A 144,179-nucleotide genomic window follows, 5' to 3' on the forward strand; every position below is an offset into this window, starting at 1 on the left:
CACCATGTAACACCATGTAACACTATATAAGTGGGTCCAGTTCGCCTCAGTCGGTCCCTCATCTGCCTGAAGAGTGGGTCCAGCTCCAGTCTCCTCGTGTCCGTCTGTCCGTCTGTGAGAGTCGGATCTCTCCTTCACTGGAACTCCTCCAGGTTTCTACGCTTTTTTCCCAAAGAGGTTTTTTTTGTAGTTTTTCCTGGCCGAGAAGGAGAGTCTAAGGACAGAGGACCCTGGGACATCGTCCCTCGCCACCACAGACATTGTCTGACTCCATCGCCACCACAGACATTGTTGATTCATTTCTCCCTGTGGCCCTCAGAGGCAACTGTTGTTGTGATTTTGGGCCTTACAAAAATAAATTGATTTGATTTGATTTGATTTGATTTGATTTGATAACACTATGTAACACTATGTAACACTATGTAACACTATATAACACTATATAACACTATATAACACTATATAACACTACATAACACTATATAACACTATATAACACTATATAACACTATGTAACACTATGTAACACTATGTAACACTATGTAACACCATGTAACACCATGTAACACCATGTAACACCATGTAACACTATATAACACTATATAACACTATATAACACTATCTAACACCATGTAACACCATGTAACACCATGTAACACCATGTAACACCATGTAACACCATGTAACACTATGTAACACTATATAACACTATGTAACACTATGTAACACTATGTAACACTATGTAACACTATGTAACACTATGTAACACCATGTAACACCATATAACACTATATAACACTATCTAACACTATGTAACACTACATAACAATATGTAACACTATATAACACTATGTAACACTATATGACACTATGTAACACTATATAACACTATGTAACACCATGTAACACTATGTAACACTATGTAACACTATATAACACTATGTAACACTATATAACACTATATAAAACTATATAACACTATATAACACTATGTAACACTATATAACACTATGTAACACTATGTAACACTATGTAACACCATGTAACACTATATAACACTATCTAACACTATGTAACACTACATAACAATATGTAACACTATATAACACTATGTAACACCATGTAACACTATGTAACACTATGTACCATGTAACACAATGTGACACAATGTGACACTATGTGACACCATGTGACACCATGTAACACCATGTAACACTATGTGCCATGTAACACCGTGTAACACCATGTAACACTATATAACACCATGTAACACTATGTAACACCATGTGACACTATGTAACACCATGTAACACTATATAACAATATGTAACACCATGTAACACTATGTAACACTATGTACATGTAACACTATGTACCATGTGACACCATGTGACACTATGTAACACCATGTAACACTATGTAACACCAGGTAACACTATGTACCATGTAACACTGTGTAACACCATGTGACACCATGTGACACCGTAACACCAGGTAACACTATGTACCATGTAACACTGTGTAACACCATGTGACACCATGTGACACCGTAACACCATGTAACACTATGTACCATGTAACACCGTGTAACACCGTGTAACACCGTGTAACACCATGTAACACCATGTAACACTATATAACACTATATAACACTATATAACACCATGTGACACCATGTAACACTCTCGTTCTCAGATGTCCCACATGGAGCAGACCCTGGGCCAGGTCCTTGACTCCCTGCGCCTCCTGCTGGACCAGAGGGACACTCCAGGGACCAAAGCGGGGCCCAGTCTCCATGGTCAGGACAGTCTGCCCTCATACGAGTAGCTGTCTGGCCCCACGGCGCCCCCTTGTGTCAGTGGAGAGAACTTTTTAAAGTGAATGCTGGGCTGGGCTGGCTTGTTCCTGGGAAATAGAGCGAGACATAGAGTTAAAATGATGCTTAAAAGACACATATTAGGCCAAACAAACTACTCCGTTTCACTTTCCCCCGGCTGTGACATCACAGGAAGAGCCGGGTGGAGCTGCTGCCATGACGACGATGCTAACACACGGCTAAAAGTCTGACTGTTGGAACGTATTGTGTGGTTTTCAAACAGGAAGTTAACGTTTTAGAGCCACTAATGCCTAATATGTGTCCTTTAATGCAGTTTGAACATAAACTAATCCTAAAACACGCCAGGGGGGAATTTACGCACAGTAATTTAACCGTTTTATAGAATTATCACATTTATAATAGAAATAATAGAAAGGTCTAATTTCTGATAAAATGTTGATGTTTTGAAAATAAAAAAAATACATTTTCAGAGTTCTTTCAGCTGATCAAAGGTTACAGTACATATTGCACCTTTAAGTCATGTCTCTCGTGTATTTAGACTTCTAACGAGATACTGCGTTCATCTGGTCCTCAGGAAACTGGGAAAATGTGTTTCAGAGTTGAAAAGTACGTGAAAAGAACTCTGGACCGACAGAATGTTAGCGCGCTTAACTTCACTAGCGAGGACCACGACTCGAGCTATGATACAAAGTGTTTATTTGCACACGAGAAACACGAACAACACAAATGTACAAGTGGACACAGTTTGGGGCGTCTGGCGATGAGGGCTGAAGGCTCCAGGGCCTCGAGACCCCCATGTAGGACATAAAGCAGAATAATAATTAGAAGAGGGTCAGAGGGAGGGGCACGAAGTCACGAACGCTGATGTGTGTGCCCTGGATGCTTAAATAGTGTAGCTGCAGGAAGGGGCGTGAAAGGGGCGTGGTCCTGCTCCTGAACTTAAGAAAACAAACTTATCTTAATTAAAATGGTGAAGGAGAACAACAACAAGCCGTTCTGGTGGAGCTCTATTCACTGCAGAGTTAGTTATTGAATTATTGAGGAAAGCACAAGAACGCAAACGAGTCAGAATCCAAACTTCTCATCTCGTAAACACAAGCGCCCGAGGACGATGTGAAAATGCATCATTCGTCAGGGTTTAAGGAGCTAATCTTAGGAACATGGAATATCATAATCAATGCAGAGTAAATACGTTAGCGTCGACAGGACCTGGATGGACAGAACACACACAGAACACACAGAACACACACAGAACATACAGAACACACACAAAACACACACAGAACACACACAGAACACACACAGAACACACAGAACACACACAGAACACACACAGAACACACAGAACACACACAGAACACACACAGAACACACACAGAACACACACAGAACACACAGAACACACAGAACACACAGAACACACACAGAAAACACACAGAACACACACAGAACACACACAGAACACACAGAACACACACAGAACACACACAGAACACACACAGAACACACACAGAACACACACAGAATACACACAGAACACACACAGAACACAGAACACACACAGAACACACACAGAACACACACAGAACACACACAGAACACACAGAACACACACAGAACACACACAGAACACACACAGAACACACACAGAACACACAGAACACACACAAAACACACACAAAACACACACAAAACACACAGAACACACACAGAACACACACAAAACACACACAAAACACACACAAAACACACACAAAACACACACAAAACACACACAAAACACACACAAAACACACAGAACACACACAGAACACACACAGAACACACACAGAACACACACAAAACACACACAAAACACACACAAAACACACACAAAACACACAGAACACACACAGAACACACACAGAACACACACAGAACACACACAGAACACACACAAAACACACACAAAACACACACAAAACACACACAAAACACACACAAAACACACACAGAACACACACAGAACACACACAGAACACACACAGAACACACACAGAACACACACAGAACACACACAGAACACACACACAGAACACACACACAGAACACACACACAGAACACACACACAGAACACACACAACACACACAACACACATAACACACATAACACACATAACACACATAACACACATAACACACATAACACACACAGCACATTCAGAACACACACAGAACACACACAGAACACAGAACACACACAGAACACACACAGCACACAGAACACACACAGAACACACACAGAATACACAGAACACACACAGAACACACACAGAAGACACAGAACACACACAGAACACACACAGAACACACACAGAACACACACAGAACACACACAGAGCACACACAGAACACACACAGAACACACAGAACACACACAGAACACACACAGAACACACACAGAACACACACAGAACACACAGAACACACACAGAACACACAGAACACACAGAACACACACAGAATACACAGAACACACACAGAACACACAGAACACACAGAACACACACAGAATACACAGAACACACACAGAACACACACAGAACACACACAGAATACACAGAACACACACAGAACACACAGAACACACAGAACACACAGAACACACACAGAATACACAGAACACACACAGAACACACACAGAACACACACAGAATACACAGAACACACACAGAACACACACAGAACACACACAGAATACACAGAACACACACAGAACACACAGAACACACAGAACACACACAGAATACACAGAACACACACAGAACACACACAGAACACACACAGAACACACACAGAATACACAGAACACACACAGAACACACACAGAACACAGAACACACACAGAACACACACAGAACACACACAGAACACACAGAACACACAGAACACACACAGAATACACAGAACACACACAGAACACACACAGAACACACACAGAACACACACAGAACGTACAGAACACACACAGAACACACACAGAACACACACAGAACACACACAGAACACACACAGAACACACACAGAACACACACAGAACACACACAGAACACACACAGAACGTACAGAACATACGTGTCTGGGTCCACACGTGTTTACCGTAGGTATTGAAGGACTCTGAGCTGGTCCTGACTCTTAGGCCGGGCTGAGCGACGCCCGACGTAGCGACCGGCGTTTGGACCGAGTGCAACAGCTCGACTTCAGACCGGTCATATCTGCGAGAGAAGAGCATCGCCCTCGTTACCTAGCAACTCGACTTTCAGCGCTAAAGTTGCTGTCCAAAGTGCAAATGACAGATCAGGTTACTCAATTCACTACGACAAAGTTAACATGATATTCAAGACTGTTGTTGTTGTTGTTGTTGTTTCTTTTGTGACGTTTATAATTGTACTTCCTGGTTTGACACGAGCAGCAAACGTTCCATAACCGTAACCTAAAAACTATTAAACACGCGTTAAAACAAAGAGAAATGGCACAAAAGTTACGATTAGACTTGAATAATGGCAAAACCTTTATTTTGTCAAATGAATGTTACGTGTTCCGTTTGTACGAATTGTCGCAGCGTTTCGGACGGAATGTCGCTTGCTGAATGTCGCTTGCTGAATATCGCTCGCTGAATGGTGCTCACTGACGCCCCCTGTCTGTTAGAGGGCGCTGCTCAAAAACTCAGCTCTACCTGTTGCATTTTAGTCATTTTCTTTTCACCGTTTTTCCCTCAAACTGCAGCTCGACCGATATAAAACTACAATCGACATTTGGCACAGGTTTTGCGGCGTTTGCGGTGGACGCTATTATGCCAGTATTTGTTTCTACGGCAACAGAGCGGTCCTGTAACGTTCTGTAACTCTTCACTAGAGTTACTCACCACATTGTCCCAAACGTCATCGTAATCGTGTCATTATTCTGAGCATTTTATTGAAGTAAATGGCTAAAGCACAAAGAAACTAAGCTCCTAAACTACCACCGGGATATTATCTGCAAACACAGGGAATATTCGTTGTGCGTGTATCGTTGTGTAATGTTTCGTAATGTTTCGAAATGTTTCGTAATGTTTCGTAATGTACCAGAGCTTTTCGTTATCCGTCTTTTTAGTGTTCGCGGTGTAAAAAGGTGCTGAACGGGTTGAAAGAGAGACACAATCGTCTGTACCACGGCAGTTACGACGTTCCTTCATCGATATCTTACCCCGGGTTGTATTTGTATCGTTTTGCGTATCTCTGAATAATTCCTGCGTCGTCGTTTCTGAGCCTTCTGAAAATCCACTTCTCGGCTTTTGTGCGATTCCTAAACGATTGGAACGAGCACAAACGGAGGCGTGAAGTGGAACGCCGCGTGATTTTTCAATTGACAAAACGGAATTGGCTTCACAATATCATCGAGAATGAAAAGTCGAGGGAGATTCGGCGAACGAAAACCACTTAAACGCATCGGAGCCGGCGTCAAACACGACAAAAGGATTTCACATTCTGTATTTATTCGACTGGATTAATACATCACGGACTTATTACACATTTTACACAGTTATTATTACATTACTCGTAGCTGATCTCTGTTTCCCCGCATTTATTCTGATGTCATCACATGTTAGAGGGGCTGAGGAGGCGGGGCCAGGAGGCGGGGCCAGAGGCAGAGAATGAGATTATTAAAGGAGACATATTGTGCTTTTTTCAGGTGCTTAATCTTGAACTATGACATCATCATTCTACATTTAGTTCCTTGTAAACCACGGATCGTTCTAAAACAGCCAATAGTGACGCCGTAAACCGCTCACTCTGAGTATGCGTTTTTTTCAGTACTCGTGACTGAGTACGGGGATGTGGGCGGGGATAGGGGGTAGGTGAAAGCAGGGGTGGAGCCTCAGTCGCAGGACAAAACTAAAGCAGAGGAAACACTGTTGTGACCAGGTCGAAAGCTTGTGAATGTTTTGCATATTATGTGTTCTTTTAGTAACATAAGTGCACATTTACTCCTTTATTTGAGGAGATTTAGTGAAGATAATACGTTTGCACATGTCAAATCTTACACTATATGTATTTAACATCTCAGAAGCAGAAACTAGATCTACGGTCGCTCAGTGTAAAAACAGAACACAGACACTGATGGTTTGACATGACAATTATAAAGAATATGAATGATTTTAGAGCTAAAACTCTGTCATATTTACTTTTGGTTCTGGACTTTTCCCGACTGGAATGAAAATCTCAAAAGTAATCTTAGTGTTTTAATCAGACACTGTTCAACAAATGATCCACCAATTTCCTTAATTTCACAATTTACAAACATTTTAGAAAAACTCTGTGTTTATTGATAAGGGTGGAAAAAAACTGTTAAAAATGTGCAAATAACAGACCACATCACCACGGCAACTGGCCCCGGTAATAGAACAAATTACAGGGAACAAAAGGGGCTGTTAAATCTCATTACTTCCTGCTTGGCAAATAGACAATTTGTTCAGTTTGTCGGCCTAAAACCAAATGCAGAACGAAGAACTCGCCGAGGTTCCAATCTCTCAGTGTGAATTATTTTTTTGTGATGTTTATAATTTATTTTAAATTTTTTTCACATTCATTTTACTGTGAAACAACAACAAAATAGTCCCAAAGTCCATATCCTCTCTCTTCATCCCACTGTGAGTTTGGTCTCACTCATCACAGAAATGAAAGTTGAATTATCACATTTTTGACAAAAACTGGCATCTCAGGGGTTAATGCATTTATAAACTTAATATTTCATTTTAAAGAAAACACCTTCTCGAGAGAAAGAAAACATATTTGAAAAGTATGAACACGTATGAAACTTTCCCTGTGTCTTTTTCTCACAAAACACAACCAAAGTCCAGCTGACCACGCCCCCAGCTGACCACGCCCCCATAAACCCACTTATGAAACAAAAACATAAACTGTGACTTTTACATCTCCTCTTGAATCTAAAGAAATACAACTAAAAGTAAAACTCTCTGCAGATGTTGATCACATTGTCTCGGACCCTAAAGCTCTTTCAACGGGACAAAGGGCCGGCCACACTTAGGGGGCGGGGCCCATTGTGTCGGGGCAGCGCGGGCAGATGGTCAGCGCCAGTCTAAAGGAATGCCCACCAATCCACCACCACCATAGGGAGGGGTCACCAGCTGCTCCTAAAGGTCAACAGCCCCTCTACGGAGTCAAACAAATGACCCACAATGCACCACGCACAGGGACGACACCCTGCGTTCTGGACGTCACACTGCAGGGGGCGCTCTGGACACTGCAGGAGGCGCTCTGGACACTGCAGGGGGCGCTCTGGACACTGCAGGAGGCGCTCTGGACACTGCAGGAGGCGCTCTGGACACTGCAGGAGGCGCTCTGGACACTGCAGGAGGCGCTCTGGACACTGCAGGAGGTGCTCTGGACACTGCAGGAGGTGCTCTGGACGACACCCTGCAGGGGGCGCTCTGGCTGTGCAACATTCTACTCTTTAGGAGCGTCCCGAGTTTTGGAACGGACAACAGGAAGTGAAGGAAGTGAAGTAGGTAAAGTAGGTAAAGTAGGTAAAGTAGGTAAAGTAGGTAAAGTAAGTATCCAGGTAAGTTAAGTAAAGACAAATTAAGACAAGTGTGATGTTTATTACAGGGAAATGTCACAACTTTCTGTTCCAGTTTTGAACAGGAAGTCAGTGGAACTCTTTCTATTACGAAGCCATTTTACCAACAAGTAAAATGATGATTTACTTTTGTTATGGTTCCATACTCATTATGGTTCCATGCTTATTATGGTTCCATACTTAGAACCTGAAACACGCACAGAACGTCTCCTTTAATCCGTGCTGATGACACATGAACAGATGAGGCACAAGCCAGGTCTGATGTGTGCTTTGTGAAAGAGGGGCTACTGCCTGTGGGGGTTCAGGGGTCAGAGGTCAGCATGGGTGGGGGAGAGAGTTGAAATGCTGGCACACTCTTTTTATGTGCGTATTGTCCTCACGTGAGCAGATGGTCAGGAGGATTCCACAACACAAGAGGAGGAAGAAGCAGAGACGTGCGCTCGAGTCGACCACAAGTGTTTCAACAGAGAATGTTCTAAATGTTGTTGTGAAGATGTGCAAACTTTGAATATTGAGCATGTCATTTACAGTCACACAAAAAAGCCACAAAAAGAGCTATTTAAGGATAAGATTGAGACTAAAATGTATGTTGTAAACTTTCATCCAAGGTATAAAGTGATATAACTGCAACTGAAACCTCAACTATTATGATCATATTGTCAGACTAAAAATATATGTATTTTCAGTTTTGTAATATTATCATTACTATTATTATTGATGAGTATATTGTTTTTACCAGCATTTTAATAATAAACTTCCCAAAGTGAGAATTCTACAGGCGACAAAGAATCTATGTTCACAATATTAAATCATTTGATCTTCAGATATGATTCGTTTAATAACCAAAAACACATGATTAAATATGACTGTTGTGTCCGTCCAGTTACATTAACTTATAAATCAGCTGTTATGTACAGACTGTTACAAAAGTAGTTTTTTTATACCCTTTTACTTCTGTAAGTTCTTGAACCATTGCTTTGTACTTCTACTTGAGTAATCGTATTTTGAAGTAACAGTACTCTTACTTCAGCACAACTTTATGCTTCTCTTTCCACTTGTGTTCAGGTCGGATCAGCCGTGTTGGTGACTTATGCTCTTCTGAAGCTAAAGTGCAGCTGTTTGTGAAACCATTGTTGCCACATATTGATCTCCAGGAGCATCATTATCTTCTTACTCACTCGTGGAGGCGCTCCACGCACAAATAATCGAACACACAATCATAAAAGTCGTCAGAAATAGCCTCAATCTCTGTGTGAACGTGGAAACTTTATGGTAATTGAACAGCAGTTGGTTCTTTTGGGGATATTGTTATATTCAACTTTCATTTGTCGTTTGGAATGATTTTGCTCTCAGTCTGTCTCAACATCTAAATGACATTAGTTTTACAGTCAAAAGTGCCTTTGCATAAATGTACCCATAATGCACTTTTGAGAGGAAAGACTTGAATTGTCTCTGTAGGAAACTGCTGTCACCACAGACTGATGGAGGTTGAATCTGCACCATCTTGTCCTATAACCAGTGAGTGCTGTGCATTTGACCCATCGTCAGGAGCAACGGGCGCCACCGGCAGAGAGCCCGGGATCCCCCTCCAAATGAGCTTTAAAGTGGCTGTAAAGTTTGACCGCGATCGTGTAAGTCACATTCAAGATTAGACTAGATCTGACCGGCCGAGACCAAACGGTTTGACCATAATTTACAAAGACATATCGGTCTGGAGCCTTATCCTGTCTCCACAAGTTCTGATGCATGTGACTGACAGGCGGATTAACCGATCAGAGAACAGACGTAGAAATAGACAAGTATAAAAGGGACAAATGAACACAGAAGACAGAGGTACAGAGTGGATTTCAAGAGAGTCAAGAAAAGAACTTGAATGTATCTGAAGTAAATGAAGTTGTGTGTTGTTCTGAATGATAAAATAAAGACCAAGTGTCCGGCCCAAGGGCACGATAAAGCCCTGTTCAGAGCGGCACATTTTATTGCTACTATGAATGGTAAATATGTAATTATATGTATTTTTCTCAAACGCACTCAGTCTGAACATGAATATAACTATTATGCATGGACAGAAATGACAGACTTCTATACAATCTTCCTCAAACAGACTTGTATTTATTCAGAAACAAATGAACATCAGCTTCTGTGTAAAGCTTTCACATCCCAAATGAAAGGACAAACAAATAAGAAGAATAAAAGGATTTGTTAAATGTCTTCAAACAAAAATACTGGACAAAAGATAAATAAAAAGCTTCATAAAAACAAATAAATAGCCAAATTAAAAACATTCATAACACAAGACAAAATGAACATAAATATCTTAAACTGGCAGAGATTTGCTGGTCTGGTATAAAAATAAAAATAAATAGTCCTGTGTCTGGAGCTGGTGCCGGGGCGTTCCTATATCTGAGGGTCCGGAGAGGGGCGTCTGAGCTCAGGGAGAAGCCCGGGTTCAGGACGCTCCTCGTCTCTGGGGGGTTCCTATCTGAGGGTCCGGACAGGGGCGTCTGAGCTCAGGGAGAAGCCCGGGTTCAGGACGCTCCTCGTCTCTGGGGGGTTCCTATCTGAGGGTCCGGAGAGGGGCGTCTGAGCTCAGGGAGAAGCCCGGGTTCAGGGCGCTCTTGGTCTCTGTGGTGCGCCTCCTTTTGGCAAAGAAATCTGAGAACAAAACAGAAAATGGAGGGTGCACCTAAAAATGTTTCATTATTTAATGTAATTAGCGTGCATCCATAGATTATGAGACATTGTAACTTCAAAGGCTGGAAATGCATTTTTCTGCCACAGAGACGTTAAAATCGGGCCAGAAGCTCCTACACCCAACTCATTCTACACAAGGATTTGTTCACATATAATCAAATATAAAGTCTGATTTATTAAGGTAAAAAACTTTTTTATTTCTCTCACCTGTGATGCGCGCGCGCTGCGTCGCTTTGGCCTGCGGTGCCTTGGAGCGCGCTCTCTTCCTGCGCGTCACCTCCACGGGACACGTGTGCGTGTTGGAGACGCGTGGACAGTTCTCCTGGTCACTGATGGGCACATGCTCTTCATCCTCCTCCTGACCCGGGCCCCGCAGCCTCTCTGCGGCCTCCTCCTGACCCGGGCCCCTCAGCCTCTCCGCCTCCTCCTGACCCGGGCCCCTCAGCCTCTCCGCCTCCTCCTGACCCGGGCCCCTCAGCCTCTCCGCCTCCTCCTGACCCGGGCCCCTCAGCCTCTCCGCCTCCTCCTGACCCGGGCCCCTCAGCCTCTCTGCGGCCTCCTGACCCGGGCCCCTCAGCCTCTCTGCGGCCTCCTCCTGACCCGGGCCCCTCAGCCTCTCCACCGCCTCCTCTTGACCCGGGCCCCTCAGCCTCTCCGCCTCCTCCTCCTGACCCGGGCCCCTCAGCCTCTCCGCCTCCTCCTGACCCGGGCCCCTCAGCCTCTCCGCGGCCTCCTCCTCACTGCTCCTCACGGCCTCGTCCTTAAGGGCCTCTCTGCTCCCGGGACGGTAAAACGCGGCGGTACATGGGGCGGACACCTCCTCCCAGTGGAGGCGGCCGGACAGGGGCGTGTGGCTGTGGAAGTCAAAGTTCCACCGGCGGCTGTCCTGCTCCGTGATGTCCCGCAGCCGTTGACTGAGCTCCCGCCGCAGCTGTTGGTGATCCACGGGGCCAAAGAGGCTCCTGCGCGCGGGGCCTGCGGCTGCTGCGTGTGTGCGGCTCCCGGGCTCCATGCTCACGCTGCGGGGACAGAGGTGTGAGGGGTCAGTGTGCGTGACCGTCCTGGCACGAGCCCAGAATTTATAGGTGGAGAGGGCACGCTGCCAGACGGTGATTGGCCGCTGGCTGCGCGTGGGGCTTAAACAGCGGGCGGGAGTTCTTTATGTGTCTTTAGTGAAAGTGTGAAAGAAAGAAAGAGAGAATGAATGAGTGAGTGCAGATCCTGGCTTTGTTCTCACTCCTCTGTGCGGGGCATTAGAACGGCCCGTCCTCATGAGCCTCTGTAACAGGCTCATGAGGACGGGTCAACCGAGGAAGTCACATTTAAGTCAGTTTGAGATACGGAGCAGAAGAACGTGAACACATAAATAAATAAATAATTTAATTGCAAATTGATGTTTAAGTCTGTTCAGTTTACAGTTTGGGACACTACACTTTCTCCCCGAGGGCATCAGTGTGTTTGGGTTGTTTACCATAGAAAGTGCTGCAAAACAATAAAACTAGAGATGAGTGAGAAGCTAAGAAATGTGCAATTACCTTTTTTGGTCTGCTATGTTTGTGTTTGTTGGTTCACTTCTGTTGTTAGTGATGGAGAGTGTGTGGGTCACTGGTCACTGTCCTTCCTAGTTTCTAAAAACAGCACAAAAAAAAAGTAGAAGTAGGAGCCAAAGCGAGTGTTTTACCCGCTCTTTCGGTCAAAGTCCAAATCTGTGATTTAAGTTGAACTGACAGGTTTCCAAACCATAACGTGAAATAGATTCTGCGCATGCTGTAAACTGTAAACTGTAACATTATTTTCCGCTCCATAGAAAATCGCTGGTAAATGCTCGAGCAGACGAAGTACACTTGAAACACTTGATGTGGGTCAAACTCTTTGGTCTTTTCTGCGTCTAACTCAGTATTGTGTTCTTCCCACCACATCGCTCATTTCTGACGTGTAGACCGTGACATCTGTGCTTTTATTAAGAAGGCTGAGAATAGTATATAATGAAATAAAAAAGTATGTGTGTGTCTGAAACAGCAGCAGAACTTCTGATGAGGTATGAAAGCCTAAAATAGGAGTGTTTGCTCCAGCCCCTGGAGCAAAAACAAACACTTATTATGCTTCTTATGATGTATGACTTGGCCTCAGTACTTAGTTATGCAGTTTCTCAAAATTGGTATTCTGTGTGTTTTCAGTAGATGTATTTAGTTTCCCAACACTGTGATTCTGTATTCTGAAGATATACAGCAGCACAATGACTCTTCATATAGAGTGTATAGTGCTGCTGCCATCATAGGCACAGCTCATATTTTAAAGGGCTTATGACATAGCCAAACATTTCACCAAAACATAGTGAACATGACAATATTTAAGATTTAACTCAATTTTACTTAACTACTAGTCGCCTATTTCCCCCAGTTTGACCATTGCAGTGATGTTTATAATGTTACTTCCTGGTTGGACATGAGCAGTAGAGATGGATGGAGGTATTTCTACAACTGTTACCTAGCAACCATACTCTAAACAAGGTAGGAATCCATAAAAAATACATAATAGTTCAGATTTGACCAACAATATTACACGACAACACTCTTATTTTGTTAAGTTTGTGTTTAAACTGTCAGAATGGTGTCCGTTGTTTGTAAATGCCCTCTGCAGTTTGGATGGAACGTCGCTTATTGATGACATCACAGAGGGATTCCGTTTTTGAACTCAGCTCTACTTGTGTTTATTTTAGCTTTAGTGAGCAGAGAACACATATGAGTCTGGGAATCATGTGTTCCACTTGTTCTTATTGTTACGTGGGGCTATTTTTACCTGCGCACGTCACCACCGCTTTAATCAGGTCGCCACAGGGGGGCGCTGCTCCATGCCAAGTCACAGTCTGTGAAGCCTGCACAACCTTATTATGAATGTGGAATCAGCCAATCAGAATGTATCGTGAATTCAAGAAGATTGATTTAATTGTTGTATTTCTTTTTAGGTCGTGCGGCGTGTGTCGGTGTTTGTGGAGCACGTTGAAGACTAATTTCAGTTAAACCAAAGATCGATTTGAGCGTGGTTAATTAAACTCGAGGGGAGTAACACCTTAGATTTATCCGTCAGTCGACCTAAACAGAACTGTCCTTAACTGAATTAATGTGTTAAACTTTCTCATTTCTCCACATTCAGCCGCGCGCTTGAGTCACTCGTCGTCTGGAGCTTTAGACACAACAGAAGTCGGCATCGATGTGGCTGTTTGAAGCTGACAGTCGCCTCCAGAGGAAAGTGATCAGTCTTCGCACACGGCCCGGGCTCTTTCTGACGAAGAGCCAAGAAGAGAAGGAGAACGTGCAACTGAAACACAGACGAAGCTGTCAGAGATGTTACAAGCTTGAAGGGAGGAACCTGGGACCTTCTGCACAGCCCGGTGCCTCAGACATCAAACTGACACCAACAGAGGCAACGTTAAAACGAGAAGAAATTTAAACAACTACAGACACAAAAACGAGCAAAAACTGCCCCACGTCATTCACTCTCCCCAACATCTTTCTACATCATCTTCTCTGTCATTGTCCGTCATCTTCTCTGTCATTGTCCATCATCTTCTCTGTCATCGTCCATCATCTTCTCTGTCATTGTCCTTCATCTTCTCTGTCATTGTCCATCATCTTCTCTGTCATTGTCCGTCATCTTCTCTGTCATTGTCCATCATCTTCTCTGTCATCGTCCATCATCTTCTCTGCCATTGTCCGTCATCTTCTCTGACATTGTCTGTCATCTTCTCTGCCATTGTCCATCATCTTCTCTGTCATCGTCCATCATCTTCTCTGTCATCGTCCATCATCTTCTCTGACATTGTCCATCATCTTCTCTGCCATTGTCCATCATCTTCTCTGCCATTGTCCTTCATCTTCTCTGCCATTGTCCATCATCTTCTCTGTCATCGTCCATCATCTTCTCTGTCATCGTCCATCATCTTCTCTGCCATTGTCCGTCATCTTCTCTGTCATCGTCCATCATCTTCTCTGCCATTGTCCGTCATCTTCTCTGTCATCGTCCATCATCTTCTCTGCCATTGTCCATCATCTTCTCTGCCATTGTCCGTCATCTTCTCCGACATTGTCTGTCATCTTCTCTGCCATTGTCCATCATCTTCTCTGACATTGTCCATCATCTTCTCTGACATTGTCCATCATCTTCTCTGCCATTGTCCATCATCTTCTCTGCCATTGTCCATCATCTTCTCTGACATTGTCCATCATCTTCTCTGCCATTGTCCATCATCTTCTCTGCCATTGTCCATCATCTTCTCTGCCATTAACATTTGAAACTCTCTGTAGTGTGTGTTACCTCTAGTGGCCGCTGCAAGAAGTGCTCTGTGACATCATCCTGACAGCAGGGCGGAGTTTCATGTGTAAACACTTGAACACTGTGTAAACACACAGTGTTCCTCATGGCTCCAGACTCCGCCCCTCACACATCCCTCAGTCTCCTAGCACCGCCCAGTTTACCTGGCATTAGCCGCCTCCTCCTGACAGGTCGACGGCGAGTCACATACAGAGAATGAAAGATGAAGTTTCTAATGGGACGAATAACAGAGAATTCTACTAAATCACGGTTTAGATTTACTGTTAAAAAACAAGATTACAGATGAACTCACAACATGCAAAGCGACATAGATTTGCAGCAGTCCCTCCCAGCCCCGCCCCCTGTCCCCCAGCCCCACCCCTTATCTCCCAGCCCCTCCCTCAGGTGTATTACCTGGGGCAGAGGGAGCTCACCAGAGCAGAGCAGCAGCAGGAGCCATGGAGGATAGAGAGGGCACGCCCCTGGTGAGAGCACACACACACACACACACATACACACACACACACACACACACACACACACACATACACATACACACACACACCTACACACACACACACCTACACACACACACCTATACACACACACACACACCTATACACACACACACACACACACACACATACACACACACACACCTACACACACCTACACACACACACACCTACACACACACACCTATACACACACACACACACACATACACATACACACACACACCTATACACACACACACCTATACACACACACACCTACACACACACACACACACACACACCTATACACACACACACACACGTATACACACACACACAAACACACACATATCCATCTATCTAACTATATCTCCTTTCCGCACTTACTACGCAAATGAGTGTCTTTGCATGGCCCTGGCGTGTTCCCGCGGCGACAGGCAAATGAAGGCGTCCACAGGCTCCTGGTGTTCAGACGGGGCTCCACTTTCGCCACAGCAGTAATTATATGGATTAGAACATTAGGACATTACCACGGCGACCTTAACACCTTTCAGCTTATTCAAGTCTCCTTTGATTTCATAACTTTAAACCTCTTGCTTATGTTTCTAGTTTAGATTTAGCGCTCGACGTTCCAATATCGGCTGTGATGTTCATGGACTGTGCCGGGAAGTAACTCTAATAGAAAATATCTCTTTGCAATGTATTTGTAGGGGCTTGGGGGGCTTGTTTGAAAAATCACACCCCTTTTGTCCCAGTTTGACTAGTGGCCGCTCCGCAGTACTTCAGCTGCCGGGGCCACAGAGACAGGGCCATGCCTGAGCTGGCTCCATAATGCTGACCGGTCAGAATTGACCGTGTGGTGCATGTTTTTGTCCTCACACAATTTACAATTTCATCTTTGATTCATCTTCCATATCTTGTGGTCACAAACAAGCCTCAGGTTTCAGTGTCAGCTCATTGGTGCAAATTGTCCAGAGGTTTCACTCGACATAAATCCAGTCAGAGTCCCAAAAGATCTGTCATGATCCGTCATTATCCTTTTACTGTATCAAATCAAATCAAATCAATTCAATTTATTTTTGTAAGGCCCAAAATCACAACAACAGTTGCCTCTGAGGGCCACAGGGAGAAATGAATCAACAATGTCTGTGGTGGCGATGGAGTCAGACAATGTCTGTGGTGGCGAGGGACGATGTCCCAGGGTCCTCTGTCCTTAGACTCTCCTTCTCGGCCAGGAAAAACTACAAAAAAAACCTCTTTGGGAAAAAAGCGTAGAAACCTGGAGGAGTTCCAGTGAAGGAGAGATCCGACTCTCACAGACGGACAGACGGACACAAGGAGACTGGAGCTGGACCCACTCTTCAGGCAGATGAGGGACCGACTGAGGCGAACTGGAGCCACTCTTCAGGCAGATGAGGGACCGTCCACACAGGGCAGGGACCACTTCATCAGGGGAGGGGCATCTGGGTCCACAGGTCCTCAGGAGTGAGAGAAAGAAAAAGAAGACGGTGAACAGTTTGCAAGTGGAATCAAAAAATAAATATTGTTTGATAGCATAAGTAGTCAGAAGAAGAGGATAGTGCTCAAGCTGCCATACTTCCCCCAGCATAGTTACTCCTAGGGCAGCGTAGCTGAAGCTGTGGGTTTATGTTTCTGTTCCTAACTAGTCTGACCATAAGCGATTTCAAAGAGGAACGTTTTAAGCCTGGACTTAAATGAAGAGACTGTGTCAGCATATTTAACATGGGTCGGGAGCTGATTCCATAACACAGGAGCTTGGTAGCTAAACGCTCTACCTCCTACAGTACTTTTAGAGACTCTTGGCACCACCAGAAGGCCGGCATTCTGAGAGCGAAGAGCTCTGTTTGGATGACATGGTTCTATAGCATCTTTGAGGTAGGATGGGGCCATGTCATTTATGGCTTTGTAGGTCAAGAGTAGAATTTTGAATTTGATTCTAAACTCGACGGGGAGCCAGTGAAGAGACTCCAGCACCAGTGTAATGTGCTCTCTTCTTTTAGTTCCTGTTAATAATCTTGCTGCTGCATTTTGAACCAGTTGAAAGCTTTTTATGGAGCTTTTAGGACACGCTGCGAGCAGGAGGTACAGTCTAATCTAGTCGTTACAAATGCATGGATAAGTTTTTCGGCATCACTTTTAGGCAGGATTCTTCTGATTTTGGCTCTTGTTGCGCAAATGGAAATAGGCTGTTTTACAAGCTTGATTTATATGAGCTTTAAATGAGAGCTCCTGGTCAAATAAGACTCCAAGATTTCTTACAGTAGAACTGGAGGCTACACTGACATTGTCCAGTGTGACTATCTGCTCAGATAAAGCGTCTCGTAGATGCTTAGGGCCAAGCACAATGACCTCGGTTTTTTCAGGGTTAAGAAGCAGGTAGTTTAGTGTCATCTAGGTTTTTATCTCCTTCACACAAGTACTAAGTCTGTCTACTTGATCGCTCTGATCAGGTTTCATTGATAAATACAGCTGAGTGTCGTCTGCATAGCAGTGGAAGTTAATGCCATGCTTTCTGATAATGTTGCCTAATGGCAGCATATGAAGAGTAAACAGAATTGGACCGAGTACCGAACCCTGTGGCACACCGTAAATTACTTTAGAGCTTGGTGAGGAGCTCTTGTTTACATTAACAAATTGGAACCTATCAGATAGATAGGATTTAAACCAGCTGAGGGCTGTTCCTCCAACACCTACATCACATTCTAACCTCTGCAGTAGAATGTTGTGGTCAATGGTGTCAAACGCTGCGCTGAGGTCCAACAGAACCAGGATTGAGACCAGTCCATCGTCAGCGGCTAATAACAAATCATTTGTGACTTTAACTAGTGCAGTTTCAGTGCTGTGGTGGGCTCTGAACCCTGACTGGAAAACTTCAAATAAGTTATTGTCCTGCAGGTGCTTTTTCAAGGATTTTAGAGACGAAGGGAAGATTTGAAATAGGTCTGTAGTTTACCAATAGGTCGGGATCTAGATTAGGCTTTTTCAGAAGAGGTTTAATGACTGCATGTTTGAAGGACTGTGGAACATAGCCACTTTGGAGTGAAGTATTTATTATATTAAGAATAGGGTCTATAATTAGGGGGAGAATGTCTTTGAGGAGTCTGCTTGGAATGGGGTCTAGGACACAAGTTGAGCTTTTAGAGGACATAATGGCTGAAGTTATCTCTGCTTGATCAACAGCTGTGAACCTTTCTAGGTTTACAGGTGGATTTATATGAGACGTTAGATTTACAGCTTGGGCTAGTTCAGGGCTAATAGCGGGGGTAATTTCATCTAATTTATCTCTGATTGTTTTTATTTTATTGTTAAAAAATAGAAGGAAATCATCAGAGCTGAGTGAAGCTGGGAGTGTGGGCTCTACTGCACTGTGACAGTTTGTTAGCCTAGCTACAGTGCTGAAAAGGAATTTAGTGTTACTTTTGTTGACTTCTATTAGATTTGAATAATATCTGGTTTGGGCCTTACGCAGAGCCTGCTTATAGGACAGCAGGCAACTTTTCCATGCTTTTAGGGATTCTTCTGTGTGAGAGCGACGAAATAATCCCTCTAACTTTCTAACTCTTTGTTTATGTGAACGCAGTTCTTGGTTGTACCATGGGGAGGCGCGCTTTGGCCTAATGACCTTCTGTCAGCCGACCTACTGTAGAGGTGCTGCACAGCCTACACCTTGGGTCTTGTCTCAGGGCCCATTTGCACAGCCTACACCTTGGGTCTTGTCTCAGGGCCCCTTTGCACAGCCTACACCTTGGGTCTTGTCTCAGGGCCCCTTTGCACAGCCTACACCTTGGGTCTTGTCTCAGGGCCCATTTGCACAGCCTACACCTTGGGTCTTGTCTCAGGGCCCATTTGCACAGCCTACACCTTGGGTCTTGTCTCAGGGCCCCTTTGCACAGCCTACACCTTGGGTCTTGTCTCAGGGCCCATTTGCACAGCCTACACCTTGGGTCTTGTTTCAGGGCCCATCTGCACAGCCTACACCTTGGGTCTTGTCTCAGGGCCCATTTGCACAGCCTACACCTTGGGTCTTGTCTCAGGGCCCATTTGCACAGCCTACACCTTGGGTCTTGTCTCAGGGCCCCTTTGCACAGCCTACACCTTGGGTCTTGTCTCAGGGCCCCTTTGCACAGCCTACACCTTGGGTCTTGTCTCAGGGCCCCTTTGCACAGCCTACACCTTGGGTTTTGTCTCAGGGCCCCCTTTGCACAGCCTACACCTTGGGTCTTGTCTCAGGGCCCCCTTTGCACAGCCTACACCTTGGGTTTTGTCTCAGGGCCCATTTGCACAGCCTACACCTTGGGTCTTGTCTGGTGTGGTAGATCAGGGCCTCCGGACCGGCTCTTTCTAGCCGTTGGTTGGATTTTGTGATATCAGCCACAGTTATGTTCCAGTGGTACATCCCATGTAGGGGCGTGTCCTCCCGTGATGATCCCACCTCTTCCTCTGTTCCCCAGTGTCTGAGACATTGTCTTGTCCTTAATGTACTTATGGATCTTGGTCCTGGATAGTGGCTCTCACGCTCACTAGTCCTTGGCCTCCTTCCTTACGGCTCATGTCCAGTCTCAGGGTGCTGGATTTGGGATGGAACCCTCCATCAGGAACTTTTGTGTCTTAACATCTGTGGTCTATATCTCCTCCTTTGGCCAACTGATTATTCCTGCAGGGTCTGATCACTGGCAGGGCGTGGCTGTTTATTGTCCAGGACTTGTTCTTGTCATTGAGCTGCTTCTGAGGACTTGTCTTACTCGTTGTAGATATTTGACTCTTCAAAGTTGACATTTCCCTGTGGGATTCCCAGGTACTTGTAACCGTCCTCAATGTCTGCTATTGTTCCTTCTGGGAGTGAGACCTCCTCTGTGTGGACCACCGTCCTCTCTTTGCCTCCATCTAACTACACTTCTTAATCCTGAAGTACATCCCAATGTCAGCGCTGCAGCTCCTGGTCGTGTGGATCAGTGAGTCCATGTCTCGCTCGCTCTTAGTGTTCAGCGGATCCATGTAGAGGAGGTGACTGATCGTGGCCCCTGAGTCACATCGAATGGAAGATGAAACATCTTGATTTTAAAATCACATTGTTCAAGTGACGACCTCTGAAACCTTTTCACTATAACATGTGTTTTCATTAAAAAGCCAAAATCATACCTCATCAGATCATAGACTGTTCAGTCCAACTTTAAACAGCTGAAAAATTCACTTTCATTTTTCCCTTTATAGCAGTGGTTCCCAAAGTGTGGGTCGTGAGATCATTGTGGAGATGATCATTATCTATAAATAATGTATATTATATTGAATGCATTTTAAATTAAAAACAGTACATTAGTACATGGAATAGTGTCACATGACTTAACAAGCCACTCAAATAAACAGTATTAAACTAAGACGACGATGGCGGTGGGCGTCCTGGACCGTTATTGTGACTCAGTTATTTTGAAGGTCTCGAGATGTTTGGGAATCCCTGCTTTTGAGTGCCGCTCCAGTGGATTTGCAAATGAATGCTGCTCATAAAAGTCTGTTCAGTGCTGCAAATGTTCCATCAATAATAAATGAGATTTCTGTTTTCACACAGAGCCGTTTATGAAAAGAATAATTTGGAGATAAACACAACGTTTTTTTTTATTTTATCTCAAAACAATGACACACACAAAGCCCTCTGAAAATGACCATCTCACTGAACAATCACCTCCTTCATCTCAGTTCCACCACAGACTCCAGCCCAAGAAGCAACACGGCAACAGATCCAAATCTGCAGGTTTATAATGTCTTGAATTTCACATTTAAGACTTATTTTTAGTAGTTTATCGAAGACTAGTGCAATATTAATGAGCCGCGAGCCGTACCACAAGTGAGCCGTATGTAGACTGGCTCCTTTTGGCTCCTGGAGCAGCCTGGCTCCTTTTGGCTCCTGGAGCAGCCTGGCTTCTTTTGGCTCCTGGAGCAGCCTGGCTTCTTTTGGCTCCTGGAGAAGCCTGGCTTCTTTTGGCTCCTGGAGCAGCCTGGCTTCTTTTGGCTCCTGGAGCAGCCTGGCTTCTTTTGGCTCCTGGAGCAGCCTGGCTTCTTTTGGCTCCTGGAGCAGCCTGGCTTCTTTTGGCTCCTGGAGCAGCCTGGCTTCTTTTGGCTCCTGGAGAAGCCTGGCTTCTTTTGGCTCCTGGAGCAGCCTGGCTTCTTTTGGCTCCTGGAGCAGCCTGGCTTCTTTTGGCTCCTGGAGCAGTCTGGCTCCTTTTGGCTCCTGGAGCAGCCTGGCTTCTTTTGGCTCCTGGAGAACTGTTGAGTGAGAAGACTGAATAAGAGAGAACGCAGACTGAGGTGAAAATGAAAGTGTAAAAAGCGTATACAAACATTCTCACCAGACACTGACTGGATGTTGCGATAAACCTCTGTATTTCCAGTGATGGTCACTTTATATTTTGAACCGACAGACTTAGCTGAACAAAGCTAGTGCAATAAACAATAAAAAGCAAAAACCTTTTTCCTGTTTATTGATGCACAGCACTTGCGCCAAGATAAATGAAACTAACCAAGGTTCAGGGTTTCTTCATTTGTCTCCCAAAGGGAGAATGTTTTGGTTGGAGCGATGGGCCCTCTGCGCAAAGAGACAAATAGACACAACAACCTGAAAAAGCAACACAAAAGGCATATAAAAGGATATGGACAGAATAAAAAGTACATTCCTCTCTTCCCATACAAAGATTCTCTCACACATTCTCATGTTTTACTGAAACTTGAGTGAATGTTTGTATCGATGACGCTGGCACAGCGGGCCCCTGAACCTCCTCCCTGAACTCAATCATATTTTAGCACATGTGCTACAGAAGCTGACGATAAACAGGACGTTCATCAGCAAGGACCACGCTGCCACAAAGATGTGCAAATTACTAGTATTTATTGTTGTGAGATTGAAGCTGGTGATCCATGGCAGCCGATGTCTGAGACGAGAGACTCAGGGCCCCCCCCTAGCGGGGGCCCCCCCTCAGAAGACCCAATACTGAACGAAAATCATATTACAAGGGAAGGAAGGGCTCAATCAACATTATTATTAACATTATTATAAAGTACGTTTATCTTGTGTTTACTCCAACTTTGGCCACGCCTCACAGCCCTGAGACTTCCTGGTTGATGGTTTAGGTTTTATTTATTCATTTTAAGTGCCCATACAAGTCCCTGCCCACGTTTGAGCTCGTTCACAATATAGATATTCACCATCCCACACCACAGCTTGTGTGTGTGTCCCGGTTTGGTGTGTGTTGTTCGCTCTTTGTCCTGCTGTGGCACACTTCAGGAGGCGTTTGCATACAAGGCGAGGTCAGATGGAAATGCCTGAGCTTTGCATGGGCCACAAGTCGTTCTGAGAATTCACACAAAGATCTGAGAAGTGCACCTGGTGTTGTTTTGTGTCCACAGGGGGCGCTACATCCACAGACGCACTGCCCGAGGTGTGGAGATGTTCTGGAGTGGTCCGAGGAGCTCAGGTGTGTCTCTCCATCAGTTCTTCTGTCTGAATACACCTGAATGTTTTGTTTCACAGGTGCATTGTGTAACTTTATCTGCTTATGTCACTGCCTTGCCTCAAACGTTCCACAATATGCCGTTTCATTCATGTATCGCCATGGAGACAAGCAGAGGGCGCCACCATTTTGAGCAACAACAAAAAAACTGTGACTGAATGAATAGTTAATTGCCTTTCTTTCAACCATTACATAAAAGTTACACAGTGCACCTTTAGAATGACGTTCCATTTTGTTTCATTCATAACGTTTGAGTAATTCTATATTTTTTAGCATTTTTTCCAACACATTTTTTCGTTCATACACTCTACGCAAAGTTCTGATCAAACGTCTTACTTTGAAGCTGATAGTAAACCTGAAAAGTGCACGTTTTGAAGCATCATTGTGAGATATGACAGTGATTGGTGGAGAAGTAGCAGTACCAGGCTGTGATTGGCTGAGGGGAAACTTACATACCTCAGCTGTCCGTCACTGTCAGCCAATAGCACGCTCTGGAGTGAGCACATGACCATTTCTGTCAGAATGAGCAGAAAATCTCTGACGGTGTCATTATGTGGCATTATCCACAGTGGCAGGGGCTGTCTGGTCCCTGTGTGCTCGCTGTCTGGTCCCTGTGTGGTCCCTGTCTGGTCCCTGTCTGGTCCCTGTGTGGTCTATGGGGTGGTCCCTGTCTGGTCCCTGTGTGGTCCCCGTGTGGTCCCTGTGTGCTCGCTGTCTGGTCCCTGTGTGGTCCCTGTCTGGTCCCTGTGTGGTCTATGGGGTGGTCCCTGTCTGGTCCCTGTGTGGTCCCTGTGTGGTCCCTGTGTGGTCCGTGTGGTCCCTGTGTGGTCCCTGTGTGGTCGCTGTGTGTCCCTGTGTGGTCCCTGTGTGCTCGCTGTCTGGTCCCTGTGTGGTCCCTGTGTGTCCCTGTGTGGTCCCTGTGTGGTCCCTGTGTGCTCGCTGTCTGGTCCCTGTGTGGTCCCTGTCTGGTCCCTGTGTGGTCTATGGGGTGGTCCCTGTCTGGTCCCTGTCTGGTCCCTGTGTGGTCCCTGTGTGCTCGCTGTCTGGTCCCTGTGTGGTCCCTGTCTGGTCCCTGTCTGGTCCCTGTGTGGTCTATGGGGTGGTCCCTGTCTGGTCCCTGTGTGGTCCCCGTGTGGTCCCTGTGTGGTCCGTGTGGTCCCTGTGTGGTCCCTGTGTGGTCCGTGTGGTCCCTGTGTGCTCGCTGTCTGGTCCCTGTGTGGTCCGTGTGGTCCCTGTGTGCTCGCTGTCTGGTCCCTGTGTGGTCCCTGTGTGTCCCTGTGTGGTCCCTGTGTGGTCCCTGTGTGCTCGCTGTCTGGTCCCTGTGTGGTCCCTGTCTGGTCCCTGTCTGGTCCCTGTGTGGTCTATGGGGTGGTCCCTGTCTGGTCCCTGTGTGGTCCCCGTGTGGTCCCTGTGTGCTCGCTGTCTGGTCCCTGTGTGGTCCCTGTCTGGTCCCTGTGTGGTCTATGGGGTGGTCCCTGTCTGGTCCCTGTGTGGTCCCCGTGTGGTCCCTGTGTGGTCCGTGTGGTCCCTGTGTGGTCCCTGTGTGGTCCGTGTGGTCCCTGTGTGCTCGCTGTCTGGTCCCTGTGTGGTCCCTGTGTGTCCCTGTGTGGTCCCTGTGTGGTCGCTGTGTGTCCCTGTGTGGTCCCTGTGTGGTCCCTGTGTGGTCCGTGTGGTCCGTGTGGTCCCTGTGTGCTCGCTGTCTGGTCCCTGTGTGGTCCCTGTGTGTCCCTGTGTGGTCCCTGTGTGGTCGCTGTGTGTCCCTGTGTGGTTCCTGTGTGGTCCCCGTGTGGTCCCTGTGTGGTCCATGTGTGGTCGCTGTGTGTCCCTGTGTGGTCCCTGTGTGGTCCCTGTGTGGTCCATGTGTGGTCCCTGTGTGGTCCATGTGTGGTCGCTGTGTGTCCCTGTGTGGTCCCTGTGTGGTCCCTGTGTGGTCCCTGTGTGGTCGCTGTGTGTCCCTGTGTGGTCCCTGTGTGGTCGCTGTGTGGTCCCTGTGTGGTCCCTGTGTGGTCCCTGTGTGGTCCCTGTGTGGTCGCTGTGTGTCCCTGTGTGGTCCCTGTGTGGTCCCTGTGTGGTCGCTGTGTGGTCCCTGTGTGGTCCCTGTGTGGTCCCTGTGTGGTCCCTGTGTGGTCGCTGTGTGTCCCTGTGTGGTCCCTGTGTGGTCCCTGTGTGGTCCCTGTGTGGTCCCTGTGTGGTCGCTGTGTGGTCCCTGTGTGGTCCCTGTGTGGTCCCTGTGTGGTCCCTGTGTGGTCCCTGTGTGGTCGCTGTGTGTCCCTGTGTGGTCCCTGTGTGGTCGCTGTGTGTCCCTGTGTGGTCCCTGTGTGGTCCCTGTGTGGTCGCTGTGTGTCCCTGTGTGGTCCCTGTGTGGTCCCTGTGTGGTCGCTGTGTGGTCCCTGTGTGGTCCCTGTGTGGTCCCTGTGTGGTCCCTGTGTGGTCGCTGTGTGTCCCTGTGTGGTCCCTGTGTGGTCCCTGTGTGGTCCCTGTGTGGTCCCTGTGTGGTCGCTGTGTGTCCCTGTGTGGTCCCTGTGTGGTCCCTGTGTGGTCCCTGTGTGGTCGCTGTGTGTCCCTGTGTGGTCCCTGTGTGGTCGCTGTGTGGTCCCTGTGTGGTCCCTGTGTGGTCCCTGTGTGGTCCCTGTGTGGTCGCTGTGTGTCCCTGTGTGGTCCCTGTGTGGTCCCTGTGTGGTCGCTGTGTGGTCCCTGTGTGGTCCCTGTGTGGTCCCTGTGTGGTCCCTGTGTGGTCGCTGTGTGTCCCTGTGTGGTCCCTGTGTGGTCCCTGTGTGGTCCCTGTGTGGTCCCTGTGTGGTCGCTGTGTGGTCCCTGTGTGGTCCCTGTGTGGTCCCTGTGTGGTCCCTGTGTGGTCCCTGTGTGGTCGCTGTGTGTCCCTGTGTGGTCCCTGTGTGGTCGCTGTGTGTCCCTGTGTGGTCCCTGTGTGGTCCCTGTGTGGTCGCTGTGTGTCCCTGTGTGGTCCCTGTGTGGTCCCTGTGTGGTCGCTGTGTGGTCCCTGTGTGTCCCTGTGTGGTCCCTGTGTGGTCCCTGTGTGGTCGCTGTGTGTCCCTGTGTGGTCCCTGTGTGGTCCCTGTGTGGTCCCTGTGTGGTCGCTGTGTGTCCCTGTGTGGTCCCTGTGTGGTCCCTGTGTGGTCCCTGTGTGGTCCCTGTGTGGTCGCTGTGTGTCCCTGTGTGGTCCCTGTGTGGTCGCTGTGTGTCCCTGTGTGGTCCCTGTGTGGTCCCTGTGTGGTCCCTGTGTGGTCGCTGTGTGTCCCTGTGTGGTCCCTGTGTGGTCCCTGTGTGGTCCCTGTGTGGTCCCTGTGTGGTCCCTGTGTGGTCGCTGTGTGTCCCTGTGTGGTCCCTGTGTGGTCGCTGTGTGTCCCTGTGTGGTCCCTGTGTGGTCCCTGTGTGGTCGCTGTGTGTCCCTGTGTGGTCCCTGTGTGGTCGCTGTGTGTCCCTGTGTGGTCCCTGTGTGGTCCCTGTGTGGTCGCTGTGTGTCCCTGTGTGGTCCCTGTGTGGTCCCTGTGTGGTCCCTGTGTGGTCCAGTTATGGAGTTATGCACTTGTTTGGCTCATGACATTTTACGAGTCTGGACAGAACACATTTCCATCCTAATTAACTGTCATGATGCTACATTTGAACTCACAATATTTTATTATACATATTATACAGAGCAATAAACATAATGAAAGTCTGTAAAAGCACAAAAAACACACAGTATTCAACTCTTAGTTGTTGTTTTTTACTAGATATAATAGAATATTGTAATATTTTTAACCTCTCAAGTCTGGAAGGGAAAGGAATGATTTTTTATCCACTAAAAAGTCGCCTCAGAGAAAGTTTGAGGAGCTTTAGGCCCTTGAGGAGCCACATTTCTCATAGCTCCTCTGCTCCAGTGTGCTGCTGGGATGCTCCTGCTGCTCCTCTGTCAACGAGACTCGGGGCAGTGAACGCCGCAGCCGCAAGAAGAGCCACTGGGCAGCGGGTCGTGTGGGGGACATCGACTTCATGGGCCCCACCAAAACCAGAGGGAAGGTCAGACATGCTACTGTGTGACCGGCACTGACCCATGAGGCTCTGTGTTACTCTGTGTTACTCAGACTCTTGTGCCGTTCACAGTTTGTGCGAGTGCAGAGCAGCACAAACCCTGTGCAGATTTACCGCATGCTGACAGAGGACTGGGGCCTGGCGCCTCCACACCTGGTGGTGGCGCTGGTGGGAGGAGACGAGGTGGCACAGATGAAGCCCTGGCTCAGGGACACTCTGAGAAAAGGCCTGGTGAAGGCGGCACAGAGCACAGGTCAGTCCTGGACCTCAGACACGTCTCACCTTTGACCTCCAGCCTTTATTTTTGAGCAACATCTCATGAGTTTGTCCATAACGAGCCATCGCTTGAGCCTAATATCGAGAAATTGTTTTCAGTCAACTTTAGAATCGACTAAAGGGATGCAAAGTATTTGGTATTCAAATCGAGCTGTGTCAACTCAACATCTAAAGGCTTAACAAAGTCTTTGTTGTGGCACAGATAATAAAACACTCATAAAACATTTGAGGAATAAATGAGGCTAAGCTGAGGCACTAAGATTTGTTTTTCCTAATGATGCCAGATGGCTCAGTCCCACTGGTATGTGTCACGTCAGCTGCAGCTCACACATTTAAATAATCAGATGTATGCGCTCCATTTCAAATGTTTTATCATAACTATTCAACCTTATTCTACCTGGGAACTTTATGATCATTCAATATTGTATTGTTTGGTGATGTCAGTATAAAAACTACAGCCAATCATTATTTCAATAGCATTGTAGGAATCTCCCGTCCCACTTAGAACCTGTCATCCATCTCCTTGACCCTAGTTTATGTTGGGTACTTTTGGTGTTCCTCAGGGGCCTGGATTCTGACCAATGGTTTTCGCTTTGGCATCACTAAACACCTGGGTCAGGCGGTGAGGGACCACTCTCTGGCCAGCACCTCGTCCAAAGTGAGGGTGGTGGCTATTGGCATCGCCCCCTGGAACATGATCCACAACCGAGAGGCCCTGCTCCAGGCTAAGGTGGGATTTTAAAGACCCAAATTCATGACATCCCAATTCTGGAAACTTACCAAGCACATTTCAACTCAGCTCACCAGCACTACTTCCCTTAGCATTTCATAAAACACTTCATGAATAGATGCAGATTGTGCAAAGCGGTGTGATTTTGACACCTTCACAATAGATGATGAACTTATTTCACTCGATTACATGAAACTTATTACGCATAGGGTCTTTTCAGTCATGTCAGTGTGTTTTTTACCTCATCAAATCTTACCAGGAGTTGTGTTTTATGCATGTTTTTTATCCGCCTCGTTCCTCTTGAGGTAATAAATGAAGTTTCTCTGTGTTTCTGCACTTCATGCACTTCCACCAGAACCAATTGCCTCTATTCACATGCAGCTATTCAAATACAGAGCTAAAGCAACCGTTGTTTAGCGTTGTTGTAATCGCAGTGCCTCAGCAGTTCATTTCATGTATAAAACAAGTATAAAAGAGGTGATGAAACTGGCATGGCATACTCACTGTTTTACTGTTACTTCTGTTCTCCAGGGGGATGAACCGGCTGCGTACAAGCCCCAGGACCTGCCTCACGGGTCAGTCTACTCCCTGGACAGTAATCACTCCCACTTCGTCCTGGTGGAGGAGGACCCCAACAAGGTCGGGGCCACCAGTGAGATGAGGATCAAGCTGCTCAAGCACATCTCCCTGCAGCGCACCGGATATGGAGGTACAGCAACATCAGAGAAGCAGATTCAATGCACCAGCAATGTTGTTTTTAGACTTTGTACTTTTGTTTCCTCGTCAAAAACATTTTCAGTAAAGATAAAATGTCAAATCAGGTTTGAAATGAGCAAACTGTGTGCTGACTGCGTCTAATTATAAAGCTATTTTTATGATTTTAAACCTGGAAGTAACACTGATGCTCTGTTAGCATGCAAGTACCTGTTAGCATGCTAGTGTTTGTTAGCATGCTAGTACTTGTTAACATGCTAGTACTTGTTAGCATGCTAGTACTTGTTAACATGCTAGTACTTGTTAGCATGCTAGTACTTGTTAGCAGTGGTGACTTCCCTGTGAGGCATAATTCTGAACACATCACAATGAAGAGTTGGGATATTTGGATGTTTGTTTTGTACATCAAATATTGTTACATCTTCTTAATCTGAAGGACTTAACCACTTTGATTGTGTCTTCTAGGCCTGAAACAAGTTAATCGTTTCATTCAAAGTTAATGTTCACAGGCTTGAGTTACTTTCAGCCCCTGCTTCACTTTGAAGCAGAGCCTCCTCTGGAGCCTCCTCTGGAGCCTCCTCTGGAGCCTCCTCTGCAGGCTGCAGCCTCCCTCCTCTGCAGCCTCCTCTGCAGCCTCCTCTGCAGCCTCCTCTGCAGCCTCCTCTGCAGCCTCCTCTGCAGCCTCCTCTGCAGCCTCCACTGCAGCCTCCTCTGCAGCCTCCTCTGGAGCCTCCTCTGCAGCCTCCTCTGCAGCCTCCTCTGCAGACTGCAGCCTCCCTCCTCTGCAGCCTCCACTGCAGCCTCCTCTGGAGCCTCCTCTGCAGCCTCCACTGCAGCCTCCTCTGCAGCCTCCTCTGGAGCCTCCTCTGCAGCCTCCTCTGCAGCCTCCTCTGCAGACTGCAGCCTCCCTCCTCTGCAGCCTCCACTGCAGCCTCCTCTGGAGCCTCCTCTGCAGCCTCCTCTGCAGCCTCCTCTGGAGCCTCCTCTCCAGCCTCCTCTGCAGGCCGCAGCCTCCCTCCTCTGCAGCCTCCTCTGCAGCCTCCTCTGCAGCCTCCTCTGCAGGCTGCAGCCTCCCTCCTCTGCAGCCTCCTCTGCAGCCTCCTCTGCAGCCTCCTCTGGAGCCTCCTCTGCAGCCTCCTCTGCAGCCTCCTCTGCAGACTGCAGCCTCCCTCCTCTGCAGCCTCCACTGCAGCCTCCTCTGGAGCCTCCTCTGCAGCCTCCTCTGCAGCCTCCTCTGGAGCCTCCTCTCCAGCCTCCTCTGCAGGCCGCAGCCTCCCTCCTCTGCAGCCTCCTCTGCAGCCTCCTCTGCAGCCTCCTCTGCAGGCTGCAGCCTCCCTCCTCTGCAGCCTCCTCTGCAGCCTCCTCTGCAGCCTCCTCTGCAGCCTCCTCTGCAGCCTCCTCTGCAGCCTCCTCTGCAGGCTGCAGCCTCCCTCCTCTGCAGCCTCCTCTGCAGCCTGTGTCAGCAGGATGCAGTTGCACGCTTTGTAGATTTTGGGCAGTTCATGTACTGTGAGTCAGAACAGCAGGGGGCCCTGTATGGAGCCCTGTGGAATTCCTGTTCTGCATTCCAGATGTGCTGAAGCTGTGCCACTGATGTACACACTCTCCTCCTGACTCCAGATAGGATGTGAACCAGGTGGATTTTTGAGTTTATGTTTAATAATGTCATATTTCATAAAACACGTGAGTTTCTGCTTTTGCCCAGAAAACAAAGAGTTCCAAGTTTCCTCGAGTGATCACTTTCATTGTGTCAAAGCATTTCACTCGTCTTGTATAATGATGTGTCAGCACATCAGGCTGTGATAGATTCAACTCGTATATAGTGTGATAAAACCCTTTTACATCAAACTTACACAGACCCAGACACGATTCAGAGTTTAAGCTTCACAAAGAGTCCAGCCGGTTGTTGAAGGTCCAGGAACAGCTTCAGTTTGAATCGGGTGAATATATAATCAGGTTTTATAGGGGGAAAATGCCGGAATGATGAGGGGGATGACGAAATCATTTAGCATAATATTGTCTTAAACTGTTTCCAAATCCCTCTTTTGTCATAATTCCCCTCTGTGAACAAAAGGCAGTGTTCTCCAACAATGACTTTTCTTCAATATTTCCATCCTTTCTCCACAGTATGTTTCCTCCTCCTCCTGCAGTAGATTTCACACTATTCAAATCAATAACAATATTAACAATGCTGTTGTTTTCCCACAGACAACACCGAGCCACAAGATGTAGAAATACACAAACAATTCATAAAGCACAACGTGAGCATCCTATTATTTTTGGTTGCAGGCGCCGGCAGCTTCGAGATCCCGGTTCTGTGCCTCCTGGTCCACGGAGAGCCCAGGATCTTAAAGGTCAGCGGATGTTATTTCATCATCATTCACGCATTGAAATGTTACAGCGCCTCCAGAAGTGTGAACTCTCTCCAATGATGAAAGACCTGCGGTGAAGATAGGGATACGATAACATACAGATAGTGGTACAAATATGCAGTTTCCTTTATTCCAAAAGCAATGATTTTATCCTCGCTTTTGTGGTGTATAACGTGTAAACTTTGGTAGAGAACACAAAAGGGCAGAAACGGTAGAAACAGTTGTTGTAGATGAAGTCGTGCTTGTTCATCTGCAGCACATTATTCACGGTTTTGAAGACTTCTCTCAAATCTCTGCATCAATGGGACAAAACATCATGAACTTTGTCGCCTGTTGATTTTCTGACGATGCTTGTTCACTTATTTCTGAACGCCTCCTCCAGCTCTACCAGAGCGTGCATTTCCATGTTAAAAATATAGGTACCTATGTTCCCCGGTACCTATGTTCCCCCTTTCTATGAACGGGGGAACGACGCTAACCCTAGCATAGGCTACTGGTTCCACACCACCAATAATTGTGCATGAATGTGTGGTTTTACAGCATAAAATATAGCAGCATATGATCCAAACCATGACCCAAACCCTGACCCTGACCCAAACCATGACCCAAACCATGACCCTAACCCAAACCCTGACCCAAACCATGACCCTGACCCAAACCATGACCCAAACCATGACCCTAACCCAAACCCTGACCCAAACCCTGACCCAAACCATGACCCAAACCCTGACCCTGACCCAAACCATGACCCAAACCATGACCCTAACCCAAACCCTGACCCAAACCATGACCCTGACCCAAACCATGACCCAAACCATGACCCTAACCCAAACCCTGACCCAAACCCTGACCCAAACCATGACCCAAACCCTGACCCAAACCATGACCCAAACCATGACCCTAACCCAAACCCTGACCCAAACCCTGACCCAAACCATGACCCAAACCCTGACCCAAACCCTGACCCAAACCCTGACCCAAACCATGACCCAAACCCTGACCCAAACCATGACCCAAACCATGACCCTAACCCAAATCCTGACCCAAACCATGACCCTGACCCAAACCATGACCCAAACCCTCACCCAAACCATGACCCTAACTCAAACCCTGACCCAAACCATGACCCTAACCCAAACCATGACCCTAACCCAAACCCTGACCCAAACCATGACCCTGACCCAAACCATGACCCTAACCCAAACCCTGACCCAAACCATGACCCTGACCCAAACCCTGACCCAAACCATGACCTTGACCCAAACCATGACCTTGACCCAAACCCTGACCCAAACCATGACCCTGACCCAGACCCTGACCCAAACTTTGACCCTGACCATGACTCAAACCCTGACACAAACCCTAACCCTGACCCTGACCAGGTCTTGAGGAACACAGGTCTGACCCCCATTGGACCATATGTAGACCACTAAACATTTCACATTTGTCTGTTGAAAATGACTTGAAATGCAGAAGTCGTCTGACTCTAAGCAAAACGATCATGATTTATGTCGTTTTCTCTTCTTATTTGACCAAAGCCGTTGTAACAAGAACAATGCACTTCAGGCCCCGGAGCTCACAGTAAATAGAGCTCACCATTTACTGTCGATACAATGTTGTGTTGTGTTGTGTCGTGTCGTGTTCAGTCGTGTTGTCTCGTGTTGTGTCGTGTTGCATGAATGTTACACCCAAATGTTTTCATTCTGAGGCAAACGTAAAAACACTTTTCTCTGACATTTTCTCCACGCTCGTCTCTGTTTGCGCTCGTCTCTGTTTGCGCTCGTCTCTGTTTGCGCTCGTCTCTGTTTGCGCTCGTCTCTGTTTGCGCTCGTCTCTGTTTGCGCTCGTCTCTGTTTGCGCTCGTCTCGCTCTGATAATGGAGCCTGTGATTGCTGCTTCTGTGCGGCTCCTTCTCAAAAGACTGGACCGGTGCAGATGGACGGCTTTTCCCGCTCTCGGTGAAGTAAACGGTTTGGCTCGACTTCATCCCGTGTGTTTGGTGTGTTTGGTGTGTTTTTGCGCGCTCAGAGCTGCAGACGAAGAGATTATGGAATGAGGAAAAGACTCCATTCAAAGACATATCAAACAGAAAAGGCGTTAAAGCTGATCGTTGTTTGTCAGCGGCTCGTCAGTGTTCTGTGCACTCTTTACATTTAACTCTTTACATCACGTCGGGATGAGAATACAAATGTTTCTGCCCTTTAAAAATATATAGTACAGAATAAATATAAAACTGTTTACATTGTCAGCCAGTGAAGATGGAATGTTGACCATGAAAACATATGATTTATTCAAATCTAGATCTGTTTTTGTATTAAATATTGACATTTTGTGCTCTTCGTGAACACCACAGACTCAAAGGCTCTTCTGGATCGTCATGTTTAACTAGAGTTTACATTCTTGTCGCTCGTGATAATGTTCCATGACCAAGACTCGAGCGTCTGGGATAAAGTCAGGCCTTAATTTAAGTTTGTTTTAAAGATAAGTTTGCTGACTCTAGTGGAAGCGTCTTTATTATAGAACATTAAAGTATTTATTAACCAGCAAAACGCTTTGGTCATAGATACAGTCGGCAACGCATCATATTAGGGGGCGTGGTCTGCCGTGTTGTCTCAAAAGGAAACTCAATCTTTCATTCTTCTAATTATTATATCATTATATTTCCTGACGAGTTATGAGATTCCACAGATTTACAGTGACTTTCATAATCAAATGCATTAAAACTATGAACAATTTGACCCTGGCTAACATTATTTTCTCTCACCTCTGCTTGAACTTGTATGGATGTATATAATATATGTGCAGGAAACATGAAACATAACCAAGGATTTAAAAGATAACTAAATATATTTAAAAATGTGTTTTAAGGCGATACCTCTGTCAGTTCTGATGTATGATATTTGGTATGGATCAGCAGTACTTTACAGACGACTCTGCAATACCTCAGAAAAGTAAACTGTTCTGTAGCTCTTAAAATACTGCAGGCGGAGCTAGCATCGCAATAGCATTTAGCCCGAAGCTACTGTTAGCATTCTCATTGAACCACGTCTTTTTCATGTATTTGCGTGTGTATTTGGTACCGTGTATATTCTGAAGTCAAAGCTGCTCTTCAACATTAAAATGAATGAATGGTTTTCCCCACAGAGTGACAAGGAGAGTGTGTCCGGGGGCCTCGGAGGCTGATTGTATATCACGGTGTCATTTTTGATCTTTTTTAGCTGCTTTCGCCGTCCAGGAGATAAAAAGCATTTATCTTGACCAGAATGAGTGAAAGTACAGTGTGTATCTTTACGTTCCATCACCATGTGGTCTTCTGTGTGCAGAGGATGTACAAAGGCATCGAAAACTCCACCCCCTGGCTGATCCTGGCGGGCTCCGGGGGCGTGGCCGATATCCTGGTCTCACTGATGAACCGGGGCAGCTGGGACGCCGACAGCGTGCACGAGCTGCTGCTGGACACCTTTCCACAGGCTCACCACAGCGCCGATGTCAGCAACTGGATCAAACTGGTGAGTACTGGATCAAACTGGTGAGCAACTGGTGAGCGACTGGATCAAACTGGTGAGCAACTGGATCAAACTGGTGAGCAACTGGTGAGCGACTGAATCAAACTGGTGAGCGACTGGAACTGGATCAAACTGGTGAGCAACTGGTGAGCGACTGGATCAAACTGGTGAGCGACTGGATCAAACTGGTGAGCAACTGGATCAAACTGGTGAGCAACTGGATCAAACTAGTGAGCAACTGGTGAGCAACTGGATCAAACTGGTGAGCAACTGGATCAAACTGGTGAGCAACTGGAACTGGATCAAACTGGTGAGCAACTGGAACTGGATCAAACTGGTGAGCAACTGGAACTGGATCAAACTGGTGAGCAACTGGTGAGCGACTGGATCAAACTGGTGAGCAACTGGATTAAACTGGTGAGCGACTGTCCAATCTGCTCCTAAAGACGTTATTATTTCATTATTTCATTTAATCAAAGGCCGGCTCCAGAGGACGAGATTTCCTGTGACGACCCAAATTATGAATATGAACCATAAACATCATAATTGTGTTCAAACTGCCTTGTTTATCTGTCTCTTTATGTCACATCAACAGTTCTTTCTCGTTCAGAACGTTGCTCACAAACGAGAGGAACGGGATCTATCAGACAATGTTGTTAATAATCATGAACAACCTTTAAAATGTTCTATTTCTTTTCATAATAATATCACACGTTATTCTAACTTAGACGTTCCATCATCAGATTCGTAAGGTCCTGGACAACGGGCACCTCCTCACGGTCCACGACCCCGAGCAGGAGAGCTCCGAGCTGGACACGGTCATCCTCAAGGCTCTGGTCAAAGGTAAAAGCTCAACCATCTCCAGCTCCTCAAACAGTAAAGTACAGAGCTGACTCTGGGGATAGAGCGCCCCCTGCAGCTGGCAAGTACAAAAGAGTCAGGGTTTCTCAGGAGTGTTTTCGGGGTGATGATTTTTCCACCCCAAGACAGCAGGGGGCGATAACGGACACACTGAAACTACATATTTAACTGTAAACAAGGCAAATCTTAAGGTATTTGTACCTTATTTAAGCATATTTTTCAGTGGATACTTTGACTTCACTACATTTGAGAGCAGGTATCTACACAAGAGAAGTATTTCTAATTTGTGGCTTCAAATGTCATTCCCACTACGCAGTATTTGCTCCTACAAGTTTCTACATTTTCTCCTGATCTCTCCGTTTAGCCAAATCGTTCCCACAAATTAAAAAAATGGTAGTTGAACTCTTGTTCACGAGTGAGAGAAGGATGGAGCGTGAGATCGACAGGCGGATCGACTGTTGTGGTGAAGAAGGAGCTGAGTCGAAAGGCAAAGCTCTCTATTTACCGGTCGGTCTACGTTCTGACCTCACCTATGGTCATGAGCTTTGGGTAGTGACCGAAAGAACAAGATCGAGGATACAAGCGGCCGAGGTCGAAATTAGTTTCCTCCGCCGTGTGGCTGGGCGCTCCCTTAGAGATAAGGTGAGGAGCTCGGCCACACGGGGGGAGCTCGGAGTAGAGCCGCTGCTCCTCCAGTTGATGTGGCTCGGGCATCTGTTCCGGAGCCTCCTGGGCCCCTCCCTGGGGAGGTGTTTCAGGCATGTCCCACCGGGAAGAGGCCCCGGGGAAGACCCAGGACACGCTGGAGAGACTATGTCTCTCTGCTGGCCTGGGAACGCCTCGGGATCCCCCCAGAGGAGTTGGAGGAAGTGTCTGGGGAGAGAAGTCTGGGAGTCCCTGGTTAGACTGCTGCCCCCGCGACCCGGCCCCGGATAAAGCGCTAGAAGATGAATGTATGCATGGATGGTTGTTATTAGCAATAAGACGTCTGCATCTACAGAACGTCTTGGCCTGTCATTGTTAGAGCAGCAGAGAAACACTTCACGTCAAACACAGACACGTCCTTCGTCTTAAACTGCTGAGAGTGCGTTTGAAGACAATTATAGCTCTCTGAGGCGCACCACACGCTGACTCTGAAACTACTGTCTTTATTTCCCACGAGTTTAAACGCAGAAAAGTTCTCTAACAAGTGCGGCCCTCGTCCAGCTCTGTCTGAAGAGCTTCAACAAACAGAGTCACAGCACTTCACAAACACGCTTCAACTCATGAAATATGTGGCTGAATTGTGGTCACAAATGAGCAAATTTGTGGAACAATGTTGTCTTGCCCTGCGACGAGTTGGCCACAGGGTGTACCCCGCCTAAGGCCCAAAGTCACCCGCGACCCCTAACGGGAAAAAGCGGTAGAAAATGAATGAAAGAGTTTTGGCTAAATCGATTAAGTATTTGGTTGGAAAAAAATGGTAATTTGGGGCACCAATTAGAAATCCTCTGAAATCCTCTGAAGTACTTGTAGTACTCCACCAATACTACAAGTACTTTTCCCTCCTGTTTGAGACCGCCTCAGACGCTGAGGGATTGTGTTTAGTATATTTATCATTTGAGTTTGCCTCTCAACTTTGAGCAAATACAAACTGCTAAAAAAAATAGAAAATCCAATTAATTTGTTTCTTTTCATTTTCTTGTTTTCCTTCAGTTTTTGAACGTAATAACAGAACGAGCAGAAACAAGACACACACAAAGAGAAACGTCTAAACATGTATGAATAATCCTGAATACAGAATGTAGTCCGGCATAAATCTGACAAGTGAGAATGTATATTTTTACCTCCCGCCAAAAGTATGTGTCAAAAGTATTTATTTATTCATGGCAGGAGTTTCTGAATCAGGTGCGATGCTCATGTCCGTATAGTGCTGTGTTAGTGTTCTGTTCTGTTTCTTTAACAGTTGACGCTTTAATACTTCTCAAATCTGTCTGAAATACTTTTCACTCTAAAAGTGCATATTACTTAGAAAACCTTTACCATGTCATCCTTTGCCTTGAGTGTGATGTTTTTGCTCTTGTATTTGCACGTTTACGCCCCTGCTCGCCCCTGCTCGCCCCTGCTCGCCCCTGCTCGCCCCTGCCCCCCCCTGCCCGCCCCTGCTCGCCCCTGCTCCCCCCTGCTCGCCCCTGCCCCCCCCTGCCCGCCCCTGCCCCCCCCTGCTCCCCCCTGCTCGCCCCTGCCCGCCCCTGCTCGCCCCTGCTCCCCCCTGCTCGCCCCTGCCCCCCCCTGCCCGCCCCTGCCCGCCCCTGCCCCCCCCTGCTCCCCCCTGCTCGCCCGCTCTGGTGTCCAGCCTGTAAGAGCCAGAGTCAGGAGGCGCAGGACTTCCTGGACGAGCTGAAACTGGCTGTGGCCTGGAACAGAGTGGACATCGCCAAGAGCGACATCTTCAACGGGGACGTGGAGTGGAAGGTCAGGGCGTGTTTACGATTACTATAGCAACAGCACAGCAGAGGTCAGGGCACTGTAAAAACTCTACTTGAGTTACGATGATTTCAGTTCAGGAAATATTCACTTCAATTCTGAGTTCAGAGTTTGATCTCTGAAAAATGTCTTTATCCTGAAACTAGAAAAAGAAAATCATAACCAAAATATATTCTTAACCAAACGTGTTGATGTCGTGCGTCCAGAGGTGGAGCGTGATGGAAAATAACATATTTAACATGGACCAACTATAAAAATAATATATAAAAGCAAGTTATAATTGCTCAAGTCTAAATAAATGTTCTGAATTCAAGCTATTTTAATATTTAGTTTGATTAGCGATAAACACGTGTGTGCCCGCTCTGAGCAGATGAACACGTGTGTGCCCGCTCTGAGCAGATGAACACGTGTGTGCCCGCTCTGAGCAGATGAACACGTGTGTGCCCGCTCTGAGCAGATGAACACGTGTGTGCCCGCTCTGAGCAGATGAACACGTGTGTGCCCGCTCTGAGCAGATGAACACGTGTGTGCCCGCTCTGAGCAGATGAACACGTGTGTGCCCGCTCTGAGCAGATGAACACGTGTGTGCCCGCTCTGAGCAGATGAACACGTGTGTGCCCGCTCTGAGCAGATGAACACGTGTGTGCCCGCTCTGAGCAGATGAACACGTGTGTGCCCGCTCTGAGCAGATGAACACGTGTGTGCCCGCTCTGAGCAGATGAACACGTGTGTGCCAGCTCTGAGCAGATGAACACGGGTGTTGCAGGCGTGTGACCTGGAGGAGGTGATGATGGACGCTCTGATCAACGACAAGCCGGACTTTGTGCGTCTCTTTGTGGACAACGGCGTCAACCTGGACGAGTTCCTGACGTACGGACGCCTGCAGGAGCTGTACTGGTCCATCCCCGAGAAGAGCCTGCTGCACAACCTTCTGCTGAAGAAGTACGAGGAGAAGCAGCTCCTCCTGGGGACGGCTCGCACCAAAGGCCCCCCTGGAACGTACCACCCGCCCGACCAGCCCAAGCCCCGCTTCACCCTGCTGGAGGTGGCCAAGGTGCTCAAGGACTTCCTCCACGACTCGTGCAAAGGCTTCTACCAGAAGGTCTCCACTGTGAGTGTCACACTGCGTATATTTTACACGATAGTCTATGACAGGACCATCACGACAGGAGTATTTTAAAGAAAGACATTTATCAGTCGTGCTGTCCATACGTCTGACCCTGGTTCAGTCCAGATCGATGTGTGACACTCTGAGTTCTACACATGAATCCATCTGCAAAGTCTCTCCAGAAAACTGTCGGGAAAAGTTGGGACGTTGAGTGAAGTAATTCAAGGCGAAGCGTCATTTAGTGCCCGCCCACTGTAATCTGTGCTTAACCAATCACAGCAATGACTCATAATGACGTGTCCAAAGCGTTGGATGTAAACAAGTGTCACTTCTGGTTATGACCTGTGTGAAGTTGGCCCCAGAAGTGTCCGATTGCCTCAAAATGGTGTCAAACATGCAGCGTTTGTGAACACAATATCTGTGTGTATCTGTGTATATTTGTGCTGTTTGAGATATTGATCATTGATTGGATTCATTGTGAAGTTGGAAGTTGAACAGAACATCCACAAACGATGACATTATGTGCACGAATGATACACAAACATTTGACACCATTTTGGGGTCCCTCAGGCATTATGGGGGGCCAGCCTCCCACTGTGGCCTATCCATAACCAATGAATGATCAATATCTCATAAATGGAGCTGACCATGTGCACATATGGGATGGGCCGCCTCCTACAGGTCGCTCCATGTTCTGCTCACACGGGACGTACAGAAGTGAACGTGTCGGTAAATGACTTCATAACGCGGGCGTGAAAGGCGTTATTCAGCATTTGTATGTTGTTCTTTCTTGTCGACTCCGCTTCATATTCAGAAACAGAAGCCCACATGGCATTTTCCCGTCAGGACCCGGCTTTACACTAACGGAGACACAAAAATAATGATAGGATTCTGCAGCTGCTGAACTTCTTTAATCTCGAGGGGAGAAAGTTGCTAAATCATATTCTCGCCAAATCCATAAGAAACTGTAATTCAGCTAAAACCGACTCAACCAAAGCTGCAACGCGTACGTCCCCTGGAGCCGCCATCTTAGTTTGGTTGTTTCACTCGCACCTCACGTCATCATTCCCGACAACCTGCTCCCACACGCTCCCACACGCTCAGACCCGCTCCCACACGCTCCCGCGTGCTCAGACCCGCTCCCACACGCTCCCGCGTGCTCAGACCCGCTCCCACACGCTCCCACGTGCTCAGACCCGCTCCCACACGCTCCCACGTGCTCAGACCCGCTCCCACACGCTCCCACGTGCTCAGACCCGCTCCCACACGCTCCCACGTGCTCAGACCCGCTCCCACACGCTCCCACGTGCTCAGACCCGCTCCCACACGCTCCCACGTGCTCAGACCCGCTCCCACACGCTCCCACGTGCTCAGACCCGCTCCCACACGCTCCCACGTGCTCAGACCCGCTCCCACACGCTCCCACGTGCTCAGACCCGCTCCCACACGCTCCCACGTGCTCAGACCCGCTCCCACACGCTCCCACGTGCTCAGACCCGCTCCCACACGCTCCCACGTGCTCAGACCCGCTCCCACACGCTCCCGCGTGCTCAGACCCGCTCCCACACGCTCCCGCGTGCTCAGACCCGCTCCCACACGCTTCCGCGTGCTCAGACCTGCTCCCACAAGCCTACCTGTTCCCACACGCTCCCATAAGCTTCCACACGCTCTCACACGCTTCCACACGCTCCCACACGCTCTCACACGCTTCCACACGCTTCCACATGCTCCCACAAGCTTCCACACGCTTTCACACGCTTCCACACGCTCCCACACGCTCTCACACGCTTCCACACGCTCCCACACGCTCCCACACGCTCTCACACGCTTACACACGCTTCCACATGCTCCCACACGCTCCCACACGCTCTCACACGCTTCCACACGCTCCCACACGCTCCCACACGCTCTCACACGCTTACACACGCTTCCACATGCTCCCACACGCTTCCACACGCTCTCACACGCTTCCACACGCTCCCACACGCTCTCACACGCTTCCACACGCTTCCACATGCTCCCACACGCTTTCACACGCTTCCAAACGCTCCCACACGCTTCCAAACGCTCCCACACGCTTCCAAACGCTCCCACTCGCTCCCACACGCTCTCACACGCTTCCAAACGCTCCCACACGCTTCCAAACGCTCCCACTCGCTCCCACACGCTCCCACACGCTTCCACACGCTCCCACACGCTTCCACACGCTCCCACACGCTTACACACGCTTCCACATGCTCAGACCTGCTCCCACGCGCTCCGACCTGCTCCGAACCGCTCCGACCCACTCCCACACGCTCCAACTCGCTCCGACCCGCTCCGACCTCCTTCCAGAGGCTCCGACACGCTCCCACGCGCTCCGACACGCTTCAACCCGCTGCGACACGCTCCCACGCGCTCAGACCCGCTCCCACACGCTCTGACACGCCCTGCTGCTATGTAATTGGCCCGTTAAACCACTGAAGCCGACTGAAAACCCGATCAGCAGGAAAGAAATCAAATCAATCAATCAAACCTTAACACGCTGCGATTGTCCACCTACATGTTCTTGTTACCATAGCTCCCAGAAAACTCCATGGAGGTGGACTGAAGGAAGTCGTGTTTTCAGGCGTTTGAGTCAACTTTAGACTGCGGCGTGGCCTTGAAACACGAGCTGCACTTTCTAGCTCTGGAACAGGCTCTATCCTTTATAATCAGTGAATACTTAACCCTATGAACAAGCTTTTGTTGACACATCCTGAGTTAAAGAGTTTGCTTCTTAATAGCTATTGTTAGCTTCCTCTTTTTAAACATCGCTGGTTGGGTTCTTTAGGGGGTTTGCTCCTGTGGAACACTTTCACGTCACAAAAGAGGGAATATTTTTCTTTTTCCTCCCACGTTCATAGACTCTGACTGAAATACGATCTGTTGATGTTTTAAATATGTCAATCACGTCATGTTAGTGCTGCCTCGGTGACGACACACAGCATATAACCACCAGTTCTTTTGTCACTCTTTGTGCTTGCTTGTTGCTCTTAAAAATACTTAATGGTCCTACACGATCACAGCTCCTGCATCAGCTCCAGGTCTGTGTCCGTGCTGAGTGACCGCTCTGTGCTGTGTCCAGGAAAAGCCGGCGAAGGGCAGGCTGTTCCACACGCAGAAGAACCTGGCCCTGGAGCTGGAGGTGCGCTCGGAGCACCCCTGGAGGGACCTGTTCCTCTGGGCCGTGCTGCAGAACCGACAGGAGATGGCCAACTTCTTCTGGACCATGGTCAGTCCGCCGGTCGTCCGCACGGAAAGATCAAACACAAAGTGCTTAAAAACACCATGTTCTGTCATTGTTCCCTGATCGAAACACTATTTAGTTCTGTTTCCTCTTTAGTAAATCCTCTGAGCCTCAGAACACACTCCAGATCGGTGCATTTCAACTGTAGTCGACACCAACATTTAGAGGCAAAGCTAGGTTTGTCTCTCTTCTTTTGTAATTCCCTCTGCTGCCAGTAGATGGAGCTCTGACTCAATTCCACATAAGGGAACGCCTCACAGATATAAAGTATGATGTGTTATTTAATACACGCATTATTTTGAGTTCTGAAACATGACATGCCAAACCAGAGGTACAAAAGAGCGCGTTTGAAGTCTAATAAAAACACACATAAAGAGAATAAACAAGCAAAGACAGGTTTTCAAAGTTTTCAGTCGTTTTTTGCGTCAGTTAAAGGACGCCTCTCTACTGCCCTCTGCTGTCCACTTCCACCTGTTCGTGAACACGTCCAGACGAGTCATGATTATAAACTCCAGTTATTTCATTTCCACGCAGTTCAAAATGTCACAGAGATGAACTGAGAGCGACAAAGTGACCCCTAAGCGACCCCTAAGCGACCCCTAAGCGACCCCTAAGCGACCCCTAAGCGACCTCTAAGCTACGCCCAAGCGACCTCTAAGCGACCCCTAAGCGACCTCTAAGCGACCCCTAAGCGACCCCTAAGCGACCCCTAAGCGACCCCTAACAGCCCCTTCAATGCAAACAGACTCACGGACGCCGCGCTCGTGTCGCTCGTGTCGCTCGTCTCCGCTAACCGCCCTTTGTTTTCCTCCTGTCTTCTTGTCGTCTCTCATTCCTCGCTCGCCTTTCTTGAACCTCAGAACCAATTAGTGGCTTCTCCGCCGCCGCCGGCGCCGGCGCCGCCGCCTCCATGTGCATATTTCATACGTCCGACACTTTCTCAAATTATGGAAATTGCACAGTGGCCGGCGCCGCAGATGTTTCCAGCTCTGCATCTGCATGGCTAATGTGACTGTTTGAAGGGGCTGGAGCAGGGGTAGTCGTGACAACGGCGTCGTCACAGTCGATCGGACGGGCGTGTCTATGGGACGGGCGTGGGCGTGTCTATGGGACGGGCGTGTCTATGGGGTGTGACGGGCGAGGAGCCGCTGGACCGCGCTTAGCGTCCTCCGCACAGTCCTACACCAAACCATGTGTATTTTATCATTGACGATGGTACAGTCTTTTATTGTTTATGTCTGTAGTTATAGCAACCGTTGTCGGACTCTGTTTAAGGTCGGATTAAATGTCCCGTGTTTGGTTTCTTTGGCCGGACACATCTTAGCTCCACCATTAGCCGCTGCGTTCCATATATGGAGTTAGCATAGCCGCAAAATAAGCTCCGCCCGGTCTGGTTCCAATTGACTTTATTGTGAAAAATAGGCTCCTCCTTCTTTTTTTACTGCGTCTGGTCAGGCTGGTTCTTCTGTTTATTTAAATGTTCTTTTTAAATGACACATGGGATTTAAAAGAAGAAGTATTATTATTTGTCTTTTTTGTTGTAATGTTGTTGTTGTTATTGTTTGTTTGTTTGTTTGTTTGTTTGTTGACACACATTATGCATTGTTTGTGTTGTGTTTTATAACTTACTATGATGCATCTTTGAAAACATATGTGTATTTTATATCTAAGAGGCAATCCGGCGTCAGGTTTTGTGTTAGCGCTCCCCCGGCTGGCAGCAGAGCAAATACCGTGGGGGGATAAACAAAAGCTAGCTTGCCCCGAACATGCCGCTGCGAGTGTTGAGTCCGGCGATGATTTATTGACTTGAAAACAGCACTGCAGACATTTGAAACTGGGTGTTTTGGTCAGGCGCTCAGGAGGACCTCACGTCACCGAGGACCTTTTCACCACGAGGGGGCGTGGCTCTCAAATATGTTCTGCTGTCGTTTTGAATGTGAGAGTTTGAATTTGCATTTGTGGACTTCTCACCACATGCAACTAGTTAATAACGAGAGTTTAAGTCGATATTAAACATGTTTAATTAACTATTTGTTCATTATGAATTAAGTCTTTGTTATGGCTGAATAAAGCGTAATTATTATGGGCAATTCTAATAAAAATGGCGTTTTGAGAGCCTTTGTGATGGCGCTCTCGTCCCTCATGATGGCGCTCTCGTCCCTCATGATGGCACTCTCGTCCCTCATCATGGCGCTCTCGTCCCTCATGATGGCGCTCTCGTCCCTCATGATGGCGCCCTCGTCTTTCTTGATGGCGCTCTCGTCCCTCATGATGGCGCTCTCGTCCCTCGTGATGGCGCTCTCGTCCCGCGTGATGGCGCTCTCGTCCCTCATGATGGCGCTCTCGTCTTTCGTCATGGCGCTCTCGTTCCTCATGATGGTGCTCTCGTCCCTCACGATGGCGCTCTCGTCCCTCATGATGGCACTCTCGTCCCTCATCATGGCGCTCTCGTCCCTCATGATGGCGCTCTCGTCTTTCGTCATGGCGCTCTCGTCCCTCATGATGGCGCTCTCGTCCCTCCTGATGGCGCTCTCGTCCCTCCTGATGGCGCTCTCGTCCCTCCTGATGGCGCTCTCGTCCCTCATGATGGCGCTCTCGTCCCTCCTGATGGCGCTCTCGTCCCTCCTGATGGCGCTCTCGTCCCTCCTGATGGCGCTCTCGTCCCTCCTGATGGTGCTCTCGTCCCTCATGATGGCGCTCTCGTCCCTCGTGATGGCTCGCTCGTCCCTCATCATGGCGCTCTCGTCCCTCCTGATGGCGCTCTCGTCCCTCATGATGGCGCTCTCGTCCCTCCTGATGGCGCTCTCGTCCCTCCTGATGGCGCTCTCGTCCCTCCTGATGGCGCTCTCGTCCCTCATGATGGCGCTCTCGTCCCTCCTGATGGCGCTCTCGTCCCTCCTGATGGCGCTCTCGTCCCTCCTGATGGCGCTCTCGTCCCTCCTGATGGCGCTCTCGTCCCTCCTGATGGCGCTCTCGTCCCTCCTGATGGCGCTCTCGTCCCTCATGATGGCGCTCTCGTCCCTCGTGATGGCTCGCTCGTCCCTCATCATGGCGCTCTCGTCCCTCCTGATGGCGCTCTCGTCCCTCATGATGGCGCTCTCGTCCCTCCTGATGGCGCTCTCGTCCCTCCTGATGGCGCTCTCGTCCCTCCTGATGGCGCTCTCGTCCCTCATGATGGCGCTCTCGTCCCTCATGATGGCGCCCTCGTCTTTCTTGATGGCGCTCTCGTCCCTCATGATGGCGCTCTCGTCCCTCGTGATGGCGCTCTCGTCCCGCGTGATGGCGCTCTCGTCCCTCATGATGGCGCTCTCGTCTTTCGTCATGGCGCTCTCGTTCCTCATGATGGTGCTCTCGTCCCTCACGATGGCGCTCTCGTCCCTCATGATGGCACTCTCGTCCCTCATCATGGCGCTCTCGTCCCTCATGATGGCGCTCTCGTCTTTCGTCATGGCGCTCTCGTCCCTCCTGATGGCGCTCTCGTCCCTCCTGATGGCGCTCTCGTCCCTCCTGATGGCGCTCTCGTCCCTCATGATGGCGCTCTCGTCCCTCCTGATGGCGCTCTCGTCCCTCCTGATGGCGCTCTCGTCCCTCCTGATGGCGCTCTCGTCCCTCCTGATGGCGCTCTCGTCCCTCATGATGGCGCTCTCGTCCCTCGTGATGGCTCGCTCGTCCCTCATCATGGCGCTCTCGTCCCTCCTGATGGCGCTCTCGTCCCTCATGATGGCGCTCTCGTCCCTCCTGATGGCGCTCTCGTCCCTCCTGATGGCGCTCTCGTCCCTCCTGATGGCGCTCTCGTCCCTCATGATGGCGCTCTCGTCCCTCCTGATGGCGCTCTCGTCCCTCCTGATGGCGCTCTCGTCCCTCCTGATGGCGCTCTCGTCCCTCCTGATGGCGCTCTCGTCCCTCCTGATGGCGCTCTCGTCCCTCCTGATGGCGCTCTCGTCCCTCATGATGGCGCTCTCGTCCCTCGTGATGGCTCGCTCGTCCCTCATCATGGCGCTCTCGTCCCTCCTGATGGCGCTCTCGTCCCTCATGATGGCGCTCTCGTCCCTCCTGATGGCGCTCTCGTCCCTCCTGATGGCGCTCTCGTCCCTCCTGATGGCGCTCTCGTCCCTCATGATGGCGCTCTCGTCCCTCCTGATGGCGCTCTCGTCCCTCCTGATGGCGCTCTCGTCCCTCCTGATGGCGCTCTCGTCCCTCCTGATGGCGCTCTCGTCCCTCATGATGGCGCTCTCGTCCCTCCTGATGGCGCTCTCGTCCCTCCTGATGGCGCTCTCGTCCCTCCTGATGGCGCTCTCGTCCCTCATGATGGCGCTCTCGTCCCTCGTGATGGCTCGCTCGTCCCTCATCATGGCGCTCTCGTCCCTCATGATGGCGCTCTCGTCCCTCCTGATGGCGCTCTCGTCCCTCCTGATGGCGCTCTCGTCCCTCCTGATGGCGCTCTCGTCCCTCATGATGGCGCTCTCGTCCCTCCTGATGGCGCTCTCGTCCCTCCTGATGGCGCTCTCGTCCCTCCTGATGGCGCTCTCGTCCCTCCTGATGGCGCTCTCGTCCCTCGTGATGGCGCTCTCGTCCCTCGTGATGGCTCGCTCGTCCCTCATCATGGCGCTCTCGTCCCTCATGATGGCGCTCTCGTCCCTCCTGATGGCGCTCTCGTCCCTCCTGATGGCGCTCTCGTCCCTCATGATGGCGCTCTCGTCCCTCCTGATGGCGCTCTCGTCCCTCCTGATGGCGCTCTCGTCCCTCCTGATGGCGCTCTCGTCCCTCCTGATGGCGCTCTCGTCCCTCCTGATGGCGCTCTCGTCCCTCCTGATGGCGCTCTCGTCCCTCCTGATGGCGCTCTCGTCCCTCCTGATGGCGCTCTCGTCCCTCATGATGGCGTTCTCGTCCCTCGTGTCCTCCAGGGCCCAGAGGCGGTGGCAGCAGCGTTGGCGGGCTGCAAGATCCTCAAAGAAATGGCGCGCCTGGAGTCTGAGGCGGAGTCTGCGCGGCGGATGAAGGAGAACAAGTACGAGCAGTTTGCCCTCGGTGAGTCTGAAGAGTTCTGCTACTTCAAAATGAAATATTACTAAAGTACGTGATTATTCGTGTTTGTCTTCTAAAGTTACTGTAAATGTCAGACATGTTTGACTCTCGATAAACGAGCGTTTCACTTGAACTGAACTGACTCTGGAAGTTTAACCTGTCGTTTTATTGAGGCTATAATTCCACCAGAAGTTCATCTGTAAAAGCCTCTTAATACTCTTAATACTCTTAAAACTCTTAATACTTTTAATACTCTTAACACTCGTAATACTCTTAATACACATCTAATGACACTTGACCATTCTTTCACGTGCAGTCGCCCTTTTAACTCCATTTTAAACTGGCTTCTTGAGCGCGGCGAGTGGGCATCGTTTTACTCTATTTATGATAAAAGAGATTTAGTGGTAAATTCACATAAAAAAGTCTGTGTTGTCTCTGTGTTATTTTATGATAACAAAGACGACACAGAGTTTAGAGTGAATAAGATAAGATAAACTTAATTTGTCCCACAAAGGGGAAATTCCAGTGCAACACAAAGTAGTTACAGAAGTAAATAATAAAAAACAGATAACTTTTAAAAAACACTAGAAAAGCTCTTATAAAATGTATATACATATATATATATATATATATATATATATATATATATATATTATGTATATTATGTATGTATAAATATATATATATATATATATATATATATATACATATGTGTGCAGATGTGTTCGGAGAGTGCTACTCCAACAGTGAGGACAGAGCGTACGCGCTGCTCATCAGACGGACTCAGTGCTGGAGCAAATCCACCGTTCTGAACCTGGCGACTGAGGCCGACGCCAAGTCCTTCTTCGCCCACGACGGAGTTCAAGTAATAGAGCTTTTAACCACGAGTCGCACGGTTCCCCTCAACAGAACACACAGAACACACAGAACACACAGAACACACACAGAACACACACAGAACACACAGAACACACAGAACACACAGAACACACACAGAACACACACAGAACACACAGAACACACAGAACACACAGAACACACAGAACACACAGAACACACACAGAACACACAGAACACACACAGAACACACACAGAACACACACAGAACACACACAGAACACACAGAACACACACAGAACACACAGAACACACACAGAACACACACAGAACACAGAACACACACAGAACACACACAGAACACAGAACACACACAGAACACACACAGAACACACACAGAACACAGAACACACACAGAACACAGAACACACAGAACACACACAGAGCACACACAGAACACACACAGAACACAGAACACACACAGAACACACACAGAACACACACAGAACACAGAACACACACAGAACACAGAACACACAGAACACACACAGAGCACACACAGAACACACACAGAACACACACAGAACACACACAGAACACACACAGAACACACACAGAACACAGAACACACACAGAACACACACAGAACACACACAGAACACACACAGAACACACACAGAACACACACAGAACACACACAGAACACACACAGAACACACACAGAACACACACAGAACACACACAGAACACACAATCCATGAATGAACAGACGAGTTCTGAGTAAAGTGAGTTCAGTCCTGAACAGAACTGTTATTTGTACTTCAAAAGTTCAAGTATTCAGTTTTAAATATATCAAATGTCCTGCTTAAATATAAAAGCAGTTAAATGCTAAATAATCAGAGCGAGAACGTTTACCAAGGGCCTCGCTCTGTTCCAGTGCATTATATGAATATAAAGAATATAAAGAATATAAAAGTACAGACTAAAGCACTAAACGCTCGTCAGGATGTTGGAGCAGAAAACATGATCTTTCTATAGCAACCATCGTGAATATTGTATTGAGGAAAAAAAAACCATTGGCAGTGTTGGGAAGTAACTAAATACACGGAAAGTACATGTTCAGAATACTGTAGGGCACAGTTTCAGAGTATTCAGAGTACAGTTACTTTACTCAAATCAAAAGAATACATAGAAAGTTAGAGTTCAAAGTGAGAAACATAAAGAACATGTTTCCACAGCTCAAAGCGCTTTACATCAAGGAACGAGTCACACACAGTTTAATTAAGCCTTTTAATCCTGAGCCTTTGTATTTACACCGTGTACTCAATGTACTCTCACTACTGTGAATACAGTACTCGTGTAACTGTCCAATGAAAATACAGATCGATCAGTGAACACTCACACTGTAATGTATATAAAGTATATAAAACCTTTACTCACACTGTAATGTATATAAAGTATATAAAACCTTTACTCACACTGTAATGTATATAAAGTATATAAAACCTTTACTCACACTGTAATGTATATAAAGTATATAAAACCTTTACTCACACTGTAATGTATATAAAGTATATAAAACCTTTACTCACACTGTAATGTATATAAAGTATATAAAACCTTTACTCACACTGTAATGTAATATATATATAAAGTATACAGCATCTGCAGCAACTGAATTAACTTCCACTGCAAAAAAATGAAACAATTACAAGTAAAAGAACTGAATTATATGTCATTATTTTTCATTAAATATGCTTTTTACGTAACATTTTTTAATTCATCATCATTTCTGCACCCTATGTCCCTCATGATGGCGCTCTCGTCCCTCCTGATGGCGCTCTCGTCCCTCATGATGGCGCTCTCGTCCCTCATGATGGCGCTCTCGTCCCTCATGATGGCGCTCTCGTCCCTCATGATGGCGCTCTCGTCCCTCATGATGGCGCTCTCGTCCCTCATGATGGCGCTCTCGTCCCTCCTGATGGCGCTCTCGTCCCTCCTGATGGCGCTCTCGTCCCTCATGATGGCGCTCTCGTCCCTCATGATGGCGCTCTCGTCCCTCCTGATGGCGCTCTCGTCCCTCCTGATGGCGCTCTCGTCCCTCATGATGGCGCTCTCGTCCCTCATGATGGCGCTCTCGTCCCTCCTGATGGCGCTCTCGTCCCTCCTGATGGCGCTCTCGTCCCTCATGATGGCGCTCTCGTCCCTCATGATGGCGCTCTCGTCCCTCCTGATGGCGCTCTCGTCCCTCATGATGGCGCTCTCGTCCCTCCTGATGGCGCTCTCGTCCCTCATCATGGCGCTCTCGTCCCTCATGATGGCGCTCTCGTCCCTCCTGATGGCGCTCTCGTCCCTCATGATGGCGCTCTCGTCCCTCCTGATGGCGCTCTCGTCCCTCATGATGGCGCTCTCGTCCCTCATGATGGCGCTCTCGTCCCTCATGATGGCGCTCTCGTCCCTCCTGATGGCGCTCTCGTCCCTCATGATGGCGCTCTCGTCCCTCATGATGGCGCTCTCGTCCCTCCTGATGGCGCTCTCGTCCCTCCTGATGGCGCTCTCGTCCCTCATGATGGCGCTCTCGTCCCTCATGATGGCGCTCTCGTCCCTCCTGATGGCGCTCTCGTCCCTCATGATGGCGCTCTCGTCCCTCCTGATGGCGCTCTCGTCCCTCATCATGGCGCTCTCGTCCCTCATGATGGCGCTCTCGTCCCTCCTGATGGCGCTCTCGTCCCTCATGATGGCGCTCTCGTCCCTCATCATGGCGCTCTCGTCCCTCATGATGGCGCTCTCGTCCCTCCTGATGGCGCTCTCGTCCCTCATGATGGCGCTCTCGTCCCTCCTGATGGCGCTCTCGTCCCTCATGATGGCGCTCTCGTCCCTCATGATGGCGCTCTCGTCCCTCCTGATGGCGCTCTCGTCCCTCCTGATGGCGCTCTCGTCCCTCATGATGGCGCTCTCGTCCCTCCTGATGGCGCTCTCGTCCCTCATGATGGCGCTCTCGTCCCTCCTGATGGCGCTCTCGTCCCTCATGATGGCGCTCTCGTCCCTCCTGATGGCGCTCTCGTCCCTCATGATGGCGCTCTCGTCCCTCCTGATGGCCTGATGAATATGTTTTATCTTAACGATATTCAGTCGATATGATGTCACTCTAATAGAAATGTGTTAAAACGTGTCTTTAAATGTGTCTTTTTCCTTTTAAACTATGAACATTCTCGATATTATTTAAATGCCAACATATTTCCTCCTCCACGTCATATTGTTCATGGTAAATGATGAATAAACCTGCATAAATACTTTGTCTGTGCAGTACCTTGTTATAAACGGTTATAAAGCCTGCAGCGCCCTCTGGTGGCAAGCGACTTCAGCATCTAATTTGAACAGAAAACAGCTCATTATATTTTGTCTGATTTAATGCATTTGAGTGATTGACAGTTTGTGATTGATAAGACGTTGTGTTATGGACAGAGTTACGCTCCGTTTAGCTTGAATCAAAGCTTAACGTCCTGCTAAACTGCACACGTTTCCTGTCCAGGCTCTGCTGACGAAGATTTGGTGGGGCGCCATGACAACAGACACCTCCATCTCCAAACTGGTGGTGTCCTTCTTCTTCCCGCCGCTCATCTGGACCAACCTCATCAAGTTCAGGTCAGTGCTCATTCTGACAACTTAGTTTTTGTGAAAAACGCATGATACAAATGTGGTCGGCCTTGTCCTTGAAGCGGTCTTGTTTTATTGTAAATCGTTGGAGAGTTTTATCGAGCTTTATCGAGTCTTCCAGGAGTTTTGTCCCATTCTTTTTATGACATATGAGACAAAATAAAGTACAGAACACAGATGTCAGAGCGCTGCACAGATAGTGGATGTCAGATGGCTACAACAATAACCAGTATGTGTTTATTAGGCATCAAAAGGAAACATATTTATAGTGTGATTTACAGTATTGCTACAGAAACCATATTATTTAAACCGCTTTATGCCCTTGAAACAATAACACATAAAACAGCAGCAGACCTTTTTCTAATAAACAGTGTTGTTAAAAACATGGGCCCGGGGCGTGAGCGAGCCAGGCCGTCGCCACCTGGTGGAGAGGATGCCAAATCGCAGTCATCAAAAAACATGCTTTACGACACTATAATAATGTGTGTGTGTGTGTGTGTGTGTGTGTGTGTGTGTGTGTGTGTGTGTGTGTGTGTGTGTGTGTGTGTGGTAGTGATGAGGAGCTGGAGGAGAGCAGCAAGGGTCAGTTTGTGGAGCTGGACAGTCTGGACACAGAGAAGGCGCTGCTCCTGACCGACGACGATGACCCTCTGTGAGTGCATTAACTGACCCCTGAACTAAAGGCGGTTTGCTCTGATTATGATGGTACATGGAAACAGAGGTAGAAGTAAGAAGTAGTAGACTCAAGTAAGAGTAAAAGTATTTGGAGAACTACTGTAGTACTGAATAGTAAGGATTAAACGTGTCGATCTGGTTCCTCGCTCTCACAAACCTTTTGGCACATTGTTAATATTGACATAAAGTCATTTAAAGTTCATACGTGGCGTTAGAAAAGCTTTGTTCAGACGTAAAGTGAATGTGGGGCAGTCCCAGGCACAGCCAATCAGAGAGCTGCTTTGCGCCCTTACTTTGGGCCACAGACATGATACATGATGATACAAAACACAATGTACTCTTTTCTAACTAAACCATTAGGTACCCTCACTTTTACTGTGTGGACATGAAATTCATTTAAAATCTAATTTTTGATGAGTTTCTGTAAAACACATGTTCTTGTATTTCCAAATAATACAGACAAAAAACCCTAATCGTGTCACATCAGAATCAGAAAAGGTTTATTTCCATCGTCGATGAACAGAATTCACAAACACAGCAACTTGTTTTGGTGATTCAACATAAAACAATGATAAAACAACATATATAAAGTCAAAAAGGGAATTAGAGGAAAAACAATGAATGGAAAGAGTAACAAAAACCTTTACTCAAGTAACAGCTGTTATTAACTCTATTACTCAAGGAGTAAAAACAGAAGAAATACTAAACTTAACTAAAGTTATTCAAGTAAAAGTGACTTTCCGCCTCTGCATGAACCTGACACTGAACCCTGAGAAGTATTGAAGTATCACATACTGTGTAACCTCCAGTGATCATAGCTGTGTCCCTGTGTCAGAGACTCGTCCCCCAGGGGCCCGGCAGACCAGTCCTGTGCGTCCGTGTGGTGGCGCTTCTTCCTGCGGCGCTGGAGACGGTTCTGGAGCGCTCCGGTGACCGTCTTCCTGGGGAATGTCATCATGTACTTCGCCTTCCTCATCCTCTTCATGTACGTGCTGCTGCTGGACTTCAGGCCCCCTCCGCCCTATGGCCCCGGGGCCCAAGAGATCATGCTCTACATCTGGGTGTCCACGCTGGTGCTGGAGGAGATACGGCAGGTGAACACGCACCACTTTCTTCAAAATTGACCTGCTATTTCAAGGTCATCATTCGACCAATATATTTTATCAATCAAACAAATAAACAGAAGTCAATATTTGACCTTTGCGTCGTGGTTCTTCCCTCTGTCCATCTCCTGACCTCTCCTGACCTCACACACGAACCCTCTGTCCGTCTCCTGACCTCTCCTGACCTCTCACACGAACCCTCTGTCTGTCTCCTGACCTCTCACACGAACCCTCTGTCTGTCTCCTGACCTCACACGAACCCTCTGTCCGTCTCCTGACCTCACATGAACCCTCTGTCCGGCTCCTGACCTCACATGAACCCTCTGTCCGTCTCCTGACCTCACACGAACCCTCTGTCCGTCTCCTGACCTCACATGAACCCTCTGTCCGTCTCCTGACCTCTCACATGAACCCTCTGTCTGTCTCCTGACCTCACACGAACCCTCTGTCCGTCTCCTGACCTCACACGAACCCTCTGTCCGTCTCCTGACCTCACACGAACCCTCTGTCCGTCTCCTGACCTCACATGAACCCTCTGTCCGTCTCCTGACCTCTCACATGAACCCTCTGTCTGTCTCCTGACCTCACACGAACCCTCTGTCCGTCTCCTGACCTCACATGAACCCTCTGTCCGTCTCCTGACCTCACATAAACCCTCTGTCCGTCTCCTGACCTCACATAAACCCTCTGTCCGGCTCTTGACCTCACATAAACCCTCTGTCCGGCTCCTGACCTCACATGAACCCTCTGTCCGTCTCCTGACCTCACATAAACCCTCTGTCCGGCTCTTGACCTCACATAAACCCTCTGTCCGTCTCCTGACCTCACATAAACCCTCTGTCCGGCTCCTGACCTCACATAAACCCTCTGTCCGGCTCCTGACCTCACATGAACCCTCTGTCCGTCTCCTGACCTCACATAAACCCTCTGTCCGGCTCTTGACCTCACATAAACCCTCTGTCCGTCTCCTGACCTCACATAAACCCTCTGTCCGGCTCCTGACCTCACATAAACCCTCTGTCCGGCTCCTGACCTCACATGAACCCTCTGTCCGGCTCCTGACCTCACATAAACCCTCTGTATCGCCGCTTATTCATTCATACACATTTTTACAGCATCAATTGTGGTTCAAAGTTTGTCTGAGTGAACATCAGGCTCTCACAACCACATGACCACACGGGGGGTGTGGTCGTGTGGTCATATGGTCATTTGGTCATGTGGTCGTGTGGTCATGTGGTCGTGTGGTCATATGGTCGTGTGGTCATGTGGTCGTGTGGTCATGTGGCCGTGTGGTCATGTGGTCGTGTGGTCATATGGTCGTGTGGTCATATGGTCGTGTGGTCGTGTGGCCGTGTGGTCATATGGTTGTGTGGTCATATGGTTGTGTGGTCATGTGGTCGTGTGGCCATATGGTTGTGTGGTCATATGGTCGTGTGGTCATGTGGTCGTGTGGCCATATGGTCATGTGGTCATATGGTCGTGTGGTCATGTGGTCGTGTGGTCATGTGGCCGTGTGGTCGTGTGGTCATATGGTCGTGTGGTCATGTGGTCGTGTGGCCATATGGTCGTGTGGTCATGTGGTCGTGTGGTCATGTGGCCGTGTGGTCATGTGGTCGTGTGGTCATATGGTCATGTGGTCGTGTGGTCATGTGGCCGTGTGGTCATGTGGTCGTGTGGTCATATGGTCGTGTGGTCATATGGTCATGTGGTCGTGTGGTCGTGTGGCCATATGGGCGTGTGGTCATGTGGTCATGTGGTCATATGGTCGTGTGGTCATGTGGCCGTGTGGTCATGTGGCCGTGTGGTCATATGGTCGTGTGGTCGTGTGGTCATGTGGCCGTGTGGCCATATGGTCGTGTGGTCATGTGGCCGTGTGGTCATGTGGCCGTGTGGTCATATGGTCGTGTGGTCATGTGGTCGTGTGGTCATGTGGCCGTGTGGTCATATGGTCGTGTGGCCATGTGGCCGTGTGGTCATATGGTCGTGTGGTCATATGGTCGTGTGGCCATGTGGCCGTGTGGTCATATGGTCTTGTGGTCATATGGTCGTGTGGTCATATGGTCGTGTGGCCATGTAGTCGTGTGGCCATGTGGCCGTGTGGTCATATGGTCGTGTGGTCATATGGTCGTGTGGCCATATGGTCGTGTGGTCATGTGGTCGTGTGGTCATGTGGCCGTGTGGTCATGTGGTCGTGTGGTCATATGGTCGTGTAGTCATGTGGTCGTGTGGCCGTGTGGTCATGTGGTCGTGTGGTCATGTGGTCGTGTGGTCATGTGGTCGTGTGGTCATGTGGTCGTGTGGCCGTGTGGTCATGTGGTCGTGTGGTCATGTGGCCGTGTGGTCATATGGTTGTGTGGTCGTGTGGTCATGTGGTCGTGTGGTCATGTGGCCGTGTGGTCATATGGTTGTGTGGTTGTGTGGTCATGTGGCCGTGTGGTCGTGTGGTCATGTGGCCGTGTGGTCATATGGTCGTGTAGTCATGTGGCCGTGTGGTCATGTGGCCGTGTGGTCATATGGTCGTGTGGTCATGTGGTCATGTGGCCGTGTGGTCATGTGGTCGTGTGGTCATGTGGTCGTGTGGTCATGTGGCCGTGTGGTCATATGGTTGTGTGGTCGTGTGGTCATGTGGCCGTGTGGTCATGTGGCCGTGTGGTCATGTGGCCGTGTGGTCATGTGGTCGTGTGGTCATGTGGTCGTGTGGTCGTGCGGTTATAGCGGTCAGCTAGCGCTACATGCTAGCTGCGGCATTGCGTTGTGTAAAAGCTCATGAACGTTAGAGCCATGCGGACTGAACCGTGCATTTGATAAACATGTGGCTTCACCGCTGTAATTATTTATTGGTCTTAAAATGTTGTTGTGGATCTGTGTTTTTGCCAGAGCTTCTTCACAGACGAAGAGATGAACATCCTGAAGAAGTTCAAGTTGTACTGGGAAGACAACTGGAACAAGTGTGACATGGTGGCCATCTCGCTGTTTGTGGTGGGAGTCTCCTGCAGGTACAAGTACACATGCACATATACTCATATGTACGAGGTGTGTGTGGTCAATAATGGCCTCCTTAAACCCTCATGTGTGTGGTCAATAATGGCCTCCTTAAACCCTCATGTGTGTGGTCAGTAATGGCCTCCTTAAACCCTCATGTGTGTGGTCAGTAATGACCCTCCTTAAACCCTCATGTGTGTGGTCAGTAATGACCCTCCTTAAACCCTCATGTGTGTGGTCAGTAATGGCCTCCTTAAACCCTCATGTGTGTGGTCAGTAATGGCCTCCTTAAACCCTCATGTGTGTGGTCAGTAATGGCCTCCTTAAACCCTCATGTGTGTGGTCAGTAATGGCCTCCTTAAACCCTCATGTGTGTGGTCAGTAATGACCCTCCTTAAACCCTCATGTGTGTGGTCAGTAATGGCCTCCTTAAACCCTCATGTGTGTGGTCAGTAATGACCCTCCTTAAACCCTCATGTGTGTGGTCAGTAATGACCTCCTTAAACCCTCATGTGTGTGGTCAGTAATGACCCTCCTTAAACCCTCATGTGTGTGGTCAGTAATGGCCTCCTTAAACCCTCATGTGTGTGGTCAGTAATGGCCTCCTTAAACCCTCATGTGTGTGGTCAGTAATGGCCTCCTTAAACCCTCATGTGTGTGGTCAGTAATGACCCTCCTTAAACCCTCATGTGTGTGGTCAGTAATGGCCTCCTTAAACCCTCATGTGTGTGGTCAGTAATGGCCTCCTTAAACCCTCATGTGTGTGGTCAGTAATGACCCTCCTTAAACCCTCATGTGTGTGGTCAGTAATGGCCTCCTTAAACCCTCATGTGTGTGGTCAGTAATGACCCTCCTTAAACCCTCATGTGTGTGGTCAGTAATGACCCTCCTTAAACCCTCATGTGTGTGGTCAGTAATGGCCTCCTTAAACCCTCATGTGTGTGGTCAGTAATGGCCTCCTTAAACCCTCATGTGTGTGGTCAATAATGGCCTCCTTAAACCCTCATGTGTGTGGTCAGTAATGACCCTCCTTAAACCCTCATGTGTGTGGTCAGTAATGGCCTCCTTAAACCCTCATGTGTGTGGTCAATAATGGCCTCCTTAAACCCTCATGTGTGTGGTCAGTAATGACCCTCCTTAAACCCTCATGTGTGTGGTCAGTAATGGCCTCCTTAAACCCTCATGTGTGTGGTCAATAATGGCCTCCTTAAACCCTCATGTGTGTGGTCAGTAATGACCCTCCTTAAACCCTCATGTGTGTGGTCAGTAATGACCCTCCTTAAACCCTCATGTGTGTGGTCAGTAATGACCCTCCTTAAACCCTCATGTGTGTGGTCAGTAATGACCCTCCTTAAACCCTCATGTGTGTGGTCAGTAATGGCCTCCTTAAACCCTCATGTGTGTGGTCAGTAATGACCCTCCTTAAACCCTCATGTGTGTGGTCAGTAATGACCCTCCTTAAACCCTCATGTGTGTGGTCAGTAATGACCCTCCTTAAACCCTCATGTGTGTGGTCAGTAATGGCCTCCTTAAACCCTCATGTGTGTGGTCAGTAATGACCCTCCTTAAACCCTCATGTGTGTGGTCAGTAATGACCCTCCTTAAACCCTCATGTGTGTGGTCAGTAATGACCCTCCTTAAACCCTCATGTGTGTGGTCAGTAATGACCCTCCTTAAACCCTCATGTGTGTGGTCAGTAATGGCCTCCTTAAACCCTCATGTGTGTGGTCAGTAATGGCCTCCTTAAACCCTCATGTGTGTGGTCAGTCATGGCCCTCCTTAAACCCTCATGTGTGTGGTCAGTAATGGCCTCCTTAAACCCTCATGTGTGTGGTCAGTAATGGCCTCCTTAAACCCTCATGTGTGTGGTCAGTAATGGCCTCCTTAAACCCTCATGTGTGTGGTCAGTAATGACCCTCCTTAAACCCTCATGTGTGTGGTCAGTAATGACCCTCCTTAAACCCTCATGTGTGTGGTCAGTAATGACCCTCCTTAAACCCTCATGTGTGTGGTCAGTAATGGCCCCCTTAAACCCTCATGTGTGTGGTCAGTCATGGCCCTCCTTAAACCCTCATGTGTGTGGTCAGGATGGTGGACGGGACATATGAGGCCGGCAGGACGGTCCTGGCCATAGACTTCATGGTGTTCACGCTGCGTCTCATCCACATCTTTGCCATCCACAAGCAGCTGGGCCCCAAGATCATCATCGTGGAGAGAATGGTCAGCAAATGAGTCATTTTTTTAATTTCTATATAATTGAGCACATTTTGTTGTAAAAGTCGCTTTGGGGTCAAAGTGACACAGCTGAGTGCATTCTGCATATAATTACAGTGTTTTTCGCTTACAATGCTAGCAATGCTAACAATGCTAGCAAAGCAATGGGTCCTCTTCCAAAACATAACAAACACGTGTTTGGTTACATTCACAGACATAATCCTGTGTTATGAGGCAGAATCCTGTTTAAAATGCTTGATTCCACATTCTCCAGGAAGTGCTCCTCAGTATTTTTAAAGTGCATACCCTTTCACCGAACTTTCATTTCGCTACTAACCAACTTAAAAGCTAGTAGATCTTTTATTTAACCCACATTTAAATGGTAGGGGAAACTGGAATACCTGGAGAAAACCTACGCAGCCACAGAGAGCACCACCTCTTTAGTGTAGACCTGGGCTGATTGCTAGCGTTATCAAGCTTGTCTAAGTACGTCTGTTGGTGGTCTTCTGCTGTTTTTTATGTTTCTGGTTCAGTTCTGGTTCAGTTCTGGTTCAGGCCCCTAACTCTACCTCGTCAGATAGGAGACGTTCTCCTCTCTGCTCCTCCGACTGGCGAGTCTACAGTCCTGGTTTAAACCCGATGTGACCCGGGTTTAGTTTCATCTCTTAAATGTCATCTTAAATGTAACCACACCCAAGCCAACTGCACGTGGGCGTTCCTCTTGCAGATGAAGGACGTCTTCTTCTTCCTGTTCTTCCTGTGCGTGTGGCTGCTGGCGTACGGCGTGGCGACCCAGGCCCTGCTTCACCCCAACGACCCGCGCATCGACTGGGTGTTCCGACGCGCGCTGTACCGGCCCTACCTGCACATCTTCGGACAGATCCCCCTGGAGGAGATAGACGGTAATGCACTATACTCCGTGTGTGCAGCGGCATCGGCGTTGTGGTAGAGCGTCCTCCCACCGGTCCAGGATGGTGTTTGGGTACTTGATTTGAGTGGTTTTGACAAAAATAATATCCCAATGACAATATTCAGACGATATTATGACAATAAAACAAAAACTGTGTTAAAAAGTGCCCTGAATCGTTTTGGTTGAGGTTTAATAATCTGATCAATGTGAAATGTCTGTAAAAACGTATCAGAAAATGCATATATCTCTTTTTTTTATATCAGCTCTTTCTGTTGCATTTTTACTATAAACTATATACTCAATAAATAAACTCATATTCAAATTTTGCAAATCTTCACAGCAACAACATTCACAATATTATCTAAATATATTCTCTTATCAATGCGGTAAAATGCTGCGTCTTTCTTTTGCCCTGATGATGTCCATCCCGAGCGCAAAAATAAACCCTGATAAAGTTTGATATCCCAAAGATATTAAACACAACTTAATTCAAAACTGTGTGAAAACTATAGAAGACATTTTATTCACCGTTGAGTTGAATTTTGGGGAAGAAAAACATTATTATTATTAATTATTCAGACAGTAATCTAAGATGGGCGTAAAAATGGTCATGTCAAGCACCCTCTCCTGATGTTGTGTCTTTGGGCAGGACACTTTGCCCGTCCTGCCTCCAGTGGGTGTGTCAAGACGCAAATGAGTTCAAATGTTCGTTAACTTGCCTCGTCACAGCTGTAAATGTGAATGAACCGTATGTTCGGAGTGTGATTGTGGGATGTGTCGTCAGCGGCGCGAATGCCTGTGATCAACTGCACCACGGACACAGAGGAGATCATCCAGGGCCTGAGACCGCCCTGCCCCAACCTCTACGCCAACTGGCTGGTCATCCTGCTGCTGGTCATCTACCTGCTGGTCACCAACGTGCTGCTGCTCAACCTGCTCATCGCCATGTTCAGGTCAGCTCAGGGGAGGAGTAGCTCGATACAGTCAAGCTAAAACTCAAAACAGCAGTTTGGACACAAAACCAATGTCCAGATGATACGACTGAATCTTTTTCTTCGATGGATAAATGAGGATTAAAAACCTTTGTAGGTCATTCTCAAACGACCTACATTGACTGTCAGAATATACACGTATACTTATGCCTTATGTATACAGCTTTGTGCAAAATTATATGATAGAAGTGCTGCGACCTGTTTTCTATTCATATACATTATGAAATATTCATATCCGAAGTCTGCAGTCTGAATAATGCATAAAACGATGAGTAAAGGACGAGTTTTAGATGCGCCGTGTAAAGCTCCACTGTGTCGTCCGCAGCTACACGTTCCAGGTGGTGCAGGGGAACACGGACATCTTCTGGAAGTTTCAGAGGTACAACCTGATCGTGGAGTACCACAGCCGGCCCGCGCTGGCCCCGCCCTTCATCATCATCAGTCACCTGTCGCAGGCCTTCTTCAGCCTGTTCAAGCAGCCCGAGTCCAAGCAGGAGCACCTGGGTACGTGAGCGTGTCGGGAGTGAGCATGTCGGTCGTGGACGTGTCGGTCTTGGACGTGTCGGGCGCGGACGTGTCGGGCGCGGACGTGTCGGGCGCGAACGTGTCGGACACGAGCATGAACATGTCGGACACAAGCATGAATGTGTCGGGCATGAACATGAACGTGTCGGGCATGAACATGTCGGGCACGAGCATGAACGTGCCGGGCATGAACATGTCGGGCACGAGCATGAACATGTCGGACACGAGCATGAACATGTCGGGCACGAGCATGAACATGTCGGACACGAGCATGAACATGTCGGACACGAGCATGAACATGTCGGGCACGAACATGAACATGTCGGGCACAAGCATGTCGGGCACGAGCAAGTCGGGCACGAACATGTCGGGCACGAGCAAGTCGGGCACGAGCAAGTCGGGCACGAACATGTCGGGCACGAGCAAGTCGGGCACGAGCATGTCGGGCACGGGGAGCACGAGCATGTCGGGCACGAGCATGTCGGGCACGAGGAGCACGAGCATGTCGGGCACGAGCATGTCGGGCACGAGCATGTCGGGCACGAGCATGTCGGGCACGGGGAGCACGAGCATGTCGGGCACGAGCATGTCGGGCACAAGGAGCACGAGCATGTCGGGCACGAGCATGTCGGGCACGAGCATGTCGGGCACGGGGAGCACGAGCATGTCGGGCACGAGCATGTCGGGCACAAGGAGCACGAGCATGTCGGCGGGCACGAGGAGCACGAACATGTCGGGCACGAGCATGTCGGGCGTGTGTGTTCCTCTGTGACTGCTGCTCTCTCAAACACAAAAAGAGGCGTGTTCTGGCGTTGCAGAGAAGGAGCTGCCTCCGGGCCTGGACCAGAAGCTGAAGACGTGGGAGACGGTGCAGAAGGAGAACTACCTGGCCAAACTGGAGCGGCAGCACTGGGAGAGCAGCGAGGAGAGGCTCAAGACCACCGCCTCCAAGTGAGACCCGCACAGACCACACTGCAGAGTCTAACACACAGGCTGCAGACGATAACTGTGTCATTGGAACATGTTCTAGCCTTTTTTTTTGTTATATTTACCTCGCCTAGATCTTTTTTCTTTGAACCACGGCGGTAATATAAAGCTTGAATAACAACCTCCATTAAACACCAAAGAAGAAGAAACATGACATTCCTTTAGTTTATGCTCGAGATCGCGCGGTAACTCCTTGTAATGTCTGTGTGTTTCCAGGGTGCAAAGTTTGCTGAAAATCGCCGGCGGCTTCCGAGACCAGGAGAAGCGGCTGGTGGCCGTAGAAACACAGGTGAGTAAAAACCCCTTCTGTCATTCCAGCCGACGTAAACAGAGTCTCCTTCCAAGTGTTGATCGTGGGTTTGATCATGGGTTTGATCGAGGGTTTGATCGAGGGTTTGGGGTTTGATCATGGGTTTGATCGTGGGATTGATCAAGGGTTTAATTGAGGGTTTGATCGTGGGTTTGGGGTTTGATCGTGGGTTTGATCGAGGGTTTGATCGAGGGTTTGATCGAGGGTTTGATCGAGGGTTTGGGGTTTGATCATGGGTTTGATCGTGGGATTGATCAAGGGTTTAATTGAGGGTTTGATCGTGGGTTTGGGGTTTGATCGTGGGTTTGGGGTTTGATTGTGGGTTTGATCGTGGGTTTGATCGCGGATTTGATCGTGGCTTCCTTGTGGGTTTGATCGTGGGTTTGACTCCTCAGATCCGGTACTGTGGCGAGGTGCTGTCCTGGATGGCCGAGTGCTTTGCCAAGAGCACGCTGAAATGTGGCAAAGACGCGCCCAAAGCTCCACGTGAGTGACGCAGACGATCGAATCCAACGCTCCTTTATCTCCATCTCTGCATTAGTGATTTTTGTGCAACAGAAATAATTGGTTTCTTAATGTTTTTAGCCGTTTTAATTTCGTATATTTTTGTTTTCTCAAATTTCCAGTTGGTCTCAAACAATAATTAAAACAAAAAGTATGTCTTTGTCCCATTCAAAAGCGCAGTAGAAAGTACAGATACCTGATCTCAAATATTGTGAAGTAAAAATAAAAAGTATCCACTGCAAATAGGACACTTATGGCCCATTACGAGGCTGTCAGGGTAACAAAGAAGATCAGTTGCGGGTGTCATTTAAGCAGCAGATAGATTAAAAAGACGAAAAGATTATCAGGAAACTCCGGAGCAGGTCCACAGATTGAGAATGACTTTCAGATGGAAGTGGAATCATCTTTGTGACTACGGTACGCTAAACTCCTTTTCGTTCACATTGATTTGATGACGTCATAATCTCATGTAAACTCTTACTTTTACTGTTTTACTGAGAAAATCCACAAATGTTGACTCTTATCATCGTTTGTTTTGGGACCGGCTCCGCGAACTGAAGACGGAGATAAAAATTAACCGTAAACCAGGTCGACGACTCTGCGAATCTGACGGAGAAACTGCAAATTCCACGACAGGGATTCTAGAACGTTCTGATGAGCACAAGCTTCTCTGACACGTTAGGTGGATCTTCTCCCACGTTTCCTGTTCAATCTGAGCGTGGGAACATTAATGTATGGAATATTTAAAAGGAGACAAACTTAAACTGAGAAAAACACAGAAAACGCACAATGCAAAGTTCAGAAAACATGCTTTTTTCCAGAGTTAAAACTGGATTTGACCTGCATTAAAATTAAACTAATCATCTTCCATACAGATAACTTAAACCCATTGAATATTTTCGACATCCTTTTGAAATGATGTAGGAACCACGTGTACTTTATTATTCATGCGTTTTTCGTCCATTGAAGTCATCGGGGGCTTGATTATTCAGTTATACATGTACTTTTTGCATCTATATGAAGTTTTTTTGTTTGTTCGCAGTGAGTTTGACTAGTGCAAACGAAGGAACGTCCAAAGAGAAGTCCAGAGATCCAGAGGACACGGACGAAACGTACGGAGCAGCCAAGAAGCTCCCATACATCGACGAGTAGCTCTTCATTATTATCGAGTCTTTTCATTTACTATTGATGTTTACAATATTTAAGTGTGTCATTAATATTCTGTTTGTTTGTTTTTCACTCAAATTTCAATAAATGATGTTCAAAGTCCAGATATTCTTTTGACATGCATTGGTGATTGAGGAGAGTCATTTTACACACTAATGATAAACCATCACCAGGTCTGAACGGTCTGGATCCGCCTCATGAACATGAACAGAACCGTTATATTACCATGGTAACAGATGAATATTACAGTGGACAGAGATTCACAAATATTTAAGATCCTGTTTATTGTCGCCAATAAAACGTGTTCAATGTAACTTCCTTAATCAGTAAAGTACACAAGTCTTATAATATTAACACTTCGGTCCATAAACTCCAGCCTCTGACCCACAGACACTTCCTCTTGTCCAGAGAGGCACGAGTCTGGAACACATTCATCATTCATAAAGTGTGCATTTGTGCCGTGGCCACATGTTACTTCCTTAATGCACCATTTGATTCAAACTGTTACAGTCCTATTTATTCATGTTTCCTGTGAGATAATCATGAGCCTAACTGTGGAGCCGTGGCCCCTGAGGGCCCACACCTCACACTGGCTCCTGCTCACAGCTCTACTCACATTCATTTACCAGGGAAACGGTTCTTTCAAGGCATCTGGCAGAATGACCCTTTAGTGCAGTGGGCACAGATGTGTGGGACTCCCGGGGGCCATCCAGAGATATCAGGGGGTCCCAGAACTTTGTCTGGTCAGAAGGTCAAGCAGGGGCAGAACAAGCAGGGGCAGAACAAGCAGGACAAGCAAGGGGCAGAACAAGCAGGACAAGCAGGGGTCCTTGGTGATCAACAGAACGGTCTTCAGTCTTTGGTTCTTAGCCATGGGAATGATTTAGTGAGAGTCTTGATGTGTAACAGCAAAGTTCTGTCAAAGCATTTACAAGGCGTTTACATCGAGCTAAAGGAGCCGCTCAGTTTCTCCTGCAAACGAACACCAACTGAGTCTGGTGTTTACGCCATTTTGAAAACTATTTTCAGAGACTGAAATGAGCTTGAGCTGATGGTCCAAACGTCAGGAAGCATCACAGGGTCAGCAGCAGAACTCCTGCTCAATGTGCAGCGAAGGCTTGGGCCCCTACAATCTGGACGTACGTCTCTTTCTCAGACAGCAGGGGCCTCGGGGCCCCGGGCCTGGACTGCGGACATATCCCTGTGTCCAGTGTCGAAGCGAGGGGTGACCTCACAGCGGATGAGCAGCATGTCGTCCTTGATGAAGGCTCTCTGGTGCAGCTGGTGCAGGCTCAGAAAGGTGACGTAGCCAAAGCCTTTGGGGTTGCGCTGAATGGTGGGCTTCTGGAAGGCCTGCAGGTCTGGTTTGGTCTCCATTGTTTCAATGTGGTGCTGACCCTCGGGCCCCTGGTCCAGGATGGCCAGGCGGATGATGCCCTGGAAGGGCCAGGACAGCTGGCTGTCATATATGCCCTGCATGGTGTGGACGAAGAGAGAGATGTAGTCAGCGCAGCGTGGAGCGCTGGGGGTCTGCAGGTGCAGCCGCAGACAGAGCTTGTATCCAGGACGTCCGGTGTAGAAGCCTGGACTGTGCTCCACCACGGGCATGCCGGCCTTCTGGTTCTTCAGCAGGCCAGAGAAGGTGCGCAGCTTCCAGACAAACACTCCATGGCACTGCTGCGCCTCCAGCTCCTTCACCGTGTCCTCCAGCACAAACACTCTGTGACGTAGCTCTGCCAGCTGACCCGTCTGCAGACAACACAGCACATCGTATCCAGGCAACAGTGCGTCTTTGTGACGTGAATGATGTGGCGGTCTCACCTGAGTGTCCTTGAGTATGATGAGCTCCCTCAGCTGGTGGTCCTGCTTCACCAGCCGGGCGTCCATCCCTCGCAGCCGCTGCATCTCCTCGCTGGGCGGACAGGGGCCGCCGTTACAGCTGGTCGCTCGCACTCCACAAGAGGTGGAGGGGCCCGGCTCCTCCACAGAGGCGGAGGAACAGTGCATTCTGGGAGCTCGAGGCTTGGCTCCATTCACACTGAGGCCTCGCAGGAACTCAGCCATGAACCTCATGTGCATCTGAGTGAACTCCTGCATGTGCTGGGCCAGGTCGTGCCGCAGCATCTGCAGAACAACAACGAGAGGACTCAACAGGGTTCAGTCGACTGCAAGGTCGACTAAAGTGTATTTACATTCTGTCCTTATATTAGGATCAAATTGACAGTATTTTCTGTGATTTGTACAGTTCATATTTAAAGGACTTTCCCTTACCCTTTCCTTACAGCCAAAAATACTAAAGTTGCACATTATGGGTGCCTTTGGACAGTCGGTGTCACAGTGGGATTCCATCTGAAAAATAATAAAAATACAAACAATAATGTCAGTGTTTAATAAAAGACATTTTGTGTGTCCCTGGTCTATGTTCTCTGTTTCAGTGTCTCTACGTTCTGACTTTAGTGTTACGATTATTGTGAAAAAAAAACACAATTTAAAAATTATTCACGACAGACAAAGGGACAAAACGACAGACATTCTGTATCTGGGCCTCAAAACTCCTGCCATGGACACAATGGATGGATACTTTCGGAGCGTGGGGGCAGATTTGGGGCCATAAACTGAACCAATAATCAAAGACTGGACTCAAATTATAACTTATATATGAAAAAAAAAAAAAAAAGAAGAAAAAAAAAAAGGAACATAGAGGAAAAAATAGGCAAGAATTAAAAAGGAAAAAAGAGAGAAAAAAATGTTTAAGAAAAAAATAAAATAAAAAAGAATTACAAAAAATAAAAATAGGGGAAAAAATTGAAAATTGTAAAAAAAAAAAAGAAAATAGTAAAAAAAATTAGAAAAAGGAAAAAAGAAAAAAATAATTACATTTGGACTTGATTAAAAATGGACCTTTTAGACAGATTTTTGATCAAATGGGGCATCAATCCTTTTATTAGATGTCTTGTGTTCTTGTGTTTGTCCTTTCTTGCTCTCCGCCTGTGGTGCTCGTAGTGTCTGTGTTTCGAGCGTTCACCTGGTCTCTGAGGAGGTCCACGTCGCAGTACTGACCGTGTGTCTGTGTTTTGTGCGTTCACCTGGTCTCTGAGGAGGTCCACGTCGCAGTACTGACCGTGTGTCTGTGTTTTGTGCGTTCACCTGGTCTCTGAGGAGGTCCACGTCGCAGTACTGACCGTGTGTCTGTGTTTTGTGCGTTCACCTGGTCTCTGAGGAGGTCCACGTCGCAGTACTGACCGTGTGTCTGTGTTTTGTGCGTTCACCTGGTCTCTGAGGAGGTCCACGTCGCAGTACTGACCGTGTGTCTGTGTTTTGTGCGTTCACCTGGTCTCTGAGGAGGTCCACGTCGCAGTACTGACCGTGTGTCTGTGTTTTGTGCGTTCACCTGGTCTCTGAGGAGGTCCACGTCGCAGTACTGACCGTGTGTCTGTGTTTTGTGCGTTCACCTGGTCTCTGAGGAGGTCCACGTCGCAGTACTGACCGTGTGTCTGTGTTTTGTGCGTTCACCTGGTCTCTGAGGAGGTCCATGTCGCAGTACTGACACGTCACGCTGGCAAACGGACACTGCTGCTCGTGAACCTGCCACACAAACATCGGGAGGTAAATGCTTCACCATTTGATCCGCGACATAAACATTAAGGTTAATTTAGAACAAAAACAGGGAAAACCATTTGAATAATTCAACGGTAAAACACTGAGGCCAAATGAAGCAGACGTTACACATTCTCAATATTTATTTTTACTCGTTCTAACACAAAATAAGCAACAATTTTGAAGTTCCAGCAGAAATATAAGTAAGTTTGCTTTTCTTTTGTGAATGACGGGAAAGAAAATACATTTTACTGGATTTGGAGCGTCAAATAAAGAATCATTTGTGCTGAATTATGTAAAATATCTGTAAATAAAATATGTTTGTTTTTTTTCAAAACAAAAGTAATTATCCTGTAAAACAAAACAAAAAAGATCATAATTGCCGATTAAATAAGCAAAATTGTGCAAAATATAAAAGTAAATGTGTAAAACGTCTTGATTTTTTAAATGTTGTGACCACTTTCTCCATTAAAACTGTATCATGTTCTCCACTTCACCTTTTCTCCATTCTGGACATTTTAATATGGATATTTCATTTTGGGGATTTTTTTTTCACACCATTGATGGCGGCCCGGCCCCTCCACTACAAGCCTGGATTCAAATATGGCCCTTAGAGGAAAATAATTGCCCATCCCTGGTTTAGGGTTTAGGGTTCAGGTGAGGGTTTAAGGTTTAAGGTTTAAGGTTTAAGGTTTAGGGTTCAGGGTTCAGGGTTCAGGGTTCAGGGTTCAGGGTTCAGGGTTCAGGGTTCAGGGTTCAGGTTAGGGGTGAGGGTTTAGGGTTCAGGTGAGGGTTTAGGGTTTAGGGTTCAGGGTTCAGGGTTTAGGGTTCAGGGTTCAGGTTAGGGGTGAGGGTTTAGGGTTCAGGTGAGGGTTTAGGGTTCAGGGTTTAGGGTTTAGGGTTCAGGGTTCAGGGTTCAGGGTTCAGGGTTCAGGGTTCAGGGTTTAGGGTTCATTGTTTAGGTTCAGGTTAGGGTTCAGGTCAGGGTTTAGGGTTCAGGTCAGGGTTTAGGGTTCAGGTCAGGGTTCAGGTCAGGGTTCAGATGAGGGTTCAGGTGAGGGTTTAGGGTTCAGGTGAGGGTTCAGGTGAGGGTTCAGGTGAGGGTTCAGGTGAGGGTTTAGGTGAGGGTTTAGGGCTCAGGTGAGGGTTCAGGTCAGGGTTCAGATGAGGGTTCAGATGAGGGTTCAGGTGAGGGTTTAGGGTTCAGGTGAGGGTTCAGGTGAGGGTTTAGGTGAGGGTTTAGGGCTCAGGTGAGGGTTCAGGTCAGGGTTCAGGTCAGGGTTCAGATGAGGGTTCAGGTGAGGGTTTAGGGTTCAGGTGAGGGTTCAGGTGAGGGTTTAGGGTTCAGGTGAGGGTTCAGGTGAGGGTTCAGGTGAGGGTTCAGATGAGGGTTCAGGTGAGGGTTTAGGGTTCAGGTGAGGGTTCAGGTGAGGGTTCAGGTGAGGGTTCAGGTGAGGGTTCAGGTGAGGGTTCAGGTGAGGGTTTAGGGTTCAGGTGAGGGTTTAGGGTTCAGGTGAGGGTTCAGGTGAGGGTTCAGGTGAGGGTACCTCTCTGTCCTCGTAGATGTAGTAGGCCACACAGTCAGTGCAGGACACAGGTCTGCGTGGACACTCGTCTGCTGCGTGCTGCTCCACCAGGCTCTTCCTCACGGCCTTTTGACAGTGTGGACAGGAGACGGTGGAGAACTCACACAGAGGCAGGTGGTGGGGCTGAACAACACATACATCATTATTCATATTTACTACACTTAGAAGTATGACAGTCCTATTGCACTGCACTGATGCCTGATCAGCACAAGCAGAACAAGCAGAAAACTGCACGGGCAGACTCGAGGTTAAGGTTAAGGTATACTAATTAATTATCTGCATTTGACCCATCTTTATTGTTGCTGGGGCAACCTGTCCGGAGCAGTGCAGCGCTCAGGGGCTTGCTCAGGACCACCACAAGTGCAACTCTTGAAGCTTAAGTGCTAAACTGCCCAATCCATTTACTGCCTTAGGCTTGTGCGTGACCCATGGATGGGCGTGACCCATGGATGGGCGTGACCCATGGATGGGCGTGACCCATGGATGGGCGTGACCCATGGATGGGCGTGACCCATGGATGGGCGTGACCCATGGATGGGCGTGACCCATGGATGGGCGTGACCCATGGATGGGCGTGACCCATGGATGGGCGTGGCCCTGGTTTACCTCTAAGTGGCGGAGCTCCATCTTGTCAGAGCAGCCCGGGTTGGGACAGCGCACGGTGAGAGACAGAATCTCTCTTTTGGCAAAGTTATCAGGAAACAGCTGGTCTTCTGACAGCATCTCGTTGTCCACTGGGCACTTCTGTCCCGTGTCCCTGTCGACAGAGAGAGAAACAAGGTCAATGTAAGTGAGACACATTCTACACGAGCTTTGTGTTTGCTCAAGATTCAGAATCATTGTCTTCAGCGGCTGGACATTTAAGCAGACAAATACAAAGATCATCTGAACCTCGGCCTCTGATGCAGAGACACGTGAAGCCAGAACAAATCAACTGGAAAAGGCTGAAATGAACATCTGATTGTATCAAGCACAAGTCACAGATGTAGTTTAATAGTTTAAAGTGACTAAACATCAACATATAAGTTAGTAAGCTAAGATAAGATAACCTTTATTTGTCCCACAATGGGGAAATGCCAGTGTTGCAACGCAGATTAGGCACAAAAGTAAATAATAAAAAACAGATAACTTATAAAAACACTCTTATACTCAAATAAGTCAATATATTAGGCACACACACTATTTATCATCATATTCAGCTTTTCTTTCAACTGTCTCCATGTTACTAAGGGAAGATTCGCACTTCCTGGTTTGGTCCAGTTCTAGTCTTGGATTGGTCTTGGTTTAGTCCAGGTTTAGTTCTGGTTTAGAACACGTCAGCAAACGCATTACCACAATATGTTTTATCAACTCTAATCTGGTGAAATGTGGCTGGAACGTTGAAGATAAAACTCATTCATGACTCGTGCTTTTTGCCTGAGTGATTCATTCTACGTGTATCGGGGAAGAATCTACCGTATGGACTTCTCGATGCAGTTCTTGCAGAATCGATGTCCGCACGGCGTCTGGACGGCGTTCCGGAGGGCCATGAGGCAGATGGGGCACTCGTACTTGCTCTCCAGGGGCGGGTCGAACTCCACGTCGTAGCCCTGCTGCGGCTCCGGGGCCGGGAGGCTGCTGCCGCCGCCACCGCCGCCACCGCCGGGCCCCTCCGACGGACTGAGGTCCAGCTTCTCCTGCATGGCCAGAGTGCAATCCGACAGCTCTCCGTCCACGGGGTCGAAGTAACTGTCCTCCTCCACGGTCTTACACGAGTCGTAGCACGCCATCTGTTTAAAGGACACTTATAATGCATTTCCTGTCATGTTATTGGCCTTTAACCCCGGCTTTGGCACCTCATGTTGTAGGACTTAAGATACAGCGTCTCTAAAAGCACATGACTTTATATCAGGCACACACGACCTCGGAGCTCGACCTATGACATCACCAGTCCCATGTTTGAAACGGAGTGTTTTCGTGAGGCTCAGAGGACCTCGTGAACAACAAGCGTGAACGAAGCGAACCGCGTTATAAAATGGTTATAAGATACAAAAATAAAAACAAACGCTAATGCGGCTTTTTGGAGAAAGGATCAAACTGGTCACTGCCTGGTTCATAGGGAAACGCTTAACTCAAACAGGGCAGAATTTGAAAAGAAATGTAATAAAAAGCAAGTACACCTCTGACACAGGGTACATTTACATAGATGTCTAGAGTACTCAGATCTGACGTTTGGCTTTTACTTTAGGGCTTCACAGTATTTGAAATTAGGGCTTCGACGTTGAACTTTAATTGACAATTAGCGAATCACAAATTCTAAAATGTATTTCCTCAACAAACAACAACTTATCTCGTCTTATTCTGCATAAAAACTGCTCAGACTGTAGTTTATGTTCTGAAATACGCGGGATTATGTGTGTTTGTCAGTCTTTTTGTCAATTCTTCTAAACGTGTTCGAATTGTGAACTTTGAAGAGAATCTTTTTATTAAAACACAACGTTGCAAATCTAATCGCAATCACAACAAAAATCACCATATTTTTCCCAAATAGCGCAGCCTTATTGGAAATGATTGCGATGTGCGATGATATGGCCATAAATACTGCAAGATCGATACCGTTGCAATATTTCAATACAATTTTCTGACACAATAACTTCAGTTAAATTAAAACATATCAGTATCAGAAAGTATTGGTGAAACTTTGTCATCTTAAAAACATAACAAAGATAAACCACGACTAAATCAAGGCTAATTTAGACTGAATAAAGACAATTCTGAGTCTTTTCCCACATTTTAATTTGAAATATAGTCAATTACAGTAATCCATTTCATTTTTTTTTTGCACTATAGACAGATACATTATAATTACTACAGTGTATTTACATAGCAATAGATGGATACTTTATTATTTAGGACAAAAGACCTCCTGAAACACTCTGTTCTGCAGCACTAATTCATATGCACGAGAGAAATGTGATCAGTGACAGTAAATCAATGGACATTTAGAGTAAAACTATCACACTTTTACACTTTAAACTATTCTTTTAGACAATGGACTATAATGAATCATCAACTCCAAACCCTTTTGTATCGATACTCGCTCAAACGTTCGATACTACTGTAGTTTACGTCTCAATTATCTGATTAAACGTGTGTGTGTGTGAATAATCAGAGAGAAATCAGGTTACTCACATCAGATTACCGTTACATGCCCACTCAAAGCCTGATTATGCTCTGGAGTCTTTCTGGAGTGGTTTGATTACGAAAATGATGTGTACAAAGCCAAATCCGATGCAGGTCAGATGATTTCTCTCTGATCATGGTCCTTTTATGGTCAGTAGGTACATTAGTCTCCAGAAATCAGATCATAATCAGATTTGGGTGTATGTGCAAGTTCACATAGCCATTTTGATAAATACTGCACAATTACTTAGTTATTACTGGACAAATACTTGAGTAAACCTGTGTATTTGTTGTAATAACCTCACAGATGATAGTGTCTAATGTCTTAACAGTCTAATTCGCAATAGCAGCACAAACATGACAGTTCTTTGTGTGTAATTCGATGATCAGGTACATTTAAGGTAGAGGAAGTGGAGCCTCTGGTGCAAGTCGCAGAACACCAGAAAAAGTTAGTCAGAAACCGGAGGTGGACGTGTCCTAATGCAAACGCGGATCTGCACTTTGCATCAGCCGTAATAAAGCACGCATTAGCCGCAGGTTACAGATGTTTGCAGGGAGCAGCTCTCCTCATGCGGAACTCCACCTCTCTCAGATACAAACTTACAACTTTAAACACCTCCCGAGACAAAGATCTGCACAATCTGCGTCCCCGTGCACGAGCTCGCGCGCCAAACGACAGAAGCATAACGGGTTTTATGCTGTTTAATGACGGCACGGAGCAATAAATGTGTCCAACTCACCTCGAAAGTGTGAAGTTTTTGTTTTTGTGGATTTCCTGGTTGTTACATGAACGTGATCACTTGTCTTCTTCACGCAGGGCTCCGGTGTGCCGCTGCTGCCCCCTGCTGTCCGCGCGTCGAACTGCCGCCACTGCAGGTGCAACACAAACTGCAGCGTGTGTGCTCGTTACAGGGACAAATGAGGACTTTTATGAGCTTTTAATTATGTTTATGATGTTGTATTTTGATTCATGTGCGAGTAATGTTTGTAGATCCACGGTATGGGTTAGTTTGTGAGGCCGACCGGTGAGTTACGGTTGTCTCAAATGTCGCTCAATGCTCTGTACTTACTTGTAATCACAAATTCAGACCCTGGGTTAAAAAATGTCACCTTTTCCCACACATAGGCCTATATTTAAAATCTGCTGCTTGGTCCAGTGAACTGGCCCAATGAGGGAGCGGTGCTTCTGCAGTTTGGAACAGGAAGTCAATGGACCTGTTTCTGTTTGACATTTAGATCAATATTGTGATTAGCTATAAACAAAATGTAAATCGAGATGTTTCTTTAAACGAATACTACACATTGTTAGAGTGTGTGGCACTCTGGGCACACTGCATGTGAAGAGTATTTGTGGGATCTGACAGTCAACTGCATGAACATGATTGGAGTCTAAACCTTTTTGCCCAGAGCGCCATGTATTCAAAGCAGAGGGCCACTGATTATGGTTAATGCTTTGGATTTTACAGATGCATTTAACATGACTTTGACAGAGCCACTGCACCTTTAGTAAGACTGAAGCTTCAACCAATGAAGGGTTCAGGGGTAGAATTACTTAACATTGCTGTTAAAAGTACAACGTTTACACATTTGCATCAATTCAGCAGAGGACTTGAGGGCCAACAAAAACTTGTTTAAGGGCCACATTTGGCACTAGGGCTAAATGTCACCTGCTTGTATCCAAGGAAATGATTGGAATGTTTAGACTGATCCACATGCCGTATGACATTATATCTTACATTTGTTATTGCTGAAAAATATGAATGAAACAACTAGTCTATTATAACTAGTCTGTTATAAGTAGTCTATTATAACTAGTCTGTAATAACTAGTCTATTATAACTAGTCTGTTATAACTAGTCTATTATAACTAGTCTGTTATAACTAGTCTATTATAACTAGTATATTATAACTGGTCTGTTATAACTAGTCTGTTATTACTAGTCTGTAACTCCATGCTGTGCTGGGCAAATGTATCAGCATTTCTTTCTTTTTTGATAATGCAAAGATGTTTCAATATCAAAACATTAAGATAAATAAAATAGCCTTTATTTGTCCACACAATGGGGAATTGAGATTGGCTGCCCAGTTAATTCATAAATCATTCAAAAAGAGCAAATACATTTGTGTAGAATTGTATAGTTTTATTCATTGTGGATTATGTTCATAATAGATGGTTCTGTCCAGTGTTTCTTCTTTTCGCGTTAGGATAAAGCCGCTCGTGGCCACGCCCACAGCGCCCCCTGTGGCCGGACGCCGCACGTGACGCTCAAACCAAAGCAATACTAAAACAAAGATGGCGGCGGAGCTCAGGAAAACCTCTCCTGACTCTGTGCCCGGCTCTATCTCCTCTGTCCCCAAAACACCGCTGCGCTGGAGGCTGTTTCTCCTCGTGTGGGCCGTGGCCGTGGACTCCGCCGGGGCCACGACCCACTGGGTGGTCACGGAGGACGGGAAGATCCAGCAGCAGGTCTGTGACAGCTCCAGCCTCGGCGCTAGCTTCGGCGCTAGCTCCGCGCACTGACACTGACGTTAGCGGCTCCGGCTACTTCACGTAAACGCTGCGGTTTTGCGCTTTCGTTTCGTGTCGCGGCAGCGGAGCGTGTGGAGGAATGCGGTTTAATGACGAGTTAACAACACAGTCAATGAGATGATTTTACATGTGCTACTGTGCTCATATGTGTGTTACTTGGCTAAGGTGGCACAGTTAACAAATGTCATCGTGTTCTAATGAAGCTGTTATTATCAGTCATTCTAAGACAATGTGCACCATAAACTGATCATCACTACACGATTTATGGAGCCAGCACATGAATGAAATGTCATGTAAACAGTGCAATGTTTACGCACACCAACATCTGATGATCATCTAATGTCTGGACCTTAACGTTTATTTAAATCACACGCAAAACGCTAAGTCTGACGTGAGCAGTTGGATCATTTGACCGTTTACTGTTTGCATATCATTTTAATATAACTATAGAACTCCACAAATGTGACAGTAAAGCCCATTCTAAGTGTGCATGGAACCACGGCAGGTTGCATCTAATAGTAATGTGATTTCTGTCCGTGCTGTTTGTAACGAGGAACATTAAGAGGAAAAAGGGGGCAAACTTTATGTATCAGAAAAGCAATTGATATCATAAGTAACTTTAAAATGTTATGAGATTATTAAAATGATGCGTAAACCTCAAATTAAGATCCAATTGTTGGGTTGTCTGAATATTCTAGTTATTAACACATTAACTAGAACACATAACACATTTATCGTGTGTTAAATAACGTGATTGAGATTCGGATGACTTTTGCCTCTGTAATCTCAGTATAAAGCTGTGAGGAAACACTGAATGAGCTGTTATCAGTTCACAAAGTCACGCTGACAACAAAGCAGGCTCTGACACACTGGTCGACCTCAGATGACCCACAAAGCGTAAAAAATTAGGGGGGGGGAATTGCTATTTTTCTGACAAGCTTTGCGATTATAGTTGAGATTTATGTTTAAAAAGTAGGATTTCTGTTCATCTCAGTAGTAATGGACCTCAGGATTGTGTGGTCGCGCGTCGTCGTGGCCTCATGTTAAGATAAGATAAACCAATGGAGATTTTAAGATGCTAAAAACTAAACTTTGCATTCATTCAAAAGTATTCTGACAATGATAAATGTATTTACCAGCAGCTCTTTTGTTTACATCGTCATATTGTTTTGGCTGATGCATCTCCGTGGACCTTTGAAACATCTGATCTCCAGTCGTTTTGAGTCCAGAGCAATGGCAGAGCTTTATTCTACAGAAGAGATCGGTCTTTGAGATAAACTGCGTCGTCGTGTTGAAGTGAGGGTTGATTTTGTCCCGTTTCTTCCAGGTGGATTCCCCTTTGAACCTGAAGCATCCTCATGATGTGGTGATCTTCATGAGACAAGAGGCCCGCGTCAACTACCTCAAAAAACTCGAGGTGAACTAAAAGCCTGACTTTGATTTCCCAGCACAAGTTATCAAACCTTTCCAAAAGTGACGTTTTTGATTATCATATTATATTATTATTATTATTATTATTATACCCCAAAAATACATTGTTTTTAGCAGTTATAATGGGTATTTGTGGTCTCCAAAACATCAAAATGTGTTTTTTATCATCATAGAGGAGCTACAATTGTAGTGTAACAGTTTGGCACAGTTGGCACATATTTGGATCACTTGTTCCGAATATACTTTTTGATACAAAAAGTTCAAAAGCACCAAAATGCCTCTTCCCAGAGATCTGAAACTTTAAGATAAGATAAGATAAGATAGTCCTTTATTGTCCCACATGGGGAAATTTCATTGGTAGGAAGATACAGAGGTAGATCCAGAGGAAAAGAACAGATCACTTATAGGAAGTCTGAAAAACACTTTCAGTAGAAGATCTCCTATAAATAAAAACTCCCATAGACAAATAAATAAATAAATACATAAATACCATTGCATGTGATCACGACAGTAATTTCACATGAATATGTGTCACGACGGCACATAGATTGCACATGAATTTCACAGTAATTGCACATGCATGTGCAGTGAACAGCATAAGCACACAATGAAGTATGTCATGCTCAGGACCTTTACAAATGGACAATATTCAGTCGAGACTTAAAAAAGGATGTATTTTGTATGTTTGGGCCTCTGTAGTGTAAGTTCTGAAGCCCTGACAGTGTTCATGTGCACATCTGCAGAAACTAGAAGGCTTAAGCTTTCTAATGATGCATCACGCTCACATGTGGAATGTAACATCCTCTTTTAATGCCATTTGGATATGTCCGACTATTGTTCACAGGGAGAAATACGTTGGCGTTAAAGGGTTTTTAACAAGACAAAAAGCACCGGTTGTAGACATGAGGGGAGTTGTATAAAATCATGAGCTAACAAAGCTACTGCACTTAGCGCTAGCCGTTCTTTCAACAGTGTTAATATTTGGTAAAACATGGATCAGACACAGAACGACACGGGAAGTCATGTTTACTGTGGCTAATGTGCTGCAGAGTTTTGTAAAGTTTGATCTACTCTAAAAACATACTTTTCATTCTAATAGTGACTTTCTGTGGTTAGAAAAGTGTTTTTACTGTTCACCTATTTTTATTGTTTTCATTTGATTCTACTAAAGCTGTGGACTCTAATGTAATATTCAGGATTTCTAAACTCTCCCACCTAAATATTTGACCCCAAACGTCCCACGTGAAACCGCTCTGTCGGCGTCGCTGTGTTCCAGAAGCAGCTGGTGGCGCAGAAGATCCACATCGAGGAGAACGAGGACCGGGACACGGGGCTGGAGCAGAGGCACTACAAGGAGGACGCAGACTGTGTCCTGGCCAAAGTCCCCCTGGGAGACCTGGACCTGTACGACGGGACTTACATCTCCCTGGAGAGCAAGCACATCAGGTTCGGACCGTTGTGTGCAGTGGACGGGATCGTCGTGGTTTAAGTAACGCCACAGCCAGATTTAGTCATGCATTTCCCGACGAGTTGTGTCCCGTAAAGGAAGAAAACCGGTTCAAATCTGTCGGTGTGTTTTTGTCCTGAAGCGTCCGTTCCCTTTTGTGCAATCTGGAGACGAGATCGTGTTAAACCGGAGAGCAGCGCCGCATAGTAACGGATCTTCTCAAACAGCTCTCAGTCGTTTTGTACGTTTTATACACCTGGTCGTACAATGTTTAGTGTTACCGTATTCTCTGAACGATACGTCGCACTGGAGCATTAGTCGCATTTTTGCGGAAATGTATTTGATAAAATCCAAGACCAAGAACAGAAATTTGATCTTGAAATGCAGTTTAAAATAATAACAGATGAGAGAACATGGTGAATAGGTGTACGTATGCTAACGCTAACACCTTCAGCTACATGACGTATGCTAACGCTAACACCTTCAGCTACATGACGTATGCTAACGCTAACACCTTCAGCTACATGACGTATGCTAACGCTAACACCTTCAGCTACATGACGTATGCTAACGCTAACACCTTCAGCTACATGACGTATGCTAACGCTAACACCTTCAGCTACATGACGTATGCTAACGCTAACACCTTCAGCTACATGACGTATGCTAACGCTAACACCTTCAGCTACATGACGTATGCTAACGCTAACACCTTCAGCTACATGACGTATGCTAACGCTAACACCTTCAGCTACATGACGTATGCTAACGCTAACACCTTCAGCTACATGACGTATGCTAACCTAACACCTTCAGCTACATGACGTATGCTAACGCTAACACCTTCAGCTACATGACGTATGCTAACGCTAACACCTTCAGCTACATGACATATGCTAACGCTAACACCTTCAGCTACATGACGTATGCTAACGCTAACACCTTCAGCTACATGACTTATGCTAACGCTAACACCTTCAGCTACATGACGTATGCTAACCTAACACCTTCAGCTACATGACGTATGCTAACGCTAACACCTTCAGCTACATGAGGCACAGACAGAACTGTGGTAAGTGTCTGGTATGTTAACGTAACATATGAACAGTTATTCAGATAACTATAGCATAAAGAACATGCTAACATGCTAACAAGTTTAGCAAAGCATCAGTTTTACCCCAAATCACTAAATCCATTGAATTCTTCTTCCTCTGTGTCACTTCTAAACAACTCCACAAACTCCAGAGGAAGAGGAAGTGCAGATTCTTCTTCTGCGTCGCTTAGAGCCTAGAGCGCCTCTAGAGCGCCTCTAGAGCGCCTCCTTACATGACGCACAGGAGTATAACTTATACTCCAGTGCGACTTACATATGTTTTTTTCTTCTCTATTATGCATGTTTTGGCTGGTGCGAGTTATAGTCCTGTCCATCAGGTCCTTCATCATTGCAGCGTCTCTCAGACTGTATTTAATGTGTTCTAAACCTTCCCTCACACATTTCCCCCTCAGTCCTGAAGATTACGTGGACTCTCGCTCGGCTCTTCCTCCAGACCTGCAAACTCCGGACTGCACCAAAGCCTTCGAGCTCCCCTACAGCATCTACGCCTTCCAGCACCTCCGGGTGAGTTCTCGGCGGGACGGTGTGTTTTTTCACTGCACGGAGCGTCATCGAGCCTCTCCTCTTTGTTCCAGGGCGTGCAGGAGCGGGCCAACCTCACCTCGCCTCTGCTTTCCAAAGACGACCCCATTTTCCACGCGCTGTCCAAACGGTTGGGCCGCGGTATCGACGAGGTGGGCCATCGCATCCACCTCGCGCTGCAGAGGGTAAAGTTCACTTAATGTCATTCGGAGGGCGTCCAGGGCGTCCAGGGCGTTCAGGGCGTCCAGGGCTTCCCGGCTTCCGTTCAGTGGCAGGTTCAACGTGTGTGTTTTCCAGAATTCGTCCTCGTGGGTGCTCTACAACATGGCCTCGTTCTTCTGGAGGATCAAGAACGAGCCTCAGAGGGCGGTGGACTGTGTGGTGCGAGCTCTGCACTTCTCCCCCAGGTAACGAGAGCGGGCGTCGCCGAAGCTGGTATTCGAGCGCGCGGGCGTCGCCAAACTCGTCGAAATTAGAAGAGCGTCCGAATGAGCTCAGACGTGTCGAGTGAGGCGTTTAAAAAAGTGATGAAGAATGTAACGCACGTACCGTATTTTCTGAACTTTCGGACGCACTGTCAATGAATGGTCTATTTTCGATCATTTTTTGTATATAAGGTGCACCGGAATATAAGGCGCATTAAGCGAAACTAAACGCGTACCACAAAATTGCTTCGAGGTCAGTAAGCACAACCACTGCACTGGGTTATAAGGAGCACTGTTGTTTTTTGAGTGTGCCGTATAGTGCAGAAAATACGATAATGTTTGCCTTTGTGAAAAGCGCTTCTGGTTCTGTGCCGAGTGACGTTGTGTTGTGCTTCTGCAGAGTGCACAAGGACGTGGCTCTGGTCAACATGGCAAACATCCTGCACCGCGCCCACTACTCGGCAGACGCGGCCATTTTGGCTCACGCCGCGCTTGACCTGACCTCCGACCTCTTCACCAGCCACTACACGCTGGGCAACATTTACGCCGTGAGTCCGCTCGCTGTGCCGCACGCGCCGGGCTTTGCGGTGTTGGTTGTGATCATATTTACTGTGCCGTATTTTCCAGACCCTATAAGTAGCACCTTTTTTCATAGTTTTGGCCGGGGTGCGACTTCTGGCTGTGTTCTGGCTGTGTTCTGGCTGTGTTCTCACTGTGTTCTCACTGTGTTCTCACTGTGTTCTCACTGTGTTCTCACTGTGTTCTCACTGTGTTCTCACTGTGTTCTCACTGTGTTCCTGTCTGTGTTCCTGTCTGTGTTCCTAGCTGTGTTCCTAGCTGTGTTCCTGGCTGTGTTCCTGGCTGTGTTTCTGGCTGTGTTTCGTCTGTGTTTCGTCTGTGTTTCGTCTGTGTTTCGGCTGTGGTTCTGACTGCGTTCTGACTGTATTCTGACTGTGCGACTCTCTCAGATGCTGGGCGAGTACAACCACTCGGTGCTGTGTTACGAGCAGGCGCTGCAGAATCTGCCCTTTGAGCCCGCCTTCAGGAGGAAGCATGCTGTGCTCTGTCAGCAGAGGCTGGAGCAGCGCCTAGAAGCTCAGCACAGGTACTGCACCACACACACACACACACACACCACACACAACACACACCACACACAACACACCCTGCTAGGTTGGCCCAAACAACAAATGGAAAAACTCAAAGATGTTTATGTTAATATTAATGTTCCAAGTCTTACATAAAGTGCGGAGGCATCAAAACTATGTCAAAAGCAAAATTTCAAATGGGTCACTTCATTTTCGGGTTTTCTGTGGCCCCCTGCTCCGTATAAGATTAAAAAAAAAAAGTTTGTACACCTCTGTACTACATCATATTAAGCTGCACATTTTTATTTGTAAATTCCCTGTGAATAGTATATTTAATGTATGTTTATAGAAGTATATTTGAATCATTGGATATGTTTTGATTTGTTTTTCTACTATTTTGAACGTGTTCCCAGATCTCTGCAGCGAACCCTAAATGAGCTGAAAGAATATCAGAAACAACATGACCATTACCTCCGCCAGCAGGAGGCGCTAGACAAACACAAACTGCTGCAGGAAGAGCAGATCCTGAGGAACATCATCCATGAGACTCAGATGGCAAAGGAAGCACAGCTCGGTAAGAGAAAATGCATTGGATTAGCAGGTTTTAGCTCTGCAAAGACGTTAACTGATCCACACAGCTGTTAAAAAAAATCAAATGACTTCTTGGATATGAATATTGATGTTGTTTTTGAGGAACTTGTGTATATTTGTAACTTTTCTCTTACTAAGGGAGTTTTACCAGACCAAATGAAACTCTTCCACTTTATAAAGATTGCAATAAACATGAGCCCGACTACAAGTTTTGTAGTCGGGCTCAATAAATTCATCAACAAATATTCCATTCTATCAAATAACTAATGTGGATTCTAATCACTCCAATGCCACATCAATCATGGAACTGACGGAGGAAAATTCAAATGCTATTGACCAAAAACATGATTTAGTTTGTATCTTTGCTTCTTCTAAAAGCATTCGATACTCTGGACCAGACAATATCGCTGGGTAAACTATATATGTTCGGCGTAAGAGGAGTAGCACACCAGTGAGTAACAAGTTCCTTAAAAGATGCAGATCAGTTTGTTGAAATAAATCACTTAAAGTCAGACGTGTGTAAAATCAGCTGCGGTGTGCCTCAAGGGCCTGTTCTTGGTCCTATACTTTTCTTAGTTTATGTCAAAGATATTGCATTCTTTTCCTCATTATTAAAGTGCATTTTATTTGCGGACGATACCTCGTTTTACTCTGGACAAAATATTAAGGAAGTTCTATAGGTTGTAGAGAATGAATTTAAGAAAGTAAAAAATAGCTTCTATTCTTATAAATTGTTTTTAAACATAAGTAAAACAAAATGTATGATAGTGATAGAAAAGAAACACTGATTCAGCATTAATTATTGAAGGGGAAGAAATACCAAGGGCACAATCATTTTTGGGTGTTATGATGGATAAATATATATAATAAAAAATATACATTAATCAAAAGAGCCAGTAAACAGGACTGTGTTGTATTTGTTATGTAATAGACTGGTTGATCCATATCTGACTAACTGAAAGTCTTGGTAGGACTTTCATGGTTAAATAAAGGTCAATAAACAGATAAACAAAACAAAATAAAATACATTATTATTGAGTTCAAAGAGCATGTTTGAAGTCCAATAACCATACAAATAATATTTTTAATAATATAGTGTCTTAATATAATAATTGGGCTTTTTGCAGTGCGCTAAAGCAGAAACAACCTGCAAACACTGTGACAGATATTAATTACACCTCTTTTTTTATAACCTGTCAATAAAATGAATAATGTTTGTTTTGGTGGCTGGTGTGCGACAACCTTTTATTACAACATTGTGTATGTCCAGGAAACCATCAGATGTGTCGTCTGGGCCAGCAGCAGCGCAGCCTCCACTGTCCATTCGACCTGCCCGTGCGTTACCACAGAGGAGACCTGTTCGAACACGTGCATTTTGTACAAGTGAGTGCTTCAGGAACCGCTCCGGCGCCGCAGGGAGGAAGAGCCACGAGTAACTGTCAGTACAAGCAGAAAGGAACAAAACACTGTATGACAGATGAGAGAACATGGTGAATAGGTGTACGTATGCTAACGCTAACACCTTCAGCTACATGACGTATGCTAACGCTAACACCTTCAGCTACATGATGTATGCTAACGCTAACACCTTCAGCTACATGACGTATGCTAACGCTAACACCTTCAGCTACATGACGTATGCTAACGCTAACACCTTCAGCTACATGATGTATGCTAACGCTAACACCTTCAGCTACATGACGTATGCTAACGCTAACACCTTCAGCTACATGACGTATGCTAATGCTAACACCTTCAGCTACATGACGTATGCTAACGCTAACACCTTCAGCTACATGACGTATGCTAACGCTAACACCTTCAGCTACATGACGTATGCTAACGCTAACACCTTCAGCTACATGACGTATGCTAACGCTAACACCTTCAGCTACATGACGTATGCTAACGCTAACACCTTCAGCTACATGACGTATGCTAACGCTAACACCTTCAGCTACATGACGTATGCTAACGCTAACACCTTCAGCTACATGACGTATGCTAACGCTAACACCTTCAGCTACATGAGGCACAGACAGAACTGTGGTAAGTGTCTGGTATGTTAACGTAACATATGAACAGTTATTCAGAGAACTATAGCATAAAGAACATGCTAACAAGTTTAGCAAAGCATCAGTTTTACCCCAAATCACTAAATCCATTGAATTCTTCTTCCTCTGTGTCACTTCTAAACAACTCCACAAACTCCAGAGGAAAAGGAAGTGCAGATTCTTCTTCTGCGTCGCTTAGAGCCTAGAGCGCCCTCTTGTGGTTGCCAGGGTGAAAATAACAAACTAAATGATATAATAATGTGTTAATAATATCACATATAAGTCGCTCCGGAGTAGAAAGTCGGCCAAACTAAGAAAGATGGTAAATACGGTATATCTATATTATGTAGAGCTTCTGCCTGATGAGTTGATGTTTGGTGTTTCCGATGCGACACCAAAATGTGTGTAATCAACCCAAGAAGTGATTCATCAAGGTAATGTGCAATAAACACACATTTTCATATCTAATATCTCTACAGCAGTGATGCCCAAACGTTCCTTCGCTCTAACTTCACGTGGGGTAAAAGTCGGAACGTTCTGTAGAAAAGTAGGGCACATGACTTGATGATCGCTTGTGTTTCGCTGCGTAAAAAGGGCAACTTCATCCCCAATAGATTTAATTTACAACATCAAATGAAAAAAGCAAAAGAAGAGGATAATTACTTTGCACTCGTAGAGGGAAGAGAAGCCCAGCATTTCACTAAAAGACTACTTTAATATTAATTTAGAGTGTATTTCTCACACTTTGCAGCATAGTTTTCCTCTGATATTAAAAACTGCGTCAGGTTTTCTTATTTTCCAGCCGTGACGGAGCTTGACTTGTGTTTTTCAGTTTGGGGAGGAGGTGTCCGTGGCCTCCAGCGTGGCTCTTGTGTCCGAACACAACTTAAATCAGAGCTCCCCGTCTCCATGGCTACACCGCTCCGTCACCAAAGAGCAGGACCCGGCGGCCGCTCTGTGGGGCAGCTACCCTCACGCACAGGTACAAGGGCAAAGAAACGAGAAAATGCTATTGTTTTGTTCGTCCAATTGCTCAATCTGCCCATAAAGATTATTAATATTCTTTCATTTAATCAACTTTGCAGATTCGTAGAGCTGTAAAGATCAACACTAAGTCATTTTTCAGATATATATTTCCCAAATCTGTGCAATTTTGGAAATTTTTACACTGAAATTACCGGTGTTTATATATGAAAACTGCTAGAAACTACTTCTACTACTAAAATACAGAAGAAGTTTAAAATTGCCCTCTAAATGTCAGTTTTGTTTCCTTTTCTCCCGCAGTGTTTCGCTCCTTGTGTGTTTTAAGGATTCATTTTAAAGTATTTTTCTTGCAGGACTTACAGAAAACACTGTGGCCTCAGAGGTCAGACTGTGCCACTAAATACCCCGTTGTACCCGCCGCTGGGGAACTTCCCACCTTCTACATTCCTCCTGAAACCCACGGCCTCAGGTGCCATTCCCACAGTATCTCTATATTCCACTGTTACATAACTTCATTGATACGTTGTACCCCGTGTCCAGCCCTGTGGCCAGTGTGCTGTATGAAGCCGGCCCCCCTCAGACCTCTGCGGTCCCAGACTGTGGCCCCGTGTTCCAGCCGTACCCCGCCCCGCTCCCTGCCTCTCTGGACTGGCCCCTGGAGGGGACCCAGCTGCCAGATCCGTACGCTGCACAGGTAACAGCGCCTCCTGCTGGCACAAAGGCCCTTTGTTTGCTCAAACATGAACGCATCATAATGTTTAAAGTTTTCCATCCATGAAATGAGTCTGTTCCATCTGTTCCTGGCTCTCACAAACTCTTTAGAAAATCACTAGAATTCCCACGCATGTTTGTGTTCTATAAAATGAATGTTTTATACTTGAGTGAAGATGGCGTGCAGTGGATTTTTGTCACTAAGTTTTGCTTTTACGACACAAATTTACAAAATTATTTGTAATAATTATGGGTGCGCAATATTGACTAATATTAATAGCTTGATTTTATTTATTATCTCAATAACAATATTCAAACAATTACAAAAAAAAACTAAACTGCCTGTAAATATAAATTGAGGCTCAAGTCCAGCGTGAAACACTTGACACTCTTCTAAGATCTGTCTTTCTGTCTCTGTTTAAGGTCAGAGATGATGTAGCATATCTCCAAAACAGCACACAAATCCATACTTTAAACATCATGCAAGTAAGTTTTAAGTATTTAAGTATATTAAGTGTTTGAGTTGTTTCTTGTTACGTTCAGATACTGCAGCTCCGCAGTGGGGGCTGGACTCTGGAGCAGGTCGGCAACAGAATCGCTGAAGCTTTAAAAGAAGTAAGTCTTCTATTTTTCTTAGATATAACACACAAATGCAGTGTGTAATATTCTCTACATGTTATATTAAGGATGTAAGAATTAGGGCTGAACGATGAACTGCATTTGGGATTACATCGCAAGATAATCTGGAAATAATTGCAATCAAATGACAATATTCCATGAAAACAAATGCAATTATGATTTTTGCCAAAATCCTTCAGCCTTGGACAGAATGCCAAAAACAAGTGCTCACGTTGTCCGTCCTCTAGTCTCCGCCCCGTTACCGCTGACAACACTGGTGTAACACTGGTGTAACACTGGTGTAACACTCGTGTACTGGTGTAACACTGGTGGTGACGCTCACGTTGTCCATCCTCTAGTCGCCGCCCTGTTACCTCTGATACGTGTAACACTGGTGTAAGTAACACTGGTGTAACACTTGTGTAAGTAACACTGGTGTATCAAATCAAATCAAATCAAATCAATTTATTTTTGTAAGGCCCAAAATCACAACAACAGTTGCCTCTGAGGGCCACAGGGAGAAATTAATCAACAATGTCTGTGGTGGCGATGGAGTCAGACAATGTCTGTGGTGGCGAGGGACGATGTCCCAGGGTCCTCTGTCCTTAGACTCTCCTTCTCGGCCAGGAAAAACTACAAAAAAAACCTCTTTGGGAAAAAAGCGTAGAAACCTGGAGGAGTTCCAGTGAAGGAGAGATCCGACTCTCACAGACGGACAGACGGACACGAGGAGACTGGAGCTGGACCCACTCTTCAGGCAGATGAGGGACCGACTGAGGCGAACTGGACCCACTCTTCAGGCAGATGAGGGACCGTCGGAGTCGAGCAGGACCCACTCTTCAGGCAGATGAGGGACCGTCGGAGGCGAACTGGACCCACTCCTCAGGCAGATGAGGGACCGTGGGAGGCGAGCTGGACCCACTCTTCAGGTAGATGAGGCACCGTCGGAGGCGAGCTGGACCCACTCTTCAGGCAGATGAGGGACCGACTGAGGCGAACTGGAGCCACTCTTCAGGCAGATGAGGGACCGTCCACATGGGGCAGGGACCACTTCACCAGGAGAGGGACATCTGGGTCCACAGGTCCTCAGGAGTGAGAGAAAGAAAAAGAAGGCGGTGAACAGTTTGCAAGTGGAATCAAAAAATAAATATTGTTTGATAGCATAAGTAGTCAGAAGAAGAAGAGGATAGTGCTCAAGCTGTCATACTTCCCCCAGCACAGTTACTCCTAGGGCAGCGTAGCTGAAGCTGTGGGTTTATCTTTCTGTTCCTAACTACTCTGACCATAAGCGATTTCAAAGAGGAACGTTTTAAGCCTGGACTTAAATGAAGAGACTGTGTCAGCATATTTAACATGGGTCGGGAGCTGATTCCATAACACAGGGGCTTGGTAGCTAAACGCTCTACCTCCTACAGTACTTTTAGAGACTCTTGGCACCACCAGAAGGCCGGCATTCTGAGAGCGAAGAGCTCTGTTTGGATGATATGGTTCTATAGCATCTTTGAGGTAGGATGGGGCCATGTCATTTATGGCTTTGTAGGTCAAGAGTAGAATTTTGAATTTGATTCTAAACTCGACGGGGAGCCAGTGAAGAGACTTCAGCACTGGCGTAATGTGCTCTCTTCTTTTTGTTCCTGTTAGTAATCTTGCTGCTGCATTTTGAACCAGTTGAAAGCTTTTTATGGAGCTTTTAGGACACGCTGCAAGCAGGGAGTTACAGTAGTCTAATCTAGTCGTTACAAATGCATGGATAAGTTTTTCGGCATCACTTTTAGGCAGGATTCTTCTGATTTTGGCGATGTTGCGCAAATGGAAATAGGCTGTTTTACAAGCTTGATTTATATGAGCTTTAAATGAGAGCTCCTGGTCAAATAAGACTCCAAGGTTTCTTACAGTAGAACTGGAGGCTACACTGACATTGTCCAGTGTGACTATCTGCTCAGATAGAGCGTCTCGTAGATGCTTAGGGCCAAGCACAATGACCTCGGTTTTTTCAGGGTTAAGAAGCAGGTAGTTTAGTGTCATCCAGGTTTTTATCTCCTTCACACAAGTACTAAGTCTGTCTACTTGATCGCTCTGATCAGGTTCATTGATAAATACAGCTGAGTGTCGTCTGCATAGCAGTGGAAGTTAATGTCATGCTTTCTGATAATGTTGCCTAATGGTAGCATATAAAGAGTAAACAGAATTGGACCGAGTACCGAACCCTGTGGCACACCGTAAATTACTTTAGAGCTTGGTGAGGAGCTCTGGTTTACATTAACAAATTGGAACCTATCAGATAGATAGGATTTAAACCAGCTGAGGGCTGTTCCTCCAACACCTACATCACATTCTAACCTCTGCAGTAGAATGTTGTGGTCAATGGTGTCAAACGCTGCGCTGAGGTCCAACAGAGGACGTAACACTCGTGTAAGTAACACTGGTGTAACACTCGTGTAAGTAACACTGGTGTAACACTCGTGTAAGTAACACTGGTGTAACACTCGTGTAAGTAACACTGGTGTAACACTGGTGTAACACTCGTGTAAGTAACACTGATGTAACACTGGTGTAACACTCGTGTAAGTAACACTGGTGTAACACTGGTGGTGACGCTCACGTTGTCCGTCCTCTAGTCTCCGCCCTGTTACCTCTGACACGTAACACTGGTGTACTGGTGTAACACTGGTGTAACACTGGTGGTGACGCTCACGTTGTCCGTCCTCTAGTCTCCGCCCTGTTACCTCTGACACGTAACACTGGTGTACTGGTGTAACACTGGTGTAACACTGGTGGTGACGCTCACGTTGTCCGTCCTCTAGTCTCCGCCCTGTTACCTCTGACACGTAACACTGGTGTACTGGTGTAACACTGGTGTAACACTGGTGGTGACGCTCACGTTGTCCGTCCTCTAGTCTCCGCCCTGTTACCTCTGACACGTAACACTGGTGTACTGGTGTAACACTGGTGTAACACTGGTGGTGACGCTCACGTTGTCCGTCCTCTAGTCTCCGCCCTGTTACCTCTGACACGTAACACTGGTGTACTGGTGTAACACTGGTGTAACACTGGTGGTGACGCTCACGTTGTCCGTCCTCTAGTCTCCGCCCTGTTACCTCTGACACGTGTAACACTGGTGTAAGTAACACTGGTGTAACACTGATGTAACACTGGAGTACTGGTGTAACACTGGTGTAACACTGGTGTAACACTGGTGTAACACTGGTGTAACACTGGTGTAACACTGATGTAACACTGGAGTACTGGTGTAACACTGGTGTAACACTGGTGTAACACTGGTGTAACACTGGTGTAACACTCACGTTGTCCGTCCTCTAGTCGCCGGTGCCGCGCTGGCTGCTCCTGAACGAGGCGGCTCTGTTCTGGCGCGCCAAAGGGAACGGCAGCCGCGCCCTGCAGTGCCTGAGGAAGGCGCTGAGCTCCGCCCCTCCAGCGCACCGCTCCCTGGGCCTCACCAACGCCGCTAACCTGCTGCTGCACCACGGCCTCGCCTCCAACGCGAACACGCTCCTGGAGCAGTCGCTGGCTCTCAACGCCTCCGAGGTAAGGCTCAGTCAAGAAGTTGTGAAATATGTTGGGGCATAACGAGAAAATGTTGAAAGATATGCATTTATTAATAACTTGTAATAAATGATAAGTGAAAATTATGTATTTTACAGTTACTTTTGTTGTTTCCCACTCTATTCTATATATATCTCTGGTAAACCCTGGTATGTGACTCGTTTTGTGTGCCAGCCCCATTCCCTCCTGAGCATGGTGGTGGTGCACGTGGCCCAGGGGAACACCACAGGGGCCCTGGAGCTGTTCCGCTCGGCCCTGGACGTGGCACTCTCCTCCTCGGGCTCGTCCTTCTCCTCCTTCTCCTCCTGTGGGCAGTGCGTGTCCAGTCTTCCTCTGCTGCGCTGTCTGCAGTTCTACCCTTTCCTGTACAACCTGTCGCAGCGGCCGCCCTGCTCCCGTGAGTCACTGCATCACAGTTTGAAAGAGGCTCATATTCTGTCAAAGTAACTTTTATGACTAACCTACTCTCACCATCACTGTACTCGATTTAAATAGATTGTAACTTGTCACTAACTAAAGGAGTTTTACCAGACCAAATCAAACTGCCAAAATTATTCCATTATTCAAAAAATTGCAATAATCATACATTTTTACAATTACAGGCCTATATCTTTCTCAGATTACTCGATTATATTTGGATTGATGGATCCATGTTTGAGTCGTCCTGAATGTGAGGCACAAAGTACAGAACGTACTTTGAGGGCACTTGACGTTTGGAAGTGTTTTCTATATTAGAATTATATTTTACTAAGTTCAATAATTGCGTAACTTTCCTTTTTTTAAAGATGTATATATGTATATGTGTATATATGTATATGTATATATATATTATATAATATATATATATATATATATATATATATATATATATATATATATTATTTTTTATTAGGTCCAATACCACAACTTTTTCAAATAAACAACATTAAACCTGATTCAGCACACTTTAAATGCTTAGCACTTTCAGTTGTATTCTGCAGTGGGGGTCCCGACTCCCGAGCTGGAGGCCTGGTCCTCGTGGGGGTCCCGGGCCTGAACGTTGGGGACCCCCTGCTTGAAAGGATCCTGTACATATTTTGCGACCACGTTAAAGCCTTGTTCCCTCGTCAAAAACACACCTGGACTTGTATTCACGCTTGTTTTTATGAGTGCTGTTCAGTAAGTCCTCTCCCTCTGGGCTTCAGAAAACACTTGGTTTCAAATTTCCCAGATTTGTGATGTCACAGGTGGAGTTCAGAGACTTTCTGTGCTGCTGCCTCGTCCGTCATCATCACCAGAGTTCATTACGACTGCATTAGCACGTCAGGAGGGAGCTAGCTTTGTTTATGTCCCCATGGTAGTTCCCTCGGCTGCCAGTAGAGGCGGCTCTAACACACGTCCTGATGAGGGAACGCCTCACAGATGGAGACGACGTTTGCTTGCTTTCTATAGAAATTCATTCTTTTAAGTTCTGAAACGCGACACGCCAAAGCAGAGGTTCTCCAGAGCGTGTTTAAAGGCCAATAACAAATACAAATGGTGCCAAACGTGTCCTTTAAACGCTACATAAGAAAGTGGTCTTTGCTTGTTTTAAAAGTCCTACACTTTAAGTCATTTTGTGTAAAAGGCACAGTCCTGTTTGCATTTTCAACTGTTTCCAACGACATCTGAGGCCTAATCCGCTGACTCATGTTCCGTACGTTTGTGTGCATGGTTTATTATCTCAGAGGGAGGAGTGTGCCTGGCCGAGGAGGACCTGGGCATCCACCTGGAGGAGTGGGAGTCCAGCGAGGAGAGGCCGGACGCACAGACCGCCGCTGACCAGGAGGACTCTCTACTGTATCAAAGTACACGGCTGCAAAACACTTCTAACGTTGTGCATTTGAGAAGTGGCCTTACATTCAGCTTGTAGAATTATAGAACAACTGTAGATTTGTTCTCGCGGTTTGAAACTGATGGTGAAGGCGACTCAGAATTCTGTGTTAGCGTTGGCCTTTTAACGGTCAAATAACAGACGTTTTGACCTTGTTTAATGGTCAGTATCGCTGTATTTACTGAGACAATCCACACGGAACAAAAGCTTTCTCTGTCGGCAAAAACACATGAAAAGGAAATGTGTTTTTACTCTGCAGCTTCAAAAGTCGTGAATCTCCCAGAGTCATACAAACTTCTGCACTCTGCGTCTGAAATCAAAGCATTAGAAGATTATAAAAAGTATAATCGAACGTCGAAATAGTCAGCTCTCTTTCTGACACCGATAAATCATATATAATCAGATTTTTGTGTGCATTTTCACTCAGCGTAACGTGAAACCACTGGAGGTTTTAGGGGGCCAAAGCGTAAAGTATTGTCGACGATATAATGTGTTAATGTATTTAGCAGCAGTAACTCAACAGTTCATCAGTGTTTGACCTTCAGTCCTCAGCTCGATGACCTTGAACTAATCATACACATTTAAAATTGCGCTTCATGTTCAGATTTCCCCCTCTCGTTATATAAAACACGTTCGCTGTCCTCTTTTGGCCCCTCAGAAGTCATCATGGACAGTAACGGCTCCGAGGAGGTGGGGGCCCAGCAGCAGCAGCAGCAGCAGCCCGCCCCGGGGCTGGGGGCCGTGGGCGGGGTCTCAGAGGGGGAGGAGGAGTGGCAGCTGAAGGAGGAGCTGATGGGGGCCTTCGAGGGGGCTCTGGACGTGGGCGGGAAGCGGAGCGACCTGCGGGGCATCCGGGTGCTGAAGAACGAGCGGGTGGCGGGCTCCAGGGCCTCGGGGGGGCCCTGCTTCGGGAACTGTGAGGACGACGAGGGGGCGGAGTGGGTGAGTGCGGCGGGGACACACTTTAGATTAAAGGGCACGTATCATGCAAAAGAACAGTCATCTAAAACAAATAAAAACATATCTTTATTATTTAATTGATCCTGTTCACGAGGTCATTTCTCTCACAAAACACACATTTCCTTCAGGGTAATGCCTTCTGCTGCCACTAGATGGAGTTCTAACACATAAAGTAGTAAGTAGTGGTAAGTATGCTTTCAGTAGACACAGTTCTACTACATGAGATGCAAAGCAGGAGCATGTTTCATACATGTGCCGCCTCCACACACACATGAGGCCTCCAGATCTGTGTCTCACTCTGGACAGATCTGTGTCTCACTCTGGACAGATCTGTGTCTCACTCTGGACAGATCTGTGTCTCACTCTGGACAGATCTGTGTCTCACTCTAGACAGATCTGTGTCTCACTCTGGACAGATCTGTGTCTCACTCTAGACAGATCTGTGTCTCACTCTGGACAGATCTGTGTCTCACTCTGGACAGATCTGTGTCTCACTCTGGACAGATCTGTGTCTCACTCTGGACAGATCTGTGTCTCACTCTGGACAGATCTGTGTCTCACTCTGGACAGATCTGTGTCTCACTCTGGACAGATCTGTGTCTCACTCTGGACAGATCTGTATCTCACTCTAGACAGATCTGTGTCTCACTACTCTGGACAGATCTGTGTCTCACTCTGGACAGATCTGTATCTCACTCTAGACAGATCTGTGTCTCACTACTCTGGACAGATCTGTGTCTCACTCTGGACAGATCTGTGTCTCACTCCTCCTCAGATGTACACAGTGCTGTTGTGCACCTTTTTGACAAACAGAATAGTTTGTATTCCTCCGTAGGCCGAAGTACGGCCGGTGTGCAGTGCCATGTTTGTTTTGACTCCGCCCAAACCTATGCTTCTCTGTGATTGGTTCCAGTTGCGCCCTCAGGCCCTACACGCCATGTGATTGGCCCGTTAACCTCTGGTGCTGAGCAAACGAATCAGCAGGAGCTGAACAAGATGCAGTCTCAAGAGTTTGAACTCGCAAAAATCATGAGATTCATCTTGCTGGAAAAGTTAATATTTAGCTACAGCCGCTCCTAATTTATTATTTTTTATATTATAAATATATTATAATGAAACATGTTGAAATGTCTGCTGCAAAACAACAAAGTAAATGGATATTAACTGGTGAAACTCACTGGATCCAGACTCATCTGTTGGTCTTGTGGTGGATTCTGTGTTCCAGATCACGTTCCAGGTAAAGCGAGTGAAGAAGGCCAGGGCGGAGGGGGCAGATGGTCTGGGGGGCTTTGACGAGGGCCTGACCTCAGAGGCTCTCTCAGGAGGACAGTCTGTGTTAGAGATCAGTGGCCCCACCATCCCCTCCCCAGGACCCTCAGGTGACCTCTGACACACTGATGCTGGTGAGTTACTGCTCATACTGATGCAGAGTGTTGTGTGCAGGCCGCTGGAGGGACTACCACAGCCTGGGCTGGCCGGGCCCCGAGGAGTGCCAGAGGACCCGCAGAGTGGACCTGACCACTGTGGCAAGCACTTGGCTCGCCGTGTCGGCCAAGAACATAGAGTGAGGCCAGTTTATATCTGACATGTACATGATATAGATATTTACAGTACATACAACTCACTCTGTCACACACTGTTTGTAGTTGGCCGTTCTGCTCGTCTCCATGGAGATGCTTTGTTTTTGCCTGTATTATCCCCCAGTATAATACTCTCAAGATAAATGAGACCTTTCCTCACAGTTTTAAAATGTAGAGCTTTGTCAGAACTATTATTTGTGTTACTTCAACTCACTAAAATAAAATACAAATATCATTGTGGTATTGAAATTGATACAGGCTTTATTCCTTATCTTCTGGTATAAAACAATAGAGACACATATTTTTGGCAATAAAATATTCCGTTATTGACTAATTGCAAGATGAATACCAGGAGCATGAAAGCAAACAGCTGTAAAGACAAACTAGTGTCCTAAACGTGACATGACGTGACATAATCCACCTTTAAGTCCTTCTCTCTCTCCCCAGCATCACGGAGCACATAGACTTTGCCACGCCCCTGCAGGAGCCCGCCGCCGAGCCGCTGTGCAACGCCAACCTGGCCGCCAGCATGAACACGCTGGACCACCTGGGGGGAGTGGCCAACCGCGCCGCCATCCACTACACCGGAGAGAGCCAGCTCCGAGAGGTGCCCGCCCACTGCACCGCCCCAACACGCCGCAACACGCCGCAACACGCCGCAACACACCGCAACAAGTCACAACATGCCACAACATGCCACAACACGCCACAACACGCCACAACACGCAACACGTCACAACACGCCACAACACGCCACAACACGCCACGCCACAACACGCCACAACACGCCACGCCACAACACGCCACGCCACAACACACCACACAGCACACCACACAACACACCACACGCCACACAACACGCCACACAACACACCACACGCCACAACACACGCCACAACACACGCCACAACACACGCCACAACACACGCCACAACACACGCCACAACACGCCACACAACGCCACACAACGCCACAACACACCACACGCCACACAACACGCCACACAGCACACCACCACACGCCACAGCACACCACCACACGCCACAACACACCACAACACACCACATGCCACACAACACGCCACACAACACACCACACCACACGCCAAAACACACGCCACAACACACCACACGCCACACAACACGCCACAACACACGCCAAAACACACGCCACAACACACCACACAACACGCCACCACACACCACACAACACACCACAACACGCCACAACACGCCACACAACACGCCACACAACACACCACCACACGCCACAACACACCACAACACACCACATGCCACACAACACGCCACACAACACACCACACGCCACACCATACGCCACACAACACGCCAAAACACACGCCACAACACACCACACGCCACACAACACGCCACAACACACCACACAACACACCACACGCCACAACACACCACACAACACACCACAACACACCACACGCCACACAACACGCCACACAACACACCACACAACACGCCACAACACACCACACGCCACACAACACGCCACACAAAAGTGTCTTTGGGAGCGTCCGAGATGGAGTTCGCGCGACATCAGAAAAGTGAATCCGGTAATAACGGGCTTTTCCCCCGCGCGTCCCGACTGAAGGAGCCGAGGAGAACGCAGCTGCCGAGGCTCAAAAGCCCGTTCACACTCTGAGGAACCAACATTTAGTCCAATTAGCACAAACGATCACGTCATAGTCTCAGGTTCAGCTCCTCCCACATGAGTTAAATGTATTCTGAATGTCTTCTATGTAAATGAGTAGCATCATGAAGGCAACTTGACTTTCCGTCACATAAACCTTTCAGCTGTTCAGCGACTGGCATCTCCAGAGTTCTGAGGGAAAACCCAACAATATCTCCAGAAACATCACATTTTACCTTTGTTTACAATATTAAACGGTTCATTCTTTCACACTAATTTTATTCAGACGATACGCTTGATATTCTAATTAAACTCTACTCTTTAAGACAAAGTGCTGCTGGTTCACCGTCCTCCTCGTGTCCGTCTGTGTAGGTCCTGCAGAACCTGGGGAAGGAGAAGTTCCCCCCTCAGTCCTTCGAGCAGGTGGGCACGCGCATCGCCAAAGTCCTGGAGAAGAACCAGACCTCGTGGGTGCTGTCCAGTATGGCCGCGCTGTACTGGAGGGTCAAAGGTCAGGGGAAAAGGGCCATAGACTGTCTGCGCCAAGCCCTCAACTACGCCCCGCACAACATGAAGGTGCTCGTCTCACTCTCGCCTGTTTGAATAGTTGCACTTCAGGTTTATTCTGGAGCTGCACTTCTGATGCCTCTTTAGACGCAACGTTTACTTTGTTTAGACGCGGCGTTTACTTTGTTTAGACGCGGCGTTTACTTTGTTTAGACGCGGCGTTTACTTTGTTTAGACGCGGCGTTTACTTTGTTTAGACGCGGCGTTTACTTTGTTTAGACGCGGCGTTTACTTTGTTTAGACGCGGCGTTTACTTTGTTTAGACGCGGCGTTTACTTTGTTTAGACGCGGCGTTTACTTTGTTTGGACGCGCCGTTTACTTCGTTTAGATGTGGCGTTTACTTCGTTAACACGCGGCGTTTACACGCAGCGTTTACTTTGTTTAGACGTGGCGTTTACTTTGTTTAGACGCGGCGTTTACTTCGTTTAGACGCAGCGTTTACTTTGTTTAGACGCGGCGTTTACTTCGTTTACATGCGGCGTTTACTTTGTTTAGACGCGGCCTTTACTTTGTTTAGACGCGGCCTTTACTTTGTTTAGACGCGGCGTTTACTTTGTTTGGACGCGCCGTTTACTTCGTTTACTTCGTTTACATGCGGCGTTTACTTTGTTTAGATGTGGCGTTTACTTCGTTAACACGCGGCGTTTACACGCAGCGTTTACTTTGTTTAGACGTGGCGTTTACTTTGTTTAGACGCAGCGTTTACTTCGTTTAGACGCAGCGTTTACTTTGTTTAGACGCGGCGTTTACTTCGTTTACATGCGGCGTTTACTTTGTTTAGACGCGGCCTTTACTTTGTTTACACGCGGCGTTTACTTTGTTTAGACGCGGCGTTTACTTCGTTTAGACGCAGCGTTTACTTTGTTTAGACGCAGCGTTTACTTCGTTTACATGCGGCGTTTACTTTGTTTAGACGCGGCCTTTACTTTGTTTACACGCAGCGTTTACTTTGTTTAGACGCGGCGTTTACTTCGTTTAGACGCAGCGTTTACTTTGTTTAGACGCGGCGTTTACTTCGTTTACATGCGGCGTTTACTTTGTTTAGACGCTGCCTTTACTTTGTTTACACGCGGCGTTTACTTTGTTTAGACGCGGCGTTTACTTCGTTTAGACGCAGCGTTTACTTTGTTTAGACGCGGCCTTTACTTTGTTTACACGCGGCGTTTACTTTGTTTAGACGCGGCGTTTACTTCGTTTACATGCGGCGTTTACTTTGTTTAGACGCGGCCTTTACTTTGTTTACACGCAGCGTTTACTTTGTTTAGACGCGGCGTTTACTTCGTTTACACGCGGCGTTTACTTCGTTTAGACACGGCCTTTACTTCGTTTAGACGCGGCCTTTACTTTGTTTAGACGCGGCGTTTACTTCGTTTAGACGCAGCGTTTACTTCGTTTAGACGCGGCGTTTACTTTGTTTAGACGCTGCCTTTACTTCGTTTAGACGTGGCGCTTACTTCGTTTAGATTTTCGCGAACGTTCATTTTCGTCCCGTTCCTGAAGGGACGGCCGAGTTAACTCTTTCATTACCGAGGCGTAACGTCGCGGTTTTAGACTTAAACCAATATTATATATCTGCCCAGACAGAGGGAGATCTACAGTGGGTGAATGATTTAAATGCTCACTTCTTGAGGTTTGATCGGTCACCCGCCCCTCCCCCTGCACAGCTGCATGCTCCCTCTTCCACAGCTGGACAATGCCCTGCATCTGTTCCTCTTCGCTTATCTGCCCCGGACCATCAGCTCCCCACTTCACCTGGACTCACCCATCCCCCCAACACACAGTCCCCCTGGACTCACCCATCCCCCCAGCACACAGTCCCCCTGGACTCACCCATCCCCCCAGCACACAGTCCCCCTGGACTCACCCATCCCCCCAGCACACAGTCCCCCTGGACTCACCCATCCCCCCAGCACACAGTCCCCCTGGACTCACCCATCCCCCCAGCACACAGTCCCCCTGGACTCACCCATCCCCCCAGCACACAGTCCCCCTGGACTCACCCATCCCCCCAGCACACAGTCCCCCTGGACTCACCCATCCCCCCAGCACACAGTCCCCCTGGACTCACCCATCCCCCCAGCACACAGTCCCCCTGGACTCACCCATCCCCCCAGCACACAGTCCCCCTGGACTCACCCATCCCCCCAGCACACAGTCCCCCTGCCATCCACTGACTGTCACAGCAGCACAGGTGAGGAGTGAGCTGAAGAGGGTTAAAGTGAGGAGGGCAGCAGGACCTGATGGCATCAGCCCCAGGCTCCTTAAGTCCTGCAGATGACCAGTGTGGAGTTATGGAGCATGTCTTCAACATGAGCCTGAAGCTGAGGGTGGTACCACAGGTCTGGAAGACCTCCTGTCAGGTACCTGTGCCCAAGACACTGCGCGCCAAAGACCTCAACAGCTTCAGGCCAGTGGCTCTCACGTCCCACCTGATGAAGACACTGGAGCGGCTGGTCCTGGATAGAGCTGGGTTGAAATAATCGATTTTCCGATTTTTAATCGATTCGCATATTAGTGATAAAAAAATAAAATAAAAAATAAAATAAAAAATCTTTTCTACATTTCCCTCAGTGAAATTCAATCTACCTTCAAGAAAGATAATTCAGGACTCCTGGATTATCTTTCTTGAAGGTAGCTTGACCCTTAACCTTTTCATCAGTCTTCCATCAGTAACTACCAATACTTGTAAGATTTGCTGTTTAATATTGATATAATATTAGTTTTAATATGTTGCTTCTCTACACAGTCATGAAGTGAAGGAAACGGTTCGAATACATTTTTCATTTTTAATAACATTAACCCCTGGATCGAATCGAAATCGGATCGAATCGGATGGAATCTGAGAAATCGGAAAAAATTGATTTTGAAACGTAAAAATCGGAATCGAATCGATTCTTGAAATTTGAATCGAAACCCAGCTCTAGTCCTGGACCACCGTCTGGCATCGGAGTGGAGGACGCCGTCATCTCCTGCTGCACTGCTCTCTCTCTCACCTGGAGAAGCCTGGCAGCTCTGTGAGGATTCTGTTCTTTCATCTTTCCAGCGCCTTCAACACCATCAGCTCCTGAGGGACAAGCTGGAGACGGCTGGTGTGGAGTATGACCTGCAGAGTGGATCCTGGACTACCTCACGGACCGACCCCAGTTTGTGAGAGCCCGGAACTGTGTGTCTGACACTCGGACCTGCAGTGTGGGGGCGCCCCAGGGCACTGTCCTCGCGCCCTTTCTCTTCACCCTTTACACTGCAGACTTCAGACATGACACGGACAGCTGTGTCCTGCAGAAGTTCTCTGATGACTCTGCCATCATCGGACTCATCACGGACGATGATGACGCGGAGTACAGAGGACTGGAGCAGGACTTTGTGGACTGGTGTCAGCGGAACCACCTCCTCATCAACGCGGGGAAGACCAAGGAGATGGTGGTGGACTTTCACAGACGTCACCCCACTGCCCCCTCACCAGTGAACATCCAGGGACGGGACATTGAGAGAGTGACTCATACAAGTACCTGGGTGTTGTATGAGGAAGAGCCAGAGTCGGCTCTACCTCCTGAGGAGACTCAGGTCTTTTGGAGTGACAGGGCCACTCCTGAAGACCTTCTACGACTCTGTGGTGGCATCAGCTCCTGTAGGTGTGGCCTGCTGGAGCAGCAGCATCACAGAGAGGGAGAGGAAGAAGCTGGACAGAGTCATCAAGAAGTCCAGCTCCGTCCTGGGCTGTGCTCTGGACTCGGTGCAGGAGGTGGGGGACAGAAGGGTCCTGGCTAGATTCACATCTATGCTGGACCATGAGTGTCACCCCCTGCAGGACACTCTGTCCCCTGCAGGACACTCTGTCCCCTGCAGGACACTCTGTCCCCTGCAGGACACTCTGTCCGCTCTGGAGAGCAGCTTCAGTGAGAGACTGATCCACCCTCGCTGTGTGAAGGAAAGGTTTCACAGGTCTTTCCTTCTGCTGCTGTCAGACTTTATAACAAACACTGTTAGTCCTGAACACTCGCAATACTGACCTAACCATGTGCAATTCTGTCATGTTCACATGCAATGGTATTTATATATTTATTTATTTTTATCTTTACTATTTTCCTCTCCATCCCTTGTTGGGAAATGTTTTTTGTTTATAAGAGATCTTCTACTGAAAGTGTTTTTCAAACTTGCTATAAGTGATCTGTTCTTTTCCTCTGTATCTACCTGCGTTGCAACCTTGTAATTTCCCCATGTGTGGACAATAAAGGATTATCTTATCTTATCTCTTTCATTACCGAGGCGTAACATCGCGGTTTTAGACTTAAACCGATATTATTTATTGTGCACCTCGACTGACCAGGGTGTAGTCCAGTCTTAGTCCTGACACAGGCTTTTAGATGGCCTCTCATGTGTGTCTCGCGTGTGTCTCGTGTGTGTCTCTCATGTGTGTCTTGCGTGTGTCTCTCATGTGTGTCTCTCGTGTGTGTCTCGCGTGTGTCTCTCATGTGTGTCTCGCGTGTGTCTCTCATTCGTGTCTCGCGTGTGTCTCTCATGTGTGTCTCATGTGTCTCTCGTGTGTGTCTCTCGTGTGTGTCTCTCATGTGTGTCTCTCATGTGTGTCTCATGTGTGTCTCATGTGTGTCTCATGTGTGTCTCTCATGTGTGTCTCTCATGTGTGTCTCTCGTGTGTCTCTCGCGCGTGTCTCTCGCGTGTGTCTCGCGTGTGTCTCTCGCGTGTGTGTCTCGCGTGTGTGTCTCGCGTGTGTGTCTCGCGTGTGTGTCTCGCGTGTGTCTCGCGTGTCTCATGTGTGTCTCTCGCGTGTGTCTCTCGCGTGTGTCTCTCGCGTGTGTCTCGCGTGTGTCTCTCGCGTGTGTCTCGCGTGTGTCTCTCGTGTGTCTCTCGCGTGTGTCTCTCGCGTGTGTGTCTCGCGTGTGTGTCTCGCGTGTGTGTCTCGCGTGTGTCTCGCGTGTGTCTCGCGTGTGTCTCGCGTGTGTCTCGCGTGTGTCTCGCGTGTGTCTCTCGCGTGTGTCTCTCGCGTGTGTCTCTCGCGTGTGTCTCTCGCGTGTTTGTCTCGCGTGTTTGTCTCGCGTGTTTGTCTCGCGTGTTTGTCTCGCGTGTGTCTCTCGCGTGTGTCTCTCGCGTGTGTCTCTCGCGTGTGTCTCTCGCGTGTGTCTCTCGCATGTGTCTTTCATGTGTCTCTCGCGTGTGTCTCATGTGCATCTCTCGTGTTTGTCTCGCGTGACTCTGGTGTTTGTCTCACGTGTGACTCTGGTGTTTGTCTCACGTGTGACTCTGGTGTTTGTCTCACGTGTGACTCTGGTGTTTGTCTCACGTGTGACTCTGGTGTTTGTCTCACGTGTGACTCTGGTGTTTGTCTCACGTGTGACTCTGGTGTTTGCAGGACGTCCCTCTCATCAGCCTGGCCAACATCTTCCAGAACGCCCGTCTGTGGGAGGACGCTCTGACCGTGGCGCGCATGGCCGTGGAGATCGCCCCGCACTTCGTCGTCAACCACTTCACGCTCGCCAACGTCTACATCGCTATGGTAACCTCCAAGCACCCGTTGGTGGTTTTAAATGTGTAAAAAAGGAATAATGCGACGCTCCGGGACGCGCTACAGGAAATGATTCAGTTTGATCCACAAATAAAACAAAACCTCAAGCGTATTTTGAGAAGTTACAATGAATCACCTTTAAGTTATAATAAATCACCTTTAAGTTACAATAAATCACCTTTAAGTTACAATGAATCACCTTTAAGTTATAATAAATCACCTTTAAGTTATAATAAATCACCTTTAAGTTACAATAAATCACCTTTAAGTTACAATAAATCACCTTTAAGTTACAATGAATCACCTTTAAGTTATAATAAATCACCTTTAAGTTATAATAAATCACCTTTAAGTTATAATAAATCACCTTTAAGTTACAATAAATCACCTTTAAGTTACAATGAATCACCTTTAAGTTATAATAAATCACCTTTAAGTTATAATAAATCACCTTTAAGTTATAATAAATCACCTTTAAGTTACAATGAATCACCTTTAAGTTATAATAAATCACCTTTAAGTTACAATAAATCACCTTTAAGTTATAATAAATCACCTTTAAGTTACAATAAATCACCTTTAAGTTATAATAAATCACCTTTAAGTTACAATGAATCACCTTTAAGTTATAATAAATCACCTTTAAGTTACAATAAATCACCTTTAAGTTATAATAAATCACCTTTAAGTTATAATAAATCACCTTTAAGTTACAATAAATCACCTTTAAGTTATAATAAATCACCTTTAAGTTATAATAAATCACCTTTAAGTTACAATGAATCACCCTTTAAGTTATTATAAATCACCTTTAAGTTACAATAAATCACCTTTAAGTTACAATAAATCACCTTTAAGTTATAATAAATCACCTTTAAGTTATAATAAATCACCTTTAAGTTATAATAAATCACCTTTAAGTTATAATAAATCACCTTTAAGTTACAATAAATCACCTTTAAGTTATAATAAATCACCTTTAAGTTACAATAAATCACCTTTAAGTTATAATAAATCACCTTTAAGTTACAATAAATCACCTTTAAGTTATAATAAATCACCTTTAAGTTATAATAAATCACCTTTAAGTTATAATAAATCACCTTTAAGTTATAATAAATCACCTTTAAGTTACAATAAATCACCTTTAAGTTACAATAAATCACCTTTAAGTTATAATAAATCACCTTTAAGTTATAATAAATCACCTTTAAGTTACAATAAATCACCTTTAAGTTATAATAAATCACCTTTAAGTTACAATGAATCACCCTTTAAGTTATAATAAATCACCTTTAAGTTATAATAAATCACCTTTAAGTTATAATAAATCACCTTTAAGTTACAATAAATCACCTTTAAGTTATAATAAATCACCTTTAAGTTACAATAAATCACCTTTAAGTTACAATAAATCACCTTTAAGTTACAATGAATCACCTTTAAGTTATAATAAATCACCTTTAAGTTATAATAAATCACCTTTAAGTTATAATAAATCACCTTTAAGTTATAATAAATCACCTTTAAGTTACAATAAATCACCTTTAAGTTATAATAAATCACCTTTAAGTTATAATAAATCACCTTTAAGTTACAATGAATCACCTTTAAGTTACAATAAATCACCTTTAAGTTATAATAAATCACCTTTAAGTTATAATAAATCACCTTTAAGTTATAATAAATCACCTTTAAGTTACAATAAATCACCTTTAAGTTACAATGAATCACCCTTTAAGTTATAATAAATCACCTTTAAGTTACAATAAATCACCTTTAAGTTACAATGAATCACCCTTTAAGTTATAATAAATCACCCTTTAAGTTATAATAAATCCAGTTGGATTTGTGGCGTGTCGTGGTCGAGCAGCTCGTTAGATCGCTCAAGTTCTGGGTCGTTCCAGTTCATGCTAATCACGTCGCTACGTCAACTGAACCACGCTGAACACTTGACCACGAGCCTCTGAGGCGTCGCCAGAGCGGCCCCGGGAGTGTTTGGATGCTAACGCTAACTCTGAGCTAACGTGGGGGACTGTCTTCTGGACGTCTGACCTCACGGAGCCGTTTGTTGTGTCCAGGAGGAGTTCGAGAAGGCCATGCGCTGGTACGAGTCCACGCTGAAGCTGCAGCCCGAGTTTGCACCCGCCAAAGACCGTCTGAGGACCATCCAGTGCTACCTGCTGACCAAGAGGGAGCGGCGGCAACCCTAGCCACGCCCCCCGCCCCCCTGTCCTCCCCAACCACACCCCTGAGAACCGCACCCCAAAACCACACCCCAAAACCACACCCCAGAACCACACCCCCGAGAACCACACCCTAGAACCACACCCTAGAACCACACCCCAGAACCACACCCGCTCATCTGTATAAATCATGAACGCATCTCCACTTTAAGCTGTCGGACACGCCCATCAAAGCTCCGTGGACACGCCCATCAAAGCTCCGTGGACACGCCCATCAAAGCTCCGTGGACACGCCCATCAAAGCTCCATGGACACGCCCATCAAAGCTCCGTGGACACGCCCATCAAAGCTCCGTGGACACGCCCATCAAAGCTCCGTGGACACGCCCATCAAAGCTCCGTGGACACGCCCATCAAAGCTCCGTGGACACGCCCATCAAAGCTCCGTGGACACGACCATCAAAGCTCCGTGGACACGCCCATCAAAGCTCCGTGGACACGCCCATCAAAGCTCCGTGGACACGCCCATCAAAGCTCCGTGGACACGCCCATCAAAGCTCCATGGACACGCCCATCAAAGCTCCGTGGACACGCCCATCAAAGCTCCGTGGACACGCCCATCAAAGCTCCATGGACACGCCCATCAAAGCTCCGTGGACACGCCCATCAAAGCTCCGTGGACACGCCCATCAAAGCTCCATGGACACGCCCATCAAAGCTCCATGGACACGCCCATCAAAGCTCCATGGACACGCCCATCAAAGCTCCGTGGACACGCCCATCAAAGCTCCATGGACACGCCCATCAAAGCTCCGTGGACACGCCCATCAAAGCTCCATGGACACGCCCATCAAAGCTCCGTGGACACGCCCATCAAAGCTCCGTGGACACGCCCATCAAAGCTCCATGGAACATTTTAAAAGTCTCTGTGTCGTCCAATTGTCTTAAAAGCGTCTGGACTCGGTTTTTAATTTAGTTTTTATTTGTTTGTTTATTGGATTGAAGCAGAATACGTGAAGCGTGAAGCGTTTTGAAGAGCAGGTTGTTTCTCAGTTTTGTCCAGTATTTTATTTCATTTACAAGATTGTGCGTCGCCATCGGTGACGGACTCGCCGCACTCGTTTGGACCGTTTTAGTGCTGAAAAAACCAATTGAATTGATTTTATTTGAAAACTTATTTATTTAAGTTGTCCAGACGTGTCAAAAGAATCACGTCTACGTAAAGTGTAGGTTTTTTAAGTTTAAAGTGGCACTGTGGAACTTTGTGCGGGACACGGCCACGCTACAGGTCAGATCTATGGAGAGGCGACCCGGCTCACAGTGAGAGTCTGTTTTTCAATTATTAGTATTATTTATTTATTTTTCAGCAATAAAAACGCCCGTAATTATAAAAACAGGTGCTGAATTTTAATGCTAAACCGCGGAACATTCCATATAAAACAACCGCACGCACCAGCAGAGGGCGCACCACCACCCGAAAAGTTGCGTATTGCGCCTTTAAATCTGGATCCTGGGATTTTTAAAGCATTTACACAAATCGGATAAATATGTGTACGTTTCGAAGAGGTTTATTTGATTGACGGGTAAATATTTTTTAACTAATACTTTTATTTTAGCCATTTTATCTGCCAGTGTTTCCTTTTTTTACTTTTGTCGGTCAGAAATACAGTCATTGAGCTTCAACTAAAGTGAATCTAATCAAAGTCCTTTAAACTCTTCTTCTGCGTCTCTAAGCGCGCGCACGCTTCACGGACGCTCTGCTGCACTGACCCCTGGTGGTCGGACGGGGAATAATCAACATTTCGATGAAGCGCACTGTCTTTAAGCTTTGAACCGATTGCCATGCAGTATTGTACCAATCATCCTGACAGAAACATGATAGTAATATATACATTCTCAAATATGTCTTTTCCTAAACGGGACGTCGCGTTCAGGTGATAAACGCTGCTTGTGCGTTTGTAAAGCGGTCGCAGCGTAGCAAAAACACGTCTTTTCAGTTCAAACGACTTGAATTAGAAATATGTATCGCGAGATCGAAGTAAGTTTGACGACGGTTTGGATTCTTCTAGAACTACGTGAAATTAAGACAAACGACACGGAGTAACTGACGATTGATCGGTTGTTGCAGTTTACAAAGAATATTGGATTTTGGTTGAAAATGAATGAAAATAAAGTCTAAACTACTCGGATCAAGATAAGTATTTGGAATTCACGTGTTTTTACATGGAAATATGTTTTGCTGTACAGTATTAAAGACTGATTTGACCTCTTTGTTGTCTTGTGTTCATAAACTTAATACAAATGTGGACTAATGTATAGATGTGTATAAAATGTTCAGCTTGTAAAAACTCGACGTAAATGAGCTTCAAATGTGTTGAATTAGATGAGTTTGTTGTGGGGCCTTTCCCAAACCTGCCCTTGTGTTTGCTGTGAGGCCACAAGGGGGCGCCACACTGCAGATGAACAGAACGAGCTTCAGTTCTGAACGTGAGGTTTGGAGAGAGAGAGACATACATCATTTAAACCTAAAGGATGTTTAAATATTGTCTGAGTCGAGTCTTTAGAACGTCACAGTGAATCTAACATCAGCGTCTTTTGTGTTTGTGTTTTAAATCCTTCCTCCACGTGATTCCAGACTAAACGTGTTGAGTGAGTGCGATTCTACACACTCTATACAGCAATTAAATACATTTAAAACAACGATTTTGAACTTTTTATCATTTGGGCTTTTATTCATGGACTTTATTATTTATTACTTGTGTGTTTTAAGTGTCCAGGAGCGGCACAAACTGGCTGAGCTCGGACAGTGGCTTGAAATATTTATATCACTTGAACTTAATATTACATTTTGTCACATCACAACCACAAACTTACAAAACATGTGTTTGTGAAAGAGCAACACAAAGTGTCACACACTTCTCCTCCAGAACTCCCATGAGCCTCTTGGCTGCAGCTCCTCCAGAACTCCCATGAGCCTCTTGGCTGCAGCTCCTCCAGAACTCCCATGAGCCTCTTGGCTGCAGCTCCTCCAGAACTCCCATGAGCCTCTTGGCTGCAGCTCCTCCAGAACTTCCATGAGCCTCTTGGCTGCAGCTCCTCCAGAACTCCCATGAGCCTCTTGGCTGCAGCTCCTCCAGAACTCCCATGAGCCTCTTGGCTGCAGCTCCTCCAGAACTTCCATGAGCCTCTTGGCTGCAGCTCCTCCAGAACTCCCATGAGCCTCTTGGCTGCAGCTCCTCCAGAACTCCCATGAGCCTCTTGGCTGCAGCTCCTCCAGAACTCCCATGAGCCTCTTGGCTGCAGCTCCTCCAGAACTTCCATGAGCCTCTTGGCTGCAGCTCCTCCAGAACTTCCATGAGCCTCTTGGCTGCAGCTCCTCCAGAACTCCCATGAGCCTCTTGGCTGCAGCTCCTCCAGAACTTCCATGAGCCTCTTGGTTGCAGCTCCTCCAGAACTCCCATGAGCCTCTTGGCTGCAGCTCCTCCAGAACTCCCATGAGCCTCTTGGCTGCAGCTCCTCCAGAACTTCCATGAGCCTCTTGGCTGCAGCTCCTCCAGAACTCCCATGAGCCTCTTGGCTGCAGCTCCTCCAGAACTCCCATGAGCCTCTTGGCTGCAGCTCCTCCAGAACTCCCATGAGCCTCTTGGCTGCAGCTCCTCCAGAACTCCCATGAGCCTCTTGGCTGCAGCTCCTCCAGAACTCCCATGAGCCTCTTGGCTGCAGCTCCTCCAGAACTCCCATGAGCCTCTTTGTTGCAGCTCCTCCAGAACTCCCATGAGCCTCTTGGCTGCAGCTCCTCCAGAACTCCCATGAGCCTCTTTGTTGCAGCTCCTCCAGAACTCCCATGAGCCTCTTGGCTGCAGCTCCTCCAGAACTCCCATGAGCCTCTTGGCTGCAGCTCCTCCAGAACTCCCATGAGCCTCTTGGCTGCAGCTCCTCCAGAACTCCCATGAGCCTCTTGGCTGCAGCTCCTCCAGAACTCCCATGAGCCTCTTGGCTGCAGCTCCTCCAGAACTCCCATGAGCCTCTTTGTTGCAGCTCCTCCAGAACTCCCATGAGCCTCTTGGCTGCAGCTCCTCCAGAACTCCCATGAGCCTCTTGGCTGCAGCTCCTCCAGAACTTCCATGAGCCTCTTGGCTGCAGCTCCTCCAGAACTCCCATGAGCCTCTTGGCTGCAGCTCCTCCAGAACTTCCATGAGCCTCTTGGCTGCAGCTCCTCCAGAACTTCCATGAGCCTCTTGGTTGCAGCTCCTCCAGAACTCCCATGAGCCTCTTTGTTGCAGCTCCTCCAGAACTTCCATGAGCCTCTTGGTTGCAGCTCCTCCAGAACTCCCATGAGCCTCTTGGCTGCAGCTCCTCCAGAACTCCCATGAGCCTCTTGGCTGCAGCTCCTCCAGAACTTCCATGAGCCTCTTGGTTGCAGCTCCTCCAGAACTCCCATGAGCCTCTTTGTTGCAGCTCCTCCAGAACTTCCATGAGCCTCTTGGTTGCAGCTCCTCCAGAACTCCCATGAGCCTCTTGGCTGCAGCTCCTCCAGAACTCCCATGAGCCTCTTGGCTGCAGCTCCTCCAGAACTCCCATGAGCCTCTTGGCTGCAGCTCCTCCAGAACTCCCATGAGCCTCTTGGCTGCAGCTCCTCCAGAACTCCCATGAGCCTCTTGGCTGCAGCTCCTCCAGAACTCCCATGAGCCTCTTGGCTGCAGCTCCTCCAGAACTTCCATGAGCCTCTTGGCTGCAGCTCCTCCAGAACTCCCATGAGCCTCTTGGCTGCAGCTCCTCCAGAACTCCCATGAGCCTCTTGGCTGCAGCTCCTCCAGAACTCCCATGAGCCTCTTGGCTGCAGCTCCTCCAGAACTTCCATGAGCCTCTTGGCTGCAGCTCCTCCAGAACTCCCATGAGCCTCTTGGCTGCAGCTCCTCCAGAACTTCCATGAGCCTCTTGGTTGCAGCTCCTCCAGAACTCCCATGAGCCTCTTGGCTGCAGCTCCTCCAGAACTCCCATGAGCCTCTTGGCTGCAGCTCCTCCAGAACTTCCATGAGCCTCTTGGCTGCAGCTCCTCCAGAACTCCCATGAGCCTCTTGGCTGCAGCTCCTCCAGAACTCCCATGAGCCTCTTGGCTGCAGCTCCTCCAGAACTCCCATGAGCCTCTTGGCTGCAGCTCCTCCAGAACTCCCATGAGCCTCTTGGCTGCAGCTCCTCCAGAACTCCCATGAGCCTCTTGGCTGCAGCTCCTCCAGAACTCCCATGAGCCTCTTTGTTGCAGCTCCTCCAGAACTCCCATGAGCCTCTTGGCTGCAGCTCCTCCAGAACTCCCATGAGCCTCTTGGCTGCAGCTCCTCCAGAACTTCCATGAGCCTCTTGGCTGCAGCTCCTCCAGAACTCCCATGAGCCTCTTGGCTGCAGCTCCTCCAGAACTCCCATGAGCCTCTTGGCTGCAGCTCCTCCAGAACTTCCATGAGCCTCTTGGTTGCAGCTCCTCCAGAACTCCCATGAGCCTCTTGGCTGCAGCTCCTCCAGAACTCCCATGAGCCTCTTGGCTGCAGCTCCTCCAGAACTCCCATGAGCCTCTTGGCTGCAGCTCCTCCAGAACTCCCATGAGCCTCTTGGCTGCAGCTCCTCCAGAACTTCCATGAGCCTCTTGGTTGCAGCTCCTCCAGAACTCCCATGAGCCTCTTTGTTGCAGCTCCTCCAGAACTTCCATGAGCCTCTTGGTTGCAGCTCCTCCAGAACTCCCATGAGCCTCTTGGCTGCAGCTCCTCCAGAACTCCCATGAGCCTCTTGGCTGCAGCTCCTCCAGAACTTCCATGAGCCTCTTGGTTGCAGCTCCTCCAGAACTTCCATGAGCCTCTTGGTTGCAGCTCCTCCAGAACTCCCATGAGCCTCTTGGCTGCAGCTCCTCCAGAACTCCCATGAGCCTCTTGGCTGCAGCTCCTCCAGAACTCCCATGAGCCTCTTGGCTGCAGCTCCTCCAGAACTCAAGGATACTGAGGTGTCCTTGATCTGCTCAGTTCCTTGGACTTCATGACACTTTTTGCTCCCAAACCTTCTCTTCACAAACGTCTGTGGCCTTCACTGAACATTTATCCTGAGATTAGCTCACACTCGGGTGACACTCAGGCTTCTGACAGCTCCTGGATGCAGCTCCTGCGGCTGAGTGCACCTGGAGCCTGGCATACGTGCTGTGCCTTAACCACTCCACCACCGCAGCACATCATTTTTATCATTTATTTATAGAGAGTGAAAGAAACTGTCAAATACAAAATACAGATTAAAGAAACACGGGTTAAAAGCCTCATAAACACACAAAAGGCAGTGACTTCTTTAGAGTGTAATTCACAGCGATGGCGTCTGGATCCATCTCCTTATTGCACATGAGTCAAATCCTCCAGTTTGCGTCTTGACCAATCCCAGCTCACGATGTGGAGATGTGTCCCCGGGCGCTGCAGACGGCTCCTCACAGGTTTCCCCAGCGGCATTGAAGGATGCCCCTCCCCCCAGCTCAAAAGCCTTATATAATATAAACTTGGGCCGCCGGTGCCACCCTCGATCCCGCGGTGAAAAAAGCCTGGACACGGCCCTGGTAAAACGCCGGCGCTCGTGCTGCACCAAGACAATCTGGTCTGTAGTTGAGACTAAACCGGCACTAAAAGGATCAACAAGAACCAGAATATCACACAATTTATCGCAAACACGCCACGGCCAGTATCGCCGCGGTTACTGCCCGTCCCATCGCTGTAAACATGAAGCATGAACATGTGCTGCAGTGTTCATTCAGAGCCATCTTTGTGAAGCAGCACTTTCCCCCCTTTTTCCTCTCAAATGCAGAGGCTAAAAATGGCTCCGATGCAGCGCTGGGGTCTATTTATAGCGCACTGTGGAGGCGCAAGATGGAGCTGCGGCGCATGCACGGCCTAAAAATACCCCCCCGGCCACCGCTGCACTCTTCAGCTCTGCCCAAACAGAGGGGGGGGGGCATCGAGGGCAGCCGTTACTGAGGAACGCGCACACCCAAATATCCAGGGTTATTGTGAGCGTCCTCGGCCTATTCCCGTCCCGCCGCTTTCTCGCCCGATCTTTTCTTGAATGAATAATTGACTGGCGCGGTATTTCGGAGCGGGGCGGCCGTCTTGTGCGGGTATTTTTAGCGCGTGTGCAGCAGAGCGTGCGCGGATGCGGAGGGAGTAGAGCGGGGGGGTTATGTAACAGGCATGTGAGCGGAGCGGGCACACGGAGCGAGCTGGAGGAGACACTGCGGTGAATGGCGGACCGAGCTCTGCGGTTCATTCACACAATGAGAGACGAGGGAACAGAAGTCAGAATGGAGGCGTGAGATGTGCGTGAAAAAGAGGTTGAATTGGTGAAAAACTTGGCAGATTCGACTGCGCGCGGCGAGGTTTGTCTGGTTCTTCTGTCGTTCTGCACAGTTTGATCCTGGACGAGACGGCGAAATAAACAACTGCAATCAGACAGCGAGGGCTTTCTCCAGAGCCCGTGATGTCACGCAGTGTGTCTTTATCAGGCCCATCTGGAGAGAACCCTTCATTGTACCCACGTGTGCATTTGACCCTGCGGCTGGGCGAGCGCAGGCAGCGTGCGGGACACTTTTTCAGATCTGGAGCCAGGTTCAGAATGGTCCGTTTCACCATCAGCGTGAGACTGAAAACACAAAAACACGAGACTCTCCTGTAAAAGACGGTTCCACGCGTCAGAGGGACTTTCCTGGTCCAAGACGGTTTCAGAACAAACACATTCAAACACACGTCGAGCTTCAGCACAAACACATGAAGCCGTGTGCGACGGTGGCCGTGCCAGTGGAGAACATCTCCATGGAGACAGGCAGGGTGCCCTCCACACGCTGCAATAAGTTTGGTCCAGTTGACAGAAAACAATTCGCTTTTGATATAAAACCTAAACCTTCCCTGAACGGCTGCACAGAAGTTATATTTGTCATTTTAGTGCAATAAAGAAATATCACTTTTCTATTTGAGTTTATCATTTGGTTGAAATCTTCCGCAGTGGGACTTTAATCTACATATTACTGCCTGTTTATGGGCCTTAATCCACACCGTAAAAGTACTACATGTGGAGTACCCGTTACTGCAGACCGTGTACTGTGTAGCGCTCGTGCTATGATGTAATCCTCCCTGTTGTTGCAGTAGTACTCTGAAGTACTGTGGCCCTCAGGAGCGTTGTGTGTGATGTCACAGTGCTTATGTAACACAGCCATTCATACAGAGCCCCCCCCCCCCCACTAAGCCCCTCCCCGGCCCCTCCCCCCAAACCCCTCACACACCCACTCAGCTCATTCAAACAAGCCTCACTTTCACTAACATAGAAAGTGTAGAAACGTGTCATTTCACAGCTTCTTCAAACGTTATGAGTATTTACTTCAACGACTGTGTCTGATTTGTCTTTTCTGTCTCATTTCTTTCAAATGCTACAAAAGAAAATGTCTAGGTCTTGGTTCGGTTTATGCACAGAATGATTCACAGAAGCCAACAGTGACTTGGGAGCACAATATTCAAGCCTTTATCACTACAACTTCAATATCACCCTTATTGTTTGTATCAACTCAACCAAACAGCAGCCCATGTAAGATAAATACATGTTGAATAAACAAATGACTTTATTTGATAAGGAAATCTACAGTGAGTTACAAAAACATTCAAAATAGAATACAAAATCACATCGACTTAAGGCTGAACAGTGTGTAAGATGCTGTTGGAGCTTCAGCACCACGGACAGTTCCTTTGTCTCAGCGGCAGCAGGAAGAATCATTAAATATATAACAATTCTAATACTTAACCGTGTTGTATTGATACTTTTCACACACCACATTATGATTCGATTTTAATTGGTCTGAAAATTCAAGGAAAATACAACATTTAATAAACTAAACATTTTCATCTCATGATAAACTAAATGTCCCCGTTGTGTGGACAAATAAAGGCAAATGTTTGAATGCGTGTTTATGTCGAGCAGAAGGTGTGAGTAAGTCAAGAACAATTGGCTCGTGATGTTATTTGAGGCTGAGACACAAATAGATCCGTTTGGTTCTAAATATAGACAAGGACTCCCAGAACTGTGAAACGAGTCATTTTGACTGCTCCCAGTCAAACCAATGGAATTCTGAGGGAGGAACTGCCATAGAATGTTGGTTGCCTGGCAACTGATTTTTTTTTTTTTTTTACATTTAAAAATTGCATTGAAATGAATAGAACAGTCAGAAGGACTGATCTGGGTTAAAGGCAGAACTTATCAAATCTACCTTCAATTGTATATTTATTTTTTCTTCTCAAAATCATGACATAAAAATAAAACATCGACAGAAGCAGGAAAAGTCCAAAGTGAAAAACAAATCGACCAAAGCGAATCTCACGAGTTTTGAGCCGCTGGCTCCGAGTATCGAGAGGGAGATGGTGCAGTGGCCTTTCCCTGGGCTCTGATTGGCTGCTCTGGCTGTCTGTCAGATAAACTCTTCTCTCTGATTGGCTGCTGGCTCTCTCTTCCGCTGGGCCATTGTTTATTTTTGTTGAGCTGGCGTGTGATTGGCTGTATGTCAAATGTATGTGTTTACACATGTCATTTATGCAACGTTTCACTTACAGGGACAAACATGGAGCTACATCCACCCAGACATGGAGCTACATGCACCCAGACATGGAGCTACATCCACCCAGACATGGAGCTACATGCACCCAGACATGGAGCTACATCCACCCAGACATGGAGCTACATGCACCCAGACGTGGAGCTACATCCACCCAGACATGGAGCTACATCCACCCAGACATGGAGCTACATGCACCCAGACATGGAGCTACATCCACCCAGACATGGAGCTACATGCACCCAGACATGGAGCTACATCCACCCAGACATGGAGCTACATGCACCCAGACATGGAGCTACATCCACCCAGACATGGAGCTACATCCACCCAGACATGGAGCTACATGCACCCAGACATGGAGCTACATCCACCCAGACATGGAGCTACATGCACCCAGACATGGAGCTACATGCACCCAGACATGGAGCTACATGCACCCAGACATGGAGCTACATCCACCCGGACATGGAGCTACATCCACCCAGACATAGAGCTACATACACCCAGACATAGAGCTACATCCACCCAGACATAGAGCTACATGCACCCAGACATGGAGCTACATCCACCCAGACATAGAGCTACATCCACCCAGACATAGAGCTACATGCACCCAGACTTGGAGCTACATCCACCCAGACATAGAGCTACATGCACCCAGACATGGAGCTACATCCACCCAGACATAGAGCTACATCCACCCAGACATAGAGCTACATGCACCCAGACATGGAGCTACATCCACCCAGACATAGAGCTACATACACCCAGACATAGAGCTACATGAACCCAGACATAGAGCTACATACACCCAGACATGGAGCTACATCCACCCAGACATAGAGCTACATCCACCCAGACATAGAGCTACATGCACCCAGACATGGAGCTACATCCACCCAGACATGGAGCTACATGCACCCAGACATGGAGCTACATGCACCCAGACATGGAGCTACGTCTTCTGTAGTTGTACGTCTTCTGCAGTTGTGCGTCTTCTGTAGTTGTGCGTCTTCTGCAGTTTTGCGTCTGCTGCAGTTGTGCGTCTTCTGTAGTTGTACGTCTTCTGTAGTTGTACGTTTTCTGCAGTTGTGCGTCTTCTGTAGTTGTGCGTCTTCTGCAGTTTTGCGTCTTCTGCAGTTGTACGTCTTCTGTAGTTGTACGTCTTCTGTAGTTGTACGTCTTCTGCAGTTGTGCGTCTTCTGTAGTTGTACGTCTTCTGCAGTTGTGCGTCTTCTGCAGTTGTGCGTCTTCTGTAGTTGTACGTCTTCTGTAGTTGTACGTCTTCTGCAGTTGTGCGTCTTCTGTAGTTGTACGTCTTCTGTAGTTGTGCGTCTTCTGTAGTTGTGCGTCTTCTGCAGTTTTGCGTCTTCTGCAGTTGTACGTCTTCTGTAGTTGTGCGTCTTCTGCAGTTGTGCGTCTTCTGCAGTAGTGCCTCTTCTGTAGTTGTGCGTCTTCTGTAGTTGTGCGTCTTCTGCAGTTGTGCGTCTTCTGCAGTTTTGCGTCTTCTGCAGTTGTGCGTCTTCTGCAGTTGTGCGTCTTCTGTAGTTATACGTCTTCTGTAGTTGTGCGTCTTCTGCAGTTGTGCGTCTGCTGCAGTTGTGCGTCTTCTGCAGTTGTGCGTCTTCTGCAGTTGTGCATCTTCTGCAGTTGTGCGTCTTCTGCAGTTGTGCGTCTTCTGCAGTTGTGCGTCTTCTGTAGTTGTGCGTCTTCTGCAGTTGTACGTTTTCTGTAGTTGTGCGTCTTCTGCAGTTGTGCGTCTTCTGCAGTTGTGCGTCTTCTGCAGTTGTGCGTCTTCTGTAGTTGTACGTCTGCTGCAGTTGTGCGTCTTCTGTAGTTGTGCGTCTTCTGCAGTTGTGCGTCTTCTGTAGTTGTGCGTCTTCTGCAGTTGTGCGTCTTCTGCAGTTGTGCGTCTTCTGCAGTTGTACGTCTTCTGCAGTTGTGCGTCTTCTGCAGTTGTGCGTCTTCTGCAGTTGTGCGTCTTGTGTAGTTGTGCGTCTTCTGCAGTTGTGCGTCTTCTGCAGTTGTGCGTCTTCTGCAGTTGTGCGTCTTCTGCAGTTGTGCAACTTCTGCAGTTGTGTGTCTTCTGCACTTGTGCGTCTTCTGCAGTTGTGCGTCTTCTGCAGTTGTGCGTCTTCTGCAGTTGTGCGTCTTCTGCAGTTGTGCGTCTTCTGCAGTTGTGCGTCTTCTGCAGTTGTGCGTCTTCTGCAGTTGTACGTCTTCTGTAGTTGTACGTCTGCTGCAGTTGTGCGTCTTCTGCAGTTGTGCGTTTTCTATAGTTGTACGTCTTCTGTAGTTGTACGTCTTCTGCAGTTGTGCGTCTTCTGTAGTTGTGCGTCTTCTGTAGTTGTACGTCTTCTGCAGTTGTGCGTCTTCTGCAGTTGTGCGTCTTCTGCAGTTGTGCGTCTTCTGCAGTTGTGCGTCTTCTGCAGTTGTGCGTCTTCTGCAGTTGTACGTCTTCTGTAGTTGTACGTCTTCTGCAGTTGTGCGTCTTCTGCAGTTGTGCGTCTTCTGCAGTTGTACGTCTTCTGTAGTTGTACGTCTTCTGCAGTTGTGCGTCTTGTGTAGTTGTGCGTCTTCTGTACGTCTTCTGTAGTTGCGCGTCTTCTGTAATTGCGCGTCTTCTGTAGTTGTGCGTCTTCTGTAGTCGTGCGTCTTTTGCAGTTGTGCGTCTTCTGTAGTTGTGCATCTTCTGTAGTCGTGCGTCTTCTGCAGTTGTACGTCTTCTGTAGTTGTGCGTCTTCTGCAGCTGTGCATCTTCTGCAGTTGTGCGTCTTCTGTAGTTGTGCGTCTTCTGCAGTTGTGCGTCTGCTGCAGTTGTGCGTCTTCTGTAGTTGTGCGTCTTCTGCAGTTGTGCGTCTTCTGTAGTTGTGCGTCTTCTGCAGTTGTGCGTTTTCTATAGTTGTACGTCTTCTGTAGTTGTACGTCTTCTGCAGTTGTGCGTCTTCTGCAGTTGTGCGTCTTCTGCAGTTGTGCGTCTTCTGCAGTTGTACGTCTTCTGCAGTTGTGCGTCTTCTGTAGTTGTGCGTCTTCTGCAGTTGTGTGTTTTCTATAGTTGTACGTCTTCTGCAGTTGTGCGTCTTCTGCAGTTGTGCGTCTTCTGCAGTTGTGCGTCTTCTGTAGTTGTACGTCTTCTGCAGTTGTGCGTCTTCTGCAGTTGTGCGTCTTCTGCAGTTGTGCGTCTTCTGCAGTTGTACGTCTTCTGCAGTTGTATGTCTTCTATAGTTGTACGTCTTCTGCAGTTGTGCGTCTTCTGCAGTTGTGCATCTTCTGCAGTTGTGCGTCTTCTGCAGTTGTGCGTCTTGTGTAGTTGTGCGTCTTCTGCAGTTGTGCGTCTTCTGCAGTTGTGCGTCTTCTGCAGTTGTGCGTCTTCTGCAGTTGTGCGTCTTCTGCAGTTGTGTGTCTTCTGCACTTGTGCGTCTTCTGCAGTTGTGCGTCTTCTGCAATTGTGCGTCTTCTGCAGTTGTGCGTCTTCTGCAGTTGTGCGTCTTCTGCAGTTGTGCGTCTTCTGCAGTTGTGCGTCTTCTGCAGTTGTGCGTCTTCTGCAGTTGTGCATCTTCTGCAGTTGTGCGTCTTCTGCAGTTGTGCGTCTTCTGCAGTTGTGCGTCTTCTGTAGTTGTGCGTCTTCTGCAGTTGTACGTTTTCTGTAGTTGTGCGTCTTCTGCAGTTGTGCGTCTTCTGTAGTTGTGCGTCTTCTGTAGTTGTACGTTTTCTGCAGTTGTACGTCTTCTGCAGTTGTGCGTCTTCTGCAGTTGTGCGTCTTCTGCAGTTGTGCGTCTTCTGTAGTTGTACGTCTGCTGCAGTTGTGCGTCTTCTGCAGTTGTGCGTCTTCTGCAGTTGTGCGTCTTCTGTAGTTGTGCGTCTTCTGCAGTTGTGCGTCTTCTGCAGTTGTGCGTCTTCTGCAGTTGTACGTCTTCTGCAGTTGTGCGTCTTCTGCAGTTGTGCGTCTTCTGCAGTTGTGCGTCTTCTGCAGTTGTGCGTCTTCTGCAGTTGTGCGTCTTCTGTAGTTGTACGTTTTCTGTAGTTGTGCATCTTCTGCAGTTGTGCGTCTTCTGTAGTTGTACGTCTTCTGCAGTTGTGCGTCTTCTGCAGTTGTGCGTCTTCTGCAGTTGTACGTTTTCTGTAGTTGTGCGTCTTCTGCAGTTGTGCGTCTTCTGTAGTTGTACGTCTTCTGCAGTTGTGCGTCTTCTGCAGTTGTGCGTCTTCTGCAGTTGTACGTCTTCTGTAGTTGTACGTCTTCTGCAGTTGTGCGTCTTCTGCAGTTGTGCGTCTTCTGCAGTTGTGCGTCTTCTGCAGTTGTGCGTCTTCTGCAGTTGTGCGTCTTCTGCAGTTGTGCGTCTTCTGCAGTTGTACGTCTTCTGTAGTTGTGCGTCTTCTGCAGTTGTGCGTCTTCTGCAGTTGTGCGTCTGCTGCAGTTGTGCGTCTTCTGTAGTTGTACGTCTTCTGTAGTTGTACGTCTGCTGCAGTTGTGCGTCTTCTGCAGTTGTGCGTTTTCTATAGTTGTACGTCTTCTGTAGTTGTACGTCTTCTGCAGTTGTGCGTCTTCTGTAGTTGTACGTCTTCTGTAGTTGTACGTCTTCTGTAGTTGTGCGTCTGCTGCAGTTGTGCGTCTTCTGCAGTTGTACGTCTTCTGCAGTTGTACGTCTTCTGCAGTTGTGCGTCTTCTGCAGTTGTGCGTCTGCTGCAGTTGTGCGTCTTCTGTAGTTGTACGTCTTCTGTAGTTGTACGTCTGCTGCAGTTGTGCGTCTTCTGTAGTTGTACGTCTTCTGTAGTTGTACGTCTGCTGCAGTTGTGCGTCTTCTGCAGTTGTGCGTTTTCTATAGTTGTACGTCTTCTGTAGTTGTACGTCTTCTGCAGTTGTGCGTCTTCTGTAGTTGTGCGTCTTCTGTAGTTGTACGTCTTCTGCAGTTGTGCGTCTTCTGCAGTTGTGCGTCTTCTGCAGTTGTGCGTCTTCTGCAGTTCTGCGTCTTCTGCAGTTGTGCGTCTTCTGCAGTTGTACGTCTTCTGTAGTTGTACGTCTTCTGCAGTTTTGCGTCTTCTGCAGTTGTGCGTCTTCTGCAGTTGTACGTCTTCTGTAGTTGTACGTCTTCTGCAGTTGTGCGTCTTGTGTAGTTGTGCGTCTTCTGTACGTCTTCTGTAGTTGCGCGTCTTCTGTAATTGCGCGTCTTCTGTAGTTGTGCGTCTTCTGTAGTCGTGCGTCTTTTGCAGTTGTGCGTCTTCTGTAGTTGTACGTCTTCTGTAGTTGTGCGTCTTCTGCAGCTGTGCATCTTCTGTAGTTGTGCGTCTTCTGCAGTTGTGCGTCTTCTGTAATTGCGCGTCTTCTGTAGTTGTACGTCTTCTGCAGTTGTGCGTCTTCTGCAGTTGTGCGTCTTCTGCAGTTGTGCGTCTTCTGCAGTTGTACGTCTTCTGCAGTTGTACGTCTTCTTTAGTTGTGCGTCTTCTGCAGTTGTGTGTTTTCTATAGTTGTACGTCTTCTGCAGTTGTGCGTCTTCTGCAGTTGTGCGTCTTCTGCAGTTGTGCGTCTTCTGTAGTTGTACGTCTTCTGCAGTTGTGCGTCTTCTGCAGTTGTGCGTCTTCTGCAGTTGTGCGTCTTCTGCAGTTGTACGTCTTCTGCAGTTGTGCGTCTTCTATAGTTGTACGTCTTCTGCAGTTGTATGTCTTCTATAGTTGTACGTCTTCTGCAGTTGTGCGTCTTCTGCAGTTGTGCATCTTCTGCAGTTGTGCGTCTTCTGCAGTTGTACGTCTTCTGCAGTTGTACGTCTTCTGCAGTTGTGCGTCTTCTGCAGTTGTGCGTCTTCTGCAGTTGTGCGTCTTCTGCAGTTGTGCGTCTTCTGCAGTTGTACGTCTTCTGCAGTTTAGCGTCTTCTGCAGTTGTGCGTCTTCTGCAGTTGTGCGTCTTCTGCAGTTGTGCGTCTTCTGCAGTTGTGCGTCTTCTGCAGTTGTGCGTCTGCTGCAGTTGTGCGTCTTCTGTAGTTGTACGTCTTCTGTAGTTGTACGTCTGCTGCAGTTGTGCGTCTTCTGCAGTTGTGCGTTTTCTATAGTTGTACTTCTTCTGTAGTTGTAACGTCTTCTGCAGTTGTCCGTCTTCTGTAGTTGTACGTCTTCTGTAGTTGTACGTCTTCTGCAGTTGTGCGTCTTCTGTAGTTGTGCGTCTTCTGCAGTTGTGCGTCTTCTGTAGTTGTGCGTCTGCTGCAGTTGTGCGTCTTCTGCAGTTGTACGTCTTCTGCAGTTGTACGTCTTCTGCAGTTGTGCGTCTTCTGCAGTTGTGCGTCTGCTGCAGTTGTGCGTCTTCTGTAGTTGTACGTCTGCTGCAGTTGTGCGTCTTCTGTAGTTGTACGTCTTCTGTAGTTGTACGTCTTCTGTAGTTGTGCGTCTTCTGCAGTTGTGCGTCTTCTGCAGTTGTGCGTCTTCTGCAGTTGTGCGTCTTCTGTAGTTGTACGTCTTCTGTAGTTGTACGTCTTCTGCAGTTGTGCGTCTTCTGCAGTTGTGCGTCTTCTGCAGTTGTGCGTCTTCTGCAGTTGTGCGTCTTCTGCAGTTGTGCGTCTTCTGCAGTTGTACGTCTTCTGCAGTTGTACGTCTTCTGCAGTTGTGCGTCTTCTGCAGTTGTGCGTCTTCTGCAGTTGTACGTCTTCTGTAGTTGTACGTCTTCTGCAGTTGTGCGTCTTCTGCAGTTGTGCGTCTTCTGCAGTTGTGCGTCTTCTGCAGTTGTACGTCTTCTGCAGTTGTGCGTCTTCTGCAGTTGTGCGTCTTCTGCAGTTGTGCGTCTTCTGCAGTTGTACGTCTTCTGTAGTTGTGCGTCTTCTGCAGTTGTGCGTCTTCTGCAGTTGTGCGTCTGCTGCAGTTGTGCGTCTTCTGTAGTTGTACGTCTTCTGTAGTTGTACGTCTGCTGCAGTTGTGCGTCTTCTGCAGTTGTGCGTTTTCTATAGTTGTACGTCTTCTGTAGTTGTACGTCTTCTGCAGTTGTGCGTCTTCTGTAGTTGTACGTCTTCTGTAGTTGTACGTCTTCTGTAGTTGTGCGTCTGCTGCAGTTGTGCGTCTTCTGCAGTTGTACGTCTTCTGCAGTTGTACGTCTTCTGCAGTTGTGCGTCTTCTGCAGTTGTGCGTCTGCTGCAGTTGTGCGTCTTCTGTAGTTGTACGTCTTCTGTAGTTGTACGTCTGCTGCAGTTGTGCGTCTTCTGTAGTTGTACGTCTTCTGTAGTTGTACGTCTGCTGCAGTTGTGCGTCTTCTGCAGTTGTGCGTTTTCTATAGTTGTACGTCTTCTGTAGTTGTACGTCTTCTGCAGTTGTGCGTCTTCTGTAGTTGTGCGTCTTCTGTAGTTGTACGTCTTCTGCAGTTGTGCGTCTTCTGCAGTTGTGCGTCTTCTGCAGTTGTGCGTCTTCTGCAGTTGTGCGTCTTCTGCAGTTGTGCGTCTTCTGCAGTTGTACGTCTTCTGTAGTTGTACGTCTTCTGCAGTTGTGCGTCTTCTGCAGTTGTGCGTCTTCTGCAGTTGTACGTCTTCTGTAGTTGTACGTCTTCTGCAGTTGTGCGTCTTGTGTAGTTGTGCGTCTTCTGTACGTCTTCTGTAGTTGCGCGTCTTCTGTAATTGCGCGTCTTCTGTAGTTGTGCGTCTTCTGTAGTCGTGCGTCTTTTGCAGTTGTGCGTCTTCTGTAGTTGTGCATCTTCTGTAGTCGTGCGTCTTCTGCAGTTGTACGTCTTCTGTAGTTGTGCGTCTTCTGCAGCTGTGCATCTTCTGCAGTTGTGCGTCTTCTGTAGTTGTGCGTCTTCTGCAGTTGTGCGTCTGCTGCAGTTGTGCGTCTTCTGTAGTTGTGCGTCTTCTGCAGTTGTGCGTCTTCTGTAGTTGTGCGTCTTCTGCAGTTGTGCGTTTTCTATAGTTGTACGTCTTCTGTAGTTGTACGTCTTCTGCAGTTGTGCGTCTTCTGCAGTTGTGCGTCTTCTGCAGTTGTGCGTCTTCTGCAGTTGTACGTCTTCTGCAGTTGTGCGTCTTCTGTAGTTGTGCGTCTTCTGCAGTTGTGTGTTTTCTATAGTTGTACGTCTTCTGCAGTTGTGCGTCTTCTGCAGTTGTGCGTCTTCTGCAGTTGTGCGTCTTCTGCAGTTGTGCGTCTTCTGCAGTTGTGCGTCTTCTGCAGTTGTGCGTCTTCTGCAGTTGTGCGTCTTCTGCAGTTGTGCGTCTTCTGCAGTTGTGCGTCTTCTACAGTTGTGCGTCTTCTGCAGTTGTGCGTCTTCTGCAGTTGTACGTCTTCTGTAGTTGTACGTCTTCTGCAGTTGTGCGTCTTCTGCAGTTGTGCGTCTTCTGCAGTTGTACGTCTTCTGTAGTTGTACGTCTTCTGCAGTTGTGCGTCTTGTGTAGTTGTGCGTCTTCTGTACGTCTTCTGTAGTTGCGCGTCTTCTGTAATTGCGCGTCTTCTGTAGTTGTGCGTCTTCTGTAGTCGTGCGTCTTTTGCAGTTGTGCGTCTTCTGTAGTTGTACGTCTTCTGTAGTTGTGCGTCTTCTGCAGCTGTGCATCTTCTGCAGTTGTGCGTCTTCTGTAGTTGTGCGTCTTCTGCAGTTGTGCGTCTGCTGCAGTTGTGCGTCTTCTGCAGTTGTGCGTCTTCTGCAGTTGTGCGTCTTCTATAGTTGTACGTCTTCTGCAGTTGTGCGTCTGCTGCAGTTGTGCGTCTTTTGCAGTTGTACGTCTTCTGCAGTTGTGCGTCTTCTATAGTTGTACGTCTTCTGCAGTTGTATGTCTTCTATAGTTGTACGTCTTCTGCAGTTGTGCGTCTTCTGCAGTTGTGCATCTTCTGCAGTTGTGCGTCTTCTGTAGTTGTGCGTCTTCTGCAGTTGTGCGTCTTCTGCAGTTGTGCGTCTTCTGCAGTTGTGCGTCTTCTGCAGTTGTGCGTCTTCTGCAGTTGTGCGTCTGCTGCAGTTGTGCGTCTTCTGTAGTTGTACGTCTTCTGTAGTTGTACGTCTGCTGCAGTTGTGCGTCTTCTGCAGTTGTGCGTTTTCTATAGTTGTACTTCTTCTGTAGTTGTAACGTCTTCTGCAGTTGTCCGTCTTCTGTAGTTGTACGTCTTCTGTAGTTGTACGTCTTCTGCAGTTGTGCGTCTTCTGTAGTTGTGCGTCTTCTGCAGTTGTGCGTCTTCTGTAGTTGTGCGTCTGCTGCAGTTGTGCGTCTTCTGCAGTTGTACGTCTTCTGCAGTTGTACGTCTTCTGCAGTTGTGCGTCTTCTGCAGTTGTGCGTCTGCTGCAGTTGTGCGTCTTCTGTAGTTGTACGTCTGCTGCAGTTGTGCGTCTTCTGTAGTTGTACGTCTTCTGTAGTTGTACGTCTTCTGTAGTTGTGCGTCTTCTGCAGTTGTGCGTCTTCTGCAGTTGTGCGTCTTCTGCAGTTGTGCGTCTTCTGTAGTTGTACGTCTTCTGTAGTTGTACGTCTTCTGCAGTTGTGCGTCTTCTGCAGTTGTGCGTCTTCTGCAGTTGTGCGTCTTCTGCAGTTGTGCGTCTTCTGCAGTTGTGCGTCTTCTGCAGTTGTACGTCTTCTGCAGTTGTACGTCTTCTGCAGTTGTGCGTCTTCTGCAGTTGTGCGTCTTCTGCAGTTGTACGTCTTCTGTAGTTGTACGTCTTCTGCAGTTGTGCGTCTTCTGCAGTTGTGCGTCTTCTGCAGTTGTGCGTCTTCTGCAGTTGTACGTCTTCTGCAGTTGTGCGTCTTCTGCAGTTGTGCGTCTTCTGCAGTTGTGCGTCTTCTGCAGTTGTACGTCTTCTGTAGTTGTGCGTCTTCTGCAGTTGTGCGTCTTCTGCAGTTGTGCGTCTGCTGCAGTTGTGCGTCTTCTGTAGTTGTACGTCTTCTGTAGTTGTACGTCTGCTGCAGTTGTGCGTCTTCTGCAGTTGTGCGTTTTCTATAGTTGTACGTCTTCTGTAGTTGTACGTCTTCTGCAGTTGTGCGTCTTCTGTAGTTGTACGTCTTCTGTAGTTGTACGTCTTCTGTAGTTGTGCGTCTGCTGCAGTTGTGCGTCTTCTGCAGTTGTACGTCTTCTGCAGTTGTACGTCTTCTGCAGTTGTGCGTCTTCTGCAGTTGTGCGTCTGCTGCAGTTGTGCGTCTTCTGTAGTTGTACGTCTTCTGTAGTTGTACGTCTGCTGCAGTTGTGCGTCTTCTGTAGTTGTACGTCTTCTGTAGTTGTACGTCTGCTGCAGTTGTGCGTCTTCTGCAGTTGTGCGTTTTCTATAGTTGTACGTCTTCTGTAGTTGTACGTCTTCTGCAGTTGTGCGTCTTCTGTAGTTGTGCGTCTTCTGTAGTTGTACGTCTTCTGCAGTTGTGCGTCTTCTGCAGTTGTGCGTCTTCTGCAGTTGTGCGTCTTCTGCAGTTGTGCGTCTTCTGCAGTTGTGCGTCTTCTGCAGTTGTACGTCTTCTGTAGTTGTACGTCTTCTGCAGTTGTGCGTCTTCTGCAGTTGTGCGTCTTCTGCAGTTGTACGTCTTCTGTAGTTGTACGTCTTCTGCAGTTGTGCGTCTTGTGTAGTTGTGCGTCTTCTGTACGTCTTCTGTAGTTGCGCGTCTTCTGTAATTGCGCGTCTTCTGTAGTTGTGCGTCTTCTGTAGTCGTGCGTCTTTTGCAGTTGTGCGTCTTCTGTAGTTGTGCATCTTCTGTAGTCGTGCGTCTTCTGCAGTTGTACGTCTTCTGTAGTTGTGCGTCTTCTGCAGCTGTGCATCTTCTGCAGTTGTGCGTCTTCTGTAGTTGTGCGTCTTCTGCAGTTGTGCGTCTGCTGCAGTTGTGCGTCTTCTGTAGTTGTGCGTCTTCTGCAGTTGTGCGTCTTCTGTAGTTGTGCGTCTTCTGCAGTTGTGCGTTTTCTATAGTTGTACGTCTTCTGTAGTTGTACGTCTTCTGCAGTTGTGCGTCTTCTGCAGTTGTGCGTCTTCTGCAGTTGTGCGTCTTCTGCAGTTGTACGTCTTCTGCAGTTGTGCGTCTTCTGTAGTTGTGCGTCTTCTGCAGTTGTGTGTTTTCTATAGTTGTACGTCTTCTGCAGTTGTGCGTCTTCTGCAGTTGTGCGTCTTCTGCAGTTGTGCGTCTTCTGCAGTTGTGCGTCTTCTGCAGTTGTGCGTCTTCTGCAGTTGTGCGTCTTCTGCAGTTGTGCGTCTTCTGCAGTTGTGCGTCTTCTGCAGTTGTGCGTCTTCTACAGTTGTGCGTCTTCTGCAGTTGTGCGTCTTCTGCAGTTGTACGTCTTCTGTAGTTGTACGTCTTCTGCAGTTGTGCGTCTTCTGCAGTTGTGCGTCTTCTGCAGTTGTACGTCTTCTGTAGTTGTACGTCTTCTGCAGTTGTGCGTCTTGTGTAGTTGTGCGTCTTCTGTACGTCTTCTGTAGTTGCGCGTCTTCTGTAATTGCGCGTCTTCTGTAGTTGTGCGTCTTCTGTAGTCGTGCGTCTTTTGCAGTTGTGCGTCTTCTGTAGTTGTACGTCTTCTGTAGTTGTGCGTCTTCTGCAGCTGTGCATCTTCTGCAGTTGTGCGTCTTCTGTAGTTGTGCGTCTTCTGCAGTTGTGCGTCTGCTGCAGTTGTGCGTCTTCTGCAGTTGTGCGTCTTCTGCAGTTGTGCGTCTTCTATAGTTGTACGTCTTCTGCAGTTGTGCGTCTGCTGCAGTTGTGCGTCTTTTGCAGTTGTACGTCTTCTGCAGTTGTGCGTCTTCTATAGTTGTACGTCTTCTGCAGTTGTATGTCTTCTATAGTTGTACGTCTTCTGCAGTTGTGCGTCTTCTGCAGTTGTGCATCTTCTGCAGTTGTGCGTCTTCTGCAGTTGTGCGTCTTGTGTAGTTGTGCGTCTTCTGCAGTTGTGCGTCTTCTGCAGTTGTGCGTCTTCTGCAGTTGTGCGTCTTCTGCAGTTGTGCGTCTTCTGCAGTTGTGCGTCTTCTGCAGTTGTGCGTCTTCTGCAGTTGTGCATCTTCTGCAGTTGTGCGTCTTCTGCAGTTGTGCGTCTTCTGCAGTTGTGTGTCTTCTGCAGTTGTGTGTCTTCTGCAGTTGTGCGTCTTCTGCAGTTGTGTGTCTTCTGCAGTTGTGCGTCTTCTGCAGTTGTGCGTCTTCTGCAGTTGTGCGTCTTCTGCAGTTGCAAATCTTGTGTTTTCACATATATAACTTAAAATACACACGTTTAAAGTCAAAAGTTGCATATTAGAGTTAGATTGTGTCGACTCGACGTAGAAAGAGCGCCACCTGTTGAGCATGTGCGGAAGCTTCTGGGCTTGTGCGGAAGCTTCTGAGCGTGTGCGGAAGCTTCTGAGCATGTAGCTTCTGAGCGTGTGCAGAAGCTTCTGAGCGTGTGCGGAAGTTTCTGGGCATGTGCGGAAGCTTCTGAGCGTGTGCGGAAGCTTCTGAGCGTGTGCGGAAGTTTCTGGGCATGTGCGGAAGCTTCTGAGCGTGTGCGGAAGCTTCTGAGCGTGTGCGGAAGCTTCTGGGCTTGTGCGGAAGCTTCTGAGCGTGTGCGGGTTTAAGTTTTATGCAATGATTCAACTCTGATTTAAATGTGCGAATCACGTCCAGCACGACGATGATTTATGGAGTTAAAAACAGACAATCTCGAAGCTTTTGACGTCACAAACCAAGTGTTGCATTGGGTCGCCATGGTAACTGTAGAACTGCCCCTCCCAGTGTGTGACAAGTATCAACGTAACACTGAGGTAATAGAATTGTTATGGATTTTGTGGTTCTTGCTGCCGCCCCTGAGACTAGGAACTGTCCGTGGTGCTGAAGTTCCATCGGCATCTCTCTCACACGCTGCACGACGCAAGCTTTATTTGATTTTTTCAGGATTTGTAAATGTTTATGCATCTGTTTTGTCAGTTCATATACCTCTCTGTACATTTACATAAATAGTCATGTCATTTTTTTATCCAACATGTTTCTGTGGTTCAGGGCGTCTTGATTACGAACTAGAAGGTTGTGTTTGCCTGAGTGGCTCTTATTTGCCAAACCTTTTTTTATTGTTCATATTTTGTTAAATTCCGTGGTTGATTCCAGTTTTTTTCCATTGAAATCACTTTATGTTCCATTTGTTTTGACAGATGAAGAATGAGAACAGAGTCTACATAAACCTATCAATTAAGAAGAACAAAATATGTACATTACGTAGATCAAAGTGACAGCGATTCACAGGGAAACATGAGCTGCCCAAATGTTCAAAGAGATGAGATGGATAAAGCTCTGACTTTGACCTTGCCGTCTGACCTCTTGACCTTGCCGTCGCTTGTCTTCAGAGCTGTGCATCTGGGACTCTAAACTCCTGCCATAGACACAATGAATGGATAGATTTGGAGGATTTTTCTTGCAGCTCTTGCGATCACAAAGAAATGGATGACACAAACTGAACCGACCATCAAAAACTGGACTGAAGTGATTGACTTTAGAACAAAGGGAAAATGACCTTCGCGCTCGATGGAAAATTTGCCTTTTTGACAGACTTTGGATGTTTTTCTTTTCTTTTTTGGAACGTCTTGTGCCATTATTACGTGCTTTGTTCTCTCTGTGTCGTCTTGTTTTACGCAGGACTTTTCCCCATTCAAAAGATACAAACTGTTTTAAATCCTACATCTCGTTGGCAATGGTCCTAATTCCTCATCATTCTGAACCCCACAGTGGAGGTCAAGCTGATGACATCACAGCGTTCCGAGTTTCAGCAGTGAATGACAAAAACGCACGAGAGTCAAAGAACCAAGAACCAAGAACGAAGAGCTCTAAACGAACCTAATGTGAAAGAACTGCTAGTCTAATAACAAACATAACTTTAGTAAATATATATATATATATATATATATATGTATATATATATATATATATATATATGTATATATATATATATATATATATATAATATACAGAGTGGGACTGCTCACCTCTTGCTCCTTAAATAATATATTTCTGAGTCTGTTGAGAAAAAATATTGTTGCGTTTAAATGTCCTTTATCTCCCCCTACCTTGAGCAAACGAATGATGTTAATTTGTGCAAAACAATAGCTCAACAGATAAAAATGAGCGAAACAAGCAGAGGGACACGTGAGTGCTGCTCATAGTTCTGCAGCAGGAGCTGAAGAGCTTTGTTCACATAAAAGAAGCTCTTTTGTGCTCGCGCGCTTCAGTCTGCGGCAGCTCGGACTCTTCCGTTCCGCCGTGAGGAAGATTGTGCAAAGAATCGTGCACCTAAATGTTGACAAAGCGTGTGTCCGTGCGGCATTAGTACACTGAGGGTGCGTGTGAGCGCGTGTGTGAGCGCGTGTGAGCGCGTGTGAGCGTGTGTGAGCGCGTGTGTGAGCGTGTGAGCGCGTGTGAGCGCGTGTGAGCGCGTGTGTGAGCGTGTGAGCGCGTGTGTGAGCGCGTGTGAGCGCGTGTGTGAGCGTGTGAGCGCGTGTGTGCGCGTGTGAGCGCGTGTGTGAGCGTGTGAGCGCGTGTGAGCGCGTGTGTGAGCGTGTGAGCGCGTGTGTGAGCGCGTGTGAGCGCGTGTGTGAGCGTGTGAGCGCGTGTGTGAGCGCGTGTGAGCGCGTGTGTGAGCGTGTGAGCGCGTGTGAGCGCGTGTGAGCGCGTGTGTGAGCGTGTGAGCGCGTGTGTGAGCGCGTGTGAGCGCGTGTGTGAGCGTGTGAGCGCGTGTGAGCGCGTGTGTGAGCGTGTGAGCGCGTGAGCGCGTGTGTGAGCGTGTGAGCGCGTGTGAGCGCGTGTGAGCGCGTGTGTGAGCGTGTGAGCGCGTGTGTGAGCGCGTGTGAGCGCGTGTGTGAGCGTGTGAGCGCGTGTGAGCGCGTGTGTGAGCGTGTGAGCGCGTGAGCACGGGCTGCACGCGCGCGCGGGCGGAGCTGTTTGCTATGGAGGCAGAATAGTGAATGAGGGGGCGACACGCGGTTAAAAATAACCCAGCCGTTCGCTCAGTTCGTGTCAGTGCTCCGAGGAGAGGAACGCACACATAAAGCATCATTGTGAGGAGATGCTCTGCTGCCGGGAGCGCGCGCGGGATAAAAGAGGAAAGAGAGAGAAAAAAAAAAGAAAGAGAGAAAGCGTGTTCCCGTAGAACGCTGCTGCTGCTGCGCGCTCGAAATTCCTCCAAGGAACCTCTCTGCGAGCTCGGCTTTTTTCATCACGCGCGGAGCTAAAAATAGCAACGGGGTTGGATCGTGATCCAGAAATAGATAGGGGGCATCACTCCTATAAAAGGCTCACCATTCAAGAGTACAGTGTGTGCACGGCGTGGAGCGGAGCGAGGCGCCGCTGTGCTCTGGAGCCCGACACTGCACTTTAGAAGCCTTTATCCCGACATGTTGTGTTTGTGAGCCGCCTCTGCTGCAGCTGCCGCGCGGTGAGTGGACCCTCTGTTCTGTCCGTGTTTCTGCTGTGAGAAGCACCTGCGGTCTGTCTGAGCACTCACGAATGCATTGTCACCGTGTCCGGGCTGTGTGTGTGTGCTCGAGTGTGTCTGGAGGGAAACCTGTGCTTGCGTAGATCCCACCGTGGATCTCACTGTAGATCCCACCTTGGATCTCACTGTAGATCCCACCTTGGATCTGACGGTGGAGCGCGCCAGGATGCGCCGGAGCTGTCCGTGGTGCTGAACCGTGCCAGGCTTGGTGTTACTGTGTGCGCTGCAGTGTGGAGAGGCGCACATATGTGACATTTGGAAGCTTCTCGTGGTTTATATGAGAGCACTGCGTGTGCCCCGTGCGCACCCGAGCCCCGCGCGCGCTGCTCCGCCCGTGTGCACGAGGAGAGCGGAGTCGTGACTGCTAAAAGTGAGTAAGACGCGTGCTGCGTCAGTGGCGTCTGGCTCCAGCGCGTTTGAGACAGATGGGGGGAATCGTGACCGGCTGTGGAGACCAATCAGGAGGCTCGCACGGCCCCGTGGAAGCGGCGCGAGGGTGGGGCCCCCGGCTCGAACCGCTGGAGCTCCGAAGCCACGGCAGCACGAAGCCAAAGTATTCATTTAACGTTCACTCTGTCCGCGGTGTTCAAAGTGTCAGGTGCTGCCGACTCCTGCCTAGGTGCTCTTTTCCCTCCGCCTCGCCATTGGCTGAGGGTGAGCGCTGTTGTCCAATCAGAGCGCATCCACCCCTCTGCTGCGTGTGAAGAACCGCGCCGAGATGCCACCTCTGGTTCGCATCGCCGCTCTTTTAATAACAAGAGCAGCACCGAGCAATCTCCCGGAGCCTTTTGTGTCTCTCCATCCTCACATCCGAGCGCGGCACGGCGGCGGCGGCACGGCGGCGGCGGCATGGCGGTGGCGGCACGGCGGAGGCGCGCGCGGCACACGCACCGGAGCCGCGCACAGGAGATGCTGTCCGTCACGAATCTTTTTGCGGTCTGGGCTTGCTGTGCGTAAATCAAAGTGGGAAGCCCTTACCCCAAAAAGCATTCGCGGAGGACGAGGACGCCGCTCGGCCCGGATGGAGCTGCAGCCTCCGGTGTGCGCCGCGTCCGCCGCGTCCGCCGCGCGCGGTGCAACGGGCGATTCCAGAGTGCGCTTTCACTTTGAGAAACCAGCGCGTGCCCTCACCTGTGGTCACTGGGCAGACAGCAGGAGAACACCACACACTGACCCTCGTGATGCTGCTCATCACTGACTCTGACATGTTTATTCTCTTCTTTCACGTGTTCAAACTTGACATTTGTGACACTTGTGAGAAGCATCATTATAATAAAAGGTTCATAACCACGACATGTAGAACACGCGTGTCTGAGGCGCGACTTTGAGTCACTCACACAGACTTTGGTCATTTCGACTGATCCTCTGTCTCGACATCTCGACATCTCGACATCTCGACATCTCGACATCTCGACATCTCGACCCCTGAAACGACTCGTGATGTGACGTTTTATTGCACTTTAAAAACATCAGATTTCACCTCTAGTTTTGATCATTATTTACATTTTGTGCAGATTTGCTGAACAATCCTCAGTAAATTCACACATTCGTCACAATGTGGTTTACAGTTATTTATATTTATGCTGTTTTACGACTTCCATAAAGCAGTTGTATTTATTCATTTGTAATTTTTCAAAGTGTGTTTTGTGTGAACAGTTCAGTTTAAAGTTTACAGCTCATTTTAGCTTCTCATTTTCAATGTTTACGTGTTTTTTGATTTTACGTCACAGCTCCTGACAAACAAACAAACAAACAAACAACAACAAACGGATTTATTTCTTGTTTCAGTTGCAAAAGGACATAACGTGCATTTAACTCCAGCTCCTTTCATTATTTACAAGTTCAACACTCGTCGTTTGTTTGTGATTTCTGAAGTTTCTCTTTTTTTTGCCACATTTTGTTCTTTAAGAATTACGTGAAGTTGTGTTATTTTATGAAGTTGTGTTATTTTATGAAGTTGTGTTATTTTGTGAAGTTGTATTATTTTGTGAAGTTGTATTATTTTGTGAAGTTGTATTATTTTGTGAAGTTGTATTATTTTGTGAAGTTGTGTTATTTTGTGAAGTTGTGTTATTTTTCCTTGGCTTTGTTCGTTTGCTTTGAGTGAAATTGTGTTTCGTGTGTGTTTTTGTGTTTCGTGTGTGTTTTTGTGTTTCGTGTGTGTTTTTGTGTTTCGTGTGTGTTTTTGTGTTTCGTGTGTGTTTTTGTGTTTCGTGTGTGTTTTTGTGTTTCGTGTGTTTTTCTGTTTCGTGTGTGTTTTTGTGTTTCGTGTGTGTTTTTGTGGCTCGAGCACAAAACGGCAAAACACACAATTCAGAATTTACACGTTTCACATTTAAGTAAAATAATTGTGTTGTTGTGTTCAAATTACGTAAAATGTATCAGTTTATTAAAAATATACAATTGATGAGTTAAGAATAAATCATGTTCCAACAATGTGAAAATAAACAAGAAAATTGAAATAAATGAGGTCAAATAAATTAATAAATGTGAAATAATTTAAAATAAATGAAATCCTGAAGTTATTGTGTTTGTGTTTTTACAGTGTAAATATTCATATCTCTGATCAAAGCCTTGAATTTGATTTCAACATTTCTATAAAAAACATGACAAACGTTTCACATAAAACACACACATTGTGTCTGTGTGTCGTGTGTGTCGTGTCTGTGTGTTGTATCCTTGTGTGTTGTGTTCGTGTGCGTTGTATCCTTGTGTGTCGTGTCTGTGTGCGTCGTGTCTGTGTGTGTCGTGTCCGTGTGTCATCTCCATGTGCGTTGTATCCGTGTGTCGTGTCCGTGTGTGTCGTAACCGTGTGCGTCGTGTCCGTGTGTGTCCTATCCGTGTGTGTCGTGTCCTTGTGTCGTGTCCGTGTGTGTCGTAACCGTGTGCGTCATGTCCGTGTGTGTCCTATCCGTGTGTGTCGTGTCTGTGTGTCGTGTCCGTGTGTGTCGTAACCGTGTGCGTCATGTCCGTGTGTGTCCTATCCGTGTGTGTCGTATCTGTGTGTGTCATATCCGTGTGTGTTGTTGTGTCCATGTGTCGTGTCCGTGTGTGTCATATCCGTGTGTCGTATCCGTGTGTCGTGTCCGTGTGTCGTGTCCGTGTGTCGTGTCCATGTGTGTCGTGTCCATGTGTGTCGTGTCTGTGTGTGTCGTGTCCATGTGTGTCGTGTCTGTGTGTGTCGTGTCTGTGTGTGTCGTGTCCATGTGTGTCGTGTCCGTGTGTCGTGTCCGTATGTCGTGTCCGTATGTCGTGTCCATGTGTGTCGTGTCCGTGTGTTGTGTCCATGTGTCGTGTCCATGTGTCGTGTCCGTGTGTTGTGTCCATGTGTGTCGTGTCCATGTGTGTCGTGTCCGTGTGTTGTGTCCATGTGTCGTGTCCATGTGTCGTGTCCGTGTGTTGTGTCCATGTGTGTCGTGTCCATGTGTGTCGTGTCCGTGTGTTGTGTCCATGTGTCGTGTCCATGTGTCGTGTCCGTGTGTTGTGTCCATGTGTGTCGTGTCCATGTGTGTCGTGTCCGTGTGTTGTGTCCATGTGTCGTGTCCATGTGTCGTGTCCGTGTGTTGTGTCCATGTGTGTCGTGTCCGTGTGTTGTGTCCATGTGTGTCGTGTCCGTGTGTCGTGTCCGTGTGTTGTGTCCGTGTGTCGTGTCCATGTGTCGTGTCCGTGTGTTGTGTCCGTGTGTTGTGTCCATGTGTCGTGTCCATGTGTGTCGTGTCTGTGTGTGTCGTGTCCATGTGTGTCGTGTCCGTATGTCGTGTCCATGTGTGTCGTGTCCGTGTGTCGTGTCCGTGTGTCGTGTCCGTGTGTCGTGTCCGTGTGTCGTGTCCGTGTGTCGTGTCCATGTGTCGTGTCCGTGTGTTGTGTCTGTGTGTGTCGTGTCTGTCGTGTCCGTGTGTTGTGTCCGTGTGTGTCGTGTCCGTGCGTGTCATATCCGCGTGTCGTATCCGTGTGTCGTATCCGTGTGTCGTATCCGTGTGTCGTGTCCATGTGTGTCGTGTCCGTGTGTCGTGTCCGTGTGTCGTGTCCATGTGTCGTGTCCATGTGTCGTGTCCATGTGTCGTGTCCGTGTGTTGTGTCTGTGTGTGTCGTGTCTGTCGTGTCCGTGTGTCGTGTCCGTGTGTGTCGTAACCGTGTGCGTCATGTCCGTGTGTGTCCTATCCGTGTGTGTCGTGTCCTTGTGTCGTGTCCGTGTGTGTCGTAACCGTGTGCGTCATGTCCGTGTGTGTCCTATCCGTGTGTGTCGTGTCTGTGTGTCGTGTCCATGTGTGTCGTTGTGTGTCGTATCTGTGTGTGTCATATCCGTGTGTGTTGTTGTGTCCATGTGTCGTGTCCGTGTGTGTCATATCCGTGTGTCGTATCCGTGTGTCGTGTCCGTGTGTCGTGTCCGTGTGTCGTGTCCATGTGTGTCGTGTCCATGTGTGTCGTGTCTGTGTGTGTCGTGTCCATGTGTGTCGTGTCTGTGTGTGTCGTGTCTGTGTGTGTCGTGTCCATGTGTGTCGTGTCCGTGTGTCGTGTCCGTATGTCGTGTCCATGTGTGTCGTGTCCGTGTGTCGTGTCCGTGTGTTGTGTCCATGTGTCGTGTCCATGTGTCGTGTCCGTGTGTTGTGTCCATGTGTGTCGTGTCCGTGTGTCGTGTCCGTGTGTTGTGTCCATGTGTCGTGTCCATGTGTCGTGTCCGTGTGTTGTGTCCATGTGTGTCGTGTCCGTGTGTCGTGTCCGTGTGTCGTGTCCGTGTGTTGTGTCCGTGTGTCGTGTCCGTGTGTCGTGTCCGTGTGTTGTGTCCATGTGTCGTGTCCATGTGTCGTGTCCGTGTGTTGTGTCCGTGTGTTGTGTCCATGTGTCGTGTCCATGTGTGTCGTGTCTGTGTGTGTCGTGTCCATGTGTGTCGTGTCCGTATGTCGTGTCCATGTGTGTCGTGTCCGTGTGTCGTGTCCGTGTGTCGTGTCCGTGTGTCGTGTCCGTGTGTCGTGTCCGTGTGTGTCATATCCGTGTGTCGTGTCCGTGTGTTGTGTCCATGTGTTGTGTCTGTGTGTCGTGTCCATGTGTGTTGTGTCCGTGTGTCGTGTCCATGTGTGACGTGTCCGTGTGTCGTGTCCGTGTGTCGTGTCCATGTGTCGTGTCCATGTGTCGTGTCCATGTGTCGTGTCCGTGTGTTGTGTCTGTGTGTGTCGTGTCTGTCGTGTCCGTGTGTTGTGTCCGTGTGTGTCGTGTCCGTGCGTGTCATATCCGCGTGTCGTATCCGTGTGTCGTATCCGTGTGTCGTGTCCGTGTGTCGTGTCCGTGCGTGTCATATCCGTGTGTCATATCCGTGTGTCGTGTCCGTGTGTCGTGTCCGTGCGTGTCATATCCGTGTGTCATATCTGTGTGTCGTGTCCGTGTGTCGTGTCCATGTGTTGTGTCTGTGTGTGTCGTGTCTGTCGTGTCCGTGTGTCGTGTCCGTGTGTCGTGTCTGTGTGTCGTGTCTGTGTGTGTCGTGTCTGTGTGTGTCGTATCCGTGTGTCGTGTCCGTGTGTGTCGCTGTGTGTCATGTCCGTGTGTGTCGCTGTGTGTCCGTGTGTGTTGTTGTCGTTATGGCGATGGCTTCACTCTGGCCTCGTCAGGTCGAGCTTCACAGAGTTTTTCCATCGCAGTTGTTTCTTTTTTATTCTGTGTTTTTTTACTCACTTGATTAAATGTATTTGATTTTACTTCATTTACACGAAAAGGAAATCTCGGCGACGCAAACGTTGTGTTTTCCTGGAGCTGAAGAGCGAGAACGTGGAGGGGAACGACGTAATGTGGAGTTTAAATGTTTCACATATGTTCGAATCATCGTTTGTGTTTGTGAAAAGTACTTTTACTTAAACTCGACGTGTACAAATATTTCACCTGCTTTTATCACTTAAAGGAGAAAATCATCTGTAAAATATGAATACAATCCAAAAACAAAACATATAGAGTATCAAAGAAAAGCATTTGATCATTTGTCTGCGACGTATATTTGAGGTGTTGTTGTTTTTTATATACAATTAATTTGATGCACAATTTAACACTTTTATTGCTTTATTTCAGCACTTCTTAATTGTATTTTAAGATCTTTGTCAAATATTCTTTTACATCGGCTTTGATTTGCTGTGTTTTAATTCACGTTCTTATTTTGTGAAACACCAACACGTGATTTTAATGAGTTTGACGTCAGTTTGGAAATAACATGTTTTCTTCCTTTTCATTTTTAATATTTTACATTTATTCCACATGTTTTACTTGTTTCTCGACATAAATTTCCAGTGAAATGAAGTGAGAGAAGAACACGACCAGGACGACGCAGCTGCTTTTTAAAATATTCTTTCTTCCTTTTCTTTCTTTTCCTGTTTTTTTCCCTTTTTATTTCTTTATTTTTAAATATATTGTTTTAAAAAGTGTGTTTTTTAATGAAGCAGTTTCACATTTTCACACAGATGTATTTGTCCCGACGCTCGTTTTACACTCGAACATCACATTATGAACCGAGCAGTTTTTACTCATTTATTTTATTTATTTCTAAAAATGAATTTAGTTTTTACAGTGCATTTCATGATTTGATTTGATTATGTCGTCTCGTTTGTCAAACACACACACACACACACACACACATATAACACACACACACACACACACATATAACACACACACACACACACACATATAACACACACACACACACACACACACATATAACACACACACACACACACACATATAACACACACACACACACACTCGATACACACACACACACACACACACACACACACAGACACACACACACACACACACACTCGACACACACACACAGACAGACACACAGACACACACACACACACACACACATATACACACGCATACACACACACACACACACACACACACACTCACACTCACACACAGACACACACACACACACACTCACACTCACACTCACACACAGACACACACACACACATATACACACGCATACACACACACACACACACACACACACAAACACACACACTCACACACACACACACACTCACACACACACACACACACACACTCACACTCACACACAGACACACACACACACACGCATACACACACTCACACACACACACACACACAAACACACACTCACACACACACACACACACAAACACACACTCACACACTCGTTATCACAAAATAAACTCCAATAATTCTCATTAAATTCAGATCTTTATTTTCATTTTCACTGTTTTAGTTGTCATGAGTTTGGGGTTGATGAAGTTTGGAATGTGTGAAAATAAAAGAATGAATAAGAAACACAAAAGGTAAATGTGTGTTGAACATTAGAGTCACATTAAAGTAAATAACGTGTAAATATATTTAGTTTATTAAAGAGTGTTTATGATTTATTTTGTTGAAATGTTTTGTAATATTAAATTTACATATTTGTCTCAGGTGCATTTTGTCTTGTCTGAAATAAACTGATTAAAAAAGAGGAATAAAAGTGTCTTTGATTTATCCAGAAGAATAAATAAATATAAGAATGGACTGAAAAAGTAAGATTTGTTTTATTGTTTTAATGTTTCATTATTTATTGTTTTATTATTTTGCTGCATAAAAACTGAACAAAATGAACGTGGACGAGAACGAGAACGTGAACGAGAACGTGAACGAGAACGTGGACGAGAACGTGGACGAGAACGTGGACGAGAACGTGGACGAGAACATGGACGAGAACGAGAACGTGGACGAGAACGTGGACGAGAACGTAAACGAGAACGTAAACGAGAACGTTGACGAGAACGTGGACGAGAACGAGAACGTGGACGAGAACGAGAACGTGGACGAGAACGTGGACGAGAACGTGGACGAGAACATGGACGAGAACGAGAACGTGAACGAGAACGTGGACGAGAACGAGAACGTAAACGAGAACGTTGACGAGAACGTGGACGAGAACGAGAACGTGGACGAGAACGAGAACGTGGCCGAGAACGTGGAACGAGAACGTGGACGAGAACGTGGACGAGAGCGTGGACGAGAACGAGAACGTGGCCGAGAACGTGGACGAGAACGTGGACGAGAACATGGACGAGAACGTGGACGAGAACGTGGACGAGAACGTGGACGAGAACGTGGACGAGAACGAGAACGTGGCCGAGAACGTGGACGAGAATGTGGACGAGAACGAGAACGTGGAACGAGAACGTGGACGAGAACGTGGACGAGAACATGGACGAGAACGTGGACGAGAACGTGGACGAGAACGTGGACGAGAACGAGAACGTGGACGAGAACGTGGACGAGAACGAGGACGAGAACGTGGACGAGAAGGTGGACGAGAACGTGGACGAGAACGAGAACGTGGAACGAGAACGTGGACGAGAACGAGAACGTGGACGAGAACGTGGACGAGAACGAGAACGTGGACGAGAACGTGGACGAGAACGTGGACGAGAACGTGGACGAGAACGTGGACGAGAACGAGAACGTGGACGAGAACGAGAACGTGGACGAGAACGAGAACGTGGACGAGAACGTGGACGAGAACGTGGACGAGAACGTAAACGAGAACGTGGACGAGAACGTGGGCGAGAACGTGGACGAGAACGAGAACGTGGACGAGAACGTGGACGAGAACATGGACGAGAACGTGGACGAGAACGTGGACGAGAACGAGGACGAGAACGTGGACAAGAACGTGGAACGTGGACGAGAACGTGGGCAAGAACGTGGACGAGAACGTGGACGAGAACGTAAACGAGAACGTGGACGAGAACGTGGATGAGAACGTGGACGAGAACGAGAAAGTGGACGAGATGTGGACGAGAATGTGGACGAGAACGAGAACGTGGAACGAGAACGTGGACGAGAACGTGGACGAGAACATGGACGAGAACGTGGACGAGAACGTGGACGTGGAACGAGAACGTGGACGAGAACGTGGACGAGAACATGGACAAGAACGTGGACGAGAACGTGGACGAGAACGTGGACGAGAACGTAAACGTGGACGAGAACGTGGACAAGGACGAGAACGTGGACGAGAACGTGGACGAGAATGTGGACGAGAACGAGAACGTGGAACGAGAACGTGGACGAGAACGTGGACGAGAACATGGACGAGAACATGGACGAGAACGTGGACGAGAACGTGGACGAGAACGAGAACGTGGACAAGGACGAGAACGTGGACGAGAACGAGAACGTGAACGAGAACGTGGACGAGAACGTGGACGAGAACGTGGACGAGAACGTGGACGAGAACGTGGATGAGAACGTGGACGAGAACGAGAACGTGGACGAGAACGTGGACGAGAACGTAAACGAGAACGTGGACGAGAACGAGAACGTGGACGAGAACGTGGACGAGAATGTGGACGAGAACGAGAACGTGGAACGAGAACGTGGACGAGAACGTGGACGAGAACATGGACGAGAACGTGGACGAGAACGTGGACGTGGAACGAGAACGTGGACGAGAACGTGGACGAGAACATGGACGAGAACGTGGACGAGAACGTGGACGAGAACGTGGACGAGAACGTAAACGTGGACGAGAACGTGGACAAGGACGAGAACGTGGACGAGAACGTGGACGAGAATGTGGACGAGAACGAGAACGTGGAACGAGAACGTGGACGAGAACGTGGACGAGAACATGGACGAGAACGTGGACGAGAACGTGGACGAGAACGAGAACGTGGACGAGAACGTGGACAAGGACGAGAACGTGGACGAGAACGAGAACGTGAACGAGAACGTGGACGAGAACGTGGACGAGAACGTGGACGAGAACGTGGACGAGAACGTGGACGAGAACGTGGATGAGAACGTGGACGAGAACGAGAACGTGGACGAGAACGTGGACGAGAACGTAAACGAGAACGTGGACGAGAACGTGAACGAGAACGTGGACGAGAACGAGAACGTGGACGAGAACGTGGACGAGAATGTGGACGAGAACGAGAACGTGGAACGAGAACGTGGACGAGAACGTGGACGAGAGCGTGGACGAGAACGAGAACGTGGACGAGGACGAGGACGAGAACGTGGACGAGAAGGTGGACGAGAACGTGGACGAGAACGTGGAACGAGAACGTGGGCGAGAACGTGGACGAGAACGTGGACAAGAACGAGAACGTGGACGAGAACGTGGACAAGAATGAGAACGTGGAACGAGAACGTGGGCGAGAACGTGGACGAGAACGTGGACAAGAACGAGAACGTGGACGAGAACGTGGACGAGAACGTGTCGATGTCGCTCGACTTCAGTTTAGTCATAAACATGTGAAATAAATAGTTTTATGTCGAGTTTCGTGAGATCAAACAGATCCTGGAGCCATTTTGTTCTTTTTATTTTATATTTTTTTGGTGTTTTTATTGCTCAAACTTTCTTCTGGAGGATCGTTTGTGGAGGATCGTTTGTGACGCTCGTCGTGACGGCGACTTTAAAAGAAGTGAATAATAAAGCTGCAAAAAAACACTATTTTGTGATATTTTGTGTCTCTAATTTATTTAGTATAAAAACATTATATTCATAATTATTTCTACTTTAAAAACACAAAGAAACATTCAGCTTTAACACAAACACACACCAGAACACACACACACACGCACACACACACACGCACACACACACACACACACACGCACGCACACGCACACACACACACACGCACACGCACACGCACACACACACACACACGCACACATGCACATATAGCACACACACACACACACACGCCCGTACGCACACACATATAGCACACACACACATATAGCACACACACACACTCTCACACACATCACACACACACACGTACGCACACACATATAGCACACACACACATATAACACACACACACACACATATAACACACACACACACACACACGATCAGTATTGTAGTAGTGTGTTTTATATTTCCAAAGACACGACACCCAAGTATATATATATATATGATGAGTATATGTGTATATGTATATTCGTATATATGTTCTACAAGTATCTGTATATATGTTATACAAGTATCTGTATATATGTTATACAAGTATTCATATATATGTTATACAAGTATTCGTATATACGTTGACAAGAATACAAATAATATTCACTAAAACAAAATGAAGTTCAGTTTTATTTATTTTATTTTTATTCACATGATTTATTTAAAATGAAAATGATCGTTTCTGAGGCGATTGATAAAGATTAAATAATTAATATAATTAAATATGTTTGAAACAGATTTATGAACGTCATAAATGAAACTCATAATTACTGTTACAATGAGGTCTGACCATCAGACCTCATGTTGTGATGGCGCAGTGCTGCACATGTGCAGGGGCCACTCAGGCTCCGGAGGCTCCAGGATCCAGAGCTCCAGAGGCTCCAGGGTCCAGAGCTCCAGAGGCTCCGGGGTCCAGAGCTCCAGAGGCTCCGGGGGCCAGAGGCTCCAGAGGCTCCAGAGGCTCCGGGGTCCAGAGCTCCAGAGGCTCCGGGGGCCAGAGGCTCCAGAGGCTCCAGGGTCCAGAGGCTCCAGGGTCCAGAGCTCCAGAGGCTCCGGGGGCCAGAGGCTCCAGAGGCTCCGGGGGCCAGAGGCTCCAGAGGCTCCAGGGTCCAGAGCTCCAGAGGGTCCAGAGCTCCAGAGGGTCCGGGGTCCAGAGGCTCCAGAGGGTCCGGGGTCCAGAGGCTCCAGAGGGTCCGGGGTCCAGAGGCTCCAGAGGCTCCAGGGTCCAGAGGCTCCAGGGTCCAGAGCTCCAGAGCTCCAGAAGGTCCAGAGCTCCAGAGCTCCAGAAGGTCCAGAGCTCCAGAGGCTCCAGAGCTCCAGAGGGTCCAGAGGGTCCGGGGTCCAGAGGCTCCAGAGGCCCCGGAACTCCAGAGGCTCCGGGGCCTCAGCTTCTCTCTGCGTTTGTCCAGAGCACGAGTGGAAAACACCGAACACAAAACCCTCTGAACGTGGAGGGAACTCCAGAGTGAGACAGAATCTACAGCGCCACCTGCAGGATGAATATAATCAAACACTAAAAGACACAATATTAAAATATAGTTTATTCTTCTGAAAATGTGTTAAAAAACACACGTCTGTGGTTTATGTCTGTGGTTTATGTCTGTGGTTTATGTCTGTAGTTTATGTTTGTGGTTTATGTCTGTGGTTTATGTCTGTAGTTTATGTTTGTGGTTTATGTCTGTGGTTTATGTCTGTAGTTTATGTCTGTGGTTTATGTCTGTAGTTTATGTCTGTGGTTTATGTCTGTAGTTTATGTCTGTGGTTTATGTCTGTAGTTTATGTCTGTAGTTTATGTCTGTAGTTTATGTCTGTGGTTTATGTCTGTGGTTTATGTCTGTAGTTTATGTCTGTGGTTTATGTCTGTAGTTTATGTCTGTAGTTTATGTCTGTAGTTTATGTCTGTGGTTTATATCTGTGGTTTATGTCTGTAGTTTATGTCTGTGGTTTATGTCTGTAGTTTATGTTTGTAGTTTATGTCTGTGGTTTATGTCTGTAGTTTATGTCTGTGGTTTATGTCTGTAGTTTATGTCTGTGGTTTATGTCTGTAGTTTATGTCTGTGGTTTATGTCTGTAGTTTATGTTTGTAGTTTATGTCTGTAGTTTATGTCTGTAGTTGATGTCTGTGGTTTATGTCTGTGGTTTATGTCTGTAGTTTATGTCTGTAGTTTATGTCTGTGGTTTATGTCTGTAGTTTATGTCTGTGGTTTATGTCTGTAGTTTATGTCTGTAGTTTATGTCTGTGGTTTATGTCTGTAGTTTATGTCTGTGGTTTATGTCTGTAGTTTATGTCTGTGGTTTATGTCTGTAGTTTATGTCTGTGGTTTATGTCTGTAGTTTATGTCTGTGGTTTATGTCTGTAGTTTATGTCTGTAGTTTATGTCTGTGGTTTATGTCTGTAGTTTATGTCTGTGGTTTATGTCTGTAGTTTATGTCTGTGGTTTATGTCTGTAGTTTATGTCTGTAGTTTATGTCTGTAGTTTATGTCTGTGGTTTATGTCTGTAGTTTATGTCTGTAGTTTATGTCTGCGGTTTATGTCTGTAGTTTATGTCTGCGGTTTATGTCTGTAGTTTATGTCTGTGGTTTATGTCTGTAGTTTATGTCTGTGGTTTATGTCTGTAGTTTATGTCTGTGGTTTATGTCTGTGGTTTATGTCTGTAGTTTATGTTTGTAGTTTATGTCTGTAGTTTATGTCTGTAGTTTATGTCTGTGGTTTATGTCTGTAGTTTATGTCTGTAGTTTATGTCTGTGGTTTATGTCTGTAGTTTATGTCTGTAGTTTATGTCTGTGGTTTATGTCTGTAGTTTATGTCTGTAGTTTATGTCTGTGGTTTATGTCTGTAGTTTATGTCTGTGGTTTATGTCTGTAGTTTATGTTGTAGTTTATGTCTGTAGTTTATGTCTGTAGTTTATGTCTGTGGTTTATGTCTGTAGTTTATGTCTGTGGTTTATGTCTGTAGTTTATGTTTGTAGTTTATGTCTGTAGTTTATGTCTGTAGTTTATGTCTGTAGTTTATGTCTGTAGTTTATGTCTGTGGTTTATGTCTGTAGTTTATGTCTGTAGTTTATGTCTGTGGTTTATGTCTGTAGTTTATGTCTGTAGTTTATGTCTGTAGTTTATGTCTGTAGTTTATGTCTGTGGTTTATGTCTGTAGTTTATGTTTGTAGTTTATGTCTGTAGTTTATGTCTGTAGTTTATGTCTGAGTTTATGTCTGTAGTTTATGTCTGCTGTTTATGTCTGTAGTTTATGTCTGTGGTTTATGTCTGTAGTTTATGTCTGTAGTTTATGTCTGTGGTTTATGTCTGTAGTTTATGTCTGTAGTTTATGTCTGTAGTTTATGTCTGTAGTTTATGTCTGTGGTTTATGTCTGTAGTTTATGTCTGTAGTTTATGTCTGTGGTTTATGTCTGTAGTTTATGTCTGTAGTTTATGTCTGTGGTTTATGTCTGTAGTTTATGTCTGTAGTTTTTATGTCTGTAGTTTATGTCTTTGGTTTATGTCTGTAGTTTATGTCTGTAGTTTATGTCTGTGGTTTATGTCTGTAGTTTATGTCTGTAGTTTATGTCTGTAGTTTATGTCTGTAGTTTATGTCTGTAGTTTATGTCTGTGGTTTATGTCTGTAGTTTATGTCTGTAGTTTATGTCTGTGGTTTATGTCTGTAGTTTATGTCTGTGGTTTATGTCTGTAGTTTATGTCTGTAGTTTATGTCTGTAGTTTATGTCTGTAGTTTATGTCTGTAGTTTATGTCTGTGGTTTATGTCTGTAGTTTATGTCTGTGGTTTATGTCTGTAGTTTATGTCTGTAGTTTATGTCTGTGGTTTATGTCTGTAGTTTATGTCTGTGGTTTATGTCTGTAGTTTATGTCTGTAGTTTATGTCTGTAGTTTATGTCTGTAGTTTATGTCTGTGGTTTATGTCTGTAGTTTATGTCTGTGGTTTATGTCTGTGGTTTATGTCTGTAGTTTATGTCTGTAGTTTATGTCTGTAGTTTATGTCTGTAGTTTATGTCTGTAGTTTATGTCTGTGGTTTATGTCTGTAGTTTATGTTTGTAGTTTATGTCTGTAGTTTATGTCTGTAGTTTATGTCTGTAGTTTATGTCTGTAGTTTATGTCTGTGGTTTATGTCTGTAGTTTATGTCTGTAGTTTATGTCTGTGGTTTATGTCTGTAGTTTATGTCTGTGGTTTATGTCTGTGGTTTATGTCTGTAGTTTATGTCTGTAGTTTATGTCTGTGGTTTATGTCTGTGGTTTATGTCTGTAGTTTATGTCTGTAGTTTATG

The 144,179-nt window shown here is 47.2% G+C and overlaps 4 protein-coding genes across 4 annotated transcripts in view; 3 read left to right on the forward strand and 1 right to left on the reverse strand.

Moving 5' to 3' along the window:
• kcnq1.1 (potassium voltage-gated channel, KQT-like subfamily, member 1.1) overlaps positions 1-2,166 on the forward strand; it is a 162,839-nt gene extending 160,673 nt beyond the window's left edge. Inside the window, 2 exon segments of the mRNA XM_072465616.1 lie at positions 1,696-1,829; positions 2,151-2,166. Of these exon segments, the coding sequence (XP_072321717.1) occupies positions 1,696-1,829; positions 2,151-2,166 (150 nt within the window).
• Positions 2,167-23,374: 21,208 nt separating this feature from the next.
• Positions 23,375-62,683, forward strand: trpm5 (transient receptor potential cation channel, subfamily M, member 5). Its single transcript, XM_072465495.1, has 22 exons — positions 23,375-23,442; positions 27,357-27,495; positions 27,580-27,760; positions 28,347-28,513; positions 29,045-29,222; positions 31,517-31,581; positions 34,923-35,108; positions 35,849-35,948; positions 38,302-38,420; positions 39,199-39,543; positions 42,647-42,793; positions 47,713-47,836; positions 48,553-48,698; positions 52,203-52,315; positions 52,881-52,979; positions 53,838-54,096; positions 56,983-57,101; positions 59,175-59,307; positions 60,029-60,203; positions 60,996-61,164; positions 61,529-61,707; positions 62,547-62,683. Exons 2-22 carry the CDS (start codon positions 27,469-27,471, stop codon positions 62,681-62,683), a joined length of 3,168 nt encoding a protein of 1,055 aa, XP_072321596.1. The 5' UTR covers positions 23,375-23,442; positions 27,357-27,468.
• A 3,070-nt stretch (positions 62,684-65,753) lies between these two features.
• On the reverse strand, positions 65,754-71,648 carry traf6 (TNF receptor-associated factor 6). Its single transcript, XM_072465404.1, has 7 exons — positions 71,335-71,648; positions 70,486-70,636; positions 69,841-70,002; positions 68,210-68,281; positions 66,968-67,045; positions 66,518-66,820; positions 65,754-66,445 (listed from the first exon to the last, which is right to left on the reverse strand). Exons 1-7 carry the CDS (start codon positions 71,646-71,648, stop codon positions 65,849-65,851), a joined length of 1,677 nt encoding a protein of 558 aa, XP_072321505.1. The 3' UTR covers positions 65,754-65,848.
• A 3,668-nt stretch (positions 71,649-75,316) lies between these two features.
• ttc17 (tetratricopeptide repeat domain 17) lies at positions 75,317-104,754 on the forward strand. Its single transcript, XM_072464979.1, has 24 exons — positions 75,317-75,508; positions 76,899-76,988; positions 78,279-78,448; positions 79,956-80,067; positions 80,139-80,270; positions 80,383-80,492; positions 80,911-81,058; positions 81,479-81,615; positions 82,012-82,172; positions 83,460-83,572; positions 85,076-85,225; positions 85,581-85,696; positions 85,768-85,921; positions 86,482-86,553; positions 89,878-90,102; positions 90,295-90,517; positions 91,827-91,946; positions 92,631-92,914; positions 94,158-94,311; positions 94,376-94,496; positions 94,960-95,119; positions 96,550-96,753; positions 102,115-102,258; positions 104,349-104,754. Exons 1-24 carry the CDS (start codon positions 75,335-75,337, stop codon positions 104,478-104,480), a joined length of 3,606 nt encoding a protein of 1,201 aa, XP_072321080.1. The 5' UTR covers positions 75,317-75,334; the 3' UTR covers positions 104,481-104,754.
• The last annotated feature ends 39,425 nt before the right edge of the window (positions 104,755-144,179 follow it).

This window comes from Eucyclogobius newberryi, unplaced genomic scaffold (genome assembly GCF_026437365.1).
Source record: "Eucyclogobius newberryi isolate DKJ021-1_F unplaced genomic scaffold, fEucNew1.0.hap1 SCAF_5, whole genome shotgun sequence".
Lineage (NCBI taxonomy): Eukaryota > Metazoa > Chordata > Actinopteri > Gobiiformes > Gobiidae > Eucyclogobius > Eucyclogobius newberryi.

What these genes read in the sequence shown, in the direction of transcription:
- trpm5 (XM_072465495.1), top strand. Translation starts at nt 27,469, where the DNA reads ATGGGCCCCACCAAAACCAGAGGGAAG. An exon ending in CCACCAAAACCAGAGGGAAG is followed by an intron (nt 27,496 to 27,579) that starts GTCAGACATGCT and finishes TGCCGTTCACAG; the next exon opens with TTTGTGCGAGTGCAGAGCAG. An exon ending in ACCGACGACGATGACCCTCT is followed by an intron (nt 52,980 to 53,837) that starts GTGAGTGCATTA and finishes TCCCTGTGTCAG; the next exon opens with AGACTCGTCCCCCAGGGGCC.
- ttc17 (XM_072464979.1), top strand. Translation starts at nt 75,335, where the DNA reads ATGGCGGCGGAGCTCAGGAAAACCTCTCCTGACTCTGTGCCCGGCTCT. An exon ending in AACACGTGCATTTTGTACAA is followed by an intron (nt 83,573 to 85,075) that starts GTGAGTGCTTCA and finishes TGTGTTTTTCAG; the next exon opens with TTTGGGGAGGAGGTGTCCGT. An exon ending in ACGCCCCGCACAACATGAAG is followed by an intron (nt 96,754 to 102,114) that starts GTGCTCGTCTCA and finishes TGGTGTTTGCAG; the next exon opens with GACGTCCCTCTCATCAGCCT.
- traf6 (XM_072465404.1), bottom strand. Translation starts at nt 71,648, where the DNA reads ATGGCGTGCTACGACTCGTGTAAGACCGTGGAGGAGGACAGTTACTTC. An exon ending in ACATCTACGAGGACAGAGAG is followed by an intron (nt 68,282 to 69,840) that starts GTACCCTCACCT and finishes TTTGTGTGGCAG; the next exon opens with GTTCACGAGCAGCAGTGTCC. An exon ending in TCATACTCAAGGACACTCAG is followed by an intron (nt 66,446 to 66,517) that starts GTGAGACCGCCA and finishes TGTTGTCTGCAG; the next exon opens with ACGGGTCAGCTGGCAGAGCT.